The sequence below is a fragment of the Nicotiana attenuata genome, chromosome 12 (genome assembly GCF_001879085.1).
Source record: "Nicotiana attenuata strain UT chromosome 12, NIATTr2, whole genome shotgun sequence".
In the NCBI taxonomy this organism is placed as follows: Eukaryota; Viridiplantae; Streptophyta; class Magnoliopsida; order Solanales; family Solanaceae; genus Nicotiana; species Nicotiana attenuata.
In genome coordinates this window covers 13,489,214-13,631,146 of record NC_032000.1, presented here as the reverse complement: position 1 = coordinate 13,631,146, position 141,933 = coordinate 13,489,214, and the positions used below count along the sequence as shown (strand labels likewise).

Genomic DNA, 141,933 nt, shown 5'->3' with positions numbered 1-141,933 from the left:
TTAAATTGGGATTTGATGGGTCATTTGAGCTCGGATTTGAGAGTTCTTGGTATGTATGGACTCGTGGCGAGATAAGGAACCCGTTGATGTGAAAATTTATGAGTTTCGAGAAGTGGGCTCGGGGCTCGGGTTTTGCTAATTTCGAGATTCTTGATATTTTTCGATTGTTTTCGATTGGGTATTGTTTTCTTAGCATATTGTGACGTATTCGTTGTGGTTTTGATCAGATCCGACGCGCGAGGAGGTCGATTTGAGAGGCAAGGGCATAGCGAAGTAGAGTTTGGCCGGCTTGAGGTGAGTAATGATTATAAATGATGTGCTAAGGTTTTGAAACCCCGGATTTGCACAACGTAGTGCTATGTTGAGGTGAGACACACGCTGTATGATGAGCGTGGGGTCCATTACTACTAGGGACTGTGACTTGGTCCATCCAGATTGGTGATGTTTACCGTATTTTGACTGTGATTTAATTATTATCATTATGATTTGGGCTAGTTGCCATGTTTGGAGCCTTGTGCCGACCTGTAGAACCCTTAGGGGCATTTATTCTGATTATCCTCACTTTACTTATTAAAAATCATACCCTCAGTCATGTTTCTAACTGTTTAACACAATATGAACTGGTTGTTCAAATGCTAATCCTAAAAGGAAGTAATATGTGGGCTGAGATCCCTATCTTATATTAGTATGCCCGAGAGGCTGTGTTTATATTGACTGAGAGGGGTTGAGAACCCAATAGTGAGGATGTTTTATATGTTATGGATCGGGCTGCCCGCCGCAACAATATATTTATATGGATCGGGCTGCACGCCGCAGCAAATGCATATTTATATATATTTGGATCGGGCTGCGCGCCGCAGCAATATAGCGCTTGGGCTGTAGGAGCCCCTCCTGAGTCTGCACACCCCCAGTGAGCGCAGTCGACTATTGTTATGGATTGGGCTGTGCGCCACAGCGATATACGGATCGGGCTGCACGCCGCAGCGATATATTTATGATTTCGTTTACTGTGAAAAGTACATGAGTTGAGTACTGAGGAAAAGTAATAAATAAATGAACAATATGCTCGAGGAGCAGATTTTATACTAAATTAATACTTGTTAAGTTACCTGTTCTACCTGGTTTTAAGGAATTTCACTTGACTTCTTAATTATCTGCTGTTTAAATGGTTCCACTGCTTTGATATAGAACTGCTTAGTGCTTTTACGTGATTTCATACGTTCAGTCATTATTTATTTTTATTACTCACTGGGTCGGAGTACACATATTACTCCCTGCACCGTGTGTGCAGATCCAGGTGTCCCTGAAGTGTAGTACGAGTTTTCCTGTGGTTCAGATTTCACCAGAGTTATGGAGGTAGCTGCATGGCATCCACAGACCCGATTTCTTCCTCTATCTTTCTTTACCTTTCCTCATTTTAGACTGTTCCTGTATTAGACTGTTGAACTCATGTAATAGAGGCTCTTGACTTGTGACACCGGACCGGTGGGCCATTGTAGAGATTATTATTATTACGGTTTCTGCACATTTCATCTTGTATTTCAGACTTCTATTCATATCAGTTGATAATTAAATTCTGTTAATCGGTATTGAATTTTACTAAAAAGGGATTGAGAGTGTTGAATTGGTCGGGCTTGCCTAGCATTGTGTTGGGCGCAATCACGACCGGAGTTTGGGTCGTGACACTTTCTAGGGTTTTAGGGGTATTGGGCTTGAGTTGTTATGGGCTAGATCGGAATCGGGCTGAATTTGGCAAAATATACCTTTAAAAGTGGTCCTTTAACTCTAGTAGACTAAAAATATTATCTCCTAAAATAACAACTACAAAATTATGAAATCGTTTTTAATTAATTAAAGTAAAATTAAAAATTAAAAGTGAAACTGTTTTATATCAATTAGCTAAATAAAAGAGAATATTTTTGTAATATTCATTTTTGTGACAAAATAAAGTAAAAGAGTCAAAACTAATTGAAATAGCGATATTAGGCCTAAACTAAATATTTAACACTAAAAATATGTAAAATCTTGGGGAGGGTCAAAAATTACATGTCTACAGCTGCCCCTCTTTGACTGGAAACACGAAAGTATTTTTAGACAAAGAACAAAAAGACATATTTTTTGGCCCGACCCTTATGTAGAGAGACTCAAAACTAAGAGAAAGGAGAATGTGACCGAGCCCTGGTATCTGAGCTGCCTACATATCCTTGGCTATAAAGGAATCAGACAACACGTAGTTCAGAAGTAGGAACAGTGATGCAATTAAACTCAAAATGAACTACCAAGACTCATCACCGGCTAGCCAAGAATGGAGCGTCTTTCCAATTACCAAGCTCGGCATCTTAGCCACTGAGTTCCACATCAATATTATTAGGACCAGTACCAACTTCAATATCATTAACTTCAGTCAACAAGTTCCCAAGGGGATTCGTATACCCCCGTCACTATCCTTGATCACAATCATCTCTTCTTGAATCATTCTTTCTAATTCCCTTTTCAAAGCACGATAATCTTCGATGCTATGCCCTTGGACATTAGAGTGGTAAATTCATAGTACATTAGGATCAAAACCTTTTGCATATGGGTCTGGAGTATAGCCGAGGAGCGGCTCAATCAGGCGGGAATGTTTTAACTTCTCAAACAGGCTTGTGTAGGATTCTCCAATTGGTATGAAACTATTTCTTTGCCTTTGTTTCCCTCCATGCCTATGTTTTTTAGGGTTATAGGGTTCCTGAAAATGCTGTGAAGGCGCTCGAGAATTTTGGAATGCTGGTGCTCGCCCTAGGGAGTGACCTAATAGTTGGACAGATGGTCGGATGTTGTTTGAAGGATAATACTGGGGTGGATTATGTGGAGATTGGGGATGTTCATGGGGTCGGTATTGAGGCTGAAAGCGTTTAGCAGGAATGCCCACTGGATCCTATCGTTGGCGCGGCTCAGCAGCATCTTTTCTATCAATCGGAGGACAGACTCGAGCAACTTGTTCGTTCTATCTGAACAGAACTCCCTAAAATTTTCTTTGGGTTTCTTTTCCATCTGAGATAGGGAGGAGCGGTCTGAGATAATGTCTATATAATGTACTGATAGTGCCGAACAACATCTTGAGCCATGTCACCCCATGCATGCCATTTACAGACATCTTGACGAGTATACCACTCCAAGGCTTCCCCACTCAAACTCTCACTGAAATATGCCATCAACAATTCACCTTTCCCGCAAACACTTCTCATTTCACTGCAATAACCCCTTAGATGGACTCCTGGATCTCCATGCCCATCATACAAATCAAACTTTTGCATCGTAAACCCAGCAGGCAACTGGACGCCCGGAAGCAAGCACAAGTCTTTGTAAAACACGCTCATCTAGCTCTCTATCCCTTGCATGTTTCTTAAAGACTGCTCTAAGATTTTCACCTTCCTGGATATATCATCTTGCTACACCATCTTAGCAGGCTTTTCAGTTTTACCGGGAGGCTCAAAGTTAGGAGCGTGAGAAGTTGCTTCTGGAGCATTGTGTTGGGCACCGGGGACTTTGAACACAGTCTCGCTAGAGGTTCGAGAAAAGGTAGTTGGTGGATGAGCTACAAAAACATGTGTGGTCAAAGGAGCGGGATATGAGGTGGTTCTGGGGGTGGAGTGTGAAAAGGTTGTGGGGAGATATCCTGGACTTGTGACAGTGGCGGAATGGTGACAAGGCTTTCAGTTTAGTTAGTGGGAACTGATGGTGGAGGACGCCCACTAATCCAGGCTTGGTATATTTCGGCCATCTGTCCTTTCAACCTTAAGACCTCTTCTTTGAACTCAGATTCTGATTCAACAATTCCCTTAAACGGATCAATAACCCATGTGTCCAAGTCTTTGCTAGCCATGGCTACCTTGCTCTTTGACCTTGTGTTGTATGGATGAGTTACTTAAGAACCACAAACCAACCACCCTTCTGCTCGATGAAGATAACAAAACGAACTTAATGGGTCATCCTGTTAGCATTACGACATTTAACAGCTAAAAATATCACATTGCGTGCAATGCACCTAGCAACAATTAACGATTCTAGAATGACTTCGAGGGTCGCAAGGTCACTTGGCATCATCCCAATTTTGTTCATTTCAATCTTCTCTTTTCTTTCTTTTCTAGCACTTCTTGGCTTGCTCATTTTCCTTCCTCTTTTTCCTTCTAATTATCACTCTTTTCTTTCCTCTCATTTCTCACATCCCATAATTTCACCTCTTTTTATTCCTTTTTTTTCTTTTAATAATAAAAAAATGATTCGATCGAACCCTATGTAGGTTGCCTACGTATCATGACGCCGCGTGAATCAAATCTTTGCGTAGTTCGGGAAGATCGGAAATAAAATAAACAAACTAAAGTTCTCTTTTTCTTTTTTTTCTTTTTTTTTCTTTTTTTTTTAATTTTTTACCTTAATGACTACTCTGATGAGAAAAAGAAGAAAATCTCTCTCTTTTTTTAGACTTAATGTTCTATAATCTATTCTAAACTCAATCTTAAATGAGTATATATTTTTCTTTTCCTTTTTTTTTTTTTTTGAAACAGATACTCTATGAGGAATTATTAAGGAAAAACCCTAGAAGAGAAAAATATTTTTGATTCTTTTTTTTAGGAAAGAAATCTAAAGAATGAACCAAACAAAAATATTTTGAATTTTCACTTGATATCCTGAAGAAAGATTTCGAAACAAGAAATGAAAAAGATAAAAAAAATATTTTTGGATTTCAGTTTTTGATTACCTAAGGGAGAACTCTAAAGATAAACAAAAGATAAAGTATATTTTTTTTTCTTCTATGTACAATGTACTAAAGTTCTAGTGAAAATAAAAAGAATATATTTTTTGTTTTTTTATATATTTCCCAAAGAAGAAACTCAAAAGAAAATCTTTTTGGATTTTTGGAATTAATATCTTAAAGAAAACTTCTACAGAGGTATTAAAAGAAAATTCTTTTCTTTTTCTTTTTTTTTTCTTTTTAGTCTTAATATACTAAAGGAAATATAAAAGCAATTTTTATTTTGAGTTCTAGATATTAATTTCCTAAAGAAAACCACCTCAAAAGATTTTTTTTTTAAATTTCTAGAATTAGTATTCTAAAGAAAACTTCTAACTGAGACATAAAAACGCAAAATCTCTTTTTTCGGCCTTTTCATTTATAACATATTTTTTCAAAATACAAAATAGGAAGTACAATAACAAAAGACTCGACAAACATAACTAGACTATGACAGACTCTAACATCACCTAAAAGACTCGACATTACCGTACAAAACTAGAAGGTAAAAGACGACAGAAAAAGAAAAACAAACTCAAAACATAAAAAGAAAAATCTCCTTAAGCAACTCCTGAATGAGCGATCCTGACTGGATGGTCCTAGGGCGTCTGTCATGCTCAAACTCCGGTAAGTAGACCCACACCTGTATGAGAAAATTAAGACCAAATAAAGTTAAAGATTTAGAACACTATCTGAGATAATTACACTCCCTATTGGACGCATGCGAGACATGATTGAGGTTATTTTTGCAAAATGGCTTATGTGGCAAAAAGGTGGCTAGAAGTGCAAAATTTGGCTAAGACTCCGCAAAGCCAAGAACCTAAGATTCACTAGGAAGACCGGACCCTATGAGGGTTGCCTACGTATCACGCCCCGAAAGACGAGAATCAGGTATGCGTAGTTCGGGAAGATTGGCTACGGGTGAGAATTAAAAAAAATAACTAATTTAGAGAAAATATATTTTGTCTTTTTTTAAAAAAAATGATGAAACATGTAAACTCATTTTTAAACTCTTTTTGGATTTTCTTTTTCCTTTTTTTTAATTTTTTTCTGGAAAATGATGGGAAAGTGCAAAATCTTTTTGGATTTTTCATTTTTTATTTGTCTTTTTTTTCTAAAAAAAAAGTGAAAGAAAAACATAACTGGGCCCTACGTGCTTCATTTTTATACTTCAACCTCTTTTCTTTCTCATTTACCCTCAAACCTCATTGGTCCGCCAAATGACCCCTTTTACCCTTGAAGATTGCAACATGTAGCACATTAGGATGCATCAGGATGGTGTTTTATTTTTGGGGGTACACCTGTCCTAGACGGACCCAAGCCCTGTGTTGAGTCCCCTAAGTCAAATGTACGTGATGCAAACAAACGTTCCTACTAGGGATCCGGCATGAGGCTGTGTTATTCTAGCTTTAAAACCTGGGTGTATTGTTCTAGACTTGGTTTACCCGAGCAGACAACTCGAGCCGAGGGGGGGCTACGTACCGGGAACCAAAAGGCCATCCGGCTTTGTAACTTGTCTGAACCTCTTTCTAAGTCAGGGTATGACATTAACAGAAAAGAAGTCACGCCAGCGTGCACTTCCCCGAATATGAGAAGGAAAAGGTTACGTAGCAGTTTATATATACAGTTCAAATAATATCAAAGCGGTAAAAAGCGGCATTTAGCAAATTAGGTCCAAACAAGTAATACAAATCAGATAATAAATAAAAGCCAATTATAAAAGCTATTCTAAGCTCGAATTCTGATCCCTGAACCAGAAGTTCTAGGTTCTTGTCCCTACCAGAGTCGCCAGAGCTGTCACACCTCCTTTTTTTACCCCCGGAAGGGGTATAGGGGAGTTTTTTCAATTTAAGTGACAATCGAAATGGGATTATTTGTTCAAATTGAGAGTTGCCACTTGGGATAATTTATGGTATCCCAAGTCAACGGTTTAAAATCCCGAATCGAAGAAGTTTGACTCTGTTTTAGTCCGCGAAACACACAAATTTGGGTAAGGAATTGTGTTAACCCGGGAGAAGGTGTTAGGCATTCACGAGTTCCATGGTTTTAGCACGGTCGCTCAACTATTATTATTGGCCTAATTATCTGATTAATCACATGTTCAAAACCTATTGTGCATTTTGTTCCTTCTATCGCTTTTAATTATTCAGGAACAAGTTACGATTGTCGTACACTTATTTTTTTTGTACACATTGCAAATTGTGTCACGGGAACCGTACCCACGATCTACAACATATTTAAATTTATTATTATTATTCAAAAATTATGGTAGGGTCACATGAAATGCACATCCGAATTGAGATTTACATATCGTGACCATGCCACGGGAATTGTACCCATACTCACGATGATTCATTTACACGCCTAAAGCAAACTACGATATTGTTAGTGAATACTACAAAATTATTTATAGACTAATAAAAGAGACCAACAAACCAGACAACTAATAAAATGTTAATTAACCCAAACATAGAGTGAGATAGAAGAAAGAATGGACCTCAAAAGCTTTGAATCGCAAAACTCATTAATTGAACGGGACCTTGACCGGAAAACTTCAGCGGCATCGAAAACTCGAACGGAGATTGACAACCAGAAACATCTCGAGTCGAACTCCGAATCTCAATTGATCTCCATTTTCATACTTGAGAACCAAAATTCAAAACCCAAATGAAAAAAAAAACGTCTATGTTGTATATGCACATTTTCTTTGAAGTTTAAACAAACATTGGGTTCCTTAGCTTGGGTTCCGTATATGTATATACACATTTTATCTTTTTCTGAAATTTAAACAAACATAGAAAACCATAAAAATGAGCCGCTGAATCCCTTTCTTTGAAACCCAATTCTCATCCCATGTTTCTGTCCAGAATTTCCCCGACGACTCTGTCCGTTCTCTGCCTATGTTTCGTTCCCCCTCACTTTTTCTGTTGCTGTTCGCTATGTGTGTGTGTGTGTTTCCGACGGATCTGGTGACGGGGTGGTGTTTGCTGTGGTGCTCGTTTTTTTCCGGTGCTCGTGTGCTGATGATGGAGTTTGTTTTTACGGTGTCAAGAAGATGAAGGGTGCTGAAGGGTGTGACCGGCGTTCTCGGCAAGTTTGGGTTGTCGCCGAAGATGAAAAACGGCTAAAGCTCCTAGGTCTCTAGGGTTGCTGTTGTATGCTGAAAGTTGAAGAAGTGAAGAAGGAGGGATCCTTTCATTGGTTTTGTGAGTGTCTCCAGAAGAAGACGTTCAGGGGAGGGAGGTTTTTTTTTGGTATCTACGGCTGAAGCTTAGGTCTTTTTGGTGTTCTTTTTTGTTGAAGAAGATGCTATTCCATGCTTTTTCATGGAAAACGGCTGATGCCCTTTTCTTTTAGGTCTAGGGGTTGTTTTTAAGCTTCTTTCTAGGGTTTTAGGGGTATTGGGCTTGGGTTGTTATGGGCTAGATCCGAATTGGGCCGAATTTGGCCAAATATACCTTTAAAAGTGGCCCTTTAACTCTACTAGACTAAAAATATTTGCTCTTGAAATAACAACTACAAAATTATGAAATCATTTTTAATTAATTAAAGTAAAATTAAAAATTAAAAGTGAAACTGTTTTATATCAATTAGCTAAATAAAAGAGAATATTTTGGTAATTTTTATTTTTGTGACTAAATAAAGTAAAAGAGTCAAAACTAATTGAAATAGCGATACTAGGCCTAAACTAAATATTAATACTAAAAATATGTAAAATCTTGGGGAGGGCCAAAAATTACATGTCTACACAAAGCTAGAACAAGCGAAATAAAGATAGGAAGGAGAAGAACTAGGCTGCGAACGCCGAGCAGCTACCTAGTCAACTCCGTACAGCCTGCTGGAAAGCAATCATCCCTCGCTAGTGTGACCCGAGACTCCTGAATCTGCACACAGGGTGCAGGGAGTAATGTGAGTACGCCAACTCAGTAAGTAATAAAGGTAAAGGCAGCTGAGCGATAAGAAAACACGTAAATACACAACAAAATACTACAACGAGGCAGTGTAAAACCAGAACAATACCATAAAACAGTAAAAGCTCGTAAAAACTTCTTAGTTCAGTAAAACCTCTTTAAAACATCTTTTAGCAGTTCAAATGAATGAATGAAAACAAGGATAAAAGATAGAAAAACAAATCAACCCCTCAGGCAAAATACTAACAGAAACCAGCCCCTCGGGCTATCTCACAATCACTCGTATCAGCCCCTCGGGCAATAACATGGAACAACATCAGCCCCTCGGGCTATATCACATCACAAAACTGGGTACCCGCGCTTACTGGGGGTGCACAAACTTCGGGAGGGGCCCCTTACGGCCCAAGCGCAATAACAAGCCATTTCGTGGAATAATCAAATAGGCTCTCGGCCTGATATCAATCACAAGCCACCTCGTGGCATAATAAATCAGAACCGCGGCCTCTCATATATCACAAAGCAGTACCGCATGTTGCGGCGGCTGCCCGATCCCGTAGTATCCTCACAACACAGGCCCTCGGCCCTACTCAGTCTGAATATCCCAAGCCACATGGGCAACAGTAAAACATGATGCTCAGCCCAAAATATCATTTAAAGTATCAAAAACGAGTAAAAGATGGATGAGCCGTGAAAACAGTAGAATATAGCATGTTTGAGTACCAATACGAAGTCAAAACAGTGAGAAATAGTACTAAAATTCCCTAAGGTTCCAAATAGTTGGCACGAGGCCCAACTATGGCATTTCGCCCAAAACATGATAATAGCAAACAGTTTTCAATCAAATACGCAGTTAAACAGTCATACAGGATGAAATAAGTCACAATCCCCAACGGTGCACGATCCCACGCTCGTCATCTAGCGTGTGCATCACCTCAAAGTAGCACAACGATGTGATATCGAGGGTTTCATACCCTCAGGACAGCATTTACAATCATTACTTACCTCCATCCGGTCCCAACTCTAGCCCGCGATGCCTTTGCCTCTCGAATCGGCCTCAACACGCGTCGAATCTATCCAAAATCAAAATCATGACATCAAAATATGCTAAGGGAACGAAGTCCATGCGAAAATAATCAAATTATAACACAAATCCCGAAATTAACCTAACCCGACCCCCGGACCCACGTCTCGGAATCCGACAAAATTAATATCAATGGAATCCTTATCTTCCCACGAGTTCATGCATATCAATTTTACCAAAATCCAACCACAAATGACCCCTCAAATCCCAAATTCTAGGTCTCCAATTTCAAGCCCTAGTTTCTTCAATATTTACCCACAAATTTTCATAAATTTCAAGCCTAGTCAATAAAATAACACCATAGGAACGAGTTTTATGTTCTAAAATCTTACCTCAATGAAGTTCCCTCTGATTCCCTCTTAAATATTCCCCATTAAGCTCCAAAAATCGATTTAAAATGGTGAAGAAAGGCTGAAAATCGCGAAGGAGGGTATATATACTTTCTGGCTCAGGAATACCGCACCTGCGGCCTCAAAGACGCACCTGCAGTCCACGGGTCGCACCTGCGGAAATCACTTATCCGCCCAAAACTGCATCTCCGCTCAAATACCCGCACCTGCGCCATCGCAGGTGCGCTCCGCTCTCCGCATCTGTGGCTCCTGATCTTCACGCCCTTGGCCGCATCTGCTGTCCTTTTTACGCATCGGCGTCGCACCTGCGGTCCCCAATCCGCAGGTACGGAAACAACAGGAGCAGAAAAATTTTGCAACTTCTCCACAAATCCAAACTCTCCGTCAACCATCCAAATCCATCCCGAGGCCCTCGAGACCTCAACCAAATATGACTACATATCCCATAACCTCATTAGAACTTGTTCTAACCCTCAGAACGCTCAAAACAATATCAAAACACCAAAATTACATCGGATTCAAGCCTTTGAATTCCAAAAACTTCCCAATTCCGCTTTCGATCAAAAAGTCTATCAAACCTCGTCTGAATGTCCTGAGATTTTGTACACACATCCCAAATGACACAACAGACATATTGCAACTTCCGGAACTCCATTCCGACCCCTAGATCAAAATCTCACCTATCAACCAGAAAATGCCAAAAATCCATTTTTTCCAATTCAAGCCTAAAGCTACTTCGGACCTCCAAAACACATTCCGATCACACTCCTAAGTCCAAATCACCTCCCTATGCTATCCAAATCATCAGAATTCACATCCGAGTCCTTTTTCACCTAAGTCAACATCCGGTTGACTTTTCCAACTTAAGCTTACTCAAAAGAGACAAAGTGTCTCAAACATTACCAAAACCTCTCCGAACCTAAGCCAACCAACCCGATAGCACATAATACAGCTAAACAAGACAATAAGAAGCAGGAACGGGAGAAACGGAGCGGTAACACATGAAACGACTGGCGAAGTCGTTACATAAGAAAAGCGATGTAAAGATATTGATGAAGCGTTTAAAAAAGCTCCAAAAAATAATCAATTGACTTCTCCGTATATTCAAAGGATATTATCACTGCATGTAAGATGGAAACAATTAGGAGCATCATTAAGGATATAAATTATGATCACTTTTCAATATTAGTTGATGAATCTCGCGATGTATCAAGTAAGGAGAAAATGGCTATTGTTCTACGTTATGTTGATAGGAGGGGAAATGTGATGGAGCGATTTATGGGTATTGTTCATGTTTGTGATACTACTGCTTTGTCGCTAAGGAATGAAATTGTCAGTTTACTTACTAAATATTCTTTAAGTCCATTTTCTATACATGGACAATGCTATGATGGAGCAAGCAATATTCAAGCTGATGGTCTTAAGATCTTAATGCAAAAAGAAAGTAGAGGTGCTCATTATATTCATTGTTTTGCTCATCAACTTCAATTAAATCTTGTTGCGGTTTCTAAAAGATGTGATGAATTGCAAGAACTCTTATTATTGGTTTCTGATATATTGAATATGGTGGGAGCTTCTTTCAAACGTAGAGATGAACTTCATGAATATCAAGTAGAAGAAATAGAAGAGGTATTACGTAAAGCTGAGCTTAAAACTGGTAAGGGCTTGAATCAAGAATTGGGTCTTGCTAGAGCTGGTGATACACGATGGGGTTCTCATTACAATTCCTTTAATAATTTTATTATTATATTTGGCCTTGTTATTGATGTGCTTGATGTTATTGCTGTTAATGCACGTTTTGAAGAAAAATATAAGGCAAAGGGATATCTTAAAGCATGTTTAACATTGAAAATTGTCTTCATGTTACATTTAATGCATACTATTTTAGCAATCACAAATGAGCTAAGCCTTTCAAAAGAAAGAGCAAGATATTGTAAATGCTATGTTACTTGTTGGAGTGGCAATAGATCAATTGTAAGAAATGCGAAAGAAAGGTTGGGATTCACTTATTAATGAGGTATTTAAATTCTGTAAGAAATACGATATTTCCATACCTGAATTTGATAAGCTCTATGTTATCCTATCACGTCGTACATTTGCTCAGTATTATATTTCACATCACTACCGTGTTGAGGTATTTTATNAGAATTATTGATTGGAAATTTCAATAATTCAATAGCCGCTTTGATGAGGTGACAACCGATTTGCTTCTTGGAGTTGCTTGCTTAAACCCGGCTGACACTTTTTCCAATTTTGACATTGATAAGATATTGAGATTAGTTGAGTTATATCCTGATGATTTTGATAAATATTCTATGGTCGACCTTCTATTCAGCTTCAAAATTACATTGTTTAAGTCCGAGATCATGATAAATGATTTTCATATCTAAGGGGGCTTGGTAATCTTTCCACGAAATTAGTAGAAATAAAGAAGGATTGGATTTATCCTCTTATTTTTCAACTTGTAAAATTTGCTTTACTTTTGCCAGTTGCTACTGCTACAGTTGAGAGAGCTTTTTTGGCAATGAAGTTGATTAAGACCAATTTGCGGAGTCGAATGGATAATGAGTTTTTGAGTAGTTGTTTGGTGCCTTATATAGAAAAGGATGTATTTAGTCGTATTCCTAATGAGGCTATTATGAATACCTTCCAAAATATGAAAACTCGTCGAGGAGAGATGTAGTAAGGTACTTTTTTTAATATGATATTGTTACTATATTTGTTTCTTTATCTATTTCTTTAAATGTCGGCAGCGCTTACGAAAAATTCTGTGTACGCCCCTGGGGGCTATGATACTATGTGAAAGAATTTAAATGAAAATTTTACTTATATGTACTATATTAGAAACTTATTTGGCCTTTGTGAGGGATGTCAGTACAGAGACTCCTATTATTGATTCAGTTCCGGTGGTGAGAGATTTTCCGGATGTATTTCCTGCAGACCTGCCGGCATGCTGTCGGAAAGGGATATTGACTTCGGTATTGATTTGGTGTCGGGCACTCAACCCATTTATATTCCACCGTATCGAATGGCACAGGCAGAGTTAAAGGAATTGAAGGAGCAGCTTCAGGAACTCCTTGATAAGGGGTTTATCCGTACCAGTGTGTCACCTTGGGGTGCGTGTGTTCTATTTGTGAAGAAGAAGGTGGCACCATGAGGATGTGCATTGATTATAGGCAGTTGAACAAAGTCAGAATCATGAACAAGTATCCTTTGCCACGTGTTGATGATTTATTTGACCAGCTTCAGGGAGCGAGGCTGTTCTCCAATATTGATCTCAGGTCAGGGTATCACTAGTTGAAGATTAGGGACTCGGACATTCTTAAGACAGCTTTCAGGACCCGATAAGGTCATTATAATATCCTTGTGATGTCTTTTGGTCTAACCAATGCCCTAGCAGTGTTCATGCATTTGATGAACAGCGTGTTTCGGCCTTATCTTGACTCGTTTGTTATTGTATTCATTGTTGATATCTTGGTATACTCTCGTAACCAGGAGGAGCATGTTGAGCATTTGAGAGTAGTATTGCAGTGATTAAGGGAGGAGAAGTTTTATGCAAAGTTATTCAAGTGTGAGTTTTGGCTTAGTTCAGTGGCATTCTTTGGGCAGGTAGTGTCCAGTGAGGGTGTCCAGGTTGATCCGAAGAAGATAGAGGCAGTTCAGAGTTGGCCCAGATCATCCTCAACCACAAAAATTCATAGCTTTCTTGGTTTGGCGGGTTATTACCCGCGGTTCGTTCAGGTATTTTCATCTATTGCATCACCCTTGACCAAATTGACCCAAAAGGGTGCTCCTTTCAGGTGGTCGGATGAGTGTGAGACGGGCTTTCAGAAGCTTAAGATCGCCTTGACCACATCTCCAGTGTTAGTTCTGCCATCAGCTTCAGGTTCTTATACGATATATTGTGATGCTTCTCGGGTCAGCATTGGGTGTGTGTTGATGCAGGAGGGTAGAGTGATTGCTTTTGCTTCGCGTCACTTGAAGCCCCATGAGAAGAACTACCCCGTTCATGATTTGGAGTTGGCTGCCATTGTTCACGCGTTGAAGATTTGGAGGCATTATCTCTATGGTGTGTCGTGTGAGGTGTTTATTGAACATCGTAGCCTCCATTACTTGTTCAAACAGAAGGATCTCAATTTGAGGCAGCGGAGATGGTTGAAGCTGCTAAAGGACTATGATATTACTATTTTGTATCATCCGGGAAAGGCGTGGTGGCCGATGCCTTGAGTAGAAAGGTAGTGAGTACGGGTAGTCTTGCATTCCTTCCTGTTGGTGAGAGACCCCTTGCAGTTGATGTTCAGGCCATGGCCAATCGGTTTGTGAGGTTGGATATTTTGGAGCCCAGTCGGGTTCTAGCTTGTGTGGTTTCTCGGTCTTCCTTGTTTGATCGTATGAGAGAGTGCCAGTATGATGATCCTCATTTTCTTGTCCTCAAGGACAAGGTGAGGACAAGGTTCTGCATGATAATGCCAGAGATGTGACTATTGGTGATGACGGGGTATTAAGGATGGAGGGCCGGATATGTGTGCCCAATGTAGATGGGCTTCGGGAGTTGATTCTAGATGAGGCCCACAGTTCGTGGTATTTCATCCATTTGGGTGCTGCAAAGATGTATCAGAATTTGAGGAAGCACTATTGGTGGAGGATGATGAAGAAAGATATAGTTGGGTTTGTAGCTCGGTGCCTCAATTGTCAGCAGGTGAAATATAAGCATCAGAGACCGGGTGGCTTACTTCAGCAGATAGAGATTCCAGAGTGGAAGTGGGAGCGGATCACCATGGATTTTGTAGTTGGACTCCCACGGACTTTGAGGAAGTTCGATGCTGTTTTGGTGATTATGGATCGGCTGACCAAGTCTGCGCACTTCATCATATGTGTACTACCTATTCTTCAGAGCGGTTGGCTGAGATTTATATCCGAGAGGATTTTCGCCTGCATGGTATCCCTATTTCTATCATTTCAGATAGAGGTACTCAGTTTACATCGCAGTTTTGGAGGGGCGTGCAGCGAGAGTTGGGTACTCAGGTTGAGTTGAGCATAGCATTTTTACTCTCAGACGGATAGACAGTCCGAGCGCACTATTCAGATATTGGAGGACATGTTGCGCACTTGTGTCATTGATTTCGGGGGTTCATGGGACTAGTTTCTACCGCTCGCGGAGTTTGCTTAGAACAACAGTTATCAGTCGAGTATTCAGATGGCTCCGTATGAGGCTTTATATCGGAGACGGTGTAGATCTCCAGTAGGTTGGTTTGAGCCAGGCGAGGCTACGCTTTTGGGTGTAGACTTAGTACAGGATGCTTTGGACAAGGTGAAAGTGATTCAGGAGCGGCGCCGTGTAGCACAGTCAAGACAAAAGAGCTATGCTGACAGAAAGGTTCGTGATGTATTTTCTATGGTTGGGGAGAAGGTTCTACTGAAGGTTTCACCCATGAAGGATGTTATGAGATTTGGGAAGAAAGGCAGCTGAGCCCTTGGTTCATTGGGCCTTTGGAGGTGCTTCTGAGGTTTGGGGGGGGTGGCTTTTGAGCTTGCTTTGCCACCTAGCTTGTCGGGGGTGCATCCAGTATTTCATGTTTCTATGCTCCGGATGTATATCGGCGATCCGTCTCATGTCTTGGATTTCAGTACAGTTCAGTTAGATGGTGATTTGACTTATGATGTAGAGCCAGTGGCTATTTTGGAGCGGCGGGTCCGAAAATTGAGATCAAAGTATATAGCTTCAGTGAAAGTGCAATGGAGAGGTCAGCCTGTCGAGGAGGCTACTTGGTGGACCGAGCGGGAGATGCGGAGCAGATATCCACACCTATTTGAGGCTTCAGGTATGTTTCTAGACCCCTTCGAGGATGAACGTTTGCTTAAGAGGGGGAGGATGTAACGACCCGGCCGGTCGTTTCGAGAGTTATAACACTGTTTCCCCATGTCTGCTTCCTTTTATGTTCTTTAGCTATATTGTGATATGTTGGGCTAGTTGGTTCGGGTCTGGAGTGGATTCGCAGAGGATTTGAGACACTTAGTCTCTTTTGTGAAGGCTTAAGTTTGGAAAGTTGAACGGATGTTGACTTATGTGTAAACAATCTCGGATGTGAATTCTGATGGTTTCGTTAGCTCCGTTAGGTGATTTTGGACTTATAAGCGCGTCCGAAATGTGATTTGGAGGTTTGTCATAGAATGAGGCTTGAATTGGCGAAAGTTGGAAATTTGGCGATTTTGGTCGGCAGTGGAAAGTTTGATATGGGGGTCGAAATGGAATTTCGGAAGTTGGAGTAGGTTCGTGTCCTTTGTGACGTGTGTGCAAAATTTTAGGTCATTCGGAGGTGATTTGATAGGTTTCGGCGTCGTTTGCGGAAATTGGATTTAGAAGTTCTTAGGCTTGAATCCGAGGGTAATTTGGTGTTTTGATGATGTTTTGAGTGTTCCAAAGGTTCAACTAAGTTCGTATGTTGATATATGACTTGTTGGTATGTTTGGTAGAGGTCCCGAGGGCCTCGTGTTGGTTTCGGGTGATTGATGGAACAAGGATTGAATTTGAGGAATTGTTGAAGTTGAACTCCGCTGTCATAATCGCACCTGCGGAGAGGGCACCGCAGGTGCGAGCCCGCAAAAGCGGAGAAGGGGCCGCAGATGCGTCCAAGGCTGAGGTTGGTTGGAAGCGCAGGTGCAATATTTGGAGCGCACCTGCGAGTCCGCAGGTGCGATAGTTTGACCGTAGAAGCGAATTCTGAGGGCATAAGTGGGAATCGCACCTGCGATGAATTTTCTGCAGGTGCGGCGTCGCAGAAGCGACATTTGGACCAGAGATGCGGTATCACTGGGCAAAATGTATAAATTGTTGACTTCACGAATTTTGGTTCATTTTCCACCATTTTTAGTCGGCTTTGAAGCTTTTGAGAGCGATTTTGAGGAGGAATTCAAGGGATTATCAGTAAGGTAAGTGGTTGAGCCCTAATACTCATATATGTGATGATTTTCCGTTGTTTAATCATGTAATTAGTGAAGATTAAGGGTGAAAATGAGGGGTCAGGGCTTGGGACTTTGGAGAGTTTGATTTGAGGATTTGAGGGACCATTTGATGTCGAATTTTGATGAATTTTGTTTGGGTAGGCTCGTGAGTGAAAGGGCTTTCTAGTTTTGTGATTTTTGTTGGATTCTGAGACGTGGACCGGGGGGGGGGGTTTGGGTGAATTTCGGTATTTGTGTCCAATTAAGTAAATTTTCATGTGGAATTGGTTCCTTGGCCTATATTGATTATATTGTATTGCTTTTGGTTAGATTCGGGGCGTTTGGAGGCCGGTTCGAGAGGCAAGGGCGTCGCGGAGTAGGTTGAGGTAAGTAATTCTTCAAAACTTTGTTTTGAGGGTTCGAAACCCCGCAATATGTGTTATGTGATTAGTATTTCGGCGACGCACATGTCAGGTGACGTGCGTGCGGGCGTGCACCGTGAGAATTGTGGCCTGGTTCATTCCATGGAACTGCTTAGTGTCTCTTTCTTGCTTCTATCATGTGATTAAGTAATGAGCTATAAATCATGCTAGATATCATGTTAGGACTTCACGCCGATATTGTTGAGACCCGAGCGGTCGTTTCTTGCTGTCATCTCGTTAGTTTCATTGATATTCTGTACTCAGTCTTATTCATGCACATCATATCATGTCTCAGTCTCAATTGTTATTATTTGGCACATCATATCATTGTTGCAGGCTAGTTTCATGGCATTGTGAGCCCGTGTGTGAGATTGGAGTGTGATGACTGAGTGAGGCCGAGACAGTTATGGGATCGGGCTGCACGCTGTAGTAGTTATGTTGATGATTATTATAGCGCTTGGGCTGTAGGAGCCCCTCCAGAGTCTGTAACACACCCCCAGTGAGCGCAGATGATATTGTGAAGGATGGATTTCCCTAGACATGGATTTGTCCAAAGTATTGATATCTGGAGATGAATTTCTTCTCAGGGTTGTATTACCCTTCTTCCTCGGTACTGGTTAACTTTCAGTCAGTGTTGTATATGTTTCGAGATGGATTTCCTTGGGCCGGGTGGCCATACGCAGTATCGAGTGGTTACGCACTTGAGAGTGGGAGCACATGATACATTTCATACATTCTGTGCATTGGCATGTGTAGTTAGTTGAGCTTTATATTTCACATTGTTCAGATCTGTATTTAATTTAGTGCTTGAGTTGTATACTTGAACTGATAGCATGCCTACTTTTCCTACACAGTTTATTTCTATTACCTGTTGAGGTTACGTTCGTCACTACCTATTAGTCCATATTTTGGACTTGTTACTTACTGAGTTGGTGTACTTAAGTTACCCCCTGCACCTTGTGTGCAGATCCAGGTATCTCTGGCCACGGTAGCGGCTGTTGACTGTTCCAGTTGCTGACTTTCATCGAAGATAACGAGGTAGCTTCCTGGCGATCGCAGCCCTGCTTTTCTCCTTCTTTTATCTTCCCTTTAGTGTATTTTGGTATTCTCGGACTATGTTAGTCTTGCTATATTTCAGAACTGTTGTAGTAGTTGCTCATGACTTAGTGACACCCTGATGTCGGGCTAGTTATTTCCGTATTTTGTTTTCGAGTTGATCTCTTTTATGAAATTTCAGTATGAAAAAGGCTTTTATCTATCTTTTAATGAAATATCGAATTGTTTGGGAGTGTGTCGGCTTGCCTAGTTCCATTATAGGCGCTATCACGACTGGTTTAGTTTTGGGTCGTGACAACGTTATTGAGGTATTTTATAGAATTATTGATTGGCAATTTCAAGAACTCAAAAGTCGCTTTGATGAGGTGACAACCGATTTGCTTCTTGGAGTTGCTTGCTTGAACCCCGCTGACTCTTTTTCTAGTTTTGACATTGATACGATATTGAGATTAGGTGAGTTATATCCTGATGATTTTGATAAATATTCTATGGTCGACATTCTATTCAACTTCATAATTACATTGTTGATGGGCGAGATCATCATAAAAGATTTTCAGATCTTAGGGGGTTTGGTAATCTTTCCACGAAATTAGTATAAATAAAGAAGGATGGGATTTATCCTCTTATTTTTCAACTTATAAAATTTGCTTTACTTTTGCCAGTTGCTACTGCTACAGTTGAGAGAGCTTTTTCGGCAATGAAGTCGATTAAGACCGATTTGCGGAGTCGAATAGATAATGAGTTTTTGAGTAGTTGTTTGATGCCTTATATAGAAAAGGATATATTTAGTCTTAATCCTAATGAGGCTATTATGAATACCTTCCAAATATGAAAACCCGTCGAGGAGAGCTGTAGTAAGGTACTTTTTTTAATATGATATTGTTAATGTGAGCACGTGATTTTTGCCCTATTCAAAATACTCCTATAAAATTAAAGATATAGATTTTCCCAATTATTTTCCATTTTATAGGATTTTTTGTAGGATTTTATCAATTGTTTGCATTTTTGTGCACGTTTGATTTTTATAAAAAAATCATGAAAATGCACCAAAAATGTCAAAAACATCATGAATTGTATAGTAGACTTTGTGTTCATATTTTAGAATTAATTAGTTAATTAATTGCTTTACCAAAATGAAAAATCACAAAATATTGCTCATTTTTACATTTTAGCTTTTAATTTTAGATTAGTAATTTTCTCATTTTAATTTAGGATCTACTAATTTGTGTAAGTGTTATAATCAGATAATTAGCTTAATTTTTGCAAATTAGATTAATTTAGGATTTAATTTTAGGATTTTAATTAAAGAAAAAAAAAAGAAAACAAAGAAAAAATAAAAAAGAAAAGAAATTTGAAAAGGAAAAGGGTTTAATTTGAAATTGGGCTAATTCTTATGCCCAAATCGGTCCAAACCAAAGCCTAAAACCCTTCCATACCCGGTCCTGTGTCCCAGCCCCAAACGACATCGTTTCTCCCCTTCTTTCAATCCAACGGTTCAGAACTTACGCCTGCTTTTCATATAAATATCCGAAAAACCACAGACCCCCCCCCCCCATACACCCCTTCATTTTCGTCTCCCTCCTCTAAATGAACTAAACCCAAGCCGCCTCGCCCCTTATCCCACGCCAGCTCCGCCCATCTCCGCCGCCCGGAAATCACCTTACGGCGGCGGAGCTTCACCAAATCACCCCAATTCACCTTCTACAATCCTTAGCCTCCCCTCTACACCATCCCACTATCAGCTTTCCCAAAATCCCCACCTAATTCCGTTAAATTCATATATGAGATCCAAACCTAAAAACCCTAAGTCTCCCAAAACCACCCAAATTCACAACCCATAACCTCCACACCCCCTAAACTCAAATCCCTTATTGATTTCCCCAAACAACCCCACAAAATTCCGCAATTCCAAATCTAAGAGGAGCTCAGTTGTTCAAAGAAAAAGCTCTCGAGTTTTCTGTTTCATCAATGTTCAAGTCCAATGTTTGTTCTCTGATGTTTCTTCGCGGGTTAGGCTCTCAAGAGTCTTTTCTTTCAAGGCGATCCGGTCAAAATCCATGTAAGGTCGGATCCCTTGAAGGAAAAGACCTTTGTTGGTCAATCAGCGCGGAGAAGGACATCTCAGGCCGTCTTGGTTCCTTTTACTCCAAAAATGGTAAGGTCTCACCATTTACCTCTCTATTCTCTTCTCTTCAGGTTCGAGCCAGTGATCTCTTTTTTTTTGTTTTTCAATGCGTTAATCTGTTTGTTTCGTTTTAGAGTCGTCCTGCTTCAATCTTTGGTCATGTTCAATTCAGTTTTTTGGGGTTTATTAAATTTTTTTGATTCATGTTCATTAAGTTTAAATCTTAAAATAGTTTAGCTTATTATCACAGTTTTAGTTTTTTTTTTTGCCGTTCTGAGCCATTTGTTAGTATACTTAAATTGCCTAATATTAAATCTTAGGGGCATTCTTGATGCCTATAAATAGTACCTTTTCCTCACACACAGATCAGATTTCAGAACCCTAAAAATACACTCTATAAATCGGCTACTGTTTTTCTTAGGAGTTGATTCCCTTTCATTTTGATTTTAACAAGACACTTAAAGAACCTCCCTGGTATTTCTGGTCCTCATAAGTCGAAAAAAATGGATTGAAAGTGAGGATTTCTGGTTTTCTTTAGGGTTTACTACAGTTAGTTGGTGTAGCCGTTATGAAGTTCTGGTTTAGCTATCATCGATTCAAGGTCTCATTTTTCTATTTCTGGTGTTTTGTTGCTACTCACTGCTTTTAGGTATGTCAAAACACCTCTGTATTTTCTTTTTTGAAGTATGAAAATGAGGTGCTTTAGTTGGTTGATTCCATGACTATGCTTATTGTTTGAGTTCTTTGTATCTGCCTTACTCTGTGTGTTGCTTGTCTCTTTGTTAGCATCAGCTGTTCATATCAGCCCTTTCTCTACTCGACCATCAGTTGAATTTTCTTTTTTTGAAAGTAAGATTATTCCAGCTCAGATGTGTTAATATTTGTACATCCTGTTGGAGCATATTAGTAGCTAACATATAACCTTGTAATGGTCCATTTAGTCATATAACTCTTGGTCTCATGAAAATTTGTATTAATACCATATATAGTGATGTGCTTAACATGAAAAATTGAGGTTTGGGAAGCTTGAGCAACTGCAGGCCAAAGTATGGATCCCATGTGTTGAAATGGAACTTTTAATCTCATGAAGTACAGGTTCAGCATGTAGAATCGAGCATTTGTCATAAGAAAAGGCTACGGGCCCCATTCGTGATGCTACAGAATGCAAAAAATGTCATTTTTTTAGTAACTGTCATTCATATTATATTTTCATTGTAATATAAACTCTTTAGTTATGTATTCCCCGAGATTTGGGTAGAATTATTTAGTCATAGTTAGATTCTAGCAAAACTTGATTATATTTGGCCTGTGGGGTGATTTAATGGCTCAGCATGTTTCCCTAGTATTATTAAACTTTAGTTATATATTTGGCTTGTGGGCTTTGTAAAAAAACTGTTTAATCTCTCATGATTGTTGTCATGTGCGTATTGGGCTTCTGCCGCTGTTCAATCTCTTGTAGTTAATTGTCATATGTGTATTGAGCCTGGACACATTTAGGCCCGCCACTATACAGCCATGTTAACTGGAGTTTTTGAACTTCAATGTTGAGGCAATATTAATCGAACTTGATTCATTCGCTTGAAATTCATGCGGGCTAACTCCATTGGGCCCTCTTGCTCTTATCACTATTATGATCAAGGCCAGTAGCTGTCAACATTAAACGGTAAATAATTATTATTCTCCAAACCTTTTTGATGGAAAGTATTTCCTGTTAATTGATTAAAGTTAAGTGAAAACTAGAATTACATAAGTATCAATCCCTTTAACACCACTCTATCCAACTATATATTTCTGTAATCCTTGGCCTTTTGCATGACCTCGAACAGTTTAGGAAATGATTTGAACACCCGTGGTTTGCTTTAGGCACGTAATTAAATCGTCACAACTACAGGTACGATTCCCATGGCGTAGTTGTGATACCTAAGTTCAAATTAGTTTTAAATATGAATATCCGTAGTTTGCTTTAATTGGGTAAAATATTTTGAAATAAATTATGGTGTGCCATCCACAATTGAACCCCATAATCTACGGCCCTCATATTAATGCAAAAACTAGTATGGAAAAGACTTGAAACATTCATAACTAGTATAGAAAAATACTTTGAACATTCAAAGTTTGCTTTAGGCGCGTTTATAATAAAATCATCATAGCTACGGGTACGATTCCCGTGACGTAGTTGTGATCCCTAATTTCCAAATCCAGGGGTACATTTATGTGACCCGGCCGCAACTTCTAATGACTTTAATAAATTAAACATGTTGTAGATCGTGAGTACGGTTCCCGTGACATGATTCGCAATGCGTATCAAACAAACAAGTGTACGACAATCGTAACTTGTTCCAGAATATTTCCATAAAATAATTAAAAGCGGTTATAAAGTTAAAAATGCACAATAGGTTTAAAACGTGTAGTAAATCAGATAATAGGCCAATTATTGATAGTTTAGGCGATCGTGCTAGAACCACGGAACCCGGGAATGCCTAACACCTTCTCCCGGGTTAACACAATTCCTTATCTAGAATTTCTGGTTCGCAGACTTTTTAAATAGAGTCGAAAATTTCCTCGATTTTGGATTTAAAATAAACCGGTGACTTGGGACACCCAAATAAACAATTCTAAGTGGCGACTCTAAAAAATTTAATTAAACTAATCCCATTTCGATTATTGTCACTTTAATTGGAAAAACTCCCTTATATACCCCTCGGGCGTAAAAAGGAGGTGTGACAGCTCTGGCGACTCTGCTGGGGACATCAAACCCAGAACTTCCGATTCAGGTTCACAAATTCGAGCTTAGAATAACTTTTATAATTGGCTTTTATTTATTATCTGTTTGTTATTACATGTTTGGGCCTAATGTGCTAAATGCCGCTTTTTTCCGCTTTGATATTATTTGAACTGTATATAAACTACTGCGAAACCCCTCTCTTCTAATCTTCTGGGTAGTGCACGCTGGCCTGACTTCTTTTCTATTAGTGTCATACCCTAATTTATAACGAGGTTCGGACAAGTTGCAAAGCCGGATGATCTTTTGGTTATCGGTACGCTGCCCCCCATCGGCTCGAGTCATCCGCTCGGGTAAGCCAAGTCTAGAACAATACACACAGGTTTTAAACCTAGAATAACACAGCCTCATGCCGGATCCCTAGTAGGAACGCTTGTTTGCATCATGTGCATTTGACTTTGGGACTCAACACAGGGGTTGGGTCCGTCTAGGACAGGTGTATCCCAAAAATCAAAAGATCATCCTGATGCATTTTACTTGCTACTTGTACACTTATTTGCTTCGGATTGCATGTTGATCGGCTTCTAGAATAGGCAAAAAGTTGGAAAAATCAAATCGAGGTATGAGAGAGATAATTACCCGCCTTTGAAAATCTGGTGTCCAAAATACACCGAAACTCTGACGAAATTTCTCAACCAAAAAAAAAGAGAAAAGGGAAAAAAGAAAAGAAGGGAAAATTGTTTCAAAATATTTCATGTTTTTCTGTTGTGTCAAAACTGACCGAACTACACGGGTTTGATTCTCACCGGACGTGGGATACGTAGGCAACCCGCATCGGGTCCAGCCCCGCTTTTGCAAAAATAACTCAAAAATTTGAAAAGATGTTCTCTTTGTTGTCATAAATAAAGTGGGTGATGCCGTTTTGGTCTAAATAGCCGAACGTCCCAACGGGCGCCGGAAGGACGTTTTTGCAAGAATAGCAGTTTCTTTGCCAATTTTTTGCCACCTAGCAAGCACAGCCCTAAAATCTTCCCTTTTAAAGTGCTGAAGGGCCGTATTTGCAAAAGTGGCCGTGTTTATTTGACTTTAGAATTTCGTAAAAAATGACCCCTTTTATCAACTTTAATAAATATCACTTTGTTTTAAATTAATCACCTTAATCTAAATGTGCAGAATGAGCACGAGTCAAAATTTACCAATGAAGGTTATGACCAAGATTCTGTTAGAACTACACATGTGGTGGGAAGATCTAGGTAAGCAAGGACGAGACAGGGTCAACCACTACTTGGGGGCGCTCACCGAATTACTAAAGATCAAGCCTAGGGGAGACATAATAAAAGCACTGGTGACATTTTGGGACCCAGCTCACAACGTTCTGCATTTCTCGGACTTCGAACTCACACCTACTTTGGAGGAGATAGCGGGTTATGCTGGGAGTATCGAGGGTCTATGACATAAATACCTGGTCGCTCCAAGGGCCGTCACCCCTCACAAGTTTTTGGATTTGTTAAAAATAAGCAAGCAGGTCCAGTATGCAGACTTGGAAAGTGGGTTTTCTACTATATTCTTCATATACCAGCGGTACGGGCATGTAAGAGGATTTGACAACCCGGAAAGTGGAATCTGTAGCACAGGGAATCAGTCAAAGTGGGAAGAGCATAGATGTTTCGTTTTCATGGTGGCATTCTTAGGTCTTCTAGTGTTTCCCATGAAGGACGGGAATATTGATCTACAGGTAGCTGGAGTCGTCAAAGTCTTGATTACCATTGCCAAGAGCACCCTCGCCCCTATGATAGTATCTGAGATATTCCGAGCTCTCACGGCCTGCAAAGCCGGAGCAGAGTTTTTGGAAGGATGCAACTTGTTAAAAATGTGGATGATTGAGCACCTGTGTCATCGGCCTCAATATATGAATTACGGATCTACAGGGAAAAGCTTCATTGAGGAGTTTGGCACAAGGGTCTCAGGGTTCAAAATGCCAGAAGAGGTTGGAGATTGGATATCTCGCCTTCGTTCCATAACTACAGGGTAGATAGAGTGGACACTGGGTTGGCTTCCTGTTGAAGAAATTGTGTACATGCCAGCCACCGGTCCTTACTTCCTCCTAATGGGCCTTCGAGGCATCCAGCCCAATGCCCCATACCAGGTTTTCAGATAGTTCGGAAGATGCCAGGTAGTTCCCCAAGATGAATATCTTAGTGTTCATGCACTTGAAATCCGCTCTGATGGCCAATTTCATGAAGAAGTGGTTCGTCTTATTTGGAACGAGTGCCAATATTTGACAGCAAACACCCGAGTACGTGACTTGTCTAGAGGCGAGGTCTCGCCTAGTTATCTTGCTTGGTATAGAAAGAAGTTCACTACAAGGTTCGAACCTGAAAGGCCAACCAAAAGGCCTCACGTCCAAGAATTTGTTGAAGCGTCGCAAGAACAATGGGCCTGGTTGACCAAGGAAAATGAATACAGGGCCACCATAAGCAGGTTGGAAAATCAAGTCAGGGATCTTAAATTAGATAGTGGTTTGCAAGCCGCTACAGATGAAGGTGAAAAGAGGAAGTTGGCCAGAGAAAACGAAGCCCTTCTAGCCCAGACTCAAAGAATGAAGATAGCTGGTGAAAACCCAGGAAGGAGCCAAGCAGATGAAAGACTTATAAACGGTCTTAGGCGAAAAGTGTGTGAGTATGGGACTGACTTGGAAAAATCTAAAGGTAGTCTGGCAAGGGCCCGGGCACAGTTGCCGAAGAACGCAGAAGGACAAGCAGAGTTTGTTCAGCAATTAAAAGGAAGATATGATAGAGAAGTCGCAAATCTAAAGAAAAAGCTAGCTACCATCGAGAATGAAATGCCTAAACAGACAAAGAACTTTAAGGCAGAGAGGGAACATTGTTATGCATTGATGTCTCGACTGGAAGAGGACATGCAACAGTTGCAGGAGCAAAGCCATCATGCTCCAAGAGAAAGGCATCATTAGAGAGAGGATTAGAGGAATCGCTGACTACATCGTCATGAAATGCCATGAGTGTGAGGATACGACTGGATCCACTTTCTTCGTCAGATAATGGATGACCTGGATCGTCTCTAAGGAGATATTGCAGGTAGGCCCGCGGCGAGACCGACTGATGTCCCACGGGCCCCTGGAGTAGCTTTGGAAGCACTTATGTATTCCTGATTTTTCTTTTCGAGTCTGTATTTCAGTTTCCTTTTAGAGTCTGTTTTAGTTTTCCAGTTCTTAAGTATGTATGATGGAGTCTTTGTAATAGAGCGAAATTAGAAGTTTTAATTTTAATGAAAATTTGAAAAAACCGAAAATTGTTTATTTCTTTAATTTTATTTTGCATTATCCCTTGTACTACATGATGATCTGATTCACGCGGCGTCGTGATACGTAGGCAATACCCATCGGATCCGGTCATGGTTTTAGATAATTCAAATAAGAGAGAAAATGATGAAAAGAGGACACAAGGAAATGAGAGAAAACAAGAATAAGAGAGAAATCACTGCAAGAGAGAAAGTGCAAAAAAAGAGCAAATAATGAAAAGCGCAAAAAGAAAAGAAAGATGCAAAGATCTGGGAGATAAACAAAAGCCGGGATGAGACACGCAACCGCGGCAAAACATGTAGAAACACATTTAATTGTCTAGGTGCATTGCATTCCCTAATGTGCGATTCCCTATATGTTAATTGTCTCAAACTAACCGGTTTGTTGTGCATGTTGTTGAGACCAGTTTCTGTTTTTAAGGTGGTTGGTTTTGTGGTAACCTGGCTTCGCACCCCTGCTTTACAAGATCCAAAAGAAGTGTCGAAATGACGTCAGAGGGTAATCTACCAACAATTCCTCGCCTAGAGGATAGCCCGATGTCGGTTATCCCAACATCAGAGTCAGTAGCTGCTAAAGAGAATAGGGCACTGCGCCTCCGCATCTTGGAAATGTGGGAAGCTTGGTCTAACAGTAGAGAGCCGCCTAGTGCAATACCTGGTTTTCCCGAGTTGATTACCAGAACAAGTGGAACTTCCAACATCCCTATAAATTACCCGACCACCCCATTTGGATATCCCACCATGTCAGCCCATTTCGCTGGAACACCTTCTGAAGTTCGCCCCCATGCACTAATTTCGGGAGTGGCTTCTATCATATTCACCGCACCACCAACCTCGGCCACGGCACAGGCAACATTGCCCAGGCCAAGTTTTGAGCCGTCATCCTTTACTTTCCAAATACCACCATTCCCATCGGACACGGCTCATGTCACCACAAACTCCTACCCTCAACAACCCCGGTATGAGTTTACCATGGGATAAGAGAGAACTGTACAGAATCCCGAGCTAGAGGAGATCACTCAGAAAATGAAAAGCATGGAACAAAGTCTCAAGAACATACAAGTCCTGAGTGGCCAGAAGAGTGTATCCTGCGCTGATTTGTGCATGTTCCCGCATGTTCATCTGCCCATCGGTTTCAACTCCCAAGTTTGAAAAGTATGACGGACACGGGGATCCCATAGCCCACCTGAAGAGGTATTGCAATCAGTTAAGAGGAGCGGGCGAGAAAGAAGAACTCCTAATGGCTCTTTGGAGATAGTTTAGTCGGAATTGCATCCGAATGGAATATGGATCAAGTCATCTCCCGCTGGCACATATGGGATGACTTGGCCCGAGACTTTGTCAGACAATTCCAGTACAACGTGGACATAGCTCCAGATAGAAATTCTTTGTCCAATTCGGAGAGCTTCCGACAGTATGCTGTCAAGTGGTGTGAACAAGCTGCCAGGGTGAAACCCCCAATAGATGAGACCGAGATGGTCAGTGTCTTCCTGCAAGCCCAAGAGGCTGATTACTTCCAGAATATTATGTCCGCTGGGAAAGTCGTTTGCTGAGGCTATCAAAGTTGGGGAGATGGTCGAAAACGATATGAAAACTGGTCGCATCTTGATCCAGTCGGCTATAAGAGCTACTTCTCAAGCAATCCAGAGCGGATCAGGGGGTGTAGCAAAATGAAAGAAGAAAGAAAAAGTGGCAATGGTGGCCTCAAGTCTGAGAAACCCCCGTTAACCCCGAGGTTACTTCAGTTCCCCTTAAAACACCCCGCAACATTATTACCCTCACCAAGATGCGGCTTATGCCATGACTCCTCAGCCTTATGCGGTGATGAATGCCCAGCCATGCGCTCGGTAACAACAACAGTATAACCAGAACCGAGCTCCACCTCCTAAAAATAACCCCCCTTACCAAGATCCATATTGTCCTCGTCCACTACAGAATAATTTTCCATATAACGCCCGTGCCCGTGAGCCACCCAAAGAAACCAACTTCACGCCCATCGGTGAATCATACTCTAGCCTCTTTCCAAAGCTGGTCCAAATGGGTTTGTTGCAGCCCGTACCTTTGAACAGGCAAAACCTAGAGTCACCCTCCTACCGACCCGGTACCCGATATGCTTATCATTCAGGGGCAGAAGGGCATGACACTGAAGACTGCTGGACCCTTAAAAGGGCAGTTGAAAGTCTAATAGAGCAAAAAAAAAAAGTCTAATAGAGCAAAAGCGAGTAGTGTTGAGAGATGAAGAGATCCCCAATGTGACCAATAAGCCATTGCCAACTCACAACAACGGGCCGGTTATTAGGATGATTTGTGAAGATAGAGAGTTTGACCCAGCTTTGAAAGCTATCATTGCTATCGCCGACGTTGAAAAGTAGCCCTAAGCGTCAGCAAGGCAAGTTAAGGATAAGAAGAAAATCAACTCCACTCCTTGAAGCATAGAAAAGGTTGTGGAAGCCAAGACAGGGACAGTGCCTCCTAAAGATGTCGTTCTTTATCTTCTCAGGGCCCCCAGAAAAGAACAGTACGTGTTGAGTCCCCCCAAAAGGTTCGAGCTAAACAAGGTTACACTGAAGGGACCTAAGATGTACATACCAAAGGGGAATTATGTGGCGCGGGGGCCGGTAATTTTACCCAGGCTGAATGAGTCGTGCACCACAGAAGCCCATGAAGGACCCCACTGCCGTCTCTTTGAACTACAACAAAGCAGTAGTGACGTACAAAGGAAAAGAAATAATGGGGGAAGTGAATGAAACAAAGCCGTCTGGGAAGTACCTCAACTCGGAGGAATAGAACAAAACCAAACAGAAGCGTTTTCCGCTTAAAAAGCCAGTTAGTGCTGAAAAGGCAGAGGAATTCTTCCGAAAGATGAAAACCTCAGACTACGATGTAATTGACAAACTCTGGAAGTCTCCCTCTCAGGTCTCACTCTTGTCTCTACTGATAAGTTCGAATGAGTATCAGAAAGTGTTGATAAAGACCCTTAATGAGGCATATGTTCCTACCGAAACCACTGTTGAGAAGCTGGAAAGAATGGTGTAACGATTTTTTGAAGTCAACCGGATCTCATTCAGCCAAAATGGCTTGCCTCCAAGAGGGGCTACCCACAACAAAGCTCTTCATTTGACCGTTAAGTGTGAAGGATACTACGTGAAAAGATTCATGTTGGATGACGGATCTGGGGTTGACATTTGCCCTCTCTCGACCTTACAGAGAATGGAAATTGGGACTGAAAGAATTTGGTCCAACAATGTTTGCGTATGTGCTTTTGATGGCGTCAAGAGATACAATAGGGGAGATTGATTTGATCCTAACTATCGGTCCTGTGGATTTTGAAGTGACATTTCAGGTTTTGGACATGGACACCTCCAACAATTTTCTCCTAGGAAGGCCTTGGATCCATGCTCCAGGAGTCGTAACTTCTACTCTCCACCAAATGGTTAAGTTTGAACACGAAGACCAGGAAATCGTGGTCCATGGAGAAGACGAGCAATCAATTTACAGGGACCCATCAGTGCCATGTCTGGAGTCTAAGAAAGGTAGCAAGCATATAGTCTATCAAGCTTTTGAGATTGTGGTCGATGATCAGTGTGAGGAAGGAACCCCGTGTCCTCAACCCTTTTTGTCAAACGCATTAATCATGGTCGCCACCGAAATGATCAAGCACGGGTACATGCCCGGGAAAGGGCTTGGGGTATCTTTGCAAGGCATCATGGAGCCTATCGCTCTAACTGCCAGTGAGGAATTCCTCGGTGTGGGTTTCCAAGCCACAGAAACTGATGTGGCATGGGCTAACAAACAAAAGAACAATGGGTGGGTCTTGCCTCAGCCGGTCCCGGATCTCTCCAAAATGTTCGTCAAGCCAAGATACATAGAGGAAGAAGATGAGGCCTTCACGAACAAAGAAATTGAGGACATATGTGGAGAAATGAGGCAGATGTTATATGAGGCTCACATGGTCCATCCAGGTGAAGGCTCGAGCACTACTGAGGTGCAATATATGGGGCCCAATGCCAAGCTTCAAAATTGGAAGGCTACTCCGTTCCCAGTCAGGCGGGAATTCCGGTAGTTCAGTCTTGCCATCTTTTCCGCATTCCAAGTTATTTCAGGGTGTAACTCGAATGTCTTTAGAGTATTGTCTTTAAAATTCCAATGTAAACCCTTCTATCTTCAAATTCAATGAAATGAAATCAATATTTCATCGTCTATGAATCTCTTTTTTTATTCTTTCTGATTTTTGTTAGTTTTCTTATTTCTTCTTTCAGTTCTAATAATGCGGACTTAAAGAACATGACATGCTTGCGGACTTCATGCCCAGATCCTAACACGCTGTCTAACTGTGAATAATAAACCAAGAACCAGAATACGATGAAGATAAGGCTTTTAGGGAAATAAACCGAGAACTGGAACAATTTGAGAATAAGCCTAAGCCAAACTTAAATGAAACTGAGTCAGTTAATTTGGGTAGTTCGGAAGAGGTCCAGGAAACCACGATAAGCATTTACACTGATGAAAGAACTAGGGATGCATTGATCCAACTTTTGTTCGAATTCAAAGACGTGTTTGCCTGGTCCTATGATGATATGCCAGGACTGAGTGTTGATTTAGTGGTGTACAAATTGCCAACTTACCCCGATTATCCCCCTGTCCAACAAAAATAGAGAAAGTTTAAAACCGACATCAGTGACAAGATCAAAGAAGAAGTCACCAAACAGTTAAAAGCGGGTGTGATCCGAGTGGTCCGATACACCACATAGTTGGCTAATATGGTCCCAATGCCAAAGAAAGATGGGAAAACCCGAGTGTGTGTTGACTATCGGGATTCGAATAAAGCAAGCCCCAAGGACAACATCCCATTACCAAACATCCACATCCTTGTTGACAACTGTGCCAATCTTGAGATACAGTCTTTTGTGGATTGTTATGATTGATAGCATCAGGTCTTGATGGATGAAGAAGATGCCGAAAAGACAGCTTTCACCACACCTTGGGGTACTTACTGTTACAGGTTCATGCCTTTTGGTTTGAAGAACGTCGGGGCAACTTACATGAGAGCTATGACTTCCACATTTCACGACATGATGCACTACGAAATTTAGGTGTATGTGGATGATGTGATCATTAAATCAAGAACGCATGACGACCATGTGCGGGATCTAAGAAAGTTCTTTGAGCGCCTGCGTAAGTATGATTTGAAGTTAAATCTAGCTAAATGTGCATTCGGAGTTCCATCTGGGAAACTTTTGGGGTTTATAGTCAGTTGGAGAGGCATCGAGTTAGACCCAACAAAGATAAAGTCTATTCGAGATTTGCCGCCTCCTAGAACCAAGAAAGAGGTTATGAGTCTATTGGGAAGGTTGAATTACATCAGCAGATTCATTGCTCAGTTGACTTCCACATGTGAGCCCATATTTAAGTTGTTGAAAAAAGATGCGGCGATTAGATGGACAGATGAGTGTCAAGAAGCTTTCGACAAAATCAAAGAATATCTGTCAAATCCGTCGGTGTTGGTCCCGCCCGAGCCTGGAAGGCCTTTGTTCTTGTACTTGACATTATTAGAAAACTCTTTTGGATGTGTTCTCGGGCAACATGATGTGACCAGGAAGAAAGAACAAGCCAATATACTATTTGAGCAAGAAGTTCACTAGTTATGAAGCCAAATACACTTTTTTGGAAAGAACTTGTTGCGCCCTAACTAGGTCGCTCAGAAGCTTAGGCATTACTTGTTGGACTACACCACCTATCTCATCACCAGATTGGATCCTTTGAAATACATATTCCAAAAGTCGATGCCTACGGGAAGGTTAGAGAAATGGCAAATCCTACTCACCGAGTTTGACATAGTTTATGTCACCCGCACGGCAATGAAAGCTCAAGCCTTGGTGGATCACCTAGCTGAAAATCCTGTTGATGATGAATATCAGCCTTTGAGTACTTACTTTCCGGACGAGGAAGTAAATTCAGTTGAGGTAATTCCAGAAGACACTAATGCTTGGAAAATGTTCTTCGATGGAGCTGTGAATGCAAAAGGTGTCGGGATTGGGGCAATTCTTATTTCGCCCACTGGTCAACACTATCCGGCCACAGCCCGGCTTCGATTTTTCTGTACGAACAAAACTACTGAGTATGAAGACTGCATTATGGGCATGAACTTGGCAATTGATCAGGATAAGGAAGAGTTGCTAATCATGGGAGATTCCGACTTGATTATTCGACAAGCTCAAGGTGAATGGGAAACTCGGGATGTCAAGATTATTCCATTCAGGCAACATGTCGAAGATCTTAGCAAGCGGTTCAAATTCGTCGAGTTAAGGTACATTCCTCGGTTTCGCAATGAGTTAGCTGATGTACTAGCTACTTTGGCCTCGATGCTGGCATATCTAGGCAATGTCCACATTGACCATTGGAAATCCAAATTCGAGAAAGACATGGTTATTGCAGCGCAGTTGAAATAGAGCCGGATGTTAGCCATGGTATCATGATATCAAAATATTCTTGAAAACAAAGGAATATCCCAAACAAGCCAGTGGAGACCAAAAGAGAACCATTAGAAGGCTCGCTAGTGGTTTCTTTATGAGCGGAGAAGTCTTGTATAAAAGGACTCCAGATCTGAACCTTTTAAGATGTGTGGATGCCCAAGAGGCTGAAAGAATCATGAATGAAGTGCACGCAGGAGTGTGTGGACCTCGTATGAATGGATACGTCCTTGCAAAGAAAATCCTTCGAGCAGGTTATTACTGGATGACCATGGAAAAGGACTGTTTCAGTTTTGTCCGAAAGTGTCATCAGTGTCAGGTACACGGCGACTTGATTCATGCACCGCCTTCAGAACTGCATCCTATGTCAGCACCGTGGCCGTTTGTTGCTTGGGGTATGGATGTCATTGGGCCAATCGAGCCGAAAGCTTCAAATGGGCATAGATTCATCTTAGTTGCCATTGACTATTTCACAAAGTGGGTTGAAGCAGTCACTCTCAAAGCCGTCACCAAGAAAGCAGTGGTGGACTTCGTGCATTCCAACATTATTTGTCGTTTTGGTATTCCCAAAACTATCATTACGGACAATGCCGCAAATTTGAGCAGTCATTTGATGAGGGAAGTATGCGAACAATTTAAGATCACGTATCGGAATTCTACCCCTTATCGGCCCAAAGCTTATGGTGCTGTTGAAGCAGCGAACAAAAACATCAAGAAGATCCTCAGGAAAATGATTCAATGTTCTAGACAATGGAATGAAAAGTTGTCGTTGCATTGTTGGGATATCGCGCAACTGTGCGCACATCAGTTGGAGCAACACCCTATCTATTGGTGTATGGCACTGAAGCTGTAATACCCGCAGAAGTTGAAATTCAATCTCTTTAAATCATCGTTGAAGCTGAGATTGAGGATAATGAGTGGGTCAAAACCCGTTTAGAATAGTTAACCCTGATCGATGAAAAGCGGATGGTCGCAGTTTGCCACGGGCAATTGTATCAGCAAAGAATGGCCCGTGCCTACAACAAGAAAGTGCGGCCTAGGCACTTTAAAGTAGGCAACTCGTTTTGAGACGCATTCTCCCACATCACAAGGAAGCAAAAGGAAAGTTCACTCCAAACTGGAAGGGTCCATACATTATAAGAAAATTGTTACCAAAAGGGGCATTTTTCTTGGGAGACATTGAAGGAAATGACCCTGAAACAGCTGTCAATGCAGACGCGGTCAAAAGGTATTACGTTTAACCCTTCTGCGGTACAAAGATTCTTCGATTGGAATGATGAAGGCTTTTATTCTCGCTACCCAAACACTTTTAACCCTTTGCTAACCCTTTGAGCCGGTTACTTTTCTTTGATTACCCTCTTTGGAACCCGAAAATGTGAAAAAAAAAACAAAGTTTTCCTGAACTACGTTTGACTTGATTCCGAAAGGATACGTAGGCAGCCTCTTTCTGGGGTTCAGTCACACCAAAGCAAGAATCCACATTTCCCCATAAGTTGAAACTGGGGCAAAAGTTATAATGGTCTAGCGATGGTTCGCCTGAAAGGTTCCAATGTTGTAATTAAATCCAAACTCTTTTACCCCAAATCCTGTTCAAGTCCTCCCGATCAATTGTTAAAGATATTCTGAATTGGATGATGTTGGTTACTTGGATCTGATACAATCAAATGAGCAAAATAAAATAAGAGAGTCTTATTGGTGAAACCCACACGGACACCGTAAGGCGATGGTGAGCAGAGAATTTGAAAAGGAGAGATTCTTGTTAGTGAAAACTCATAAAGAGCACCACAAGGCGACGGTGAGAAGAGAAATGAGAGAGGTTGGTTGGTGAAAACCCGCAAAGGGCGCCACTGATCGAAAAAGGAATTCCTTACAACCATCAACACTGATAGAGTCCTGGCAAGGTTTCCCGTTTTTGAGGTATGAGTTATGATGGGTTTACGAGGGTCGGATGGTTTGCACAAGTCGGGTATCCAGTCCAAGAAACATGCCATGCCTATTGAAGTCTGTGTGCACTCCAGATAAGTCCTTCTTTCCTTTCCCCGAAAGGGACACTTCTCGTTTAAAATTCATTATCCTGTCCGTTGTTTACTTTTCTTTGAATCCCTTTCGGTCTAATTCTCCTCTGAAACTAATACAAAGAAAGAAAAGATGGCAAAAATGGTTTTACAGGGTTTTGTTTGACAAAAGCTAAAAATTCAAGAAAAGCACCCAGCCTCAGCAGGTGCATCAAGTCGACCTCGACTGGCCATGATGGCCGATGCTCCAGAGTCAAAACTCTTGAAAATAAAGGAGATCCAAAGTCAAATGCCCGCAAAGGAAAAATAAGATGGAAAAAGGCCAAGCCCCACATGGGTTAATCAGTAGGTAGAATTTGGGAAAGTCAAGTCCCCCGGGGTTTAGAAATGAAACCAATTTCTAGAGAGCCAGCGAACAATAGAGAGTTTACTGAAAGAACTGGGCCAAGATCAAGTGATTGAAACAATCAAGGCCACGAAAGCAACCACCGTTTTAAACTGACAAATTGTTCTTTGATTTCAAAACAGGAAAATAGGTACAATCCAAAAAAACCTCGCAAGAAGCAGGTGCAATAAAAGCAAGGTACGCGGAGACCAAAATGGTCATGCAGCAAAAGTTAACCCAAAAAGGGAAGTCAGCATTCTCCTGAATAAAGTGCTAAAAGTAAAATGAAAAGAAAGAAGAAGAAAAATTCAAAACCGTGGTAGCATAGGGTCTCCAATCTCTTAGCTACGTTTTTCCAACATAGGGTCCCATTCCCTAGTCGATGCCAGCATAACCTGGTAATCTCTCCAATATAGGGCCCCACTCCCTAGTTGATCCCCGACATAACTCGAGGACCTTTCCGGCATAACCCGATGACCTTCTCTGGCATAACCTGAGGACTTTCCGGCATAACCCGATGACCTTTCCCAGCACAACCCGAGGACCCTTTCTGGCATAACCCGATGACCTTTCTCGACATAACCCGAGGACCCTTTCCGGCATAACCCGATGACTTTCCCGGCATAACCCGTGGACCTTTCCCGGCATAACCCATGGACCTTTCCGGCATAATCCGATGACATTCCCAGCATAACCCGTGGACCTTTTCCGGCATAACCCGATGACCTACCCGACATAACCCGAGGACATTTTCGGCATAACCCGATGACCTTTCCGAGCATAACCTGAGGACCCTTTCCCGTATAACTCGATGACATTTCCCAGCATAACCCGAGGACCCTTTCCGACAAAACCCGATAACTTTCCCGGCATAACCCGAGGACCCTTTCCGGAATAACCCGATGAATTTTCCAGCATAACCCGTGGACCTTTTCTGGCATAACCTGATGACCTCCCCGGCATAACCCGAGGACCCTTTCCGGCATAACCCGATGACCTCCCTCGGCATAACCGGAGGACCTTTCCGGCATAACCAGATGACTTTCTCGGCATAACCCGTGGACCTTCCCGACATAACTCGATGACCTGCCCGGCATAACCAGAAGACATTTCCGGCATAACCCGATGACTTCACCAGCATAACCCGTGGACCTTTCCCGGCATAACCCATGGACCTTTCCGGCATAATCCGATGACATTCCCAGCATAACCCGTGGACCTTTTCCGGCACAACCCGATGACCTACCCGGCATAACCCGAGGACATTTTCAGCATAACCCGATGACCTTTCCCAGCATAAACTGAGGACCCATTCCCGCATAACCCGATGACATTTCCCGGCATAACTCGAGGACCCTTTCCGGCAAAACCCGATAACTTTCCCGGCATAACCCGAGGACCCTTTCCGGCATAACCCGATGACTTTCCCGGCATAACCCGTGGACCTTTTCCGGCATAACCTGATGACCTCCCCGGCATAACCCGAGGACCCTTTCCGGCATAACCCGATGACCTCCCTCGGCATAACCCGAGGACCTTTCCGGAATAACCAAATGACTTTCTCAGCATAACCCGTGGACCTTCCCGACATAACTCGATGACCTCCCCGGCATAACCAGAGGACGTTTCCGGCATAACCCGATGAATTCACCAGCATAACCCGAGGACATTTCCGGCATAACCCGATGACTTCCCCGGCATAGCCCGAGGCCCTTTTCGGTATAACCCGATGACCTTCCCCGACATAACCCGAGGATCTTTCCGGCATAACCCGGTGATTTTTCTAGCATAACCTGTTAATCTCCCAGCTTAGGGCCTCTGATACCCATTTGATTTCATTTTAGATATAGGGTCTCCACTCCCTAATCTCTTTTTCGCAAGGATACACAATCCTGATTTTATTGCTTTCAATAAAGAAATAGTTCAGATTTTGTTGCAATAACTCACGAAATTTTCCTAGTGAAAACTGGGGCAAAAAAATTTTATTTGTTTGTTTGTTTTGGTGCCTGAGCGGGTTTTTACCATAAGGCACGAGGTTTGAGAGGACCATAAGAAGAAATCTCAATCCAAACAAAAGAAAGAAGAACAAGAAAAGAAGTGAACTCTAAGTGCAGAAGCGGAGAAAAGATGCGGACTGCTCAAGATATGATTAAAGTCACATGCCTTGCATGTCCCGCCTTGATCTGAAAAGCTGAAAAAGAATGAACCAGTGGTTGCAGCTAACGAGCATCAAGATTCAGATTAGAGTCTGCATGAAGAACCAGCCAAGACTCAAGATCATGCTTTAGAAGGTTTATGGATAAGAATCTTGTAACTCATAGTTGATAGGTTTAGCTAGTTTAGCATTTCATCTTTTATTTCGGTGTAATAAGGAGCTCAGCAAGCAGAAACAGCAGCAACAGTAGTGAAATCACAGTTTCTCGGTAGTCCCGGCTACCAAAACTTCCAGAACTACACTGACCTGATTCCTTTATAGCCGAGGATATGTAGGCAACCTCCGAAGAAAGGTTCGGTCAGACTTTTTCCCAAAAATGCTTCCCATGGAGTTTCAGACGGGCAAAAATCGCTCGTAGTTGCTCATTCTATCTTTGCCCGAAAACTCTTCGTGTTTCCAAGCAAAAAGAGGCAGCTGTGAGCACGTGATTTTTGCCCTATTCAAAATACTCCTATAAAATTAAAGAAATATATTTTTCCCAATTATTTGCCATTTTATAGGATTTTTTGTAGGATTTTATTAATTGTTTGTATATGCACGATTAATTTTATAAAAAATTTATGAAAATACCCCAAAAATGTCAAAAACATCATGCATTGCATAGTAGACTTTGTTTTCATATTTTAGAATTAATTAGTTAATTAATTGCTTTACCAAAATTAAAAATCACAAAATATTGCTCATTTTTATATTTTAGCCTTTAATTTTAGATTAGTAATTTCCTCGTTTTTAATTTAGGATCAACTAATTTTTGTAAGTGTTATGATTAGATAATTAGCTTAATTTTTGCAAATTGAATTAATTTAGGATTTAATATTAGGATTTTAATTAAAGAAAAGAAAAAGAAAACAAAGAAAAAGGAAATAAGAAAAGAAATTGGAAAAGGAAAAGGGTTTAATTTGAAATTGGGCAAATTCTTATGCCCAAATCGGTCCAAACCCAAGCCCAAAACCCTTCCATACTCGGTCCAGTGTCCCAGCCCCAAACGACACCGTTTCCCTCCTTCTTTCATCACAGCCGTTGGATTCTTTCAATCCAACGGTTCAGAACTTACGCCTGCTTTTCATATAAATATCCGAAAAACCACAGACCCCCCCCCCATACACCCGTTCATTTCCGTCTCCCTTCTCTAAATGAACTAAACCCTAGCCGCCCCGCCCCCTTATCCCACGCCGGCTCCGCCCGTCTCCGCCGCCTGAAAATCGCCTTACGGCGGCGGAGCTTCACCAAATCACCCCATATTCACCCTCTACAATCCTTAGCCTCCCTTCTACACCATCCCACTATCAGCTTCCCCAAAATCCCCACCCAATTCTATTAAACTCAAATCTGAGATCCAAACCTAAAAATCCTAAGTCTCCCAAAACCACCCAAATTCACACCCCATAACTTCCAAAGCCCCCTAAACTCAAATCCCTTATTGATTTCCCCAAACAACCCCACAAAATCCCGCAATTCCAAATCTAAGAGGAGCTCAGTTGTTCAAAGAAAAAGCTCTCGAGTTTTCTATTTCATCAGTGTTTGAGTCCAATGTCTGTTCTCTGATGTTTCATCGCAGATTAGGCTCTTAGGAGTCTTTTCTTTCAAGGCGATCCGGTCAAAATCCATGCAAGGCCGGATCCCTTGAAGGAAAAGACCTCTGTTGGTCAATCAGCATGGAGAAGGACATCTCAGGACGTCTTGGTTTCCTTTTACTCCACAAATGGTAAAGTCTCACCATTTACCTCTCTATTCTCTTCTCTTCAGGTTCAGGTCAGTGATCTCTTTTTTTTTGTTTTTCAGTGCGTTAATCTGTTTGTTTCATTTTTGAGTCGTCCCTGCTTCAATCTTTGGTCGTGTTCAAATTAGTTTTTTAGGGGTTTATTAACTTGGTTTGATTCATGTTCATTTAGTTTAAATCTTAAAATAGTTTAGTTTATTATCATAGTTTCACTTTTTTTTTTTTGGTTGTTCTGAACCATTTGTTAGTATACTTAAATTGCCTGAATAGTCTAAACTCTTAAATAGTTGGTTTAATTAATGCCTAATTAGCTTAGGGTTAGTTTTATTCAAATTATTTTGTGTTGTTATCATTTGCTTAACTCGTTTGCCTAGGCTAGTCATCAAACCTGTTAATTTGAAGAGCCTTGTAGAGTTCATCATGAACTGGGTTCACCTTCGGGTTTAGGTTTATTTCTTTTTTTTCATATTCAATCACTGTCTAGTTTTGTTTGTTTTATTTGTCCATTGACATTGGCCTGCTTGTTTATGTTTGCCCTAGTTTGTAAATCAGTAGACACTTATAGGGGTCAAATTAACAAAAGAACAACTTAAGGGGTCTCGAGAGGGGTGGACAAATATGAAATAGGTGAAGACCATGATCAGAAGGTTCTAGGATATGGGCAGTCGGCCCTATTTGGCCAGTACAAAGTACTGAAACCAATTAGGGACAGCCAGCTATCCAATTCTGTTAAACTATGCCTTTTGTGGCTGAAAGGAATATTTCCTTTATTCTTTCAGCACATGGCATTCTTGATGCCTATAAATAGTACCTTTTCCTCACACACAGATCAGATTTTAGAACCCTAAAAATACACTCTAGAAATCTACTACTATTTTCCTTAGGAGCTGATTCCCTTTCCTTTTGATTTTAACAAGGCACTTAAAGAACCTCCCTGATATTTCTGGTCCTCATAAGTCGAAAAAAATGAATTGAAAGTGAGGATTTCTGATTTTCTTTGGGGTTTACTGTTGTTAGTTGTTGTAGCTGTTGTGAAGTTCTGGTTTAGCTATCATCGATTCAAGGTCTCATTTTTCTGTTTCTGGTGTTTTGTTGCTACTCACTGCTTTTAGGTATGTCAAAACACCTCTGTATTTTCTTTTTTGAAGTATGTAAATGAGGTGCTTTAGTTGGTTGATTCCATGACTATGCTTATTGTTTGAGTTCTTTGTATCTGCCTTACTCCATGTGTTGCTTGTCTCTTTGTTAGCATCAGATGTTCATATCAGCCCTTTTTCTACTCGACCATCAGTTGAATTTTCTTTTTTTGAAAGTAAGATTATTCCAGCTCAGATGTGTTAATATTTGTTCATCCTGTTGGAACATATTAGTAGCTAACATGTAACCTAGTTATGGTCCATTTAGCCATATAACTCTTGGTCTCATGAAAATTTTTATTAAAACCATATCTAGTGATGTGCTTAACATGAAAAATTGAGGTTTGGGAAGCTTGAGCAACTGTAGGCCAAAGTCTGGATCCTATGTGTTGAAATGGAACTTTTAATCTCATGAAGTAAAGGTTCAGTATGTAGAATCGAGCATTTGTCATAACAAAAGGCTACGGGCCCCATTCGTGATGCTACAGAATGCAAAAAATGTCATTTTTTTAGTAACAGTCATTCATATTAGATTTTCATTGTAATATAAACTCTTTAGTTATGTATTCCCCGAGATTTGGGTAGAATTATTTAGTCATAATTAGATTCTAGCAAAACTTGATTATATTTGGCTTGTGGGGTAATCTAATGACTTGGCATGTTTCCCTAGTATTATTAAACTTTAGTTATATATTTGGCTTGTGGGCTTTGTAAAAAAAAATTGTTTAATGTTTCATGATTGTTGTCATGTGCGTATTGGGTTTCAACCACTGTTCAATCTCTTGTAGTTAATTGTCATACGTGTATTGAGCCTGGACACATTTAGGTCTGCCACTATACAGCCATGTTAACAGGAGTTTCTAAACTCCAATGCTGAGGCAATGTTAATCGAACTTGATTTATTCGCTTGAAATTCATGCGGGCTAAATCCATTGGGCCCACTTGCTCTTATCACTATTGTGATCAAGGCCAGTAGCTGTCGATATGAAATGGCAAATAATTATAAATCTCCAAACCTTTTTGATGGACAGTTTTTCCTGTTAATTGATTAAAGTTAAGTGAAAACTAGAATTACATAAGTATCAATCCCTTTAACACCACTCTATCAACTATTTATTTCTGTAATCCTTGGCCTTTTGCATGACCCAGAACAATTTAGGAAATTATTTGAACACCCGAAGTTTGCTTTAGGCACGTAATTAAATCGTCACAACTATGGGTACGGTTCCCGTGGCATAGTTGTAATACCTAAGTTCAAATTAGTTTTAAATATGAACATCCGTAGTTTGCTTTAATTGGGTAAAATCTTTTAAAATAAATTGAGGTGTGCCATCCACAATTGAACCCCATAATCTATGGCCCTCATATGAATGCAAAAACTAGTATGGAAAAGACTTGGAACATTCATAACTAGTATAGAAAAACACTTTGAACATTCGTAGTTTGCTTTAGGCGCGTTTATAATAAAATCATCATAGCTACGGGTACGGTTCCTGTGACGTAGTTGTGATCCCTAATTTCTAAATCCGGGGATACATTTATGTGACCCGGCCGCAACTTCTAACAACTTTAATAAATTAAACATGTTGTAGATCGTGGGTACGGCCCCCGTGACATGACTCGCAATGTGTATCAAACAAACAAGTGTACGACAATCGTAACTTGTTCCAGAATATTTCCATAAAATAATTAAAAGCAGTTATAAAGTTAAAAATGCACAATAGGTTTAAAACGTAGTAAATCAGATAATAGGCCAATTATTAATAGTTTAAGGGACCGTGCTAGAACCACAGAACCGGGGAAAGCCTAACACCTTCTCCCGAGTTTAGCAGAATTCCTTATCTAGAATTTCTGGTTCACAGATTTTTTATATAAAGTCGAAAATTTCCTCGATTTGAAATTTAAAATAAACCGGTGACTTGGGACACCCAAATAAACTATTCCAAGTGGCGACTCTAAAAAAAGTTAAATAAAATAATCTCATTTCGATTATTGTCACTTTAATTGAAAAAACTCCCTTATATACCCCTCGGGCGTAAAAATGAGGTGTGACAGTTACTATATTTGTTTCTTTATCTATTTCTTTAAATGTCGAGACCGCTTACGAAAAATCCTGCGTACGCCCCTAAGGGCTATGATACTATGTGAAAAAATTTAAATGAAAATTTTACTTATATGTACTATATTAGAAACTTATTTACTATTAATGAAGAATAAGTGTAGCATTCTCTAACAAATTGTACTTATAGTAAAAGAAATGCCAATGGAGTATTTAAGTAATTGCTTTCTACTAATTAACGAACAAACTAGGACATTATTTTAGTTCTGTAATTATAAGAACTATATTTGATATAACAGAAGATAGCAATTCCTCTTACAAAGAAAATTATACTACTTCTATTTTCTTCCTCGCTTTTCGTGCATTATTAATGATTTAAAAGTTAATGTTCAACTACCAACTTGTTAACAAAATGTTAAGCAAAAAAGCACTAATTTCCAGAATTACCTACTCCCTCTAGTCCATAATAAGTGATCAATTTGCTTTGAGCACATCCATTAAGGAAATACAAAATTCTAAACAAAAATAGTTAGTGTGACTAAACTACCCTTAATTAAATATTGCAGCATAGTTAATGTGAGGAGTAAAAGACTTTTTAGGGATACGTACATGAGGGTAATTTTGGGAAGAAAATTGAAGTTTTTCTTGATTATATAAATGGACACTTATTTTGGACCAAAATAAAAAAGCAAATTGTTCACTTATTATGGACCGGAGGGAGTAATATATACTCACTCAGATCCACAATAAGTGAGCAATTTGCTTTTGGCACGCCCATTAAGAAAATACTAATTCTATACAAAAATACCTAGTATGACTAAACTACCCCTAATTAAATATTTAATGTGAGGATAAGAAAACCATTTAGGGATATGTACATAAGGGTAATCTTGTAAAAACGAATTGAATTCTTTCTTGATTAAATGAACACCTATTTTGGATCAAAATAAAAAGATAAATTAGTCACTTATTGTAGACTGGAGGGAGTACTTGATAATTTTTGTACAAGGTTATTACATTATTTACACATTTTTTGTTGTCATGTAGAAAAGAAAATGAAACTAAGCGTTTAAAATATTATTCTTGAGTATATTGGTTGTTGAAATAGGAGGATAATCTAAATGCTTGCATCATTCGACATGCTGATGTCGCAGAACATGCAAACCTGAAAATAAAGAAGATAAAGAACATCAAATTTTAACGTGGAAAACCATTCAAATCGAAGGTAAAAACCACGGGATCATAAAGATCCAAAAAGCTCCACTATAACAATAAGAGTGTTACAAAAGTTCTCCAAATTGGCTACACAACAAGTGTCAAACACGGTGCAACAATAGCAACAAGAGCAACAACTAATCAATTGAAGAAAGAGAAAAATCCACAAAAACAAAGTTGTTGTTCGAGGCCCGAAATCAGATGTTAACTGCCTTCAAATCCGATCTCCACCATTAAAATCAAAGAGCAAGACGTTACGAACACTCATTCAAAATCTTAGCCCGATCCAACGGTTAACGAATCGGAAAACGTGATTTGAAGTTTGCTGATCGGAATAAAAATCTGCAGCAAAAACAAATACTTTTCTTCTCTCCTCTCTCTTGATGAAAGCTCTCTAAAAAATCACTCTTATGTGCTTAAGTCTTTCAAAGACTTGTATCAATGAGCATAGAACAATTCTCCAAGGTTGTATAAATCATGAGTGGTGCTTTCTCTTAAAGCCAAAACCCACTCAAAATAGGAATAAACACCGAATCCAATTCCGAATAGGAATGGAAACCAAAAGAGAATAGGATTAGGCCATTGAGCCTTTGGCTGGACAACATGGGCATGTCCCAACAAACTCCCCCTCCAGCCATGGAGCCAAATGTGTCTTCAAGTAGAGGAACTATTGGCAGGCTTCATGCTTGCCAATTTTCTGCAAAATGCATGCTTATCTGCAAGCTTAACTACGAAATCCTCAGGCTGCTCCATATAAATCTCCTCATTTAAATCACCATGAAGAAAAGCAGTCTTGGCATCCACCTGCTCAACCTCTAAATCTAGACTTGCGGCTAAGCCTAGAACCACAGGAATAGAAGATAACATCGCAACAGGGGAGAAAATTTCATCAAAGTTAACTCTCTTTTTCTGGCCAAAACCTTTAACAACTAACCTCGCTTTGTATCTAGGAACAGAGGTATGGTTATCTTGCTTTACTTTGAATATCCATTCGTTAGATAAAGCTCTCTTATCTTTTGGCAATTTCACTAACTCATATGTGCCATTCTCATGGAGTGACTTCATTTCATCTTCCATGGCTTCGATCCACTGATCTTTATGAGTATCTTGCATGGCTTCATCATAATTCTTAGGTTCTCCCGTGTCAGTCAAAAGTACATACTCATCAGGAGGATAGCGCATGGATTTTTGCTTCTCTCTTGTAGATCTTCTAAGAGAGGTTTCAGGAGCATTCGAAGTAGTTACCTGAGCAGGAATTGATTGCTGATCAACCACAACTTCATCAACTGGAGCATCCATAACTTCTATACCATGATGATCATTTTGATCTTGATCACTATCTTCATTATTGTCTTAGGTTCCTTCATGTGCAATAGGTGCCTTAGCAATAGAAACTGGATCAATATCAACTAAGCTCTCATTACTCTGAGAATATGTCTTCTCAGCTTTGCCAATATCTTCAACAGTCTGGTCTTCAAAGAATATTGCATCACGACTTCTAATAAATTTATTGTCAACTGAATCGTAAAAATGATACCCAAACTCATCTTGACCATAACCGATAAATATGCACTGCTTAGTTTTGACATCCAGTTTCAATCTCTCATCTTTAGGAACATGCACACAAGCTTTACACCCAAAAACTCTCAGGTGATCATAAGAAACATCTTTGGCAAACCAAACTCTGTCGGGACATCACCATCCAAAGCAACAACAGGAGACAAATTGATAGCATAGGAAACAGTGTTAAGTGCTTCCGCGCAAAATGTATTTGAAAGTTTAGCCTCTGAAAGCAAGCATCTAACTCTCTCAACTAGAGTTCTATTCGTCCTCTCCACCAAACCATTCAACTGAGGCATCTTGGGCGAAGTTTTCTGATGACGAATTCCTTGTTCCTTGCAATAGTTATCACAGGGACCACAATATTCACCACCATTGTCAGTGCGAATACATTTTAATTTCTTCCCCGTCTGTCTCTCAACTAAGGCCTGAAATTCCTTAAACACGCTAAGTGCTTGATCTTTAGATTTCAGAGGATACACCCAGAGGTTACGAGAATGATCATCAATGATGGTCACAAAGTAAAGTGCACCACCTTTTGACTTTACTTTAAATGGACCACACAAATCAGAATGTACTAGCTCCAATAAATCGAGCTTTCTTGAGGGAGGATGGCTATGAAAGAAAACCCTTTTCTGTTTGCCAGCTAAACAATGGATACACCTTTTCAGCTTTGCTTATTTCACTCCAGAAAGCAAACTTTTCTTAGCCAAACACGTAGTCCCCCTCTCGCTCATATGACTCAATCTTCTATGCCACAATTCTGATAAAGTGTAACTTTCCACCAGATTTTGGAGTCAACCTCGCTCTGATACCACTTGTTAGGATCGAAAAAAGCAGGTGTCATGCGGAAGCTAGTAAAGCAAATCTTGAACGACGATAAGTCCGACAATAAAAGAGAAATCTACCAAAACAGACACAAACATATAACGTGGTACGATCAACTGACCTACATCCACGGCGGAGATGAGCAATCCACTATAATAAAAGAGAGTACAAAATATCGAGAGAACAACCTCACGAATAGGCAAACACAAGTGACACACTAACACTTGTCCCGTAAAGTTTTCTCCCTAAACACGACTCTAAACCCCATATGGCTACATTGTGGATGCTACTGAATGAGAAGGACGAATCATCAATTTATAGAACTCCAAACATTTTCTTACAAGAAAAAAGGACTAGCCAAATATGGAAGAATTATATTTTACTTCTAGGAAAACAAAAACTCGATTATGGTAAATATGTTGTCCTTTCCTTCATGAAATAGGAAAACCAATTGTGATAAGAAAATCTGAACAAACACATAACACATGCATGGTTTTAGCAAATCAATGTGAGGATTTGATCGTGTATTAGAAAAAGATGGAGTTGCATTATTAAGGATTTAATTCCTAGAAGAGACCATAAGCATAATTAATATCTAAAATAATGTATTTACATCTCCTTCATTCTTATTTTTAATTCATACTTCTTCTTTTTCAAATGATTAGGGCAAAAGGCATATCTTGAAGGATTGTGGTAACAAAAATATGTTTTTGAGAGACAAATAATTTCCGTATTGCGTATGAATGTGGCCCCATAAGTTTAAGGTTATGACTAGGAGGCTTAATTTTTTGTTATAACTTATATCGACTAATATTGTAACGACCCGACCGGTCGTTTTGAGCTTTTGCTCTTTGATCGCTAGTTCTCGGGCATGACTTGCCCCGTGTAATGTATTATGACTGATGTAGACCGTTGGTTTTGGTTTTCAGGAAAATCGGAATGAATTTGAAAGAACAGTCTCAGTTGAAAGCTTTGAATTTGAAAGGTTTGACCAAGGGTTGACTTATTTGTATATGAGCTCGGATCGGAGTTTTTATGATTTCGTTAGCTTCGTTTGGGTGATTTATGACTTAGGAGCGTGATCGGAATTGGTTTTGGAGGTCCGGTGTAGAATTAGGCTTGAATTGGCAAAGTTGGTATGTTGGCAAATTCCGGTTGATAGGTGAGATTTTGATCCCTGGTCGGAACGGGATTCTGAGAGTTTCTGTAGCTTTGTTATGTCATTTGTGATGTGTGTGCAAAATTTCAGGTCATTTGGACATCGTTTAGTCGGGTTTTTGATCGAAAGCGAGTTTCGGAAGTTCTTGGCAAACTTAGGCTTGAATTCGATGAGAATAGATGGTTTTAGGGTTGTTTGAAGTGTTTTAATGATTGGAATAAGTTTGAATGATATTATAGGATGTGTTGGTGCTGTTGGTTGAGTTCCCGAGGGCCTCATGTGAGCTTCGGATGGTCTAACGGGCTAGTTTTGATGTTGGAAGTTGCAGATTTTTCATTCCAGGTGTTGCAGGTTTTAAGTCTTCGCGATCGCGTGGGTTGAGCCGCGATCGCATAGAAGGAAATCTGGGGGCAGGCGATTTGCTCTTCGTGTTCGCATCTGAGGATCCGCGTTCGCAAAGGTTGGTTAATGATGCTTCGCGATCGCATGGTATGGATCGCGTTCGCGTAGATGGAGTTGGAGTCCAGTGATTTTAGTCATCGTGTTCGCATCAGTTGAGCCGCGTTCGCGTAATAGGGGAAGCTGAAGCTTCACGTTCGCATCCATTTTGTCGCGTTCGCATAGACCATTTTGAGGCATGGAAGATTTGCTCATCGCGATCGCGAGCCGGGGGCCGCGATCGCATAGAAGGAATCGCCAGCTGGGCAGAAGGGTTTTTAAACATATTTCATCCGCGAGCCTAAGTCATTTTTCCTCCATTATTGAGTATTTTTAGAGCTTCTTGGGAGAAATTGAAGAGGGATTCGAAGAGGATTGATTGGAGGTAAGTTCTATGAACTAAAAACGTGATTATTATGTGAAATTAATCTAGAAATTCATGGAAATTTAGCTAAAATTGGAAGAACTAGGGCTTGGGATTTTGAGATTTTAATTTGGGATTTGAAGGGTCATTTGAGCTCGGATTTGAGAGTTCTTGATATGCATAGACTCGTGGCGAGATAAGGAACCCGTGATGTAAAAATTTCTGAGTTTCGAGAAGTGGGCCCGAGGCTCGGGTTTTGCTAATTTCGAGATTTGGATATATTTTTTGATTGTTTTCGCTTGGGCTTCGTTCCCTTGGCATAATGTGACGTATTCGCTCTGGTTTTGAATAGATTCGACGCGCGTGGAGGCTGATTTGAGGGGCAAAGGCGTCGCGAGCTAGAAATTTTGCCGGTTCGAGGTGAGTAATGATTGTAAATGATATTCTGAGGGTTCGAAAGCCCGGATTGCACATCGTAGTGATACATTGCAGTGACTTGAACACCGGATAGCGAGCGTGGGGTAGAGCACCTTTGGGGATTGTGACTTGGTCCGTCCCGATTGATGATTTTACTGTGTAATTGACTGAAACTTATTTGTTATCATCATGACTTGGGCTGATTGCCATATTTGGGCTTCGTGCCAGCTATTTGAACCCCTTCGGGGATGGTCGTTGATATTTCCTCACTGTTTTGATTTTATACTTGAACTCAGTCATGTATTTTTTTCACTGTTTTCAAAACTCAGCCAAGTTTACTTGCTTTAACACTTGAAATGATATTTCCAATAATATTTTGGGCTGAGCATCATGTTTATTGTTGCCCGAGTGGCTTATGTGATTTTGTTGACTGAGTTAGGCCGAGGGCCTATATTATGAGGATACTTTTGGATCGGGCTGCACGCCGCAGCAATATATATATATATATATATATATATATGCACGCCGCAGCAGTGTTATGCTGATACTGGTATGAGGCCAAGGGCCTAGATTTGATGCCACGAGATGGCTTGATGTTGCGCTTGGGCTGTAAGGGGCCCCTCCCAGAGTCTGCACACCCCCAGTGAGAGCCGTCGACGATAAATGGATCGGGCTGCACGCCGCAGCGATATGTGGATCGGGCTGCACGCCGCAGCGGTACTAGTACTGTTCTATGTGTTTACTTTATTTCATTTGTCTGCCATTATCTGTTGTCTGTGTTACTTCACGGGGTATCTACCTGATTGCCTGGCATTATCTGCTGAGTGAGTGTTGTGCCCGAGGGGCGGATTTCTGTGCTTATCTGCACTAATTGTTTTGCATTTATTCGCATAACCGTTGAAAAAGTCATTTTCAAAAGAGTTTTGAACTGAGCTAAGATGTTTTCTAAAGATTTCACAGTTTCACTAATTTTCTCAAAAGGGTTTATATTGCTTCTATACAGCATGATGATTTGCCTTACGTGATTTCTCACTGCTCAGTAATTATTTACCTTTATTACTCACTGAGTTGGAGTACTCACTTTACTCCCTGCACCTCGTGTGCAGATGCAGGTATTTATCCACCCGTCAGCGGGTTTTGGCTGATCAGAGGCAGAGTTATAGGAGTTAGCGAGGTGACTGCCAGCGTCCACAGCACCGTTTTCCTCTCTTTTGTTCATTATTCCGATTTTGTATATTTTGACCTTGTAGTTGGATTTACACTCTAATAGATGCTCGTGACTTGTGACACCATGATTAGGGTTGTGTTGGGTTGTACTTCCGCTAATTATTATCATTAAATCATATTTAAACTTTTTATGAACTGTTTAACTACAAAAAAGAGGTGTTCAGGAATGGTCTGGCTGGCCTTGTCTTCACGAGAGGCGCCATCACGACCGTGGCGGAGTTTGGGTCGTGACAAGTTGGTATCAGAGCCTAGGTTACATAGGTCTCACGAGTCATGAGCAGGTTTAGTGGAGTCTCGCGGATCGGTACGGAGACGTCTGTATTTATCCTCGAGAGGCTGCAGAACCTTTAGGAAAAACTTCACATTCTTGGAATTCTTTTCGTGCGTCCTTGATTCAGCTTGAAAAGTAACTCTTGAAATTCCTTCCACGTGTTCACATGCGCGCATGAGCGCTCAGCATCAGATGTGCCCTGATGGCTTGTGATTCCCTGATCGAGGGGCGAGATGTGATCTCGGTGAGTTGATGCTGGGACAGTCTGGAGGACTTGAGGCCGGATCTTTGCCTATGGCTTGAGCACCAAGGTGCTGATCGTGTGAGCAAGTGTTTTGAACTTATACGTTCGGTAGTGCCCTATTGGTAGAAGTAATGACTGAATAGCTACGTGATGAGTATGTTATGACTGCGAGGTGTATTCATATGATTTGGAAACGACGAGAAGGGTCTGTTGGAAGATAGGAGAACTATTAGGTACTTGATTTTCAGTTCGATTGAAGGGATAGCTCCGAGTTATGGGTGTGAAGAATCTTTTCATGTCTCCAAGATTGGGAACGAAGTAAATTTCATGTTGCAGTATGAGTTCAGACTCAGGAAGATTAAGTGACTGCGTAATGTTTATAACGGTGGAAGGTATACCGAAATGCTAGTTTGAGGCGAAGCAGGTGGGCTATCTCCTGCGGAGTGTTCTAAAGTTGTGTGATCCTTACGTTATCTGTTGGAAGATCTTACTTGCAAGTGTAATATATGTGTTGCAATTTAAACTTGGGTCGCTTAAGAGAGTGGGGTTCAACTGTTGTGAGAGTGAATGCAAGGTTTGTAGAAGATTTAAAGTACCAGATGGTTTGTGTTTTACAAGCTTACCAAGGATTTGAGTTTAATATCACTATGGTATTATGGCATCAATAGAGTATAAGCGTTACGAGTTATTGAGTGTGTTTTGATCTATGGCTTTAAACCAAGTGGGGGAGTCTGCTATTGCTTAGTTGATTGCACGGTTATGTGCTATATTGGTTTCAGTTTGAGGCGTACTGGTGAATCAGTTATGGCTTACGGAGATTGAGACCGAGGATGTCTCGAGTAAAGGAAAATTTTGACAAAGGTTATGTCATGCTTCATAGGTGTATGCGAATCACGGAATCTTGAGTTGTTGTTGGTAATGGATGCTCGGTGCATAGAGCAGGAAGTGGCTTGGTTGTTCTAGGATGAGGTTACATTTTGCAGTGTCAGAGTGCCAATGAGGCACGGGTTGTTCTGTTTGTTTGATCAGGCTAATTGCAGTTTGAATAGAGTGAATGACTCTCGAAAATGGTTCTAATGTGATCAAGATTCTACATATAACAATTGGGTATTTTAAGGTTGTATATGTGATTAGAAACTGAGTTTTCATTGGAAGATGTCAAGACTTGTGGCATTTTCTATATAAATTATGGGATTCTATGTAACAGTATCAAGAAGGCAAAGGTAACAGACTTATATTCGCAGGGAGTCTCTTCAGAGTAAAGTATTTTGATCGTGGTGCTCTTGAGAATATCTGAGAAGGTATTCAGCGGCTTATGAGCCTTAGATCGGTATGGTAAGGATGTGATTAGTTCCTTGGGTGTTTTCGAGGTAATGAGTTTCTACAGGTATTTTGCGGCAGTGCTCTTGGATATTAGTGGCCTGCATAGGTTGATTGAGTTAGGAAGATTCAGTCCTGACGGACTTGTTTGTGCAAAGGGGAGTCGGAGAGTTCTTGTTGATTGTTACCGTGGCTAGAGATGTATATTTTCTGCTGGCGTGAGGAGCATGGGATGTATAGTGATTTTCTTCCGGATTGGGCTCAATGGAAAGTTCTTGGTTGGTTGAGTACACAGTGGCTTGTGGATCGGTAGGGATATGAAGTTCTCACGTTGTCCTAGGATGGTATGGCATATGTGGTATATTATGGAGGATTGAGATTGCGTGTGTAAGGTTACGGTTCAGTTCTGAATGGAAAGTCATAAAATTCTTAGGCAGCACGGGCAGTTTAGGTGATTAGAGAAAGGAGCTTCAGATGATTAGGGTGAATGATCTTCAGATGATTAAGGAAATTGTATTGCTAATCATAGTGATTTAACGAGGGTATATGTTTCAGAAAAGGCAATGTGATTAAGTTGATAGTACTTCGGTAGTGTTGTGGCGCTTTCTTGTTAGATCGACTACTGATATTCGAGTTTGCTTGATGGCACAGGGGAATTATAGGATATTTTTCATGGAATGATTGGGTACTTGAGGTGTGATATATGCTCGGACTACGGAATTTGGGGATCAGGTATGGTGATTTGTGTGCTACATGGGGTTGGAGACCGAAAGTTCTCACGTTCAGGCTATATTGTTGTTGTGAGTCGCGTGTATCGGCTGTTTAGTGACTATCGGGGTCTGGAGACCCGAGCGGACCTTTTATGCTTGGTTTGTTGGATTTGGAAGTGATATTGGGTTCAGACTGGTTGTCTTCGTGTTGTGTTATTCTAGGCTATTGCGATAAGACGGCGCTGTTCGACGGATTATGTCCTATTGGGGATTTTTATATTTCGAAGACCCAGCGGACGGCTGGGAAAGATTTGTCTTTCTTATTTGGGGCCTTCGTGATGGGTGTCAGTGTAGAGGCTTCTACCATTGATTCAGTTTCGGTGGTGAAAGATTTATCGGATGTGTTTCTTGTGGCCGGGCATGTCGCCGGGAAAGGTTGTTGATTTCGGTATTGATATGGTGCCGGGCACCATATCGTATGGCACCGGCAGAGTTAAGGACTTGATGCAACAGCTTCGGGATTTCCTTAATAAAGAGTTCATTGGTAGGCTAATGTAGATGGTGTTCTAGCTCGAGTCGGCTCAGTTGGCTCCGAATTGCATTGTTGAGGGATGTGTTGATTCGACTATTATTGAGCTTATTAGTGACCTGGAGAGATCTATGAGTTGCCTTTCTGTGTTGCGAGACGTTATGATTCGTTGGTTATGGGCACATATGGTGCGGTTCTATTGGGGTTCATAGTGGAAGTCGAGCGGGAAGAGTAACTGGGCGCTGCTCGGTGAATGGCCTATCGGTTATGTCCTATCGGGTTTGCGTGGTATATGTTACTTGTTTCACCGAGGGTGTAATGATTTGCTTTGGTTCCAGACATCACGTGCGTGGTTGTCAAATTTTGAGCATGTGTGACTTGAGGTGTTTCATGTGGAACAGTGTTTGGATAGGATCGCGCATTTGCAGCGAAGCTATGTGGAGATATAACCTTGCGGGTTAGATTCGGTGTTCTATTTCTATGATGTGAGACGGGTTCTCATCCTTGTGTTGTGGCGGTACGGGTGAGCTTGAGGTACATCTCTTTCATTTGAGTCATTTTCATGATTTGAGTATGTTCAGACTGTTGCTTATTGGTGCGCATATTATGCAAGTTGTGGCTTAGACCTATGTTGATGTGTCATGTCACCAGAGTGGTGTGTTGATTAGAGGAGATCGTTGGGATCATTAATGAATACGAACGGATTCAATTTCAGCGTATTGGAAGGATAAGATCTAGGTTCGGCTTCGAAATTTGCTGTGGTATTTTTCAGGGGAGAAGTAGCTTCGTGAATGGTTGACATGAGGAATGGTTATGGCTTACTGTGTGTTTTATTTATATCTGGAAATATAGGAAAGTGTTAGGATGAGACTTTGGTGATAAGAGGTTTTCTACCGGTATTCGGTTGTTGTGCACAGCTGCTGTGAATGGAAGTTATCGCTACAGGTGTTTGAGTTATGTGGTATATCAGATAATTGCACCTGAGGTTGCAGGCATGGGTTATTACAGCTGGTTCGGGTCTATTCAGAGGATAGGTGTGAGGTTTTGATCGTATTGTTGGCTTCAGAAGTGAAGAATGTGATTCCATGGCTTATGGGCCAGACTGGGTTGTGTAATTTCAGTTTCTATGTGTTATCGGACCTATATGAGATAGGGTGACGTGGGATCACCCCCAGGTATATGTATGGCAAGGTTATTCAGCGATTGGTTGGCTTTTGAAACAACTCTGAGTACGTTCGAGGACGAACGTGTGTTTAAGTGGGGGAGGATGTAACGACCCGACCGGTCGTTTTGAGCTTTTGCACTTTGACCGCCAGTTCTCGGGCATGACTTGCCCCGTGTAATGTATTATGACTGATGTAGACCGTTTGTTTTGGTTTTTCAGGAAAATCAGAATGAATTTGAAAGAACAGTCTCAGTTGAAAGCTTCGAATTTGAAAGGTTTGACCAAGGTTTGACTTATTTGTATATGAGCTCGGATCAGAATTTTTATGATTTGTTTAGCTTCGTTGGGTGATTTATGACTTAGGAGCGTGATCGGAATTGGTTTTGGAGGTCCGGTGTAGAATTGGGCTTGAATTGGCAAAGTTGGTATTTTGGCGAATTCCGGTTGATAGGTGATATTTTGATCTGAGGGTCAGAATGGAATTTCGAGAGTTTCTGTAGCTTCGTTATGTCATTTGTGATGTGTGTGCAAAATTTCAGGTCATTCGGACGTCGTTTGGTCGGGTGTTTGATCGAAAGCGAGTTTCGGAAGATCTTGGCAAACTTACGCTTGAATTCGATGAGAATGGATGGTTTTAGTGTTGTTTGAGGTGTTTTAATGATTAGAACAAGTTTGAATGATATTTTCGGATGTGTTGGTGCTGTTGGTTGAGGTCCCGGGGGCCTCGGGTGAGCTTCGGATGGTCTAACGGGCTAGTTTTGATGTTGGAAGTTGCCGATTTTTCATTCCAGGTGTTGCGGGTTTTAAGTCTTCGCAATCGCGTGGGTTGAGCCGCGATCGCGTAGAAGGAAATTTGGGGGCAGGCGAATTGCTCTTCGTGTTCGCGTCTGAGGATCCGCGATCGCGGAAAGTTGGTTAATGATGCTTCGCGATCGCATGGTATGGATCGCGTTCACGTAGAAGGAGTTGTAGTCCAGTGATTTTAGTCATCGCGTTCGCATCAGCTGAGCCGCGTTCGCGTGATAGGGGAAGCTGAAGCTTCGCATTCGCATCCGTTTTGTCGCGTTCGCATAGACCATTTTGAGGCTTGGAAGATTTGCTCATCGCGATCGCGAGCCTGGGGCTGCGATCGCATAGAAGGAATCGTCAGCTGGGCAGAAGGGTTTTTAAACATATTTCATCCGCGAGCCTAAGTCACTTTTTCCTCCATTGTTGAGTATTTTTAGAGCTTCTTTGGAGCAATTAAAGAGGGATTCGAAGAGGATTGATTGGTGGTAAGTTCTATGAACTAAAAACGCGATTATTATGTGAAATTAACCTAGAAATTCATGGAAATTTAGCTAAAATTGGAAGAACTAGGGCTTGGGATTTTGTGATTTAAATTGGGATTTGAAGGGTCATTTGAGCTCGGATTTGAGAGTTCTTGATATGCATAGACTCGTGGCGAGATAAGGAACCCATTGATATAAAAACTTTTGAGTTTCGAGAAGTGGGCCCGGGGCTCGGGTTTTGCTAATTTCGAGATTTGGATATATTTTTGATTGTTTTCGCTTGGGCTTTGTTCCCTTAGCATAATGTGACGTATTCGCTCTGGTTTTGGATATATTCGACGCGCGTGGAGGCCGATTTGAGGGGCAAAGGCGTTGCGAGCTCGAAATTTTGCCGGTTCGAGGTGAGTAATGATTGTAAATGATATCATGAGGGTTTGAAACCACGGATTGCACATCGTAGTGCTATATTGAGGTGACTTGCACGCCGGATAGCGAGCGTGGGGTAGAGCACCTTTGGGGATTGTGACTTGGTCCGTCCTGATTGATGATTTTACTGTGTAATTGACTGAAACTTATTTGTTATCATCATGACTTGGGCTTATTGCCATATTTGGGCTTCGTGCCAGCTATTTGAACCCCTTGGGGATGGTCGTTGATATTTCCTCACTGTTTTGATTTTATACTTGAACTCAGTCATGCATTTTTTTCACTGTTTTCAAAACTCAGCCAAGTTTACTTGCTTTAACACTTGAAATGATATTTCCAATAATATTTTGGGCTGAGCATCATGTTTATTGTTGCCCGAGTGGCTTATGTGATTTTGTTGACTAAGTTAGGCCGAGGGCCTGTATTATGAGGATACTTTTGGATCGGGCTGCACATATATATATATATATAAATATAATATATATATATATATATATATATATATATATATACGGATCGGGCTACATGCCGCAGCAGTGTTATACTGATACTGGTATGAGGACAAGGGCCTAGATTTGATGCCACGAGATGGCTTGATATTGCGCTTGGGCCGTATGGGTCCCCTCCCGGAGTCTGCACACCCCCAGNTACTGTGTAACTGACTAAAACTTATTTGTTATCATCATGACTTGGGCTGATTGCCATATTTGGGCTTCGTGCCAGCTATTTGAACCCCTTCGTGGATGGTCGTTGATATTTCCAATAATATTTTGGGTTGAGCATCATGTTTATTGTTGCCCGAGTGGCTTATGTGATTTTTTTGACTGAGTTAGGCCGAGGGCCTATATTGTGAGGATACTTTTGGATCGGGCTGCACGCCGCAAAATATATATATATATATNCGCAGCGGTACTAGTACTGTTCTATGTGTTTAATTTATTTCATTTGTCTACCATTATCTGTTGTCTGTGTTACTTCACGGGGTATCTACCTGATTTCCTGGCATTATCTTTTGAGTGAGTATTGCGCCCGAGGGGCGGATTTCTGTGCTTATCTGCACTAATTGTTTCCATTTATTCGCATAACCGTTGAAAAAGTCATTTTCAAAAGAGTTTTGAACTGAGCTAAGATGTTTTCTAAAGATTTCACAGTTTCACTAATTTTCTCAAAAGGGTTTATATTGCTTCTATACAGCATGATGATTTGCCTTACGTGATTTCTCACTGCTCAGTAATTATTTACCTTTATTACTCACTGAGTTGGAGTACTCACTTTACTCCCTGCACCTCGTGTGCAGATGCAGGTATTTATCCACCCGTCAGCGGGTTTTGGCTGATCAGAGGCAGAGTTATAGGAGTTAGCGAGGTGACTGCCAGCGTCCGCAGCACCGTTTTCCTTTCTTTTGTTCATTATTCCGATTTTGTATATTTTGACCTTGTAGTTGGATTTACACTCTAATAGATGCTCGTGACTTGTGACATCCCGATTAGGGCTGTGTTGGGTTGTACTTCCGCTAATTAATATCATTAAATCATATTTAAACTGTTTATGAACTGTTTAACTGCAAAAAAAGAGGTGTTCAGGAATGGTCTGGCTGGCCTTGTCTTCACGAGAGGCGCCATCACGACCGGGGCGGAGTTTGGGTCGTGACAAATTTTAATTAATATAAATCAATCAATTAATATCATCTAATAAGAGAGGTTAATATCACCATTACCAAATGCTTTAAGTGTTACATTGTTTACATCATATATGGAATTGCTATTTACATATTAGCTAACAGAGATAGTATTTCATGCGGTGTTTAGTCTTCTTTTTAGCCTTCTTCTTAGCATTTCCTAACAAAAAATACCTGTAAAAAAAAGAAGCAAGACAATAACATTCGCCTTAGTGAAGTTGTCAAGTAGAAGAAAAAAGAAGACATTCAAATGCAAAAAGAGCTCGTAATTAACAGAAATGTGCTATCATAACAGGTGTTTTAGACAATAAGTATAGGTGCAAAATGAAAATACAACCTTAATCTGCTTAATTTTCTTATGTAGACCTCCATATGCATAGAAAATGGTTCAACAACGTCCCACTCCATGATAGGTGATTAAAATAAAGTGACTATAATAACTGACAACACCAAGATTTGAAGGAGAAATTGTAGGAGATGGTGTAAATATAGGACTCTCTGGCTCTATACAGCTATTATACTTTTTCTTCTCAAATTCAATAAGCAAATTAAAAGTATCACTATAGAATTGATTCGCACCAATGCACATCATCAGTGGTAAATAATAAAAATAAGTTCAATACTGAAATATAGAATAACCGGTCTTACCGGAAAAATGACCACGAAACTCTACGTTGGAGCGTCTCAACTACAAAATGGCTTAGTAATTTGAGAGATTAATGCACAGCAGAGCATGCCAAATATTGCTACGTGAACCTTTGTGCAATTTTTAACAGTCTAAATTAGCCCTTTTAGTAATTCGTATTGTCAAATCTTGAATGAAGTTAGTTGTTTGTCTTAACTTAAGGTTTTGCATTTAGTTGTGACGACCCAAAGGGTCATCACCTGTTTTCTCTTTCATTCTGTGCTTTCGAGGCTTTGAAAACCTCACTTTTACTTGCCTCGATTTGCGTGCGCAGTCCGGGCACGTAGCGGGAAAGCTGAAATATGAATTCTGTGTAAAAAATTGATAAATGTTGATATTAATATGATTAAAGTTGACTTTGGTCAACATTTTGAGTAAACGGACTCGGACCCGTGATTTGACGGTCCCGGAGGGTCCGTAGAAAAATATGAGACTCGGGCATATGCCCGAAGTCGAATTCCGAGGTCGAGAGCCCGAGAAATGAATTTTTCTGTGAAATTGTTTTTCTGAAATTAATATGGAAATTTGAAAAGGAAATTGATTAGAACGTGTTGGTATCGGGCCTGTATTTTGGTTCCGGCGCCTGGTACAGGTCTTATATGTGGTTTAAGCGCTTTCTGTGAAATTTGGTTGAAATCGGACGTCATTTGACGTGTTTCGGACCTAAATATCTAAAAATGAAAGTTTATGAAGTTTGAAGGAAAAGTGATGATTTTGAGGTTTGATTCCTCGTTTATGATGTTATTTTGGCGATTTGATCGCACGGTAAAGTTTATAGGATGTCGTCGAGTTAGGTGTGTGATTGGTTAGGAGCCTCGAGGGCTCGGGAGTGTTTTCGGAGGTGTTCGGGATGGTTTTGAACTTAGGAAGGCATCAAATTTTCTATAATTTTTACACAGAAGAATCCTTCTTCGCGTTCGCATAGCTTTGAGGCCACCCTTCTTCGCGTTCGCGTTCAAGCCATCGCGATCGCGATGCTTTGCTTTTTCCTTCTCCGTGTTCGCGTGATGGTCGACACATTCGTGTAGGCCAATTCTTTGGACCCCCAGTGCTTCCTCTTCGCGTTCGCAGTCCTTCCCTCGCGAACGCGTAGCTTGCCAGCTCCCCCCTATTCGCGAACGCGACACTCCTATCGCGAACGCATAGAACAAAAACGCCCAGTGATTTTTTTAAAAAGTTTAAGAACAGTAGCTCGGGTTTTATTCCAAATTTCTCACGAACTCTCTTCTCCCCTAAGCTCTAGGAATCCATTGAAGCTTCCTTTCACCAAGACCTCTTGGGTAAGTAAATTCCCACTCATTTCCATCATTTTCCTTCATTAATTAGTAAGTTTCTTAGCCTAAATCATGTAATCTAGGGTTGAAATTGGGGAAATGGGTAGAGTTAGGGGTTTTCAATTTTTCTTCGATTTAGACCTCGTTTTGGGGTCGAATTTGAAAACAAATTGCATATTCGGGCTCGTGGGGGAATGAGTGATATGAAATTGGTTCGAACCTCGGGTTTTGACCAAGCGGGCCCGGGGTCGATTTTTGGAATTTTGGGAAGAAAGCTTAGAAAACTATATTTAGGCATTGGGATTTGTTTAGTTTATATTAATGTTGGAAAGTCGTTATTTCATAGATTTGATTGAGTTGGAGCCGCATTCGAGAGGGAAGGCAGTCGTTGTGGATTGATTTAGCTGTGGAAGTTGAGGTAAGTGTTTGGTCTAACTTTGGCTTGAGGGAATAGGAGTAGAGTCTTATTTGTTAATTGCTATTTGTCGAGTACGGTGTATAGTCATGGTGACGAGTATCTTACACTGGTGTCGAGCATGACCGTGAGTCCTAATTTGCTAAATTATCGAATTTGTAATTGTTATTTATGAGGAATTGGTTCGAAATCTTTAACACTGAGCCAGTAATTGTTGAGACTTAGTGTGGATTTAATTGTGTTAAGTAGAGATTGAATGAGTTTGGTTATAGCTGGAGCTCCCTTGCCGGGATAGTTTATTATATTACATTGCTCCCTTGTCGGGATAGTTTATTATATTACATCTTTCTCCCTTGTCGGGATTATGTTATGTATAGTGTTGAAAGAAATGGGATCGTGTGGCACGCCGACCACGAGATATTATGAAATGGGATCGTGTGGCACGCCGACCACGAGATATTATGAAATGGGATCGTGTGGCACGCCGACCACGAGTTATTATGAAATGGGAACGTGTGGCACGCCGACCAAGTGATATTATTGTAATGGGAACGTGTGGTATGCCTACCACGTGTTGTAAGGAAATGGGATCGTGTTGCACGCCTGCAATGAGAGGAAATTGAAATAAGTGAAAGTGGTTTGTTTTCCTTTATTCTGTGTTAGAAGAAATCAGATGTAGTTTCTCTTGATATTCCTGATATTCCGTTTATCTGCTTCCCCATAAGCATGTTTTCCCCCTCCCAGCTTTAATTGCTTACTTTCCGCTATTATTTTGTTGTACTTGTATATATATATATCTGCACAGGTTTATCTGGTAGTCTGGTCTAGCCTCGTCACTACTTCGCCGGGGTTAGGCTAGGCACTTACCAGCACATGGGGTCGGTTGTGCTGATGCTACACTCTGTGCATCTTTTTGCACAGATCACAGTACCAGAGCAGCAGCTTTTGGACAGCAGTAGGAGCATTTGGGAGCTGACTTCAGTCCAGAGATCCCGAGGTAGCTTTGCTGACGTCCGCATGGCCCGGAGTCTCTTCTATACTTTAGTTTGTTATCCTTTGTACCGAAACAAACAGAACTATGTTTTTATTCAGACTTTGTATTTAGCATTCTCTAGACATTCGTGAGTCTGTGACTCCAGTTCTTGGGTAGAGTTGTATTGAACTCCCGCATTGTTTCTCCGTTTATTTATGTTTAAGACTTCCGCTTTTATGTTAAATGCTTCGTTATTTTTATTAATGTCGAGGTTTTGCTAAAAGAGATAATAAATAGTTGGCTTGCCTAGATCCTAATAGTAGGCGCCATCACGACTCCCGAGAGTGGAAAATCCGGGTCGTGACATTAGTGTCCTATTCAACTTAGCATGTGATTTTAGAGTTGTTTCTTGTGTATTCTTGTCAAGAAAGCTGTAGCTTTTGTTCATTGTTTCAAACGATAGATACTGAACAGAGCTAGTTTCAGAACTAAACATCCTCACATATAAGAAGGCATCTCACTGTTTCCTAAAACTTTATTTTGTAATTGTCATACTTGAATAAAAATTGTCACGAGAGTTTAAGATGTTGTGTCTTCCTTGTTCTCTTTCCTGGTAGTTTTTGTGTACTTTAGCACAAAAATTAAGTAGCCATATCTGCTTTTAAAAATCATTAGGCAAAAACAAATCGGGGGAAAAAGTATTACCCCAAAAAACCAAACACTAAGACAACAATCCTACAGGTGGAGCTTAGAAGTTAAAAGTATTTGTAACCAGTTGAACTAACTTTACATCACATTAGTGAAATTGGTTGTAGCAACATCCAGAAAGCAGCAACAGAAATGGATTCAACCACATTCAGAAAACAGCAGCAAGAAGTGGCCTAACTGCATACTTTTTACCTTAAGGTGTCTTCGAGGTTCAAAGTGAATGTGCAAGCTATTAAGAATGCATATGCAACATCTTATCTGAGAGAAAATTAATACTAAAGTAAAACTTAATTTTAGCGGAGAAACTTTCAAGGCTCAAACCGGTCTCTTCAGCTGCCAAATAGGTTGGTAATCACAGGGGAAGGCATCGATAAGCAATAAGACCAATACTTTGGACCCTACTTGGGAAAATCTCAAGAAAATGTTGGAGATTTTACTTGCAACTCGCATACCTCTTTAAAAAGCTATTTGTGCTCTCGCCAGATAAAGAAACACGCCCACGTGTGTTGGGCTGACCAACCAAATAAGTAATACTGTCTTCCTCAATAATTATAATCATAACCAAATTAAATATTTGGAATAATTGTGAGGAACCCAAATTGGTAAGTTCTCAGCAAGCATTGTTCCAAGCTTTGAGGCACAAGTTCGGATATTCAAACTAAATGTTCAGGTGACGTTAAATCTATTTGATAATAACTAATTCCTTCTATTCTCATTATTCTCTCACACGGTCAGGCAAATAAAGTAATGGTTGTCGTAGAATACTTATACTGCATATATTTCTCAAACAACTTAGTGCAGAGCAAATTCTACAAGCTTTTAATCAAGTATCAATTTGCTCATCGAAGCCTAAATCAACTTTGGAGATACAGTTAGTTTGATAACACAAATCTACCTAAGTTGCTCAGAATGAGAATAATATTATAACTTTGAAGATGCATTGGCTGATTTAGTAAATAATTTGTGCTGACAGAAAGATGTCGTATGCTTGATTCAACTTTGATTTTTCATACTTCCGCTAAGAGAGCCTCTTTTTAATCAGCTTGAATCAATTTATATAATTTGTAGTCGCCGAGCCTTTTTGTCAGCATGTATTTTTTCCATAGATTGGTCATTTTTATTCATTGTTTCATTAGCCCTTTTTCTATTCCCTGAACTTGAAGTTTGAGTTACATGTTTAACATTACTAAGCATATTTAAAGAGTAATGTGCATACATGTTAATAAATTTAAGATTCAGAAATAAATAAAATGGACCGATAAGTTGAGGATCGTCTTCGAGATCTCGAATCGTCCTGGAGAAGGAAAAGTTAAGGAGTAGAAGAGGCTAAGAGGAGTACTTACTACACTATGAAATACTATACAAATACACGGATCGACAACTATCACAATCGAATGAAGAAACTGCAATAATAATGAAGATAAAACATAATAAAACGACAACCTATTAGACAACTCCAACCAAAAAAGGGGAGAAAGATGAAAAATTATACCATTTTAGCGCTCGTGGAAGTCATGCACGGCTAAATAGCTACCGACTTGCTCATGGTTATCTCTAACATGCTGGGAAAGATCAAGCATTTGGAAGACAGCCCTTATTTTTTCGAAATTTCAATCTTCAGCAAGAAGCCTAAAACAAATAAAATTAATGTCATGATATGTTTCTTTACAGTTATTTACTCATATCACACCTTTCAATTTAGCACACAACACTCATAAAATTGTAAAATTAAAAAGTATGGAAACATCGAAAAGGCACCAAAATAGTAGGAAAGGAACCCAAAAGAATCGAAAAAGATTAAAAAGCATTAGGAGAAAAAGAGAACAAAATCTTTGTAGGGGCGGGGGGGGGGGGGGGGGAGGGGGAGGAACAGTGGAAGAAAATTAATGAAGATGAAGCGACCAACTCCAAACTTTATTAAGTACTTTGAGGAAAAAAGGAGAGACAAAGTAAGAGAAAGATACAATATAGAAAATTTGAGGTTGAAGATGAAGGGATTCCACAGCCATTGAATAGCTAAATTAAGAAGGATGGAGAAACTCAAAAGAAGTCCAAAAAAGATCAAGAAACAGAGAAGAAGATATGTGTAAAATTAATTGAAAGAGAAATATCTGAAGCTTGTGTAGAAAACACCTTGAGAGCAAGAACGGGAGAAAGCTGAAAAGGGGAAAAGCTAACACCTCATCTCTTAGAAGACCAGTAAAGATACACAATTTACACGTAGGGGTTGTGTAAACAATCCACATATCTGAAATGGTATTTAAAGTGATGCCTAAAAATTTAAACTACCCTCAACCTTCTCATAAAAGACATGAGGCAGTCAGGTCGAAACCCTGGCTCTTCTAATATATACTAGGTGGTGATGGCCTGTGCCAGCATAAGCCCAACATGAATTTAGTTTTATTTTTCACTTGCGATGATGATAGTAGACACAGTAGTTCCTATTGAAATAAAAATAAATGACCATAATCCAAAAGAGTTTTTATACAACATGAGCATGATTTGGTTCTTCCAACTCTACTTGTGCTCTTTTTCAACTTGCTACTTGATGCAAGGCTATCTTGTTAGCTGCCTTCCGCTGAACTCTATTATTTCTCAATACTGTTTATTATTAGGTTGTGTTATCTTGTAGGTTGGAATTGCATATACTGCTCAATTCAGGACCACCTTCTTTCCTTGACAGAAGAATTGATAGTGATGCAACACAGAAAATGAACTATACCAAATGGATAATGCGTGACGGTGCATCCCATGAGCAGCTGCAGAGGAAAATTGGAAGCAGCAGAGCAAAATGATAAAGTCTCTATAGTAGAGATTGCCAAGTACAAATGACCAATGAAATGTTTTTCTGGGCAGCATAAGTTAATAGTCAAATGGGTAATATATTTGAAAACACAACAACATATATATCCTTTGCCAGCAAGGAGAGATGTCGAGAAGAGTTGCCAGCTTCTTTCCTTGTACATTATAGAAATGCAGATTGTCATACTAACTACGCATCTTAACAAAATAAAACTTATCAAGTTAAAATTAGCCAAAGACCCATGGTCCTCACAAGTTTCAATGTCTCAATTAGACAAAGCAACAACTACTGCAAAGAATAAGAAGCTATAGAAATTTTGAATTGTTTTGAAATTCCTTTCCATGAATAACAAAAAGGTAATCTTCCCCTTCCAAGACTTTTAGAGACCTCTTGCTGGACTAAGCAATTTTAGTATACTTTTCGATCAGGTGATAAGCGATTTTAAATACATTTCCTCAGATCCTTCAAAAAAGTAAGCTCTAAACATGCTCTTCTAATCTTTCAATGTATTACCGAGTCCAATGGAGAGCAATGGCAAAAATTAAAGATAAACCAAGTGTATTAGAATATAATCATTGAAAAAATTACGCCCACTTCATATAATTTCTCTGCAAGTATTTTTCCTTCATTTGGCATAATGGCTCTTAAGCATTATAGTGTCCTTCCAGTACCCATGTTGACTTGAATATTATTCAGATTTATGCTAAGGTCAGAAAACTTGACTCAGAATAGTTGGATAACAAGATGTGTAAAAATGCTTCATTTTTATTTATTGTGGAAATACCTTGATACACAAGGCTCTATGAGGCACTACATCATCTTTGATTTTGTCGGGTCCATAGATTTGATTTACATTGTGCTGGAACTCTTTTAACTGCAAAAAGAAGAAACTTTTAGTTAATTCATCTGCAAATAAGAAGTTAAAGGTGGCGTTAAACAATAGCATTACAGCTATAACTACTACAAATTGCATAGAATTCTTTGCTTTTGCATTGATATACTTTTATTCTTTCTGTTCAATGATATCATTATTAAGAAAACAATCATTTTTTTAATGTCGAAAAGAAGGCTTTGGGCCTATCTTGTTTTAATTCCATACTTCCTACAATGCAATAAGAAATTTAAGATGCAATGCTTTAACATTCATGATATCTTATTAATTTGACGAATTCTTTTTTTTCCTCGTCATGGCTACTGCGATATTAATTTGCAAAATTTTTTGTCACGACCCTATTCCCCGAACCCGGTCGTGATGGCGTCTCTCGTGAAGACAAGGCCAGCCAACTAAACCCAATTTAGCTTTTTAAACAGTTAAACAACATAAGCAGTCTAAAACGTGATTTAATAATATTAAGTAACGGATAATATCAATTAAATGCGGAAGTACAACCCAAACACAGCCCAAACCGGAGTGTCACTAGTCATGAGCATCTACTAAGGTCTAAATACAACTGACAAGGTCTGAAATATACTAAGTACAGACTAGTAGAAGAAAGAGGGAGAAAAGCAGTGTTGCGAACGCCGGCAGCTACCTTGCTAAACTCCGATGACTCTGCCTCCGATCAACCAATACCCGCTACCATGTTCAGGAATACCTGAATCTGCACACAAGGTGCAGGGAGTAAAGTGAGTACTTCAAACTCAGTGAGTAATAATCATAAATAAAGACTGAGTGATAAGAAATCACGAAAAGTGCATCAACATGCTGTATAGAAGTAGTACAAAACCAGTAAGAAAGCAGTGAAGCTGTAAAATCTCTTAAAACATCTTAGCTCAGTTTGAACTTCTTTGAAAATGACTTTTTCAACAGCTACGCAAATGAATGCAGAACAACTAGTACCGATAAGCACAGAAATCCGCCCCTCGGGCAAAAATATACAATTAAACAGGTAAATGACAGGCAAATAAGAAAGATAAGCATATAAGGTTCGCCCCTCGGGCACAATGTCAACAGATCCGCCCCTCGGGAAATATCTCCGAACAGTACCAGCCCCTCGGGCAATCGCATGGAACAATATCAGCCCCTCGGGCAATCACATAGAACAATACCAGCCCCTGGGGGTGTGTAGACTCCTGGAGGGGCCCCTTACGGCCCAAGCACAATAACAAGCCATCTCGTGGCATCAAATCTAGGCCCTCGGCCTCATATCAATCAAGCCGCCTCGTGGCGTACATATCTCAGGCCCTCGGCCTCAAATCAGTATCAGTGTCTCCTCACAACATAGGCCCTCGGCCTTACTCAGTCAAAAATCCTCACAAGCCCCTCGGGCAATAGTAAAACAGGGTTTCTCAGCCCAAACATCATTTAAAATATCATTTAAGTCTCAAAACTGAGTAAAAATGGCTGAGTAGTAAAATAGTGGAAATTAATATGACTGAGTTCAAGTAGTAAGTCAAAACAGTGAGGAAATATCAATAAAAAGCCCTGAGGGGTTCAAATAGTTGGCACGAAGCCCAAATATGGCATTCAGCCCAAATCATAATGATAGCAAATAAGTTTCAGTCAAATACGCAGTAAAATCATCAACCGGGACGGACCAAGTCACAATCCCCAATAGTGTACAACCCCATGCTCGTTAACAAGCGTGTGCCTCACCTCAATATAGCACTACGATGTGCAATCTGGGGTTTCAAACCCTCAGAACATCATTTACAATCATTACTCACCTCGAACCAGCTAATTCTCTAGCTCGCGACACCTTTGCCCCTCGAATCGGCCTCCACGCGCGTCGAATCTATCCAAAATCAGAACGAGGACGTCAAAATATGCTAAGGGAACGAAGCCCAAGCAAAATTAATCGACAATTAGCACAAATCCCGAAATTACCAACACCCGACCCCTGGGCCCACGCCTCGAAATTCAAAAATTCTTACACCAATCCTAAACCCTAGCTTTCCCCAAATTTCACCCTTAATTTCCATAAATTCTAGCTCTAATCCATGAAATAATAGCATAGGAATGAGTTTTAGGTCCAAAATCTGTACCTCAATGAAGTTCCCTTGAAATCCCTCTTTCAAATCGTCCAAAAAAGTTCCAAAGCCGAGATAAAAATTGTGAAATAGCTCAAAATTCGCGAAGGACACAATTTATATTTTCTGCCCAGGCTTTTCCGCATCTGCGGCCCCTCAACCGCATCAGCGGTACCGCATTTGCGGTTCAACGTCCACTTCTGCGGAATCACTTAAGTTCCCAAAAAACGCATTTGCGATAAGCCATCCGCACCTGCGACTCCGCAGGTGCGGTCCCACACCGCATCTGCGGTTCCTGGCAAATTCTCAACAATCAGCTTCTGCGGCTCCTCTTCTGCACGTGCGGCGCCGCACCTGCGGTCCCCAATCCGCAGGTGCGAAAATACCAGAAGCAGCAAATTTTAGCTGCTGCAACAAAATTCCAACTTCTCCGTTAACCACTCGAAATCACCTCGAGGCCCCCGGGACCTCAACCAAAAGCACAAACGTATTCTAATACCTTATTCAAACTTGTTATAATCATCATAACACCTCAAACAACGTCAAATCATCCAAAACACATCGGATTCAAGCCAAACTTTCTAAAATCTTCCGAATAACGCTTTTGATCAAAAACCCAACCAAACCACGTCCGAATCATCTGAAATTTTGCACACACATCCCAAATGATACAACGAAGCTACTGCCACTCTCGGAATTCCATTCCGACCCTTATATCAAAATCTCGCCTACCAACCGGAAATCGCCGAATTCTCAATTTCGCCAATTCAAGCCTAAACCTTCCACGGACTCCCAAAAATGCATTCCGATCACGCTCCTAAGTCCCAAATCACCTAACGGAGCTAACCTAATCATAAAAATTCCGATCCGAGATCATATTCAAACTAGTCAAATCTTGGTCAAACCTTTCAAATTTTAAGCTTTAAACTGAGAACTGTTGTTCCAAATTCATTTTGATTGACCTGAAACCAAAAGCAACAATTACATAAGTCACAATACACTACATGGGGCAAGTCATGCCCGAGAACCGGCAAGCAAAGTGAAAAAGCTCAAAACGACCGGTCGGATCGTTACATTTTTGTTCTTTGATTTTTTTGTGCTGTTATTTTTCCACTATAAATAGCATCACATATGCACAATATTTCTTCAAATCCCTTTAGTATATCCTCCACCTAAGTATAATTCACCTTAAGAGCTTCACAAAATAATAGTATCACTGTTAAGTGTTCAAAAAATAGCTTTTATTTTTTGCCTCTTTGGTACGTAAATGCACCTTAATTAACTTAGTCACTACGATTTTGAACTTATTAATCTCTAGCTAACCTTTACTTCTTATTGTTTCTTTTATTTTACAGGTAATATTGAGTCATTTATGGTGTTCTTAGCCCCAATGTAAGTCAACTCTTCCTTTTTCTTTTAAAAAATTTTCTGGATAAAAACATCATTAAAAAGAAATTAAATTGCTCCCTTATTTTTCTCTCTTTTTCCAATCCAACTTTTTACAAAATATACAGAAGGTTTCAAGCATACCTTGTGCTTAAAGGAGCAGCAAAGACAACAATGCTGACGGTATCACAAATCCATCCAACTAATTCTACTCTTTTGGAGCCTTGTGCAAATAGATACGAAAATAACATCACCATTCTTAGGGCTTCCACAAAAATTAATCAAAATCTTAATAATATACCAAGGATTTTTAGCAACAAAATCCTGTGCTGAGCAAAGATCAGAAATGAGAAATTGATAATAAGAGAAAAATAACTGGGAATCAAACTGAAGAAGATAACCTGAGCTAATTCCCAATAATTGAAACTTTTCTGAAGATGGATAGAAGATTCGAATCTCGTTGCTACTATTATTGAGGCAAAGACGAAGGAAATCAGCAATGATTTACGGCGAGAGTTTCTTCTTCTTAATTAGGCTTATCAACCAGTTCAGCGCGAGTTACGGACTGAGATAGAGAAGCATTTAGGCTCTAGAAAGAGAAGATCAGCAATGGGAATGGCGGAAATTACTAATTGATGCAGAATTACTAATATACCCTCGAGCTTTTCCAAAATGACATGAAACACACATGTCCATACTCTTTCTCTTCTATAGGAGTGCCTCACACAACTGATATTAGTTGTGTGAGGCCTCTTTTTATCTCACAGATTTTTGGACCCATTTCTTACACATTTGGGTCTACAAATTTTTGGGACCACAAGGTTGTGAGACAAAAAAGAGGTCTCACACAACTAGGTCAGTTGCGTTAGGACAAAATAAAAATTTTCCTTCTATAGTATAGAAAAAGTAAGGTCTCACAAAAGTGCTCTACGATGTAAAAGCCCATCTTATAGTCCATATAAGTATGGAAATTTTACACCCTATAGAAAAGCTTAGTACCCTATTTATTTTAAATAAATACCATTTTAAAATATTACATCTCATAGATACCCTTTATCCTTTATAGCAAAATATCTAATTATAGTTACATCCTACATTTAAGGCACCATATATGCTAAATAATATTTTTCTCTCTCCTTTTTAGTCTTTTCTCTCACATAATCACCGTAAATCTTACTAACCACGTTCTCTCTCTCTTTTTGCATACACTTTACTCTCTTCTCCCACAAACCCACGATTCATACCTCTTCTACCACCCAAATTCGCTAGGTCTCCGCCATTATCACTCCTGCACGAAGCTCGCCGACCGTCGCCGATCGAAGAGCGTCACCGGCGACGACCTAGAACAGCTTCGTGCTTGCTTTGACTTACCGAAACTCACCGAAACTTGTTATGTTTCGGTGGTAATTGGAGTCGAACTTACACTTGTTGTGCAGAAAATTTCTGCTAATACCATTGGACTATGGTGGTCTCAATTGATATAGATTTCGAGAGATAATTGTCAATATGGTGGTAATGTGCTTGCTTTGGATCCGAAACTCCTCCTGCTTTGGAGCTATATCAAGCTGTGAACAAGCAGTACAATAATACATTATCTAGAACAAAGACGTCGGAGTTTGGGGCCGAGCAACTTATTTTCTGTTAATATATTACAATGTATTTTCATGTATTTCATTGTATTCATTGTCTTTTTTTTCATTGAATTGAATGTATCTCGTTGTATTCCATGTATTTCACTGTATTCACTGGTTTTTTTCATTGTATTTTAATGTATCCCGCTGTATTCTATGTATTTCATTGTATTCACTGTCTCGCTATATGCCATGAATGTATTCATATGTTTTTTTTAATTAATATAATTTATGTATTAAGATGTATTATATAATTTCTCTGAAGATTGCTATGTTTTTGGTTATTTTTTCGGTTGAGAATCTTTTTTATAACTGAAAATACAAAATTTGTGTGCTATAATTGAGTTTGTTGAGTTATATTAGGAGTCTATTGTGTTAATTGATTCACTTTCCGTTTTAAAAATAGTGTAATCCCATGTTTCACGCCGTGAATACAGTCGAATACAATAATCTGTCCAGCTGTAATCCCATGTTTCACTCCATGAATACAGTCGAATACAACAACTGATTAGCTAGACTTCCCTGATTCACACCTATTTTTGCTACTGTATTCATGAATACAATAGCTTAAATCAATCAAATACATCTTATAACCACATAAAAGGTATCTATAATCCGTAATATAGTAAATGGTATCTATAAATGGCTAATTACTACTAAAAGATAGTACTTTATGAAAATCTCTATAAGTATTTGTTTGGGTTCTGGCCCATATAGGCGTTAAGTTGAGCCCAATCCAAAACTAAATCAAAATTAATCTAACAAAACAATGCAATTGGATAACTGCTCCTTTCCTTGATCCTCCTTCCCTATATGACTCATTCCATTCTTTTACCTCACTCATTATAGAAATTTGAAAACTTTTCTTTAGTGACAATGAAAATGAATAATTACTGAGCTATAATTATTATACCTTAAAAGGACAAAAGAAATATTTGGAATACTAGTAATATATTTTATGCTCTGAAGATCTTACATATACAAAACTCGAAAAAGCGAACCAAACAAAAGTAAACCGAAAAACCAAGACAAAAAAAAACTGATTTTTGCTGGTTTGATTTGGTTTATAGATTTAAAAATACAATATAGTTAGTTCGATTTAGTAAATAAAAATCGAACCAATCCGACAATGTGTATTCCTAATTGCGATTAACCTTTTTTTACATGTCAAAGTGGATTCTAATTTATTTACAAAGTGTTATTGAGACTAAGGATGTCAAATGGGAGGGTTGAGATGATTTTGGACCGGTCATAATGGACTGAATTAATAAATAGGTATGTCAATGATGGACTAAAATTTGGTCATAGCCCAACTCGTCCAATTCTTATCAAGCTATAAATGATGTGTGTTGTTTTTTATGAATTGTTTAATTATCAGATTAACCCGCCCAAAAGTTACTTGAGATGAGCTAGAACAAGATGGGGTTAAATTTGGGTCATAGCCCGACCTGCCAACTCTTATTAAGCTATAATTAATGTATGCTGTTTTCTTATGATTGTTTAGTTATCAAATAAGACTTTTTTTTTTATGATCATATATATATATATATATATATATATATATATATATATATATACAAAAATAATAATTTTAAAAATACTTTAGCAAAGTTATTCATGGATCAATTTTAGTTAAAAATTAGCCTGACTTTACATGGGTTGAGATGAACTTGGTCAAGATGGATTAAATTTGATTAATAAATGGGCAGGTCAATAACCGGCCCGACCGTGAGTGGGTTAAATGGGTCAAATTAACGCCCCTAATTGAGACTAAAAGTTTTCCATAGTGCTCAAATTGAATCTAGTGCAAGAATTTTAAAGCATGCTGACAGAGTGTATCACGGACTGTTCCTATATTAAATGGATTATATATAATTAGGAATTTCACCACCATTGCATCTGATCATTGCTGGAGAAGAAGAAATAGATGTTTTACCTAAGGTTTTTTTTTTTTTTTTTTTTTTTTTTTTTTTTGCCTTTTCCCTTAATCTAAGCTTTTCTTCAGAGAGCTAGGATTCATAAATGGTAATTGAGGAATTGGAAATCGGTTTAGCTTTATATTGCTGGGTTTTGATTTTTTTAAGAGTGACATGCGTGTGAGGGGCATGTGGTAGTCATCCTTAGTTATTAATTAGATTCTATTAGTTGGACCAAAGGTGCTCCACTGTGTAAACTTACAGAATTAAAAATGTTCAAGAGTATATTCAAAGGACAAAAATAGATATATCCTATAGATAAGGGGCTATTTTGAGTAAAAACTCAAAAAACTACATTTTAAAATCAACAAAAGGCAGACCTGTTATGATAGGTGAGTTTAAATACCATTTTAAAAAAGAGAAAAAAACTATCTTTTAAAACTCAAATGTTAGGTGCGTTTAACAGTTTCAACACCTATTTCCTAGTGCATATTGCATTTGCATGCTTGTGTTTAGTGCCTTTATATATGACCATTCAGAACACTGTAATGATATATCAGAATCTTACGGACATTTTCTGATTTGTATTATTGTCTCAAGTTCAAGAAACGTTGCTTTATTTTGACAGATTTTAGTCTTTGAAATGGTCAAAGTTGGTTCATGAAATCTTTTCCAAAATTCTTCTAATGAAAAGTTTCAATTAATTGTATCATACTCTGGGTCGGATGTAGCAGTTTTAATTGAACCCCTAACTAATTTTGATACAGAGTATGGATTTAGTGAAAATAGCATGGGCTAGAGAGTTTTCGGACTAGTAATTGAAAAATAGTTAGTGTTTGCAAAGTCATTGATAAATAGCCACTATTTTGCTGCAACACGAAAAGTTCCAGCATAATATACTGGAGAATGATGCACTTGTGTATGAACTTCTAGCATATTATGCTGGAACTCCAACACACGAAAAGTTCCAACATAATATATTGGAGATTGGAGCACCTGTGTATGAACTTCCAGCATATTATGCTGAACCATTATATTATACTGGAACTCTAGTATATTATGCTGGAATATATTTCGGATTTTGAACAGTGTTTTTGTTCAGATTTATCTTTACATGTAAAGTGGCTAAATTTCGATTACTTTTAAAACTGTGGCTATTTTTCAATTACCACTTGTAAATCTGGCTATTTTTGAAAACCTACTAAAATCTCTATAATTAATAGATTTGAATCCATAATTTTGACAGTACATACTAAAAACTAAACCCTTTAAATTTAAATCTTGAATCCGCCTCTGATCAAACTCATTTATCGAGAAAATATCTTTTATGAACATACTGTAGTGTAGTTCTATAAACAACTGCCCCATATATATAAATAAAATAATATAATAATGCAGAGATAATTTTATCCATGGTCATTGAACTTTTGTGTTTGTTACCCAAAAGTCACTTTTTTTTTTGTTACGTAAAAATCATTCAACTTTGTGTTCATTACACAAAAGTCACTTTTCTTTCTTTTGTTACACAAAAATCATTTTACTTTGCTCTAGTTATCACAAAAGTCACATTTTTACTTGAAAAGTTTATTGTGCCCTTGATATTATATTAACTTTCATATTTATGTAATACCTTCTATATTATATAATATATAATATATTTTACCTATGTATTTTATTTATAAATAAAATAACTTAATATTATTTTATTTATTATTTTTATAATATATTTGTAGACTTAATTTCTTCTAACTTTAATTTTCACGATATATTAGTAGCGTAATAAAATAACTTTTTTTCAGCAATTCTTTTTTTTTTAAATTTAGTTGACCGACCAAAGTTGGTCGGTAATTTCCAACCAACTTTCGTCGGTGCCCTTTCAACCTTCAAAATACCAACCACACGTTAATGGTCGCGTTTTGGACGGTTATTGGCCATTACCGACCAACTTTGGTCGATTTTTTTGGACGATTTTTCCCGAATTTCTAGTAGTATAAGTTCCCAATAACCAATTGCCCAGGTAAATCCCCAAGAAAATATCCCCAGCTAAATTCGCATGTAGAGTTACCTAGGGATTTTCCTTCAGATTAACATATGATTTTTTCCTCTTTTTCTTTGTTTGCTTACCTGCGAATTTTCTCATGGAAATGTACTTGCCGATTTATTTCTCTACTAATATATATTAAATTTACGGACAAATTTAATAACGCTATTGATATATTTTGAAAATTAACGTTAAGAAAAAATTAAATATATGAATATATTATAAATATAATAAATAAAATAATATTAAGTTATTTTATTTATAAATAAAATACATAGGTAAAAATATATTATATAGTATATAATATAGAAGGTATTACATAAATATGAAGGTTTATATAATATCAAGGGCATAATAGTCTTTTCAAGTAAAAATGTAACTTTTGTGATAACTTGAGCAAAGTAAAATGATTTTTGTGTAACAAAAGAAAGAAAAGTGTGACGACCCAAAGGGTCATCACCTGTTTTCTCACTCATTCTGTGTCTCCGAGGCCTTGAAAACCTCATTTACGCTTGCCTCGATTTGCGTGCGCAGTCCGGGTGCGTAGCCGGAAAGCTTAAATATAAATTATGTGTAAAACTTGATGAATTTTGATATTAATATGAATAAAGTTGACTTTGGTCAACATTTTGGGTAAACGGACCCGGACCCGTGATTGGACGGTCCCGGAGGGTCCGTAGAAAAATATGAGACTCGGGCATATGCCCGGAGTCGAATTCCGAGGTCGAGAGCCCGAGAAATGAATTTTTCTGTGAAATTGTTTTTCAGAAATTAATATGGAAATTTGAAAAGGAAATTGATTAGAACGTGTTGGTATCGGGCCCGTATTTTGGTTCCGGCGCCCGGTACAGGTCTTATATGTGGTTTAAGCGCTTTCTGTGAAATTTGGTTGAAATCGGACGTCATTTGACGTGTTTCGGACCTAAATATCTAAAAATGAAAGTTTATGAAGTTTGATGAAAAAGTGATGATTTTGAGGTTTGATTCCTCGTTTTTGATGTTATTTTGGCGATTTGATCGCACGCTGAAGTTCGTAGGATGTTGTCGAGTTAGTGTGTGTGTTTGGTTAGGAGCCCCGAGGGCTCGGGAGTGTTTCGGAGGTGTTTCGGGAAGTTTTAGAACTTAGAAAAAGTTGCAGAAATTCTGCAATAAGTGCCCAGGCATTTCCTTCTTCGCGTTCGCGCCCTCTCTCTCGCGTTCGCGATGCCTTAGATTCTCCTCCTTCGCGTTTGCGTAATTGTACTCGCATTCGCGTAAGTCTACGGTCCCCCTTCAGCGCGTTCGCGTAGGCCAAACTTTGGACCCCAGAATTTTTCCTCTTCGCGTTCGCACTTCTCCACTCGCGAACGCGATGGTTGTCAATTTCTGTCCTTCGCGAACGCGACCCTACTGTCGCGAACGCGTAGGGTAATTTCACCCAGCGTTTTTAAGTCATAAAAACATAACAGTGTCGGGTTTTATTCAAAAAATACACGAACCCTTTCTTCTCCAAAGCTTCTAGGCGATTGTTAGGGCATTTCTTCATCAAAGCTTCTTGGGTAAGTATTGTTTAACTTGTCTCCTTCATTTTCCATCATCATTTATCAAATTCCTAAGCTCAAATCATGTAATCTAGGGTTGAAATTGGGGAAAATGGGTAGAGTTAGGGCTTTTCAATTTCCTTTGATTTAGACCTCGTTTTGGGGTCGAATTTGAAAATAAATTGTATATCCGGGCTCGTGGGGGAATGGGTGATATGAATTTGGTTCGAACCTCAAGTTTTGACCGAGTGGGCCCGGGGTCGATTTTTGGAATTTTGGGAAGAAGGCTTAGAAAACTATATTTAGGTATTGGGTCTTTATTTGTGCTTAATTGGGATTCTGTAGTGACTCTTCCTTGTTAATTGATGGTTTCTATATGATATGAAGAGAATGAGAAGGAAATATGATGTGTAAACTCTTTGGAGCGTTGTCTCGATTTTTGACTTGATTAAAAAGTAAGAAATGAACGTAAGAGAAAGAAATGTGATTATTCCCTTGCCGGGACGTGTAAGTTATTGTTGTTGCTCCCTTGCCGGGTCAACTGCTTAGTCGTATTCTCCCTTGCCGGGAAACCACTTATATATTATGAAATGGGATCGTGTGGCACGCCGACCACTTATATATATATTATGAAATGGGATCGTGTGGCAATGTGACGACCCAAAGGGTCATCACCTGTTTTCTCACTCATTCTGTGTCCTCCGAGGCCCTTTCAGTCAGCCCTACAGGTCTCACATGGTACTTCAGGTGGTCGTGGCTCTCAGCCGCAGTCTTCTGATCAGCAGCTTTTCAGTTCGCCATCAGCACCCATCAGCGCACCACCACTCCGCTACTCTCAGCAGCCGAGGGCTTGTTACACGTGTGGCGACACGAGGCACATTGCTAGGTTTAGCCCTCGAGCTTCGGAAAGCTCTCAGCAGCAGGGTCCTCGCCTTATGATTCAGGCATCAGGTGATCCGCAGGCCGCCCAGCCAGCTAGAGGCGGGGGTAGAGGCCATAGAGGTGGAGGTAGGGACCATAGAGGTGGAGCTCGGACCGCCAGAGATAGAGGCCAGCCAGCATCCGATCGTCCTAGAGATATGGTTCAGGTAGGTGGGGCCCAGCCCCGGTGTTATGCTCTTCCAGCCAGGCCAGAGGCTGAGTCTTCAGATGCAGTCATTACAGGTACTATTCTGGTCTGTGATAGGGATGTTTCAGTGCTATTTGACCGTGGGTCTACGTATTCATATGTGTCGTCCTATTTTGCACCCTACCTGGTTATGCCTAGTGATGCTTTGGGTATTCCTGTTTATGTATCTACACCGGTGGGGGACTCTATAGTGGTCGACCGAGTTCATCATTCCTGTGTGGTAGTATTTGAGGGTCTTGAGACCCGTGTTGATTTATTGCTCTTAGACATGGTGGATTTCGATGTTATATTGGGGATGGATTGGTTGTCCCCGTATCATGCTATCTTGGATTGTCACGCCAAGACCGTGACCTTGGCTTTACCAGATTTGCCCCGTTTGGAGTGGCGAAGGACCCCAGGTCATGCCACCCGCAGTGTTATTTCATATGTGAAAGCTCGACGTATGGTCGAGAAGGGGTGTCTAGCTTATCTGGCATATGTTTGCGATTCCAGCGCAGAGGTCCCTTCTATTGATTCTGTTCCTATTGTTCGGGAGTTCCCCGAGGTTTTCCCTTCAGACCTGCCGGGTATGCCGCCCGACAGGGATGTTGATTTTTGTATTGATCTGGCTCCGGGCACTCAGCCCATTTCCATTCCGCCATATCGCATGGCCCCGCCAGAGTTGAAAGAGCTAAAGGATCAGTTGCAGGATTTGCTTGAGAAGGGTTTCATTAGACCCAGCGTTTCGCCTCGGGGCGCGCCAGTGTTATTTGTCAAAGAGAAGGACGGATCGATGAAGACGTGCATAGATTACCGGCAGTTGAACAAGGTAACGATTAAGAACAAGTATCCATTGCCGAGGATTGACGATTTGTTCGACCAGTTTCAGGGTGCAAGGGTATTTTCAAAGATAGACTTGAGATCTGGCTACCACTAGCTAAGGATTAGGGCATCCGATGTCCCTAAGACAGCATTCCGCACTCGTTATGGGCATTATGAGTTTTTGGTCATGTCATTTGGGTTGACCAATGCCCCAGCAGCATTTATGGAGTTAATGAACCGAGTGTTCAGGCCATATTTGGACTTGTTCGTGATAGTCTTTATTGATGATATTCTGGTGTACTCCCGCAGCCAGGAGGAGCACGAGCAGCACCTTAGGGTGGTTCTTCAGACTCTAAGGGATAGTCAGTTATATGCCAAGTTCTCCAAGTGTGAGTTCTGGTTGAGTTCGGTTGCATTTTTGGGTCACGTTGTATCAGCAGAGGGTATTCAGGTGGACCCGAAGAAGATAGAAGCGGTCAAGAACTGGCCTCGACCAGCATCGGCTACAGAGATTCGGAGTTTCTTGGGGTTAGCAGGCTACTATCGTCGGTTCGTGGAGGGGTTTTCATCTATCGCAGCCCCGATGACCAGATTGACCCAGAAGGGTGCCCAGTTTAGATGGTCAGATGAGTGTGAGGCGAGCTTTCAGAAGCTCAAGGCAGATCTGACTACGGCACCGGTATTGGTTTTGCCCATAGGTTCAGGGCTTTATACAGTATATTGTGATGCTTTCCGTATTGGGCTTGGTGCAGTATTGATGCAGGATGGGAGAGTCATAGCCTATGCTTCGAGGCAGTTGAAGATCCACGAGAAGAATTATCCGGTTCATGATCTAGTGTTGGCAGCCATCGTTCATGCTTTGAAGATTTGGAGGCATTATCTATATGGTGTGACGTGTGAGGTGTACACTGATCACAAGAGTCTTCAATACTTGTTCAAGCAAAAGGAGTTGAATTTGAGGCAGAGGAGGTGGTTGGAGTTATTGAAAGATTATGATGTTACTATCTTGTACCACCCGGGGAGAGCCAATGTGGTGGCCGATGCATTGAGTAGGAAGTCCGCCAGCATGGGTAGTCTTGCTTATATTCCGGTCAGCCAGAGACCACTTGCTTTGGATATTCAGGCCTTGGCCAATCGATTTTTGAGGTTGGATATTTCTGAGCCCAGCAGAGTGTTAGCTTGCATGGTTGCTCGTTCTTCATTATTGGAGCGTATCCGTGATCGGCAGTTTGATGATCCCCATTTGTGTGTCCTGAGAGACACGGTGCAGCGTGGAGGTGCCACGAAGGTGACCTTAGATGATGATGGTGTTTTGAGATTGCAGGGGCGAGTTTTTGTGCCCAATGTCTATGGGATTCGAGAGTTGATCTTAGCGGAGGCCCATAGTTCTCGGTATTCTATTCACCCGGGCGCCGCGAAGATGTATCAGGATCTGAGGCAGCATTATTGGTGGCGTAGGATGAAGAGGGATATTGTTCCATATGTAGCTCGATGTTTGAACTGTCAGCAGGTTAAGTATGAGCATCAGAGGCCTGGTGGTTTGTTTCAGAGGATTGAGCTTCCCGAGTGGAAGTGGGAGAGGATTACCATGGATTTCGTTGCCGGACTTCCGTTGACTCGGAAGAAGTTCGATGCGATATGGGTTATTGTTGATAGGCTGACCAAGTCAGCACATTTCATTCTTGTGGCAGTCTCCTATTCATACGAGAGGTTAGCTGAGATTTATATCTGGGAGATTGTTCTCCTTCATAGTGTGCCGGTATCTATCATTTCGGACCGGGGTACACAGTTTACCTCGCGTTTCTGGGGTGCAGTTCCGTGAGAGTTGGGCACACGGGGTGAGTTGAGCATAGCGTTTCATCCTCAGACGGACGGTCAGTCCGAGCGGACTATTCAGATTTTGGAGGATATGCTCCGAGCTTGTGTTATCGACTTTGGAGGTTCGTGGGATCAGTTTTTGCCTTTAGCAGAGTTCGCCTACAACAACAGCTACCAGTCCAGCATTCAGATGGCTCCGTATGAGGCGTTGTATGGTAGGCGATGTCGGTCTACAGTTGGATGGTTCGAGCCGGGAGAGGCTCGGTTATTGGGTATAGATTTAGTTCAGGAGGCCTTGGACAAGGTCAAGACCATTCAGGGCAGGCTTCGTTCGGCTTAGTCGCGGCAAAAGAGTTATGCGGATCGTAAGGTTCGGGATGTAGCTTTCATGGTTGGTGAGCGGGTATTGCTCCGAGTGTCGCCTATGAAGGGCGTGATGAGATTTGGGAAGAAGGGCAAGCTAAGCCCTAGGTTTATTGGTCCATTTGAGATTCTCGACCGTGTGGGAGAGGTGGCTTATAGGCTTGCCTTGCCTCCTAGCTTGTCAGCCGTGCATCCAGTTTTTCACATGTCCATGCTTCGGAGGTATCATGGCGATCCAGCCCACGTGTTAGATTTCAGCACTGTCCAGTTAGACAATGATCTGTCTTATGAGGAGGAGCCGGTGGCTATTCTAGACCGGCAGGTTCGATAGTTAAGATCGAAGAGTTTTCCTTCAGTATGAGTTCAGTGGAGAGGTCAGCCTCCTGAGGCATCAACCTGGGAGTCCGAGTCTAATATGCGGAGCCGTTATCCTCCTCTATTTCCCGACTCAGGTACTTCTTTCTTTCGTTCGTTTGAGGAAGAACTGTTGTTTTAGAGGTGGAGAATGTGACGAACCAAAGGGTTATCACCTGTTTTCTCACTCATTCTGTGTCTCCAAGGCCTTGAAAACCTCATTTAGGCTTGCCTCGATTTGCGTGCGCAGTCCGGGTGCATAGCCGGAAAGCTTAAATATAAATTCTGTGTAAAACTTGATGAATTTTGATATTAATATGAATAAAGTTGACTTTGGTCAACATTTTGGGTAAACGGACCCGNNNCTTCCGATCTTGGATGGTCCCGGAGGATCCGTAGAAAAATATGAGACTCGGGCATATGTCCGGAGTCGAATTCCAAGGTCGAGAGCCCGAGAAAAGAATTTTTGCTGTGAAATTGTTTTTCAGAAATTAATATGGAAATTTGAAAAGGAAATTGATTAGAACGTGTTGGTATCGGGCCGTATTTTGGTTCCGGCGCCCGGTACAGGTCTTATATGTGGTTTAAGCGCTTTATGTGAAATTTGGTTGAAATCGGACGTCATTTGACGTGTTTCGGACCTAAATATCTAAAAATGAAAGTTTATGAAGTTTGATGAAAAAGTGATGATTTTGAGGTTTGATTCCTCGTTTTTGATGTTATTTTGGCGATTTGATCGCACGCTGAAGTTCGTAGGATGTTGTCGAGTTAGTGTGTGTGTTTGGTTAGGAGCCCCGAGGGCTCGGGAGTGTTTCGGAGGTGTTTCGGGAAGTTTTAGAACTTAGAAAAAGTTGCAGAAATTCTGCAATAGGTGCCCAGGCATTTCCTTCTTCGCGTTTGCGCCCTCTCTCCCGCGTTCGCGATGCCTTAGATTCTCCTCCTTCGCGTTCGCGTAACTGTACTCGCGTTCGAGTAAGTCTACGGTCCCCCTTCAGCGCGTTCGCGTAGGCCAAACTTTGGACCCCAGAATTTTTCCTCTTCGCGTTCGCACTTCTCCACTCGCGAACGCGAAGGGTAATTTCACCCAGCAATTTTTAAGTGATAAAAGCAGAACAGTGTCGGGTTTTATTCAAAAAATACACGAACCCTTTCTTCTCATAAGCTTCTAGGAGATTGTTAGGGCATTTCTTCATCAAAGCTTCTTGGGTAAGTATTGTTTAACTTGTCTCCTTCATTTTCCATCATCATTTATCAAATTCCTAAGCTCAAATCATGTAATCTAGGGTTGAAATTGGGGAAAATGGGTAGAGTTAGGGCTTTTCAATTTTCTTTGATTTAGACCTCGTTTTGGGGTCGAATTTGAAAACAAATTGTATATCCGAGCTCGTGGGGGAATGGGTGATATGAATTTGGTCCGAACCTCGTGTTTTGACCGTGCGGGCCCGGGGTCGATTTTTGGAAATTTGGGAAGAAGGCTTAGAAAACTATAAATTGGGATTGATTTGTTTAGCTTATATTAATGTTGTAAAGTCGTTATTTCATAGATTTGATTGAGTTGGAGCCGAATTCGAGAAGGAAAGCGGTCGTTGTGGATTGATTTAGCCGTGGAGTTGAGGTAAGTGTTTGGTCTAACTTTGGCTTGAGGGAATAAGAGTAGAGTCTTATTTGTTAATTGCTATTTGTCGAGTACGGTGTATAGGCATGGTGACGAGTATCTATACACTGGTGTCGAGCATGACCGTGAGTCCTGAATTGCTATATTATTGAATTCTTAATTGTTGTTTATGAGGACTTGGTTCGAAATCTTTAACACTGAGCCAGTAATTGATGAGACTGAGTATTGATTTAATTGTGTTAAGTAGAAGTTGAGTAAGTTTGGTTATAGCTGGATTCTCCCTTGCCGGTATAGTTTATTATATTATCTTGTTCCCTTGCCGGAATAGTTTATTATATTATCTTGTTCCCTTGCCTGGATTGTTTATTATTTATCTTGTTCCCTTGCCGGGATAGTTTATTATAACATCTTTCTCCCTTGCTGGGATTATTTTGTGTATTGTGTTGAAAGAAATGGGATCGTGTGGCACGCCGACCACGAGATATTATGAAATGGGATCGTGTGGCACGCCGACCACGAGATACTATGAAATGGGAGCGAGTGGTACGCCTACCACGCGATACTATGAAATGGGAGCGAGTGGTACGCCTACCACGTGATACTATAAAATGGGAGCGAGTGGTACGCCTACCACGTGATACTATGAAATGGGAGCGAGTGGTACGCCTACCACGTGATACTATGAAATGGGAGCGAGTGGTACGCCTACCACGTGATATTATTAAATGGGAGCGAGTGGTACGCCTACCACGTGATATTGTGAAATGGGATCGAGTGGTACGCCTACCACGTGATATTATGAGAAATGGGATCGAGTTGCACGCCTGCAACGAGAGGAAATTGAAACAAGTGAAAGTGGTTTGTTTTCCCTTATTCCGTGTTAGAAGAAATCAGATGTAGTTTCTTTTGTTATTCCTGATATTCCGTTTTATCTGCTACCCCATAAGCATGTTCCCCTCCCAGTTTTAATTGTTTACTTTCCGCTATTATTTTGTTGTACTTGTATATATATCTGCACAGGTTTATCTGGTAGTCTGGTCTAGCCTCGTCACTACTACGCCGGGGTAAGGCCAGGCACTTACCAGCACATGGGGTCGGTTGTGCTGATGCTACACTCTGTGCATCTTTTTGCACAGATCCAGGTGTTGGAGTAGCATTTGAGTAGCAGTAGCATTCTGGGAGCGAGCTTTCAGTCCAGGGACCCGGAGTCCCTTTCTATTTTATTCAGTTTGTTATCATTCGTACCGAAACAGACAGTTCTATGTTTCATTCAAACCTTGTATTTAGTATTCTCTAGTCGTTCGTGAGTATTGTGACACCAGTCTTGGGTAGAGGATTTTGTTAAACTTCCGCATTTCTTTCGGTTAATTATATTTGAGACTTCCGCTTTATCATATTATGTTTTGTTTTCATTAAATGGACGATAATTGCTAAAAGAACTAAATTGAGTTGGCTTGCCTAGCTCCTATTAGTAGGCGCCATCACGACTCCCGAGGGTGAGAAATCCGGGTCGTGACAAAAAGTGACTTTTGTGTAATGAACACAAAGTTGAATGATTTCTACGTAACAAAAAAAAAGGAAAAGTGACTTTTGTGTAACAAACACAAAAGTTCAATGACCATGGATAAAATTAACTCTAATAATGCACTGGTACATAAACACCAAAGTAATAGTACAACACTTGCATTCTTTTCTTTTCTCAAACAACTAACACACTGTTACAGTAATGTAACAAACTTCTGACCTTCAACCGTAAAGCGACTAGAAGTTATTATTATTGGCAAAACATAACGCTAAATTAAATGTAGCGAAACCTTAATCCAGATCCTTGGAACTTTTGTTCAATAATATGACCTAGTTTCTCTGTCATCTCAGTCGTGAAATAATTCTTCCAGTCTCCAACTTCCCCTCGACAAAAAAATACTTTATTTTCCTCTCCAGTTGAAAATTTCTCATTCTTGTTCACCTCCAAATTGCTCAAATTCTCAAAGGTACACAATTTTAAGATTTCATCCACAACTCCACATTTTTCTTCCTCTATAGGGAACAGACATTCCAAGAATTCAGCTAATCGTTTCAGCTGAATCTCGGGTTTCTCTTTAATTTCTTCATACATCAAGAAAAGTACTCTTTTAGGATTTTCTAAACTTTTTTATTCCAGTAATCTAACCCGTGATCCCAGAACAGACCAAAAAGGCTCACTCCTTTACAGAAAAGATCAAACATTTCTTCAATCGAACTAGTATCGATGTAATGAAGTCTTAAAGTGTTTGTGAAATGCCAAAAAGAAATAAAAGTATCCCTTGGATTCCTACACAAGTAAATAAGCTTGCTTTCTGAATCTTGACGCATACGACAAATGAGTCGATAACAACCTAGGTGAGGTGAAGGATGAGAAATCAGGGACTTTTCCATCAACATAGAGTTTAAGTTCCCAGAATGGAACAAGATCATAAGGGTTCTTGACAAGTAAAGGATGATCTTGTCCTGAAAAAGGATAGTCCATTCGGCTCACTAGAGCAAACACGAGTGCTTTTAACTAGGTGGTTCCTGATTTAGGAGTGGTAGCAAGGATGATATCACTATCTTGAGCTTGAAAATGTTGGTGAAATGCAAGCACACCTTGGAGTGTCGTTGCTCGTCCTATCCAAAAACCTTGGTAGTTATAGATATCCAAAAAGCTTTACTCATCAGGATATATATATATATATATATATATATATATATATAGATATATATATATATATATATATATATGGGAAGTCTTGGCGTAACTTGGTAAAGCTGCTGTCATGTGACCAGGAGGTCACGGGTTCGAGCCATGGCAACAACCTCTCACAGAAATGCAAGGTAAGAAATCCACTAAAGCTGCTAAACTTTTGCAGGTACAGTGTGAAAGTACGGGGTGGGGGGAGGGAGAGGGGTGAATTGCTTATTTTAAGAACTTTTGTAAGTAGTTGACTAGTTTACCAATTAGTCGACTAGAAATAAGAACGGGATAATAGTAAATGTAGAAATAAAATGCAGGAAATAAGGACAACAAAATTTTTATACTAGTTCCGATTCAATGTGAATCCTAGTCCAGTCCCCTTGGGTTGCAAGGGTGTTCTCTTTCAGTGATCGATATTTCTTGAGTACAGAATGAATGGTATAGCTTTACACCAACATCTTAGTCTCTATGTCTCTTTTGTTTTCTTGATACAATGCCTTACCAGTGTTTATCTCTTTTCCTTCTCTCACTAATTACACAACATATCTGAAGGAACTACAATGCTTGTTTGGAGTAGAATAAAAAGAGGAAAGATGGTTCGTTCAAAGTACATCCTTTTCACGTCCAGAACATCTGTATATATACTTTCCATGAGAACTTCAAGCATTTTGAGAAATTGCACACCCAAGGGAGTTAATTGTTGAAAAGAATCATAAATTGATTCTTTCCAAGAATAAAGTAAAGTTCCCGTTGATCTTCCTTGATTTATAGTCTTGATGAGCTTTCCATCGACCGGGCATCTCTGTGTTACTTGAGTCATTTTCGGTGGATCCCTTGATTTTTGGGCTTCAGTGATCGCGTTTCCCTTTGATTTTGGGGCCTTCTAGTAATTGCTTCAGTCAATCTCTGATAGATTATTCTTGCTGGATCTCTGCTATTTCTTCCTCTTTCATCGCTGATTCTTTTCCTTGTTAGCTTCCGTGAATCTCCGATTGACTATTCTTGCCGGATCTCCGCTTCTTCTTCCTTTTGTGTTGCTGATCATTGATTCTTTTCCTTGATCTATTCCTGACTGATATTTCTTCTTGAGTTCCTTTAATATATTCCTTGAGACCCTACATCAAATGTAATATATTATTTTTCATCATTGAATCTTATAATTAACAATCTTCCCCTTTTTGATGATGACAAAAATAATATATAAACAACAGTTGACTTCCCTGTAGTTCTTGTAGTCGACTCCCCCTCAATGAATGCGGCATTATTCAGTCGACTTCCCCTCAATGAGTGCGGCATTATTCAGTCGATTCCCCCTAAACAAGTGATGCATACTTTAGTTGATTATGCGAACTGTTAGGTTCTTTCTTTCTTCAGTCGACTCCTGCAATGTACTACCTGCAATGTAAAATTCTTTCTCCTCCTTTTTGACATTAGCAAAGAGGGGATTAACGGATACTAAAACAAGCAGTGTAAAGATAACTACATGCTAGGCAAGTATTATGGATGCTAAAGCAGGCACTATAGGCATGCAGATTATAGCAAAAAAGAAAAAGTATTCAATGACTGGTTATCTAGTCCAAAACAGCAAAACACAAAAAAAAAGTGTTTGAACTTTTCACAGCTAGCGACACAAGAAATAAGTAAGAGTGTCGCAAGTCGCCTCCTTCAGTCGTTCAGAGCTAGCATTGGCTGAAACGGTGACCCCATCAATCCTGTCATGTACTTCCTTGAATGCTTTGACTGTGTTTTGTCCAAGTTTGAGAATTTTAACCCTCATCTTTGAAACATCATACCCTGTGTCCTTGGGATTGTAAGGATGTCTCCAACAGTGGACTGAGTGGCAGCAAGAAGATCCTTGATGATGGTCAGCTTGTTGTCAAAGGCAGTCAGTTTCTCAGCAAGATCAGGATCACTTACACTGTGATGGGAAACAGAGGCTATAGTCTTGGGATCAGGTTGAACATTCTTGACTTCACCATCCTATTTCTTTACCTAGGAGCCCTTTACACATATATAACCTATACTAGCAAATGCTCTGGAATTGTAGGATTTTGAAACAGAGACAAAAGGGTATTCCAAGATAGAGATGTTGTGGGCTTCCAAGATGTGAGTGATAGCCATACCATAGGGCAAACTGGTGGGATCATCAGCAATTTCTATCATGAAATTTATGACCCAAGGGGATAATTTAATCTTGATTTTGGTCACAAGACAGTAAATAAGGAAAGTATCTCGTTGAAAGAAGGTGGAGAATGATCCAGTACGAGGAAGAAGCGTGGTTGCAACAATGTGTGCTAGAACTCGGGTTTCAAAGCTAACATCACTGGGACCTAACTGGTTAGGGAGGAAATCAGATGGTCACTCAGCAATACAACCTTTTGCTTGATCAAAAGAAATTTCAAAGTCATCAGGCGAAGTATTTTTGAAAAGCAAGGGAAAACCAGAGCACTTACACTAAAAAATTGAGTCGAACATGGCACAATCAAGAACAATGCGTTTACCTAAAACTAGGGATTCCAACTTATCAGACTTGCTAGAGCGAAGATTTTCATAAAACTCTCACTAAGGGTTCATAGACTTTAGGTGGGGGGACAGAGAGGAATTTTGACCAACCTTGAAAGACAAAAGATCCTTTACCTTACAATTGAGGGCTTCTATATTGTCAAAGTCGACTACTCTCCCATGAGCAATGGGCTTGTCTTTCAGAGCAACGAAGAAATCCCTGTTCGGGGTATCTCAGATATTGAGGTCTGACTCTAGAGAACTTGAAATGTGTATTTTGGATTTCTTGGGGGCAAGAGATTCATGGGGGTCTTCCATGGGCCTTTTTCCTAGGGCTTTTTCTCCTAAGTGATGAGAGTGATCTGAAAGTTCTGCCTGGGAAGAGGCGAACCCTTCTGAGTGGTCGGACCCTAGGTCTACTGGTGCTGAGAAGAGGGTTTTTCTATGGAACGAGTACTTTTTCTAGTGGAGGCAGAAGGATTTTTGGAGTGTTTAGCCATGGAAGAAACTACTGGGAAAGAGGTTGAAGGATTTCTGAAGAGGGTTTCTGAGCGATAAAGATGATGGAGACGGAAAGAAGTGGTTTAGAGATTAAAAAGGCGGAACTCTTACGGTTGAGTACAAGAAAGGAAAGGGTGTCAGTGAAAGGTCATGATGATTGGTTTTCCTTTCTTGAAAGCTGCAACTGATGGGAAAAGAGAGGGAAATCGGAGGCGCTGCATTAATGAGTATAAACAGACAAAATTAAAACATTAGGCATGCAAGAATTTAAAAATATCACATAGTTCCTAATTTTTATGATCAAGAGAAATAATGCCAAGTAGTTCTCTTAGAGAACAAAATCTATCTGCAAGTAAGGGCTTAGTGAAAATATCTGCTAATTGATCAGTAGTGCCAATAAATAATAATTGTATATCTCCCTGAGGATATGATCTCTAATGAAATAATTTTTGATGTCTATATGCTTAGCCCTAGAGTGATGCACATGATTCTTTAAAAGAAATATAGCACTAGAGTTATCACACAATATTTGAATAGCTTTAAAAAATAGTTCATAGTCACCAAGTTGATGAGACATCCATAATAATTGTGCACAATATTGTCCAATGGTAATATATTCAGCCTCCCTTATAGATAGTGCAACTGATCCTTGTTTCTTACTGTTCCAAGATATCAATGCTTTTCCAAGTAATTGACATGTCCCGCTGGTGCTTTTTGTCTTCCTTATCACCTGCAAGATCAGCATCTGAAAAACCTTCTAGTTTAAAATTGTTAGAGCGTGGATACCATAGTCCGTAAGAAATATTTCCAATGAGATAACGAATTATTCTCTTTACGGCAGTCAGATGTGACTTCTTAGGAGCTGACTGAAACCTGGAAAATTTACATACACTAAACATAATATCTGGTCGATTGGCAGCTAGGTAAAGTAAAGAGCCAATCATTCCACGATATTTGGTTTCATCAACAGGATTTCCCTTTTCATCTTTGTCAAGATTTGTTGACGGACTCATTGGTGTGCCAATAGCTTTAGCATTGCTCATACCGAACTTCTGAATTAGCTCCTTTGTATATTTTATCTGGCATATAAAAGTTCCTTCTTCAGATTATTGGATTTGAGGTCCAAGGAAAAATGTGAGCTCCCTATCATACTTATTTCAAACTCACTTTGCATAAGATTGGCAAATTTCTTGCACAAAAGAGGGTTTGCACTACCAAAGATAATGTCATCAACGTAAACTTGAATAATAAGATTACATTCCGACGATCTTTTGATGAATAGTGTAGTATCTACTTTTCCTCTTATAAACCCGTGATCAAGAAGAAATGAGCTAAGTCTTTCGTACCATGCTCGTGGAGCTTGTTTAAGTCCATACAATGCTTTGGTCAACCTATATACATGGTAGGGGAACTTTGAGTCTTCAAATCCAGGAGGTTGTTTTACATATACCTCCTCCTCAATGAAGCCATTTAAGAAAGCACTTTTGACATTCATTTGGAAAAGTCTAAATCTTTTGAAAGATGCGTATGCAAGAAGAATTCGTATTGACTCCAGTCGAGCTACTGGAGCAAAGGTTTCATCGTAGTCAACTCCTTCCCGCTGTGAGTACCCTTGAGCTACTAATCTGGCTTTGTTTCTCACAACCTTTCCATCCTCATTGAGCTTATTTCTGAAAACCCATTTTGTTCCAATTACAGTAGCGTCTGCAGGCTTAAGCAGTAGTTCCCACATTTGGTTTTTGTCAAATTTATCCAGTTCTTCCTGCATTGCTTGTACCCAGCTTGAGTTTTTTTAGAGCTTCCTCTATTTTCTTTGGTTCAATCTGAGAAATCAGTGCTATATTTGCATTCTTCTTGGGAGCTCTCCTGCTTTTCATTCCTTCACTTGGGTCTCCTATGATAAACTTTTGAGGATATTCTGGTTCACTTCTCCATTCATTTGGACGTGTTACGCTCGTATGCGTAGTTGACTCCTTCTGTGATTCTGGTTGACTGTTGCTAATCTCATTAGTTGACTCCGTGACACCGTCTAGCCTGTTAGTCGACTCTTGAGATTTTCTTGACTTAGGTATTTCTTGATTTTGATCTTCATCGCCTGCAATAATTCCTTTCTCAGTTGTTGTGTTATTTTCATCAAATATAACATATACTGATTCTTTTATAGATAGAGTGCGTTTGTTATAAACTCTAAAAGATATACTGTTTATGGAATAACCTAGAGAAATACCTTCATCACTTCTTGGATCAAAATTTTCAAGATTGTCTTTACCATTGTTGTGGATGAAACAATTTCTCCTAAACGGATGGAAATAACTTATGTTGGGTCGTTACCTTTCCATAGTTCATATGGAGTTTTCTTCAAGATAGGTCTTATGAGACATCTGTTGAGAATGTGGCAAGTAGTGCTTACTCCTTCCGCTCAAAAGTGATTTGGCAAGGGATATTCTAGTATCATAGTTCTCGCCATATCTTGCAGAGTTCTATTTTTCCGCTCAACTACTCCATTCTGTTGAGGTGATCTTAGAGCTGAGAAATTGTGTGTATATCCTTGATCATTGCAGAAGTCTTCGAATGCTCTACTTCTAAATTCTCCTCCGTGATCACTTTGAATGGCTGTAATAAGATACCCCTTTTGTCTTTCAACTCTTTTACAGAAGATCTCAAAGTTTTTCAAGGCTTCATCTTTGTGCGATAGAAAAATCACCCAAGTAAAATGTGAGTAGTCATCAACAATAACAAAAGCATATCGTTTTCCTCCTATGCTAGTAGTTCTGGTGGGTCCAAACAAATCCATATGAAGCAATTGTAAAGGCTTTGATGTAGACAAAATGTCTTTGTTTTTGGAAGAGTTTCTGGTTTGTTTACCAATCTGACATACATCACATACATGATTTCTAGGAAAAATTGACTTTAGGGAGACCAATAACTAAATCATGCTTGGAGAGTTTCTCTATAAGATGCATGCTTGCATGGCCAAGTTTCTTATGCCATAACCATGGATCATCTCATATGGATGTTAAGCAAATGTGACCATCTAGATTTTCAAAACCATCAAGAATATAAACATTTCCTGTCACGACCCGAATTTTCCACCCTCGGGGGTCGTGATGGCGCCTACTCATAGAAGCTAGGCAAGCCACGAAATGTAGAAATCTCAATTCATTCATTTTAATCCCTTTTAACAACTTAAAATAAACAGGCGATTAACATTAACTAATTGCGGAAGATGAAATCAAGCAGAAGACTTAGACTAATATAATACCAAAGTAAATATGAGAATGCCGACATGTGCCTCTACCCAGAAACCGGTGCCACAACATTCACGGACTATCTATGAATACTACATACAGATGTCGGAAGAAAAGAGATACAGTCTGCGTCGGATACAAATGAAAACAGAACATATAAGTAGATAGAAGAGACGCCGGGCCTGCGGACGCCTACAGGACTACCTCGGGATCTCTGGACTGAAGGCTGGCTCCCCAAGTACTATTGCCCAAATGCTGCTCTGGTATCTGCACATAGTGCAGAGTGTAGTATTGGCACAACTAACCCCATGTGCTGATAAGTGTTTGGCCTAACCCCGGCGAGGTAGTGACGAGGCTAGGACCAGACTCCAGATAAACCCGTGCAGTTATATAATATACAGCGGAAAATAGCAGAAATAATAGTTTAAATGGGAGGGGGTACATGCTACGGGGAACATGTCAATTCAGCAGGAACTAAAGAGAGATATGGAAGAACAGCTCAGGATCTACAACCAAACAATAATAAAAATATTGCGGAGCGCAACCCGATCCAACATAACATTTATAGTATAGATGCGGCGTGCAACCCGATCCAGTATATAGTATAGATGCGGCGTGCAACCCGGTCCAATGTACATAGTATTGTTGCGGCGTGCAACCCGATCCAATATCTATATTATTGTTGCGGCGTGCAACCCGATCCAATATATATTATTGTTGCGGCGTGCAACTCGATCCAATATACATAGTATTGTTGCGGCGTGCAACCCGATCCATATATATATATATCAACAACAACCATACCAAGTATCCCGGCAAGGGGTCATCAATAACTACTCTGTCCCGGCAAGGGATTCAACAGTAAAAAAGAATAAATACGTACCGGCAAGGGAGAATCAGCTATATCCAATCTCAACTCAATTTTTACTCATCTCAAATAACACCAATACCCAATCATAAGTACTTTCCACGAAAAACAAACTCAATCCTTTCTCAATATCGAGGACCATCAATTAAAGCATTCGTAGTATCATTTATGAACATAACAATTCGCAATTTAAGACTCACGGTCATGCTCGACACCAACGTATAGATACTCATCACCATGCCTATACGTCGTACTCAACAAGAAGCAAATAGCAAATAGGACACAACTCCTAATCCCTCAAGCTAAGGTTAGACCAAACACTTACCTCAAACTTCCACGGCCAACTCAATCCTCAAATACCGCCTTTCCTTTCGAATTTGGCTCCAATACAATCGTATCTATACATAGTCGACTTAATAACATCAATAAATGCTACACAATCCAATTCCAATGCTCAATTATAGCTTTTTAATCATTCTTTCCAAAAACCCAAAAATTTACCCTGGGCCTGCTTGGTCAAAACACGAGGTTCGGACCAAAACCAGATCACCCATTCACCCACGAGCCCGAATATATCATTTGTTTTGAAATCCGACCCTAAAACGAGGTCGAATTCTCAAATAATCAAAAAGCCCTAACTCTACCCAATTCCCCAATTTTCTACCACTAAAACCCTAAGATTATTGATAATAGTTGATGAAAAACATAATATAATTGACAGAAATCAGTTAGTGATTGCTTACTTGTGATTTGGGAAGAAAATCTCTTGAGAAAATCTCCCTAGTTCTTCTATTTTTTGTGAAAGTTTGAAAGAAAATCGCTGAAGATATGTTTTTAAAAAGACTCACTGCCTGACTTCCGCATCTGCGGCTCAAGGGTCGCATCTGCGCAACCGCATGTGCGGAAAAATTGTCGCATTTGCAGAAATGGCTAGGCCCCGCTGGGGCCGCACCTGCGAGAAAGGACCCGCTCCTGCGGAACCGCATCTGAGGAAATCTGCCCGCATCTGCGAAGAATTCCGCACCTGCGATGTACTTCCCGCACCTGCGAGTCCGCATCTGCGGCCCAAGAACCGCAGGTGCGGTTACACCAGAACAGCTGTTTGCTGCAACTTTCTTTAAGTCCAAAACTTCTCGAAACACATCCGAAACACACCCGAGCCCTCGGGGCTCCTAACCAAACACACGTACTAACTCAACAACATCATACAAACTTATCCGTGCGATCAAATCGCCAAAATAACCCCTCAAACAACGAATTAAACCTCAAAATGAAAGAATTTTTCTCAAACTTCATAAAACATCAATTTTAGAAATTTAGGTCCGAATCACGTCAAATGACATCTGTTTCTCCAAATTTCACAGAATCATCTTAAATCATATATAAGACCTGTACCGGGCGCCGGTACCAAAATACGGGCCCGATACCATCATGTTCTAATCAAGTTTCATTTCAAAATCTTTTAAACAACTTCCAGAAAACAATTTTCTTTAAAAATTCATTTCTCGAGCTTGGGACCTCGGAATTTAATTCCGGGCATACGCCCAAGTCCCATATTTTCCTACGGACCCTCCGGGACCGTCAATTCATGGGTCCGGGTCCATTTACCAAAAATGCTGACCGAAGTCAACTTAAATGCATTTTTAAGTCAAAATTTCAGTATTTCACAGATTTTTCACATAACAGCTTTCCGGCTACACGCTCGGACTGCGCACACAAATTGAGGTGAAGATAAAAGAGGTTTTTAAGGCCTCGGAAACACAAAATTAAATTTAAAAGCAAGTGATGACCTTTTGGGTCATCATATTTCCATACCTTTTTTCTTGGAGGATTATTTTACTTGTCTTATCTTCAATAGTACAGCCTGTTTTCTTGAACTTTACTTCATACCCTAAATCACATAGCTGACTTATACTCAGAAGATTATAGTTGAGTCCATCTACAAGATAAACTTCAGTAATATCATAGTTGTTATTGAATGGAACTGTGCTAGTGCCGAATATCTTCCCTTTTGAGTCATCACCAAATTTAACACTTCCTCCATTTATCTTCGTAACTTCTTTGAACAGGTTTTTGTCACCCGTCATATGACTGGAACACGCACTATCTAAGTACCATTTCCTTTGCGGCTCTTTCTGTGGTGTTCCTGCAAAACATAATTATCACTTTCTTTTAGGTACCCAAGCTTTCTTGGGTCCTTGTTGGTTAGTATTAATAAGCTCAGGGTTGTTTTTGGGTTTTCAAATCCACCCTGAAATATTAGATTTACGAAATCGACAAAAGAAATATTTATGTCCACTTTTATTATAGTAGTGACACATAGGGGCTGATCCATTCTTGGATCTTCCATTTGTGTTAGTACTAGTGGACTCTGTTCTAGCTGGTCCTTTTCCAGTTGACTTGTAAGTCGCCTTGTTCGACTTGACAAAACTATGACTGGTGGGTTTGCGCATGCCATTGAGTTGTATTTGCAATTCCTGAAATTCATCTTGAAGTACCTCCTTTTCAATTTCACATACTTCAAGCTTGAGTTCCCAGTCTTTTTTTCTCTGTTGAGTCTCTTTAGTTCATTCATCATTTTTTGAGACTCTTTTAGAGTAAGGTCAATAATGTCCTGTAATTCATTACATCTTTCACAATTGTAAGATCTTATCTCACTTGTTTCACCTCGTGCCATGAAAAAATTCTCATTATCATCTTTGCATTGGTCGTCTGATGCATCCTCATCTGTCCAGCAACCTGAGAGTTTGTTCAATGTCGTTTTCCATGATTGTCATGAAGCATAGATTTGCTATCTCTTCGTGTTCTGAACCGTCTTCATCACTCCAGCTTCCAAATGATTTGTTCTTGTTGAATCCCCTGGAAATATTTCTTTTAAGATTTGGTCATCCAGCTTGAACATGCCCATATCTTCCACACTCATAGCATTTTCCATCATTCTTGTCTTGTTCATTATATTGCCTAGTTCGCCTGGGTAGTATCCTACCTCTTCTTGTGTTTCTGTATCTCCTCATTAGACCATCCATGTTCCTTGATACCATGGTAATCTCTCCTTCAAGAGCTTCAGGGTCGTCATCAATATCATTATCTGTCCTTTCAGTTGTAGCTTTGAAGGCGACTGTTTTCTTCTTTTCCTCTTGGCTTGTTTTCTTGAGGTGAGTTTTCTCGAATGCTATAAGATCTCCTCGAAGCTCATCATAAGAAAGTTTATTTAGATCTTATGATTCAAGTGCAACTACTTTTGTCTATCAAGTGGTAGGTAGACTCCTCAGAATTTTTCGAACTTGATCACCACTTGAGTATGGTTTACCAAAAGCTTCTAGATCGCAAATGATTTTGCTGAACCTCGCAAACATTTCTTCAATGAATTCTCCTTCTTTCATATGGAAAAGTTCATCATCATGAACCAACATGTTGATGTGGGTCTCTTTCACTTTACTGGTTCCTTCATAAGTAACTTCCAGTTTATCCCACATTTCTTTGGCTGTAATCACAACTAGAGATTTTCTCATATTCCTCTCCACTTATAGCATTATAGAGTAAGTTTCTTGCTTTAGCAATGACTTGAACAACTACCAATTGCTCGTCTGTGTATTCATCTATATCTTGTGGATCAGTAGGTGGTTGAGCAGTTGTTGGTAGTGGATAGTTCCCTTTTTGATAACTCGGCAAACTTTGATGTCATAGGACTTCGCATATATTTCCATACGCACTTTCCAGTAAGAAAAATATTATCCATTGAAATACGGTGGCCTAACTTGCGATGTTCCTTCTTGAAAGAGTGCACCAACAATAACTTGATTTGCCATGATCTTTCCTCACAAGCTGTTAAGCAAAAAGTGTGAGACTAGCTCTGATACCAATTGAAAGTACAAGAGGAGGGGGCGAAATGCTTATTTTAAAAAATCTTATAAGTAGTTGACTAGTTTACCAATTAGTCGACTAGAAATAAGAATAGGATATAGTAAATGCAGAAATAAAGTGCAGGAAAGAAAGACACCAGAATTTTTATACTGGTTCGGATTCAATGTGAATCCTAGTCTAGTCCCCTTGGGTTGCAAGGGTGTTCTCTTTCAGTGATCGATATTTCTTGAGTACAGAATGAATGGTGTAGCTTTACACCAACAGCTTAGTCTCTATGTCTCTTTTATTTTCTTGATACAATGCCTCACCAGTGTTTATCTCTTTTTCTTCTCTCACTAATTACACAGCAGATCTAAAGGAACTACAATGCTTGTTTGGAGTAGAACCAAAAGAGGGAAGATGTTCCGTTCAAAGTATATCCTTTGCACGTCCAGAACATCTGTATATATACTTTCCATGAGGCCTTTAAGAATCTTGAGAGATTGCAAACCCAAGGGAGTTGATCCTTCAAAGGAATCATAAATTGGTTCTTTCCAAGAATAAAGTCAAGTTCCCGTTGATCTTCCTTGATTTATTATCTTGACGAGCTTTCCATCGGCTGGGCATCTCTGTGTTACTTGAGTCATATCCGCTGGATCCCTTGATTTTTCGGCTGCAGTGCGCGTTTCCCTTTGATTTTGGGGCCTTCCAGTAATAGCTTCAGTCAATCTATGATTGATTATTCTTGCTGGATCTCCGCTATATCTTCCTCTTTCATCGCTGATTCTTTTCCTTGTTAGCTTCCGTCAATCACTGATTGACTATTCTTGCCCGATCTCCGTTGCTTCTTCCTTTTGTGTTGCTGATCATTGATTCTTTTCCTTGATCTATTCCAGACTGATATTGCTTCTTGAGTTCCTTTAATATATTCCTTGAGACCCTATACCAAATGTAATATATTATTTTTCATCATTAAAACTTATAATTAGCACACTTACCCCTTTAAAAATAAACATTATTAATCATAATACAAGATTCTTGCTTGATTTTCCGGTTTTTTTTATAAAGAAGTCCCATTGACAACCTTTAGCTGTCTTCCAATTAAATTAACAAGGAATAATACAGAGCAGTCCCATTGACATCCTATATAGCTGTCTTGGCTTATATGGAGTTTATTTAAGAAACAAATGAAAACAAAAATTCGTAAGTTGGATGATTATTTGAAAAATTCGAAAGTTTAGTAGGTGAAGTGGCATATCACATCATCTTTCCGGAACCAGAAAGTTTATTCTCTGACTGAAATGACTTTCTTGGATAATTAGATTAAGTTGAATGATTTTATTGTTACCAAAAATTCAAAAGTTACTTTACTCAGTAGTTTCTATAACTTAAATTACCATTTGAATAATTAACTCGTATTTGTATTCAACAAAAATCTTCTTGCATGACAAAAAGCAATAAACCAACAGCCACTTCATTACTTTAATATCTTACAGTAATAAAATATGTGTAGTATTGGTTTCTTGGCCTTTTGGTTAAAATCAAGTGTAGTATCTGTTCTTTCACAATTATAATTATTAAGTACTAATATAAAGAGAAAAATTCTCATAAAATTATAATTTGCATGTTTGGTAAACGAAAACAATCATCAATACACTCATGAATTGATTAACCTCATCATGAAGCATACTGTTAGAATAAATTGCGGGGTGGGAACAGTAAGTGTATACCTATTAACGCAACGGAAGAATTATTGAATATACCATCGAAAAAAATGGCCCAACGTTAAACTTCGATTCACTAGGAAACGGAGTAACTAACTATTAACAACAAATTATGCATAATTTTTTTTAAAAAAAATTCAAATTTTAAAAAATAATAATTATTACCTTATCTTTTATCTCTTTTCATCAGGTCTGGTCAGCTTGGGTCAGCCCACTTAGAGTGACCCACGACCCAATTCCAACACATACACTCCATGTGAGCTCCCTACTTCACGTTTTATTTTCATGTCTTTCTGTTACTATTAATTCACTAATTATTGATTTTTTCCAAGAGTGCTATTAACTTAGATTATCTAATTTTTTATGGCTGTAGTTACTGCTTCTCTTTTCAAATCTGCTATATATGATTATGTTTATCTTGAGCCGAGGGTCTATCAGAAATAACCTATTTATTTTGACAAGGTAGGGGTAAGATCTACGTACACACTACCTTCCCAAGACCGCACTTTATGAGATTGAACTGGGTATGTTATTGTTGGTCTAAGTTGGCATCTTAATGGTTATGTCGATGCTTTTGAGCTTTTGTTAACGTCTTGCATATATGGCTTTTATAACGTTTTTGGGATTGAGGCGTAGTTTATATCGTTATTATTGTTGTGATAAAGGTGTAGGATTTATGCATTTTGCAAATGTCGATATTTGTTTTGTTTCTGGAATAAATTAAGTTAAGCTAAAGTTCCATTTTAGAAGCAAAAACAGCACTAAATCTGTTACACAGTTAGGAAAGGATCTGCATTCTTTTATTTTGCCAAACAAGTAGTAACACATATTTACAGTAGACTGTGACAAACTTCTCATTTTCAAACATAAATTGACTAAAGGTTATTATTATTGGCAAAAAATCAAATGTAGCGAAACCTTAATCCAGATCCTTGGAACTTTTGTTCAATGATGTGATCTAGTTTCTCAATCATCTTAGTTGTGAAGTAATTCTTCCAATCTCCAACTTCCCCTCGTCGAAAGAACACTTTATTTTCCACTCCAGTCGACAATTTCTCATTCTTGTTCACCTCCAAGTTGCTCAAATTCTCAAAGCTACACATTTTTAAGATTTCATCCACCACTCCACATTTTTCTTCATCTATAGAGAATGGACATTCCAAGAATTTAGCTAATCGTTTCAGCTGAATCTCGGGGTTCTCTTTAATTTCTTCATACATCAAGAAAAGTACTCTTTTAGGATTTTCTAAACTTTTTTTCCAGTAATCTAACACGTGATCCCAAAACGGACCAAAAAGGCTCACTCCCTTACAAAAAAGATCAAACACTTCTTCAATCGAACTAGTATCTATGTAATGAAGTCTTAAAGTGTTTGTGAAATGCCAAAAAGAAATAAAAGTGTCCCTTGGATTCCTACACAAGTAAATAAGCTTGCTTTCTGAATCTTGGACAGAATTTGGCAATGAAGCATACACCAGATGACTCGATAACAACCTAGGTGAGGTGAAGGATGAGAAATCAGGGACTTTTCCATCAAGATAGAGTTTAAGTTCCAAGAATGGAACAAGATCGTGAGGGTTCTTGACAAGTAAAGGATGATCTTGTCCTGAAAAAGGATATTCCTTTCGGTTTACTAGAGCAAACACGAGCGCTTTTAACCAGGTAGTTCCTGATTTAGGAGTAGTAACAAGAATGATATCACTATCTTGAGCTTGAAAATGTTGCTGAAATGCAAGCACACCTTGGAGTGTCGTTGCTCGGCCTATCCAGAAACCTTGGTAGTTATAGATATGCGATGAAATCCATCCTCTTTCTTTGGGTAGGGTTAAGAGCAATTTCTTGCACTCTTCACTTAGTTCATCCTCCTGTAAATATTTGGGAGGAATTGGTTGAGAGGTTTGAGATTCTGACATTGTTATGTATTGTGTTTCTTTTAATTGTAGGATGAAGATTTACTCATCAGGATATATATATATAAGGGAAGCCTTGGCGTAACTGATAAAGTGGTTGTCATGTGATCAGGAGGTCACGGGTTCGAGCCGTAGCAACAGCCTCTCGCAAAAATGTAGGATAAGGCTACGTACATTGACCCCTGTGGTCGGACCCTTCTCCGAACCCTGCACATAGCGAGAGCTTATGTAAGAAGATCGTGACTCCATCAAGAAATCCACTAAAATTGTTAAACTTTTGTAGGTACACTGACCCCTTTAAAAATAAACATTAATCATAATACAAGATTCTTGCTTGATTTTCCGGTTTTTATAAAAAAGTCCCTTTGACAAAAATCAATAAACCAACAGCCACTTCATTAGTTTAATATCTTACAGTAATAAAACATATGTAGTTGGACAGATGCATGCTTTACATGAGTATCATAATTCAGAGCGTCTATATTATTGTTTTCTCGACCTTTTGGTTAAGATCAAGTATAGTATCTGTTCTTTCACAACTGTAATTATTAAGTACTAATATAAAAGAGGAGAAAATTCTCGTAAATTATATAATTTGCAAGTTTGGTAAACGAAAACGATCATCAATATACACGTGAATTGATTCAACTCATCATGAGGCATACTGCTAGAACAAATTACTGGGGCGACAACAACAATTGTGTACCTATTAACGCAACAAAAGAAATGTTGAACTCACCATCGGAAAAAACGGCCCCACGTCAAACTTCGATTCACTAGAAAACGGAGTTTGATCCACGAACTAAATGTCTCTCTTTATGTGCTTATTGAGATGCATCAATTAGAAGAAGAGATGGTACTAGTTTTTTCTTTGTGAAAGAATGAAAGTGGAGTTATATGTGAAAAACGGATTGCAGCCTCTATTTACAGTTCTATGTAGAGAGGTAGTTTTCCTTTTTGTATCTAATAACTTCTCTACATTAGCCTAAGTACGGCTATTCGACACGAGTGCAGATATACTTTTTATTTTTAAATTTCTATTGCTACTTGTTGTTTCATTGGCTTCGATTATTTAATTTTTGGTTGTGGTTACTACTTCTCTTTTCAAATCTGCTATGATAACGTACATCACAATAATTTTATAAAAACATCTGCATTCTTTTATTTTGCCAAACAAGTAATACACTTTTACAGTATAACGTGACAAACTTATCACTTTCAAACATAAATTGACTAGAGGTTATTATTATTGGCAAAAACATAATGCCTAATTAAATGTAGCGGAACTTTAATCCAGATCCTTGAATTTTTTGTTCAATGATATGATCTAGTTTCTCAACCATCTCAGTCGTGAAGTAATTCTTCCAATCTCCAACTTCCCCTCGTCGAAAGAACACTTTATTTTCCACTCCAGTTGACAATTTCTCATTCTTGTTCACCTCCAAGTTGCTCAAATTCTCAAAGCTACACAATTTTACGATTTCATCCACCACTCCTGATGTTTCTTCCTCTGTAGAGAATGGACATTCCAAGAATTCAGCTAAGCGTTTCAGCTGAATCTCGGGTTTCTCTTTAATTTGTTCATACATCAAGAAAAGTACTCTTGTATGATTTTTTAAACTTTCTTTCCAGTAATCTAACACGTGATCCCAAAACGGACCCATATGGCTCACCCCTTTACAGAAAAGATCAAATATTTCTTCAACAGAATTGGTTTCTATATAACTAAGTCCTAACCTGTTTGGGAAATGATACATAGAAACAAAAGTGTCCCTAGGATTCCTACACAGGTAAATTAGCTTGCTTTTCGAATCTTGGATAGATTTTGGTAATGATGCATATGGCATATGAGTTGACAACAACCTAGGTGAGGTAAAGGATGATAAATCAGGGACTTTTCCATCAAAATAAAGCCTAAGTTCCAAGAATGGAACAAGATCATGAGGGTTCTTGAAAAGTAAAGGATGATGTTGTCCTGAAACAGGATAGTTCATTCGGTTCACTAGAGCGAACACGAGCGCTTTTAACCAGGTAGTTCCTGATTTAGGAGTGGTAACAAGAATGATATCACTATCTTGAGCTTGAAAATGTTGCTGAAATGCAAGCACACCTTGGAGTGTCTTCGCGTGCCCTATCCAGAGACCTTTGTAGTTGTAGAGATGCGACGAAATCCATCCTTTTTCTTTGGGTAGGGTTGCGAGCAAATTTTTACACTCCTCACTCGGTTCATCCTCTCGTAAACATTTGGGACGAATTGGTGGAGAATTTTGAGATTCCGACATTGTTTGAAGAGGATGAATGTATACAGAGAAGTCCCTATGATAACATCAAGCTAATTACCAGCTTGTTTAAAGAAAAAAGAAACTACCAGAAATGAATAAACTAGGAGAGATATATGTCCCATTGACAACCTATGGATGTCTTCCAATTAATTTAATAAGGAATCATATCTTTCATTAAGATATTGTTGGTTGTTGAATTGATCATTTGTAATTAAAAAAGTTCTACTCGCAGATATTGTAAGCTGCAATCAGTTATTTTTATTGAAAAACAAGTCTCTTGGATGACAAAAGGCAATAAACTAACAACTCTATTAGTTTAATTACTCCCTCCGTTCACCTTTTAGTTGTTTACTTTTTGTCTTTGCACTCCGTTTAAGAAAAAAAGTGTTACGTATTTTACAGTTTTACCCATAATAATGATAACATTTCAAAAAGTTGAGAAATGATTGAGGAATGAATAGTTAATGAAAAAGATAAAACAGAAAAAAAAACAAAATTGTCTGATTTGTTAAAATGAACAAATAAAAGTAAAATATATTTTTAATATAGTGAAAAAAAATGAAAGAAAGGAGTATTACAATAAAACATGAGTAGTTGGACACATGCATGCTTTACAATATCATAATTATGAGTGTCTATATTGTCTTTCTCATACTTTTGGCTAAGATCAAGCGTAGTATTTATTAATTGATAGTTATAATTATATAAAGAGGAAAATTCCTGTAAAAGTTAAAAATTTGCATTAAGATTCCGTCCAAAGCCATGCAAATTACTTGTTACAACAGTCAAAATATAATCATGATTGAATCGTAGTGTTATAATTCCTCACAAACTTTTTTTTCTTTTTGTTACGTTGTTATTGCTAAACATGGGAAATGGAAGTTTAAATTCATCAAAAAATGGAAATGGAAGATTAAAACTTCAGAGGCCTCGTAAACGGACCCCTAATTAGGCTAGATATATTGGGGAGCATTTACATTTATATCCGTTTTTTGGGTCACTCTTGAACTTATACCCGCTTTGCAAAAAAAAATTGCAAGCGTACCCACTTTTCGCATAACTTCAGACATAATGCCTCAAGTAGCAAAAATTTATGTCTGAAGTTTGAACTTCACAATGTTTTGCCTGAAGTGTTGCAAAACTTCAGATATTTTTGCATGAAGTTTGGCCTGACTTGCAAAGGCAATCACGCAAACTTCAGTTCATAGTGCAAATGCCAAACTCCAGTTCAATAAAACTATAGCATGTTTTGGCTGAAGTTTTTGTTTATAATTGCTGAACTACAACATTCTAGTAGCTGAAGCTTTATTCTGTATTTGCTAAACTTCAGCATGTTTTAGCTGAGTATTTGCTGAACTTCAACATGTTTTGGCTTAAGCTTTATTCTGTTTGTGATGAACTTCAGCATTCTAGGGCTGAATTTTGTTTTGTATTTGCTGAACTTCAGCATTCTTAGAGCTGAAGTTTTAAACAACAATGAATTTAATAAATCATGATTAGCAGCGATTGATGCTGTTCATTTCAAAGATTAAGGAATGAAAATATTTTCGACATGAAAACAAGTTACTACAGATAAATTAGAACCAAAAATCAATGTGCCTGTAAAGCTAAAATATCTAAGATGTTAAATTATTTGTGAATAAGACCAAACTGAACATAATGGGACAAGGAGATATATATGAATCATCAGGCTAGAATGCATAACAATATCTCAAGCTTCAGCATTCAGAAAACGAAGGAGGAGAAGGAGTACAAGTTAAAATTTTTTTAAAAAGTGGGTATAGGTTAAATGGAGGCGACCAAATAGAGCGCCCCGTGCAATTTTTACATATATTGGAGTGAATAAATTGGGCTGCAACTTATGAACCCGTTTATACTGGGCCGTCCTAATACATAACTATAAACCCACATTTGTATATGGGTCGTTTTACCACACTTTAGGCCTTTGAGAAATGTATATTTTTAGCGGTTCCAAAAAATAATATGCGATATATATATATATATATATATATATATATATATATATATATATATATATATATATATATATATATATATTTTAGAGAAAGTTACACGGCTAAGCATCTTTAAAAAAATATTTAAGCAATAATATCATTTATTGTTTATTCCAAAAATGATAGATTTTTTTACAATATTAGCATATCGCATAGATTATGCATATAATTAATGAGGCACAAATCATGGAATCTATTACACTCTCTCATCTTATGTTCTATCCTAAATATATTTCATCGTCTCTCTCCTCTTGTTCTCTTCATTGAACTCAAAATATATTCTGATCATATATATATTAAACAAATTCCATTCTAAAATGTATTCTAATCATATTTTATAGATGATTTAATGCATATGTAAAAGTTGATACTATATATTAAGAGGTAAATTCATTCATTTTTTGATATTTTCATTTTTTTGTATTAATATTTACAATAGCAACTGAAATGAACAAACGTAAGCCACAAGTATAAGAAGATACTTTGTATATTCAGTTTACCTTTTTTGATTTTTTGGGGTGGATGATATATGATATAGATATATTATTTATATACGATGTACTACAATAGTAATATACAAGTAAATGAGAAGTAAAAGGTCTGTTTTTGATGAATCCGATTCTCTCTAGGTGCACATTAGCATAAATTGCGCAGCCCATCATGGGCAAGAGAGCTCGCATACCCACTGCGAATGCTTTAATGGCGACAGAAGCTCATGCCTCACATGCAGCTACTACGCGAGGTAAAAAAAAAACAAAGGCGAACCAGCAATTGAAGTGCAATCTAAACAAATTAGGTCTCAATTACTCAAACCTAGTTTGAGCAGCAGTAAGATGGGAACAAACGTGGCAAGTAAACCTAATCAAATTGGCACACAATCAGCATGGAAATCATCTTCTCTTAACTAATTGGATGTAGAACCAGTCTGTCACGACCCAAAATCTCACCACATGCATCGTGATGGCACTTAGTCACTAAGACTAGGTAAGCCGATTACTATAATAATTTAAGCCATTTTTTAAACAATGATAATTTGCAATAGTGTTTAATACAAGTACCGAAACAAAAACAGAAATAAGCCTACACGAAAATAATCATAACAAACTCCGAAGACTGGTAATACAGCGTCACGAACTCTAGCTGTATACATGGTATGATCTCAAGGATCGAAATACAATACTGTTCAAATGATAACTCACAGTACAATACAAGGAAAAGGACTTCAAGAGATTGCGAGGACCAAACAGCTCTACCATGAATTCTCACGATCAACAAGCTAACTCTGACCGAGTCTGATATCTTCAATACCTGGCTTTGCACAAAAATACGCAGAAGTGTAGTATGAGTACACCACAGTCGGTACCCAGTAAGTATCAAGAGTAACATGTGTGGAGTAGTAACGATGTACAGTCAAGACACTCATTGGACAAAGTAACTTGTGCAGTATAGCAGTATACAACTAATAATAAAAGGCAGGAATCAGTAAATAGCAACAAAATCAACATGCACATATAAGCAGTAAAGCAATAAGAATACTAGGAGAATATCATTAAAACCAAATAAGGAACACAAAGGACAACCAATTAATTAAGTTGTCTAACACCAGTTTCATAACAAAATCACTCTGTGACAGCTCATATTATAGTCACAAGTCCCGGGTCTCAACCCACCATCATATACTCACGGCACCTCGTGCCCACATCTCAAAATCACAACTGCACGAACAACGCACGTGCCTAAATCACAATCTGCCCGGCAATAGTCACAGGCTCACAGTCACAATCCGCCCGGCATAATCACAAGTTAACAAATCATAATCCGCCCGACATGATCACACGCTCACAAATTACAATTCGCCTGGTATGGTAACAGACTCACAAATCACAATCCGCCCGGCATGATCATAGACTCACAATTATAATCCGCCCGGCATATTCACAGGCTCAATAGCAACATAAAACGGGTAATACCAGAATACATGGACATGATCAATAAATGTCAAGTTTCGTACTCATGAGCTAGTATTAGTAGTATGCTATAGTGTATGCTTGTGCAAGTGTACTACTGCAGCCCAAATCAACAAGAAATATCAAGGATATCGAATAGCTCATCGAAACAACAAGACAAGTACACAAAGTGTATAACAAACACAATGGACATCACACCATCACACGAAATTCATCAACACAATGGCTCCAAACCATCACACATCATCCCTGACATTTGCCACTCTTATCTCTCCTATAGCAATCCGTATCACTCCGCCCTGACAATATCATTAGCTATCCTTATCTCTCCTATAGCCACCCGTATCACTCCGTATAATAGCCACCTTCATTACTCCACCCTAAAAATATCATTAGCCACCCTTATCTCTCTTATGGCCACCTGTATTACTCCGTATAATAGCCACCCTTATCACTCCGCTTGGACAATAGCAGAATAGCCACCCATATCACTTCGTACATTGAACAACTGTGAGATGCCACCCTTATGCTCCGTATAACAACAACGGTTTCCACCCTTAAACTCCCCATACAGCAGCCCAATCACACAACAATTCACATGTACTATCATTACAACAACACAACATAATCGAATCGTATCACAAGTTGCCCGTAAGCCACAACATTTCCAACAATTTCCACAATATCAATAATTTTACAACAATAGCCCACGGCTCAACACAACGTGTATGAAATCTCAATAACAACAACATGAACGAAAAAGTAACTCAGCAAGGAATAACACCTCCTTTAAACACAGCTTCAATTCCAATTAATTATTTAAATGATAAACTCGATAATGAAAGTGTCTCCATGACATGGCAACTCAACAATAAAAGATTCCACGTAAAGGTTAAAGTCGTAACAACTCCAAATAGGCATATAAAATAAACTCGACAAATAAAGAATGTGACATGTAACGACAACTTCCAATAAAGCATGTAATAGTGGACATGGCAAATAAGTATATAACATGTGCCAACAATTTCTAATGGCGAAATACATAAATGGCCCCTCCAAGTTGTCCACAACGGTCATTTGAACATCTCAACTGAGACCATTTCCAGCTAGACACTTCAAGTGACTGTTAAGTAAATCAAATAGACACCCCGGTACAACATACCAGATGCGTGAGTTACACTTGCCAAATGAGCCAATCAATGAACGACACGTGTAATTTGTAATTAAAACTTAACACAAATTAACCAAAAAAAAAAATTGAAGAAGAAAAAACCCTTCTCCACCGCCCTTTCTCTTCGTCTTCCCCCCACTCCCCCCCACCTCCAACTTCATCTTCCAATGTCAAAGAAGACCCCTTCCGACGAATCCCCTTCTGTCTCGTTGCCTCTCACGAGAAAGGCTGATGACCATGAGTGCATGACAGAAACTTGGAGACCACCGTAAAAGAAAGAGATGATTGGAGTCGACGGTGGTTGGAACATATTCTGGTGATCTTTTTCTTATTTATTTTCTCCTCCATAGCCCCCCCTCCCCCACAAAACACTCTGTTAGAACTTATCAGACCCAATAATGGTGAAAAATCTCATTGGAGTTCCATCGGAAAATATCCAACCGGTAATCGCCCGATCTTCTATCTCATGTTCCTCTCTTAAAATCAACTTTAGAATTATTCAAATGATATTGATAATTATTGCTGCCAGTAGGAATTACTGAAAGTGCTCGGTCCATGCTACAATTTTAATTTTTTCTATGTTAGATGGGTTGGAGCTGGAGTTGTATGGAGAAATTATAAAGACATTAGGGCTTTTTTAAGTTTGTGAGCAGTACACATAGAAGAGGGTCAATTTTAGGAAATAAGTAATTCACCTTCTTGTTTCAGGCGATTTCTGTTTTGCACATTCACTATGTGAATAGGGAAGAAAATTTTGGAGAAGAAAGAGTGAGGAAAAGTGGGCTCCACCAGTTAAATTAAAAAAGAAAAAGAAATAAACATAATTTTGAAAGGCTTCACTTGCTACCAGGCGAGTGTAGCACACACATTTTTCCATGTCACTTTGAAGGGTTTAAGAGATACACTGAAAAATAACTTGAGGTGTCTACTTGATAAATAAGTCTGTTGAGGTGTTCAAATGATCGTTGTGGACAACTTGGAGGAGCCATTTATGTATTTCGCCATTTCTAATTAAATACATTAAAGATGCCTAAGAGCTTAAACTGATAGAATTTCCACATATAAGCCTGAGTACGTACTCGTCACCTCGCGTACACGGCTTTCACATTTCACAAATAGCACAAACAACTCAAATCCTAAGGGGTATTTCTCCCACCCAAAGTTAGGCAAGATACTTACCTCGACGAAGCTAAACCGATATTCTAAAATGACCTTGTCACGACCCAAAACCACAAGTCGTGATGGCACCTAACTCAACCCACTAGGTAAGCCAACTAACAGAAAATACAACTCAACTGATATTATAAGAAAATAGAGAATAGATAACTAAAAATTTACAAATTTACCCAAGATCTGGTAGTACGACTCATGAGCTTCTAAGACTTGGAATTTACAAAGCTGGTACGAATAAATACACGTTCGGTTTGAAAGATACATAAACAGAATAGTAAAACCTACCAAGGATAAGAGGCAACTATATCCGGAAGGCGCGAACATCTTCAGAATAAGCACTTGATATCATCAACAACTCTGCTCTAGAAATCTGTACACATCGTACAGAAGTATAGTATCAGTACAACCGACCCCATATACTGGTAAGTATTTTGTCTAACCTCGTCGAAGTAGTGACGAGGCTTTAGTTAAAAGATACTTATTGTTATTACCTGTACATTAGATTAACAGTAAAAGCAATTCAAAGCATAACAAATAAAGTACCGTATACAATTCGGCGAGACAGTCAACAATTACTAAAAGGAATCACAGTAGAAGATTTACAATCTTTCCTGATATGAGAAGTATATCCAAGGTATCAAGTCAAATGGCACGGCAACACCCTTCGTGCGTTCAACTTATCCTCCCCAAATATACGAGTAACAGAACTAATCAGGTGACAGAAATATCGATAACAGGTATTACAAAGTAGGAAATACGCAAGTAACAACAATGGACAAAGGTACACATGTGGGCAACAGTAAAAGACTAAACGGAAAGCACGTGAGTAACAATAACAATTGGAAAACAAGGAATATCAACTTCAATTAACTAGAATATTGGAGGCCTACGTACAACTATAACAAATGAGGCGGAAATACATGATCTTTACAAGTTGACAAGTAAGCGCATTAATGGCTAACATGGTGGAAGGCTTATACTAAATGCTACAGAATAGATACAACATGAGTATAATTATAAAGGCAGGAAATAGGCATGGTATTTGCAATTTAAGCAAGTAGAAGGTATGAGCAACACAAGAACAATTGAAATAGAGATCAATGACAGAACAATAGCAACAAGTCACATCAAGTCTGTAATTATGACAATAACCGTTCAAGGTAGAGACATGAACGTATACACGGAAAACTGATATAAAACATAATGTATGTCTCTCATCCTTGCCTGCACGGAAACACCCATCGTGCAATGACCTCACGATAACACACAATCATAACAATACAAAAGAAATGGCATGGCATCACCCTTCGTGCTTTTACTCTCAAATGATATGGAACGACATCACCCTTCGTGCTTTACACTCTTCCTCACATGATAATGAATATAAAATTGCACGGCATCACCCTTCGTTCCTTACACTCTTCCTCACATGATAATGAATATAAAATGGCACGGCATCGCCCTTCGTGCTTTACACGCTTCCTTACCGAGCATATGAATGTCAATAAAATGGCAAGGCCGGAAGTATAAATAACATCGAGGAGAGTGTTCAAACGAATATTCCAAACAAATTCAAAATCACAACTTTCCAAGTCAACAATGGTTCAACAACCCTCAAGAACTGTATTATTTAAATACTTCCACGTATCTCATAAATGACACACAACACAAGTATATAGTCTAGCATCTCAAGAATATCGGTTGTAGTAATGTAGTAATGATTTCGCATAGAGATGATCGAATTAGACACATCAATATATTCTCACAATTTCCATCGAGTTTGATCAAGTTATAACAAACTAAGTCTTGATTTCTATCATTTAATATTATGTCCTTAGTATCTAAGAGTCAATTAAGGCATTAAGCAGAATGTCACGGAATTCTACAAACACAAATATTACATAATCCACCCCCGAGCATGATTAACCTTGGCACATACATATACGCTCGTCACCTCATATATGTATCACCCCCGCATGTAGCAAACAATGACAAATAGGAGAAAAAATTCCCTCAACAAAGCTAGGCAAAACACTTACCTCGATTCGGCTAACTCAAGACTCAATCTAATCTTTTTCCTTTACAAATTCGCCTCCGCCCGGCTCAATCTAGCCAACAACGACTTGAATACATCACACAATGCAAGAGAAAACAATTTAAATTAATAAACTATGATTTCTATTAGATTTCCCAAAAGTCAACAAAAGGCAAACCCCGGGCCCGCTCGATCAAAACCCGGGTCCAAGGGTAGGTCTCGACTACCCATAGCCGCACGAGTCCAAATATGTGTTTTGTTTTCAAATCCGAGCCATATTCGACTCCCAAATCCCAAATTTTCATTTTTCAAAACTTTGACAAAATCCCCAAATTTTTCCATAGATTGCTCATGAATTTGATGTTATATCTTATATAAAATCATGAAATATAGTTGGAAATTGATTAAAGATACTTACCCAATGATTTGGTATGAAAATACCTTCACAAATTGTCCCACGAAGCAAGGGTTCAAAATAAATGAAAATGAAGCTAAAACTCAAAATTCTCAGCACTTAATAGGTTGCAGATGTCGCATTTGCGATAGGGGGTTCGCAAATGCGAAAAACTTATTGCAATTGCGAGCTTGGAAGATTTCTGTTAAGGTCGAATTTGGGACAAAAATTCGCAAATGCGAAGACCAACTTTCGCAAATGCGGCAGGCTCATCGCAAATGCGAAAAACTACCTAGTCGCCCCGCAAATGCGAAGAAACAAGAACCAACACTCAAATTTCATGAAAATCATTCGAAACTCACCCGAGCCCTCGGGGCTCCAAACCAAATATGCACACAAGTCTGAAAACACAACACGAACTTGCTCGCGTGTTCAAATCATCAAAATAACTTCTAAAACCACGAATCGGATGCCAAAATGCATGAAAATAACATTTAACTTCAAGAACTTCTAGAATCGAAACCGAGCATGCGAACCATATCAAATCAACTCCGAATGGTGCCAAATTTTACAGACAAGTTATATACGACAAAACAAACCTACTGAAAGCTTCAAATCACACATCACAACTTCGTAACGACGAATCACACCTTAAGTCAAAATCAATAAACTTTGAAACTTCAATTTCTACAACCGATGCCAAAACCTATCAAATCACCACCTTTGGTTGAAAAGATAGAAATTTTGAACTATCTTGAAAATTTCATGAGTTTTGGTGTTGAATTCCTAGTTCTAGATGTTATTTTGGTAATTTAATCGCGCGAGCAAGTTCATATGATATTTTAAGACTTATGTGCATGTTTGGTTTAGAGCCCCGAGGGCTCGGGTGAATTTGGGATAGGCTACGAAGTGTTTTGGACTTGGAAAAAAATTGCAAGTGCTACAGTTCTGGTGTTGGCCTCTGATCTCGCAATTGCGAGACCAGAGTTCGCAATTGCGAGGCCTGATAGTGTTGCAATTGCGAGTCACTCATCGCAAATGCGAAGAGTAGCTGAATTGAGAAGACCCTTCCCATTTGCGAAGTAAAGCTGGGAGGGGATTGGTCGCAAATGCGAAGGCAACAGAAATTGCTAAGTTTCACATTTGCGATGTCCTTCTCGCAATTGCGAGCTTCGCAAATGCGAAGCTCCAGTCGCAATTGCGACATTTGCAGCTGTTAAGTTGGGACTTAGACGGGATTTTCACCCATTTATCACATCTCTCAAGTCCTAAAACCCTAGAGGCGATTCTCCCAAACCAAATCTTCCCCAAAACTTTGGTAAGTGATCCTAACCCACTTTCTTTCACTTGTCATGAATTTCTAACCAAAAATCTAAGATTTCTATGGTATAAATTGGGGGATTAGGTAGAAATTGGTTATTGTCGATTCCCTTGCAGGGATGTATTATTTCTACTTTTTGGGTGAGGATGAGAGTAAAACACGAAGGGTCATGCCGTGCACGATATTGTGAGTGAGTGCTAATGCACGAAGGGTGATACTATGCCGATATTGTGAGTGTTTAAGCACGAAGGGTGATGCTGTGCCATGATTTGAGAGTAATGCATGAAGGGTGATGTCGTGCCATGATTATGAGAGTTAATGCGCGAAGGGTGATGCCGTGCCATTTCTGTTATTTCTTATTATGAGGACGAGAGTAAAAGAACGAAGGGTGATGCCATGCACGTGTTACTATTTGATTACTCATGTTGATACAGATATAGTGTTTATTATGCTTCTCTATTGAATTATTGTCCGAACATGATATTCCCCGCAATATGTTCCCTTTCCTATCTTTATCGGTTACTTTTCTGTTATTCTTGTTCTTCTTCTATATGATTTAACTGCACAGGTTTATATGGTTGTCGTGTCCTAGCATCGTCACTAATTCGCCGAGGTTAGGATCGATACTTACCGGTACATGGGGTCGGTTGTACTGATACTACACTCTGCATTTTTTGTGCAGATTTCGGTGCCGGACCTTGTGAGTAGCTTTCTGGTTGCTACCTGTTTACCTTGAAAATGGTAATAACAATTAGATTTGATTTTTGTGGTTCTAAAAATATGTGATCTATTTTATATTAGTTTTTAGGCAATGGATGCTAAGTGAAAGACTGGAAATTAAGACGATGGCTTGTAGATAGCAATAAACGAACCGAGATGGCTAGGTATCGAGGCCTCGAGCTTGCATATACGGGGCCTCGAGGTCGAATTTGATACTCGGTTAAGCGTAGTCGATGAAGGGCTAATAGTTATGAGAGCTGCGATGGCGGATCTCTATGATCAATAATGAGCAATAAATGATGAACAATTAATGAGATACAATAAATGTAAATAAAGCAATAAATGTAAGCAGTAGAGCCAAACAGAGAGTATATTTAATTTAGAGAGCAGAAGGAATGTTCTTGTCTTGGATGAATATGTTGTGTTAGAGATGTCCTACAAAATGACAAGGACCCCCTTTATATAAGGAGGGAAATCCCATCCTAGTACATGAGTAATTATTACAAAGAAACATAGCTGGAGCAGCTACTCACTAGTCTAGTGCAGACTAGTGTTTCCCTTGCAGGCTTTGTCAGCTTTGATCATATGCCTTCAGAACTTCCCACTTTTTTACCATGACCATCGGTCGGCACTTCCCCGGGGTTGGACGTCGATAACTCCTCAGATGCAAATATTGAACATAGCCTCGAACCTTCGAAAACGTGCTTATGAGGCGTCGTAATGACCGAAAATTGGAACCTCTGATTTTATCGTATACAAATAGTCCCCACGTTTCTTAGATAAAAATGATAAGAAACAGGATATTCGACTAAGTTCTGCTTTAGTTGTTTCGAAGATATCGAGCTTCGCTCGTTCAAACCTTGAGTGAAGGCGTGCACTGCCCAGTCGTCGGAGACTGGCGGCAGTTCCATTTGTTCCATTTGAAAGCGGGATACGAAATCTCGCAGCATCTCGTTCTCCCTTTGCTTGATTATGAAAACATCGTATTTTCTTGTAGCTACCTTTATGGCACCAGCATGTGCCTTTCTCAAGGAATCTGCCAGCATGGCAAACAAATCTATCGAGTGTGGGGCTAAGTTGTGATACCAAATCCTTGCCCCTTTTGAAATTGTCTCTCCAGACTTCTTTAGTAGGACATACTCCATCTCGTCGTCTCATAGGTCGTTGCCTTTCGCTGCATATTTGTAAGCAGTGACGTGCTCGTTTGGGTCTGAGGTTCTATTGTACTTCTGAAGGTCAGGAATTCTAAACTTCTTTGGGATAGGTTTTGGAGCCACTTCCTGCGGGAACGGCTCTTGCACGAACATCTTGGAATCGACACCTTTCAGGATAGGGGGTGCCCCCGGAATTTGATCGACCCTAGAGTTGTAGGTCTCTACCTTCTTGTCGTTGGCTTCTATCTTCTTCTCGCCTAACTCGGTCCTCTTTGTGAGGTCCTCGAGCATCTTTATGATGGCGGGGTCGGTTGCCGACCCGTTGTTTCTTGATCTTTCTGGTACCTGTTCGGCTTGAGGAGCCGTTTCCGGTGCTACCGTGCTGTGAGTTTTCTGGTGACTTTGCAGCTGAGCAATTGCCAACTGTTGTGCCTGTAACATTTCAAAAATAACGTGAAGGATAACTTCCTGTTCTTCCCTAGTTGGGGTTTTCTAAGCTTCTCGTTGATCTCCTTGGTGTATGCTCTTGTTGGTGTGGGAGCTTATTTCGACGTGTTGAGCGTCTCGCGAGATCGCCTCCACGGTAATTGGTTCTTGCGCATCCCCAGGGTTTCGTGTTGGTACACCAACACCTGGAACAGCTACACAGTTTTCTCCATGGTCCTCGAGATTGTTGTTTTCACCTGTGTTTACTGAGTTGGACATTTTGACCTGAAATCAAAGATCATGGACAAGAAAAGTGTGAAAGATAACTTGCGTTATGTAGTAAACCAGCAAGAAAACAATCACTATTATTTTTAGCCCCACGGTGGGCGCCAAACTGTTAACTTGAAAATGGTAAACAATTAGATTTGGTTTTGTGGTTCTAAATATATGTGATCTATTTTATGCTAGTTGTTAGGCAATGGATGTTAAGTGAAGGACTAGAAATTAAGACGATGGCTTGTAGATAGCTTAATAAACGAACCAAAATGGCCAGGTATCGAGGCCTCGAGCTTGCATATACAGGGCCTCGAGGTCGAATTTGATACCCGGTAAAGGGTAGTCGATGAAGGACTAACAGTTATGAGAGCTGCGATGGAGGCTCTCTATGATCAATAATGAGCAATAAATGTTGAAAAATTAATGGGATACAATAAATGTAAATAAAGCAATAAATGTAAGTAGTAGAGCCAAACAGAGAGTATATTTAAGTTAGAGAGCAGAAGGAATATTTTTATCTTGAATTAATATGTTGTGTTAGAGATGTCCTACAAAATGACAAGGACCCCCTTTATATAAGGAGGGAAATCCCATCCTAGTACATGAGTAATTATTACAAAGAAACATAGCTGGAGCAGCTACTCATTAGTCTGGTACAGACTAGTGCTTCCCTTGCAGGCTTTGTCAACTTTGATCATATGCCTTGGGAACTTCCCACTTTTTTACCATGACCATCGGTCGACACTGCCCTGAGGTTGGATGTCGATAACTCCTCGGATGCAAAACTCGAACGTAGCCTCGAACCTTCGGAAACGTGCTTATGAGGCGTCGTAATGACCAAAAATTGGACCCTCCGGTTTTACCGTATACACTTCCTTCAGTCCAGGGAGACCAAGGTAGATCTACTGGTGTTCGCAAAGCATGAAGTCCCCTTTCCCCGTTTTAGTTTCTCCTGTCTCTTCTATTTCGAGCACATACGTACTTCTTTCAGACTAATATTTGTAGTAAATCTTAGTCGTTCGTGAATTGTTACACCAGATCATTGGGGTAGTTATGTATTAGAATTGTTGGATTGCTATATCACTTCCGCATTTATAATTATTTCATTTTAGCCATTATCTGTTTTCTGTTGATTAATAATAATTGTGATAAAACCGTAACTATCGGCTTGCCTAGCTTTCACGAGTAGGCACCATCACAATTTTCGAGGGTGAAAAATCCGGGTCGTGACAAAATGTATCCTATTTCCCATAATTCACTGGCATGAATGGGCATTTTTCGCTTTATTTTTATGAGTGGATGTAAAAAACGTGAGCCCTTGTATGGATGGTGAGGTGTTAGCATGTGTTTTATGTGTAATTAGTTAGGGAAAGGATAAGGACGAACATTGCCAAATGACAACATTTGGTATGTGTCTATATTTTTCAATTCTTTTGTTCTTTTCCAAAGATAAATGTCAAAAAAAAAAAAGAATCATTAACTAACTAAATAAAAATATAAGAGAATCTGATTACACCATTTGTCATTAAGAAGAGCTGGTGAGTAATCTCCTTATATATACTATTCATGACTAAATCTTCATCATACAAGCTATTAAAAGAAAACACACAATTCTCAAAATCAATGACAACATCCCATTCTCAACCACTTCCTCCCAAATATTTACAAGATGATGGCTTAAGTGAAGAGTGTAAGAAATTGCTCTCAATCCTACCCAAAGAAAAAGGATTGGTTGGATCACATAGTTACAACTACCAAGGTTTTTGGGTATCACCAAGAATAATACAAGGTGTGATTGCATGCCAAAAACAATTTCAAGCTCAAGATAGTGATATCATCCTTGTTACCACTCCTAAATCAGGTACTACCTGGTTAAAAGCACTCGTGTTCGCTCTAGTGAACCGAATTCGCTTTCCTCTTTCAGGACAAAATCATCCTTTGCTAGTCAAGAACCCTCATGCTCTTGTTCCTTTCTTGGAACTTAAGCTTTATGTTGATGGCCAAGTTCCTGATTTCTTGTCCTTCACCACTCCTAGGTTGTTGGCAACACATTTGCCATATGCTTCATTGCCAAAATCTGTCCAAAATTCGGAAAGCAAGCTCATTTACCTGTGTAGGAATCCGAGGGACACTTTTATTTCAATGTGGCATTTCACAAACAATTTAAGATCTCATTACAAAGATACCAATTCAATTGAAGAAATGTTTGATCTTTTCTGTAAGGGGGTGAGCCTTTTTGGTCCTTTTTGGGATCACGTGTTAGATTACTGGAAAAAAAGTTTAGAAAAACCTACTAGAGTACTTTTCTTGATGTATGAAGAAATTAAAGAGAAACCCGAGATTCAACTGAAATGCTTAGCTGAATTCTTGGAATATCCATTTTCTGAAGAGGAAGAAACATCAGGAGTGGTGAATGAAATCTTGAAATTGTGTAGCTTTGAAAATTTGAGCAACTTGGAGGTGAACAAGAATGAGAAATGGCCAACTGGAGAGGATCATAAATTGTTCTTTCGTCGAGGCGAAGTTGGAGATTGGAAGAATTACTTTACAACTGAGATGATGGAGAAACTGGATAACATCATTGAACAAAAGTTCCTAGGATCTGGATTAAGTTTTTATTACAGTTAATATAGCATTAATGTACAATGCTATTGCATGCACTTATTTCTTTTGAAAATCAATGTTGGAAGGTTAATGTTTGAGATTATTACAGGAATAGACTATTGGAACATTAATGTTTGAGAATATAATTGTTGTTCTATTGTCATACAACTGTCTTGGTGCTTCTACACGTGATAAATATAACGATGACCAGATGCTGACGACGACAACGATAAAGATGATGACGATAATATAGAATGACAATCATCATTATCATCGCTCATGTTTTCTAATTTCATTTTCACACTGTAGAAACACCCATTAATATTATCACTGCTATTTATTACTCTATGTATACTTATATTAAATTTTCATGGTTATGGTGCTAGAATGAACACCAAATAAATAATTGTTCGAAATTGAGTTTTGATGATTAACAAATATGTAACTTGATTGAGAAAGTGTCGTGAGTCTGAGAGTCTGAGACCCAAGCCGCAAATAGCCCGACGGTTCATCTGGATATACTCTCATGAGTAAATCTTCATCGTACAACTATGAAAAAAAAGTTAAATGATAACAAAATTGGGATTCAATTTCTCTGTATCTTACTTCTTACTACTATTAATTATATTAATTAATCATGATATGCACAAATCAGCTGAGTCTATACTTTCTAATTAGATCAATCACATAATGACACCACACAATACTTATAACGTTTCACCGTCTTACATTTATAATATTTTCCTAATTATGTATATTTTTGTTATGCTCAAAAATTGCGTTAGATATAATAACTAGAGACCAGAAAATAAAATTGTAAAATAGAAAAAGTAAGTCAATGCCAATTATTTAACTCTTAATAATCACAAAACATAACAACCAACTAGTGATTTGGCAAATGATCATACAATCCTTTAACGTAACATACATTTAGACAAATTAATCAAGTAAGCACTTTTGTTTGCTCTGGTAAACTGATATCGCTATCCTTTTTCAAAACAAAATCGCCCTTTACTTGTCAAGAACCCTCATGATCTTGTTCCGTTCTTGGAACGTAGGCTTTAACGTTAAGGATATTTTATTCTCCAGAAATATATAATATTTTAACTTAACTGTCTTCATAAAAATATTTTATTCTCCAGAAATGAAACAGTAACTCATTAGAGAACTAAACATGTGAACTACAAATATTGCAGTGTCACGTAATACCAAACATGGCTAGCATTTGCAAGCAGAAAAGATATGTACTCCGTGGAGTACGATGAAGAAACCAACATAGGAACACTTGTTTAAGTTTCGAACTTCAGGAAATTGTCTTGGAATTTCACTTGCAGCAGTTTATCTTGTATATGTTTCAAACTTTTAGGACAGTGTCTTGGAATTTCACTTGCAGCAATTTATCTTGTATATGTTTCGAACTTCAGGATAATGTCGTTGGGTTTCACTTGTAATGTTTTGAACTCAATGACATTGTTTTGGAGTTTCACTTGCCATATTTTTAAGTTGTAACTATCGTTCATATACTGTACAAATGTTGGCAATTCCAATTAGTTAGCAGCCCTATAAGTGGCTACCTGGTATCATATTAACACATAAAGGCCTAGGGAAAAATATAAATTGGTCAGTCAGCCGAAAATAGTTGTATTCAATAACCAAAAAGTCTATAAAATATGTTATAAATATATCGACTGTGATTTTTTGGAATGGCTAAAAATATAAATTTGTCAATGGCTTAAAGTGTGGCAAAATGACCCATACACATATTGCACCAAAGTAGTTGCTCTTGTGCACCCATTTATTTTTTGGGCAATTTACATGAAAATACAGTTAGAGGAAGTACTTTTCACCCGCCTAACCTACATATACAGTTTTCATCCAATAGACAACAAAAATTAATCAATTTTCTGAAAACAAGTCAAACTCGCAAATTTCGCCGGACTTCATCAATCGTTTAGCCATTAATCTCAATGGACTTCATCAAGCGTTTACTCATTTTGATTACATTTTCCTTTTACCAGTCTTTTCATGCCTAAATCAGATTCCACTTTTTCTTTCTTTTTTATCCATTCAATTTTTTCCATTTTCATTCTTCTTTTACTCTTCCCTCTTTATATATTCGCTAAAGTTCATAATATCAGGAAGTTGAAGTAAAAAATATATTCATCCTTAAAGTCTATAATTTTAATAATTTTCTTTTGCAAAATTCAATGTTTTGTAATGGAAATTCTTATTTCACCAGAGGAAAAAAATTACATTATTTGTGACGACCCGACAGGTCATTTTGGAGCCTTTGCTCTTCGCTTGGTAGTTTGAAGGCATGAGTAGCTCCGTATGGTGTGTTATGACTTGTGTGAATCGTCGACTTTGGTTTTCAGGTTATTCACAATCGATTTGGAAGAATAAATTCCATGATTTAAGCTTTAAGTTGGAAGAGTTGACCAAGTTTGACTTTTTAGTATTTGCCTTGATTTGCATTTGGTTGTTTCTAGAAGGTTTCCACACAAATTGGGAAAACTGAAATTTGAAGGGCTGGAAAAGTTCGTAAGTTTGACAGAGAGTTGACTTTGAGGATATCGGATTCAGATTGTGGTTTTAGGAATTGGAAAAGCATCGTTATGTCATTTGGACTTGTGTGCAAAATTTGGGATCATTCCGGTTTGATTTATATGTTTCGGCACGAGTTTTGGAAATTGAAAGTTCAAAGCTCGTTTAAGTTTGAATTGAGGTGATATTCGATGTTTCGATGTTGTTATGTGTGATTTCAGTCCTCGAGTTGGTACGTATTATGTTTTGGGACTTGTTGGCATATTCAAATGGGGTCCCGGGTGGCACAGGTGAGTTTTGGACGTAGTTCGGATCATTTCAAATGGTTTTTGCATTGCTGGTTTTCTGATGTTACCTGTTACTTCTGGCATTCTTCGCGATCGCAAAGGTTTGGCCGGGATCGCGAAAGGTTTTTCGGTCTGCTGTGAAATTTGCTCTCCGAATTTGCGCAAGTATGAATGTGTTCGCATAGGGAGGGGGCTGGTCTTCATCGTGTTCGCAACTAATTCTACACGTTTGCATAGTGTTATGGGCTGAGCTGGTCATATGGTAAGTTTCCTCTTCGCGTTCGCGATGTTGTTCCCACGATCGCGTAGTTTTGTGAGCTTTGTGTATCGCGTTCGCGAGGCTATTGGTGCGATCGCATAGAGTAATTCAAGGGCAGTGCATTTTCTTCTTCGCGATTGCGAGGGTATATCTGCGATCACGATTCATTTATTAGCCTAGTAATTATAAAATACTCTATTTCGGGGGTTTCGGCCATTTTTACGAATTCGGAGATATGGAGCTGGGATTGAGACGATTCGCAAAGCTATTTTCAGCATGTGGATTGGGGTAAGTTTTCTCTACTCATTTTTTATTTTATATCATGAATCTATCATCATTTTTGGCATTTGATCGATGGTTTGAAGAGAGAAACTGGGAGCTTTTGTCTAAAGTTTAATAGAGTGAATTTTCGAGTTATGAACGTTGATTCGGAGTCAAATTTGAATGAAACTAGTATGGTTAGAGTCGTAATTGAATGGGTTGTCGTGATTTTATATGTTTCGTCGGGTTCCGAGACATGGGCCCGTGTTTGACTTTTTGATTGATTTTGGGCATTGCATTGAACATTCGACCTTTATCATTTGCTATTGATTTCTTAGGCCTTATTTGATGTTCTTCAGTTGATTTTGCCTAGTTTTGAACTGTTCGGAGGTCGGTACGCGCAAGATGGCATTTTTAGAGCATCGTTTGGCTTGCTCGGTATTGGATTTACCTTGTTCGAGATAAATAACACTTCTAAACTTTGTTTTGAGGGTATGGAACCACGAAATATGTGCTATGTGATTGATGTTGAGGTGACGTGCATGCTAGGTGACGGACGTTTGGGCATGCACCGTAGTAATTATGATTTAGTCGATTCCATGGAACTGTGTAGCCATCTTTTGTGAACATTTTTACTGTACTCTATGTGTTAGAGCACTTGAGTAGTGATTTATGCTAGAAATCATGTTTAGGCTATATGCTTCTACTACTGGTACCCATAGTGGTCATTCTTTATTGTTGAGTTATTTACTTAATTGCAGTTATGTACTCAGTCACATTCATCTTTACGTATCATATCTCACTCTCTGCTTTCGTGTATTGTCACATCTTGTATCACTCATCAGGCTGCTTGTCATGAGTGTTGTGAGCTTGAAAGACTAGAGAGATTGATGACCGAGTGAGGCCGAGGGCCTGTTGTGAGAGATATTGATGGGATCGGGATGCACGCCGCAGCAAGCTTTATTGATTCATGCCAGGATTTGGCTTATTATAGCGCTTGGGTTGGATCGGCCCCTCCGGAGTCTGCACAACCATTATGGGCACAGTTGCAATGGAATTTTGGGCTGATCTGCCCTGGATTCATTTGCATTGGGCCTGATTTTCCCTGGATTCATTTATGATTTGGCTGCATATGTCCTGGATTTATTTATATTTCCGCTGGATCGGGCCTGTACAATATTGAGTGACTAAGTGTGCTAAGTATTGAGCATGGTGAGTAAAAATACGAGACAGTGAGATGAGTACTCTAAGGGTGTGAGTACATGAGTTCATCACTGAGATGCATTGCGTTTGTCATGCGTACTTGAGATATAGGCATCAAGACGCATTTTCTCACGCTACCCAGTTTTGGTGTTATTCATGATTTCACCTGAATATCGACATGTAGGCATAGAGATGCACTTTCCTCATGCTATCTGAAAATAAAATATCTTATTTATTGTTGAAAAGTTTTTGGGAAAAACATAATTTTCAAACTTACTCATATGTTTTTGGTGTTTTCGGTGAAAGATTTGGGAATTACTGTTATACTTGAAAGCATGCCTATCTACCGTAACTATGAACGAGATGAGCATCGTACCTCTCAGTTATCTTCTTCTACTAATTTTATTATATTGTTATGAACCGTGACTGGTTAATGGAGTTGGATTCTGACCCTTGTCCCAGCTCGTCACTACATTCAACCTAAGGTTAGGTTTGTTTTATTGAGTACATCAGGTCGGTTGTACTCATACTACACTTCTGCACGTTGCGTCCAGATGTTGCTACATACGGCAGGATCTGGATCTGAAGATGTACCTAAGTTCTAGTTATGGCTATCACTTGTTCTTGGTAGCATTAGATTCGAGTTATGTTCATTTACATTTCAACCAGATATTGTAATTTTTTCAATTCAGTCTTGTAAAAATCTAAATCTTAGAAGCTCGTGATTTGTACTACCAGTCCTTGGGAATGCTTTGTCTAATGGTTGAGTTGTATTATTATTTCTTCTCTTAATAAATATCATTTGAACTAGTTCACTGTTAACTGGCTTACATACAGGAATATGCTAGATGTCATCACGGCTAGTTGGATTTTGGGTCGTAACAAGTTGCTATCAGAGTTCTAGGCTCATAGGTTCTACGAGTCATGAGCAAGTGTCTAGTAGAGTATGATGACGTCCATACCTATCTTCGAGAGGCTGCAGGGCATTTAGGATAAACTTCCCATCTTTCTTTACTTATCGTGCGGTATTGATTCAACTTGAAGCATAACTCTTTGAATTCCTTCCACGCACTCGTATGTGCATATGAGCGCTCGGTATCAGATGTGCATCGACGACTTGTGATTCCATGGATGAGGTGCGAGATGTGATTTCGGTGTACTGATGATGGACTAGTGTGTAGGACTTGAGGCCGGGTTTTGTCTGTAGTTTGAGCATGGGGATTTCGGTTGTGTGAGCGTGTGCTTTTAGACTTATAAGTTCGGTAGTGTCCCTGCTAGTGGAATTTGTGGCTCGATGAGTAGTTGGACGGCTATATGATGAGTAGGATATGACTGCGGGATGTGTTCAGATTATTTGAATCTGATAGGAAGAATTTGCTTGAGATGTGAAAAGGACTATTGGATGCTCTATTTCTAGGGGTGTGTCATACCGTCTTGAGTTATGAAGATTTTCGAGAGATTCTTTCTTGTTATTTCATTATGGAACGAAGTAGATTTTCATGTCTTGTTGATGAGTTTAGACTCAGAAAGATTAAGTGATTGGCAGTAGTTATGGTTGTGAAAGGGTATAGAGAGATGTCAGTTTGAGGCTAAGCAGGTGGTTTATCACTTGTGCGGTAATGTACGAGTTTGTGATCCTTATTATTTTGTGTGGAGGATTTCATTTCTACCAGTAGGTATGGGAGTTGCAATTTGAGTTTGAATTGGTTGAGAAAGTTCATCTGACCGTCATGAGGAAGAATTCGAGATTTGCAGATGAATTGAGATATTAGATGGTTTGTGTTACACGAGGTTATAAAGGATTTAGTTGAATCTCATTGCGGTATTGTGGTAGTAATGGGGTATGGTTATTGTAAGTTATCAAATGTCTTATTCCATGGCTTTAAGCCAAGTGGGGGAGTCTGCTATCGACGATTTGATTGCATGGTTGCGTGTTGTATTGGTTTCGATCTGAGGCCTACTTGTGGATCGGTTATGACTTGCGAAAGCTGGTTTGGAGGACGACTTAAGCAAGGAAATTTCTGGATACGGGTAATATTACACTTTATCGGTATATGGAAATCATGGAATAATTTGAATGGTTATTCGCGAGGGATGTAGTACGCATGGAGTAGGAATTAACTCGGTTGCTTAGAGGTGTGGATTGCTTCTTTGGATGTTATGGTGCTAAAGGGGCACAACTCGTTCGGCCTGTTTGGGTGGTGCAATTGAGATTTGTGAGGAGTAGATGACTCTTGAGAAGGTTTTAATGTATTTAAGATTTTTATGAGGCAATTGAGAATTTTTCATATTTATATATGGCTAGAATCTAAGATTTACATTGGATGGTGTCGAGACTCGCAGTATTTCTATATCATTATGGATTTTACATTTCAGTGTCAAGAAGGTCCAGGAAACGACCTTAAATTCACGGAAGGTATCTTTTGAGTGAGTGTCTCGATTGTGGTACGTTTGGGGTGCATAAGAGGGAATACAACGGCTTATGGGCCTTAGGGTGGTGTGGTTTTATGCTAGGATCTCTTGTGGTGAGCTTTGCGTAAGGATCGTGGTGTCCTGGCAAGGAGAAGTGTCAACTTGAGGGTAATTCGGAAGGAACTCAAAAAACTAGGACAGCTTGGTAGTAGGTTGGATCAGCATAGTATGGGATATAATCAGTTATTTGGGTACTTATGATGTGGTGAGTCTCAACAGGTGTTTTGTGGCAATACTCTTGTGTTCTATGGATTTGGAGACCAAGAGTTCTCAAGAGTAGATTGTTTATTGGCTATGGGCTGTGAAAACGTGGCCAAAGCTAGCTAGAGGATGGTATGAGTTATGGTTAGGTCGTTGTGGACTTTCTAAGGGTTTTTTATCTATTTGGGGATGAACAGAGTTGATTTGGGGCCGATTGGAAGGCCCAATGAGGATGTGTCTTCTGCACCAACTCGGATTGGTTGACTCCGTACTGCTGTTGTTGAGGATGTGCCATTCGGCTAGAGTTGAGCTTATTCGTTTTCTGATATTTTCTGTGAGTTACCTTTCTATGCTACGAGGGATTGTGATCCGTTAGCTATATGCACACATGGTGCGGTTCTATTTGGGCCATATAGCGAAACTAGGGCGAGATGGGTATTAGGGTGTTGAATGATTGATTGCACATTTGGTTATGTTCTTTCCCGACTATGGTATTGTGTTATTGGTTCCTCCGTGGTTATGGTCATGCACCTTGGGCACTTGATGTCGAGTTGCGCGTGGTTGTTGATTGTGGCCATTGTGGCTTGATGTATTTTATATGGACCAGTGTTTGGGTAGGGTCACGCATTGCTGCGGAGTTATGTTGAGATATGACCCTTTGTGATAGATTGTGTGTCTTGGTTCAACTATGTATGATGGACTCATTGAATTGCGGTTATGGCGGTACTTGTTGAACTTGAGAGATAGTTCCCTTATTTAAGTCATTTTCTATGATAGAGCACATTTGAATTGATGCGTATTGGTGCACGAATTGCACGGTTTGTGGCTCTAGGTAGTATTGGTGTGGCATGTGAGTAGAGTAGCTTGTATTTAATAAGATGAGGTCGTCGGATCTAGAATGGGTGCTATCGGATTTAATTGCCGTATATTTTAAAGGATAATGTCACTGATCGACTTAGTGATTTGCTATAGTTCTTGTCGAAGGAGAAGGGGCTCCACGAATTTTTGATCTGATGAATAGTTATAAGTTCTTGCATGTTTCTTTCATCATCTGTTGTGTACAATGGCTTTAGAACGAGGTTTTGTTTGATATGAGGGTTATTACTAGGTTATTTTGAGCAACTACTGTATTCGGAAATTTTGCTACGAGCATACGAGTTGTGTGGTAGAAAATTCTGGATGTTGGAAATTAAATTCTGTGGTATACGGGCTAAGTTAGAAGTAATGATCTTAAGTTATGTTGTGTTGTTGGTCCTATATATAATAGGGTAACGTGGTATCACCCCTAGGTATGTGCATGGTAAGGTTAGACGGCGGTTTGATGGCTTTGGAACAACTCTTGGCACGTTCGAGGACGAACATATGTTTAAGTGGGGGAGAATGTAACCAACCAACCAGTTATTTTGGAGCCTTTGCACTTCGCTCGGTAGTTTAAAGGCATGAGTAGCTGCGTATGATGTATTATGACTTGTATGAATCGTCGGTTTTGGTTTCCATGTTAGTTGGAATCGATTTGAAAGAATGAATTTCATGAATTAAGCTTTAAGTTAGAAGAGTTTACCATGTTTGACTTTTTAATATTTGACCTCAGATTGGAGTTTTGATGGTTACGTTAGGTCCAGATGGTAATTTTGGACTCGGGCGTATGTATGGATTTGGATTTGGATGTTAGGTTTCAGCGCAAATTGGCAAAAACTAGAATTTGAAGGTTTTAAAAAGTTTATAAGTTTGACTGAGAGTTGACTTTGAGGATATCAGATTCGGATGGTGGTTTTGGGAATTGGAATATCTTCATTATGTCATTTGGGACTTGTGTGCAAAATTTGAGTTCATTCCGGGTTGATTTGATATATTTTGGCGCAAGTTTGAGAAGGTGAAGTTCAAACTTCGTTTACGTTTGAATTGAGGTGTGATTCGTCATATCAATGTTGTTATGTGTGATTTGCGGCCTCGAGTAGGTCCGTATTATGTTATGGGACCTGTTTGTATACTCGGACGGGGTCTAGGGTGGCTCGGGTGAGCTTCAGACGTAATTCAGATCATTTCAAATGGGTTTTGCACTGCTGGTTTTCTGCTGTTACATGGTGCTTCTGGCATTCTTTGCGATTGCAAAGGTTTGTCGCGATCACGAAGGGTCGGGGCTCGGAGCTTTTCAGGAACAGGAGTTGCCCCTTCGGGACATCGGTGACATAGATTATTTCATTTCAGGCTTTCAGGTCTCGTTAGGGGAACTGAGGGATGCTCAAGATGCGAACGCCGCCAAGATGGGGATTCCTCTTAAAGGGGGAGTCTCACTTGGCAATATCTTTGATGATCTTAGTGATCGCGTCGGTCTCGACGCTCCTGGCGCCGTCAAGGCGGCGGAGAGATTCCTACAGTAGGTGGTAGCTATCTTTCGTATATTTCTTTTAATCTTGGGCATCACTTCTTCGTTTCTCTAATTCTCCCGCTATGCCGCAGTGTAATGGTATGTATGATCATGCCCTCGCCCGGCTTTGAGAGGATCTGTCGTATCATAAAAAGGAGTGTAAGAGGTTTACCTCGATGCTGCGGGAGTCTGAGGCTCATTCTGCCTGAGAGGAGAAAGAACTAGGCGAGCTCCAGGCTGCTTTGGGGAGAGTGCTCCGGGAAAAGGCTGATCTTGCTGAGCAGGTATTTCGTCTTGCACGGACCTGTGACCTTCGCTTCCAAGTTTCGACACATATTGGCTTACCTTTCTTTTTGCAGGTCGAGCAAAATGACGCGCAGATTGGTCGACTCAATGTGGAGGTCCTCGAGCTGAGGAGACAAAGCGAGGTAGTGACCTCGGAGTTGGTGTCATCCCGTGATCTTCTCAAGGACGCTTGCAAGGAGATTGCTACACTGGTTGCGGCCAAGTCCGAGATTGAAAGAAATATTGCTACTTATCTGAAGGACGCATCCACGACGCATCGAATAGCCCGTGACATTTCGGTAGCAGTTGAGCAGAAACTAGCTCGGGCTATTAAACATGCTAGGGCAGAGGCGAGGAGAGAAACTTGGAGGAGATCGAGGCCAGAGATGTCGATCTGTTAGTTGATCTTGAGGAGGCCCATGAGGGAGAGAAGGTTGGCACTCTTGATTGCCCCAAATAAGGGCGAAGACAGTGGTGATGAAGAGTAGGCCTCAGGTCGCTTTGCTTTCTCCCTTTTTTCTTTTGTACGCAATCCCGGGGGAATAAATATTGTAAAGATGTCTCTTGTAGATATATTTTTGGCAATACAAAAAAAGGGTTTTTCTTCTTTCACTATTTTCGTTCTTTTTACCTCGCCGCTCTCGTGGAACCAACCTTCGACTTTTGATGTTAACTCTTCGGAAATCGTACTCGGAGCGACTGGGACCCCTAAATCGGATCCTGTCCCGAAGTTAGACCGACAACTTCTTTAGGGCCGGTACTAGTGATATCGAGGAGCCATCGAGGCCTCGCTGCTTCTCGAATTTCGTAGGGTAGCAGCATTCGTGCAATCTGGTAAAGGGATCCCGAGGAGATCCTGCCAGTACATTTCCCTAGGAGAGGGTGACGTTAACGCGGCCAGAATTAAATGGCCTTCTGGGTAGGCGAGTAGTTGCTGCTTTTCCCCTATATGTTCATTCACTTGCCTCTCAAGTTGTGATTCTACCACTTTGAGGGACTATTTCTCCCACAGAACCTGATGCTTTGTGCTAGTTCTCCCATTGTTTCAACTCAAAGCCTTTGCCCAAATCTATAACTTTCCCTTCATATTTTATTGTAGCCATGACTGCTACATCGACGTCCGACCACCAAGGATAGGGGAGTTCTGCCTACGCTCCGCGTTCGGTCGGTGGTACACCGCCGGTGCTCGGTGAGTGGGCCTCGAGGTGCCTTGCCTCAAGGAGAGACATCATGCTGGGGAGGCCTCCCAATGTTCCAGGTCACCGGTAGCATGTGTCGAGGTTTATCTCATCAGTGGGAGAGAAAAACCTCGAAATGATCAGAAAAGATTGCGGATGGGGAGAAGGTGTGGTACTGCAAGTACCTTCCTCCGATGAGAGCATCATGACCTTTGTCGAGGAGTTTTTGAGCGTGTACGCGCATACTTTTCCATCGGGTCCCCTCTATCGGGTCGTGCTTTATTAGTGTCGGGGATATCGGGTTACCTTGGCACAGGCCCACCCCTTACTTTGGAAAATAGTGTAGATGATAAGATATTTTGCCGACAAGGCCGGGATTGAATTTACCCTCAGCCATCTCGTGAGGTTATATCGGCCACTGCGTTCTCGGGGTTTGATCTCTTTGCAGCATCGATCCACCCGGGCTCCTGCCGTTAACAGCAAAGAGGACGAGGATCGTGGATGGATGAATCGGTTCGTTCGAGTTCGAACGACCGATATCATTCCTGGAGAGTTTCTGCCTTTCCCTGAGAATTGGAACTTTACACGTAAGTGTCGCACCTGTATATTTGTCATTTTGACTGGAGGCGAGCTCCTAATGATATCTTTCTATTCCATTTTTGTAGCAACTCCTTAGTTACCGAACTAGGTCCCCGATTTGGCTGAGTGGTCTCATAAGCTGGCAGCTTGCTCGATTTATGATAATTGCAGGTGGCGAGATCTGTCCAAAGGGAGGTGGGAGGTGAAGCATCATGGTAGGCGTCTGGTGGCATGTTTTTCCGAAAATGATGTTTTTCCCTTCAGCGTACTAACTTAGCCGCCGCAGGTATCGGAGATTTTTGCGAAGTGAGGCCGTGCCCTCTGGGAGAGGAGAAGAGATTGCCGACCTCAGGGTCGTGGATTGATGCTAAACGGAAAGGGCCCCCGGGGTGTGAAGGGGCTTACAGTGGGGTGAATCCTTCTCAGCGGTTTAAAAGAAGCGATTTGACCGATCGCCCAGCTTCGGAGGCCTCCGTTTTTGAAAGAACATTTCCCGTTTCCGCTGAGGGTATTTTGAAGGCTGAGGAGCACGTGGTGCCCCCTTCTCTTCCTGCCAAAGGCAATTTGGGGGATAATAAGCCATCTGATATTGGCTCGGCCTTTGGCGAGGTTCAGCGGCTCGGCTTTATGGTAAGCTTTGATAACCGTTGTAAGATTATTCTGGTCCCACTCACTTCCTTTTTCCTTGAATTTTCAATCGCAGGCCATTGACAGGCTCAAGTCCGAGCTGCTCTGCTATGAGGCCAAGCTGAGGGAAGCTTCGGATAGGGAGAAATCCCTTAAGCTTCTTCGTGCTAAAAAGGAAAGCGAGCTGGTTTCCCTGCGGTGTGAAGCGGATCGGAGCCGGAGCCGCGAGAGCTGCCTCGAACAGGTATCCCGCATTTCATGCTGGCTTGCACTCCCCTTTTCATCTTTGTACATTAATGATTCGATATTTCAGTTGGAGAGCAAGGCGGAGGAGCTGGAACAACTTTGTGGCAAAGTTGGCTGGGCCAAACGTGAGTTTAACGAGCTGCAGGCGCAAGTAGATACCCAAGTTGTGGCCAAGGAGAGTGCTCTAGCCATGGTTTTCGCTCTTGGGGTACAAATCCGGACCGTTTGTGCGAATGAGTTTGCACGAGCGAACATGATCGCGAGGCTCTCGTCCGAGCTCTTGAAGGCGATGGCCGAAGTGGTAAATGTCCGGCCGAGGTTGTGATGAGTTGCACCAGGGCAGATCAGAAAGCCGCCCTATTTGAAGAGCACTCCTGTTGCTAAAGCTGAACTGAGGAGAGCCCTCGATTGTGTGAGCAGTAGCAAGGAGTATGCGAAATGCAAATCTCGGAGGGAAACTCTCGAGGAAATTCATGCCAGGGGCTTTGATCTCTCAGAAGAGATCGGGCGAGCCAAGCGGGAGGAGTATGATACCAAGTTCCTTCTGTCCGATGCTGGAGATGGCGAGGAAGGGGCCGCTGGGCCATAGTCCCCGAGGGGGGACATTTATTTCCTTCTTTGTTCTTGTGTATATAGCTTTCACAGTATGTTGTAAACGGAGCTTGTATTTTATCACTTGTATGTATAAGGGGGAACCCCGCAATTTATATCTTCTGTGTTTCTGTTTGTCAAGATTTTAACCATGTCAATTCGAATTTTGAGTTAGTAGGAATCTTTAGATTCGTGATACAGCCTCGAGGCTCGTTAGGCTGGTGACAACGGCTCTTATGCTTTCCCCTTGGGCATATGCTTTTTAACTATTTTGGGTTCAGTCTCCGAGTCGGGTTTTGACTCGAGCTTAATCGACCCTCCAGTTTTGTATTTGTGTGGGCTGGAGACAATGGCTCTTACGCCTTGGGTGGAAGCAACCTTTTATGTGTGTGGCCCTGAGGCTTGTTTGGCTGGCAACAATGGCTCTTACGCTTTGCCCTTAGGCATGTGTAGTTAACTGTTTTGGGTTCTGTCTTCGTGTCGGGTTACGACTCGAGCTCAATTGACCCTCAAGTTTTTAGATGAGCTGGCGACAATGGCTCTTACGCTTTGGGCCGATGCGGCCTTTTATGTAAGCTGGCGATAATGGCTCTTACGCTTTGGGTCGAAGCGACCTTTTATTGGCTTCATTTTCCCCTTGTCAAGGACTTTTTGAAGTAATTTTCGTCTGACCCGTTGTCGGTTCGGGAAGAACCTTGATTTCAAGTTATTTCATGGAGATGGTCGAGTTCCTCGTATGGTTTGGCTCGGAGGCTGAGTATCTCGAAGGCAGTGATGTGGAGCTGACGTGGTCGAAGCTCTTTTGCCTATGTCGAGGGTAGCCTGTTTAACCAGTTCTTTTTGAAGTAGATTCGAAGTAATGGACTATGATTTTGTAGCGACGGTCGGGCGTCCCCAAGTCGCGTCATTTGGCTGGTACAACCTTATGACCGTAGTCATTTGCGCTTGGCCGGAGCCATTTTTGGTCCCGACTGTAGTAGCTTAGGTGTCTATATCGAGGGTATGCCTTTTCAGGAATCTTACAAATTCGATATATAGCCTAAACTTCGGTATTGATTTTATGCCTGTAGTAAGGTCTTACAAAATTTTCATGCCTTTGAGGTCTTACGGTTTTTGTCGATAGTTGGTACAAGTATGATTCATGCCTTGCTTGTGGTCTTACAGTTTTTTTCGATACTTGGTACAAGTATGATTCATGTCTTTCTTGAGGTCTTACGAGACCGAGTCTACCCGCTCAGGGTCTTATGGCCTCGGGTTTTTTGATGAATGACGATTGGCGACAGTCTCCGAATCATCGAGTTTGTTTTTGCTCGGGAGCCGTTACTATTGAGCTCAGTATTGCCTCATCGAGGGCTTACGATTTCGGAGATTACGACCCTGAGGTCATGCATTTTTTGAGTTTTTGACGCCAGTCTCCGAGTGTTCGGGACGTTTTTCTTTTTTGGAGGTGTTTCGTGATTTCCGTGTTGCCTCGTTGAGGGCATATAAGTTTGGAGTTCCGACCTTGAGGTCATGCGGGTGCCGAATTATTGACGCCAGTCTCTGAGTATCCAGGGCGTTCTCGATGGAGGATTCTTTATTGCGAAAATGCTATGTTTCCTTTGGAGTATGAGATGCTTTTGAAAAAGATATTCTTTGATTACTTGGTGCAAGTACATGTAGTTTTGTTGTCATGGAACCGACTATATAGGCACGGTTCGTTTGACCGTTTGGCCCAATACATCATTTTACTATTGGGACCCTGGGGGGATGCCCTCCAGCATTCGGGGTTGATTGCAAAGGAAGCGTCGAATACTTGTTAAGTCTTCCTTAGGTAGCGCGTGGATGTTGCCTCCTTAAAAACCTTGCCGGAAAACCCTCTTCGGGATAAAAACTCGGTCGAAGGATTGGCATCTCGACTGCTTTGGTCGGGGGCCCATATAAAAGCTACCGTGAAATAAAAAAAAGGGGGAGATGATTATACCTCAGTGGCGATGACGCTTTTAGATTTTGGCGTTCGTTTGGTGGACGCGATACGAGGTTGCGATCCTTTATTTGAATACAGCCGAGGACGTGTCTTAAAAGATCGTTTGGATGGCACGTTGCGGTTCGTCCGTTTTGTTCTTTTTGGTTGTTTCTCTTTCTCGGGACTGATTTTTAGCTCGGTCGCTGAGGAATTCCCGAAGGTGACCGTTGTCGAGCAGCCGGGCCACTTCCTCTCGGAGTTGCCGGCAATCCTTGGTCCTGTGCCTGTGCGTGTTGTGAAACTCGCACACGAAGTTATAGTTCCTTTGCGAAGGATCCGACTGTACATGCCTGGGCCATTTGGCATCCCCGATTTTGCTGATGGCGAACACGATGTCCGATACGTCAACGCTGAAGTTGTATTATGAAAAGCGAGGTGCCTCAGTTGGCCTTGCATTTCTATCGAACCCGGCTCTGCTGATGAGTCCCCGAGGATTCTATCCTCGGTTCATCGATCGATCGTTTCGAGGCGGGTTGCGTCTCGGGGCGTTCCTCCTATCTTCTATGTATGGCTGATATCTTTCGTTGTTTGGTTTTGGCTCCTTTACTAAGAGCCTGCTTGGATATACTGAGCCCGAGGGGGCTCCCAGCTGGTCATCCTCGACCCTGATCTTTGACTGGTATTGGTTGTGGACGTCCGACTAGGTCAAAGCGGGATATTCGACCAGATTCTCTTTCAGCTGCCTTGAAGCCGCTGAGCTCCGCTCATTCAGGCCTTAAGTGAAGGCCTGCACTGCCCAGTCGTCAGAGACCGGCGGTAGTTCCATCCGTTCCATTTGGAAGCGAGACACGAACTCTCGCAACATTTCGTTCTCCCTCTGCTTCATTTTGAAGACGTCGGATTTCCTGGCGGCTACCTTGATGGCCCCGACGTGCGCCTTTATGAAGGAATCTCCCAACATGGCAAATGAGTCTATAGAGTTTGGGGCCAAGTTATGAAACCACATCATTGCCCCTTTAGAAAGTGTTTCTCAGAATTTTTTCAGTAGAACCGACTCGATATCAACGTCTTTTATGTCGTTGCCCTTCACTGCGCAAGTGTAAGCAGTATCGTGCTCATTGGGGTCTGAGGTCCCGTTGTACTTTGGGAGTTCAGGCATTTGTAACTTCTTTGGAATGGGTTTCGGAGCCGCTTCTTCAGGGAATGGCCTTTGCACGAACTTCTTCGAATCCACACCTTTCAGGACCGGGGGTGCGCTCGGGATTTGGTCGACCCTGGAATTGAAGGTCTCGACCTTCTTGTTGTTGGCTGTTATCATTTTCTCGCCCGATTCGATCTTTTTGGTGAGGTCTTCGAGCATTTTTATGATGGTGGGATCGGCTATCGACCCATTATTGCTTGACCTCTCCGGTACCCGTTCGGTCGGGGGAGCTGTATCTGGTGCTACCGTGCTAGGAGTCTTCTGGTGACTTTGCAGCTGAGTAATAGCCAGTTGTTTTGCCTGCAGCATTTCAAAAATAACATGAAGGCTAACTTCCCGTTCCTCTCGAGCTTGGTCTTTTTGGGCTTCCTGTTGGTTGCCTTAGTGTATGCTCTGTTAGTGTGGGAGCTTATTTTGACGTGCCGAGCGTCGCATGAGATTTCGTCCGTCGGGATCGGTCCTGGCGCGTTCTCAAGATTTTGTGGCAGCTCACCAACACCTGGAACATCCACACTATTTTCTCCGTGGTTCCCGATATTGTTGTTTACTGAATCACGCATTTTAACCTGAAACCGAAGATCTTGGACAAGAAAAAGTGTGAAAGATAACTTGCGTTATGTGATGAAACCAACAAGAAAATAATCACTATTATTTTTAGCCCCACGGTGGGCGCCAAACTGTTTACCGTAAAAATGGTAATAACAATTAAATTTGTTGATGGGACTCTAAAAATATGTAATTTATTTTTATGCTAGTTGTTAAGCAGTTGGTGCTAGATATGCGAGACTTAGTGACAAAATAGTGTTAAGGAGAAAGCTATAATCAAACCGTTAGGCTAGTTATTCGGGGCCTCGAGGTCGTACCCGGGCTCGAGCTCGGGCTATCGTGGGCAATCGGGGTAGGGCTAACAATTACAAGATAATTAAAGGAGGCTCTTTATGGCCAATGATAAGCAATAAAATGAAGAACAAGTATGAAGATAATAAATAAAAGCAACAATATCGAGAGAGTATGTTAGAGAAAGAGGGAGAGAGAGAGTTCTTATATATTTCGTGTAGAACAATTGGAGCAACAGACCTTACAAAGTGTCAAAGACCCCCTTTATATAGGAGGAGAATCCCAACATAGCATTAATTACAAAGATAGGGGGGTGGGACAACTAGATGACACTAGACCCTGTCAACACTAGCTGAATACCTAAGGAACTCCCCATTCCCACCATGACCGGGGCCAACATTATCATTAGGCCGAGCGTCAACGAACCTTTATGGAGGGAACTCGACCATGGCCTCGCAGCCTCGATGCCTCGAGGTGATCTCCAGAGATGCTTTAATAACGAGAAATTGGACTCTCCGATTTCGTCGTATACAAGTGCCGAGCCTAACCTCGACGAAGTAGTGACGAGGCTAAGGCAGGTCACCTACACTGCAACCTGTACGCAGTATATAATTATGGCAGAAAAAGGAAATACGGAACAGAATAAGACAGTCAACTGAAAATAATAACTAATGCCTCAAGATATAAGCCAATGTCGTCCAAAATTACCAATCCTTAGCATTTCAAATGATAATACAAAAAACTATCATAGCTCAAGGAAATAGAAACACATAGGTTGTTGCGGCGTGCAACCCGATCCTACTGTACAACACTGAATCCTCCCTTATTTCACCGTAACAACATCAACAACAACAATAATATATATATATATATATATATATATATATATATGTTGTGGTGCGCAACCCCATCCCACCATATATCAATATTAGTATCATAATTTACCCTTATTTCACCTTATAAATCTACCCTTAGTCCACCTGTTGCGGCGTGCAACCCGGTCCCACCATACAGTATAAGTTCACCCTTATTCCACCATATCAATCCACCCTAATCTCACCTGTTGCGGCGTGCAACCCGATCCCACCATATCAGTACAAGATACTCAATGTGCAGAGTGAAATTAACAATTCAAATCACGAAACCCTTTTGTGATCAGTGAATACCAAGCTGAACCAAAAAGGAAACCTTGTACAACATAGGAATCTACATAAGTAATACTTCACAGTGAGACCAGTCCAGTAATTGACAATTAGAAGATGCAAGTAAGTCAATTTATGCAAATAGCAGGGAATCATAAAACTATGAAAAGCCCTAAACATCATTAATAGGAGAAGACATTGATTAACAGGTAGCACATAAGCATGAAAAGCATTTATGGCATATAACACTTAAGAGCGGGAAGGACATAATTAAAGAACATTGGAAAATCAGGGAAAACAAGTAATTCGGCGGCATATAAGCACTCGTCAACTCGCATATACGCCGCTCACATGAAATTCACATAGCACATAATCCGAGGGTTCCTAATTCCCTCAAGTCAAGGTTAAACTCAACACTTACCCCGCTCCAAAGAGTACTCAAAGCCCAACCACAACTTTGCCTTTCAAACAAGCCTCCGAACAAACAATATCTAGCAAATTACCCACGATTGAAAAAGATTCAATTTAGGTTATTATTGACAAGTCATAAACACAGTAATGGACCTATACCCGTGCTTCGAAACCAAAACACGGACCCGATATCAATAAAGTCAAACATTGGTCAAACATTTTGATTCATCAAGTTTTTAAACTTTCAAATTTTAACAAAAAGCAATAACTCGAGCCAGGGACCTCCGAATTCGATTCCCGGCATACATCCAAGTCCCAAATCATGATACGGATCCTCCAGGACCGTCGAGACACGGATCCGGGTCTGTTTGCTCAAAACATTGATCAAAGTCAACTCAAATAAATTTTCGAAGTAAAATTTTATATTTTATCAGTTTTAACATAAAAGCTATCTATAAAACACCCGTATTGTGTGCGCAAATCGAGGAAGGATAAAATGAGGTATTTGAGGCTTCAAAACACAGAATTAGGTTGTAGAACATAAGATGACCTATCAGTTCATCACAGGTACATGCATAGAGATGCATTTCCTCGTGCTACCCCGTTTTGGTGGCATTCATGATTTCACCTGCATATTGACATGTAGGCATAGAGATGCACTTTCCTCATGTTATCTGAAAATTAAACATCTTATTTATTGTTGAAAGGTTTTTAGGAAAATCACGATTTTCAAACTTACTAATAAATTTTGGTATTTTTGGTGAAAGATTTGGGATATACTGTTATACTTGAAAAGCATGCCTATTTTCCGTAACTGTGAATGAGTTGAGCATCTTATCTCTGAGTTATGTTCTTGTACAATTTTTATTATATTGTTATGAAACGTGGCTGGTTATTAGAGTTGGATTCTGACCCTTGTCTGAGCTCGTCACTACATTCAACCTAAGGCTAAGTTTGTTACTTATTTAGTACATCATGTCGGTTGTACTCGTGCTACACCTGTGCACCTTGCGTTCAGATGTGGGATGTTGATGTTGCTGCGTACGGTGGGAGCTAGATCAGAAGATGTACCTGCGTTCCAGCTATGGCTATCACTTGTCCTTGGTAGCAATAGATTTGAGTTATGTTCATTTACATTTCAAACATATATTGTAATTAATTCAGTTCAGTCTTGTAAAAATTTAAATCTTAGAAACTCATGATTTGTACTACAAGTCCTTGGGAATTCTTTGTATAATAGTTCGGTTGCATTATCATTCTTCTCTTAATAAATATCATTTGAACTTGTTAATTGTTAACTGGTTTACCTAGCGGGTTGGGTTAGGTGCCATCACGGCTAGTTGGATTTTGGGTCGTAACAATTAAACACATTATATACATTGTTATACATAGTCATACGTTAATTATTCACAATTATATAATAATACACATTATCTGAAGGCAAGAAAATCCAAACACTTTTCTACAATTATCTATGTTGTATAATTATGTATACCTATGTATAATCTTGTATAAGTGTGTATAATCATGTATAATTCTGTATAACTATGAGAATACATACAAATATACATGGTTATACATGATTATACAAAGTATATATACAACATATACATCATTCTTCCTCCCTTCAGAAGTCATTAAAATTTGAGAGGAGGAGGAGGAGGAGGAGGAAAAATTATCAAAAAGAGGAGATTTCATAACTTAGAATAAGAGACAAGAATTAAAAGAAATAACCCCTCAATATTTTCTTTTTCTTCGAACGAGATGTAAAATAGCTTTTCTTCATAAAGCAAAGCAGCACAACTAACAATTACCATCAGGTAAAACATGAACCACGAGTTTAATTCGAGTAGTACAACTTTATGTAACAAAATTCTCCAAAATGCCAAAAGCAATGGAAACTTTAACAACTACCAAACTCAAGTAAGACACTAAACTCAAATACCAGGAATGAATCAAATATATGTAAATTCACCAACGGCCAAAAAATAAAAAGATCCTCTAACGTCAAAGTCGGAATCGACTTCGACGAGCACTAAATCAAAAAGAAAAAGACTACAAAAGATAGTTCCGGTTGTGGATTGTTTGATAGTGTTATTTTGTGGAAGAGGAAGATACTGATGAAACAGAGCAAGGAAATCTGATGAAGAACTCGACTATTATGCCAAAGAGAGAGAGAGAGAGAGAGAGAGAGAGAGAGAGAGAGAGAGAGAGAGAGAGAGAGAGAGAGAGAGAGAGAGAAAGAGAGAGAAAGAGCAACAACGAATTGAAAATGAAAGAGAAAGAGGGGTGGGGACAAAATCTGAAAGAGAAAACTGATTAGAATTATGAATTGGGAATGGAAAAAATTCCTCCGCATAAAGAGAAGGAGAGTGGGGACAATATGTGGCTAACCAATGAAAATAATTTTTCGACTTATGTACAAACTGGGTCATACCAAGTAAGAAGGTAAGATATAGGCCTAATTTTGTTAGGAAAGTCAAAATATTTTTCTCCCTAAAGAAAAGAGAAGAAGGTCTTACTCATGGACACAACCATTATCACAACATGCATACCTCCGGACAAGAACAATCAGATGGTCATCGAAGGAACAACAACAACACACTCCTACAAAGAAATGCTCCTAGATAAACTGGTAAGCCAGCAAAATGAATACTATGAGGAAGATGCCTCCACAGTCATTAAAGATGATAAAGGAAAATACACTGAAGGATCAATCTCACTATCCCAAGACAATAAGAAATACCTTTACCTCCCATGGTGTTACTCTGTAATCATAAAGGTCTTTGGACGTAGAATGCCACACCAATATCTTCGCTCTAAGCTAATTGACCTATGGAAACTATCCGAACAGTTAATCTTGATTGACAGGATGGGACTTCTTCATTGTCAAATTTAGTCTAGAGGAAAATATGGCTAAAGCACTACATCTAGGAGCATGCTTTGTCTCTGGGAATTTCATTTCAATACTGAAATGGGAACCAAATTTTGTACCACAAGAAGCCACCTCTCTACAACAGCTATCTAGATTCATCTACCACAACTCCCAGTAGAGTTCTACGATACAGATATACTGGAAATGGTTGGAAGGAAACTGGGCAAACTGCTAAAAATAGACTTATGTACCTCCTCCACCCTAAGAGGACGGTATGCATGCATATAAATTCAAGTACCCTTAAAAACACCAGTGGAAACATCTGTGATAATCAGAGACAACAAACAAGTAGTGATCTATGAAGGAGAAGGCACATTATGTATAACCTGCGGAAGTATTAGGCACATATAAAGGAATTGCAATTACAGGAAAACACAATCACCCACACCACAAGAAGCACCAAAGACTTCAGAAAAAATTATGAAACAAGGGGAAGAGAATGAATGGAAAACAGTTACCTTCCCAAAAAAGAAAAAAAATACCAGCAAAGGATGAATGAAAGGAACAGTGGAGCGTCAAACATCCAACACCATGCACCACAAGCTCAACGGATTCAGGTAAACATGTTCGACGCAAACTCAAGTAAGTTTCTAGAAACAAAAACTGTTCAGTAGAATACCAGGGCAAGCAAACCTAGTCCAAAATCATACACTATGCCCAACAGCCCAATCAACAAACAAAATCCTTCCCCCTTTTCCTGTGCAACTACTCCCACGCGGCCCCAGCCCAAAACTAATACAAAACGTAAGGAAAGAATGGGGCTCGAGGAAGCTGACATACCCCCAACCCTTGATCCCGACTTAATCTCCCAAGATGAGGCCCCTGGTTTAGGCTCATTCCACGATGCAAAAGACCCCAATTTTGGGGTTTTGGATTGCATTGTCAGTCATGCTCAATCAAGTGGGGACCTCACCCAATTGGAGACTACCAGCCCAAAAAATCAACCCTACACCATCGCCTACGCGTCCCCTACCTCTATCTCAGTAAAAACCTCTAATAGGGAAAACTCAACATATACCATGAATACTCAAGTGCCTCACCTGAAATCACACTAAAATTCAGGTGAAAAGACACTTGCCGTCCATTCTGCAAGATCTCTAATTAATTCAGAATCCCTCTCCCCAGGCACAATAACTCTGCCTCTTCCACTAACCAAGATTTGACATCAAAGGTCAAAATAATGACTCAGCCCCTTAACTTAATTCCCCCCATAACCCAAAGTAGTAAATAAAAAAAACACAAAAATGGAAAAGCCAAGTGCCGCCCTCTTTTGTGACATCACTACCGCTACCACCGGACCACCGACCAGCATTTTGGCTGGAGGCAGCGCTACAGGGGCAGGGGTTAACCTATAAATTCACCCTGTGAAGCCAACCGGTGACATTGATTGTCCATAACCCGGCACACTTGGCGAGGGTAACGGTGGAAGCACTGAACAAGGCCATGGCTGCCTTTTGATCATGCCTACGGCAGACGATGGTGAACAAAGAGAACATGCAACCGAACATCGACCCAATGATGCTCAGCAGTCAAATATCCCATGTCTTTCGGTCAATATCGTTCTTCCCAAATTTGGGAATAGAGGACCCAGTAGTGGAACTAATCTTTGCGTTAGCATGGACGAGGTGGCCACCACCCCTCAGGGCATCCACGCCATGGTGAATGTACTTCCTAACCATACCCCTTGGTTATTCTCGGCCATCTATGCTAGTAATAATTTAGCCGATAGGAAATTCCACTGGGAGAACTTAGTTACCATCTCCAAAACATCCACAAACAACTGGTTTGCAGGAAGAGACTTCAATGAAGTCTTGAAAGCTAGGGATAAATTTGGGGGCAACCCGATAAACCCTAGTCAGAGCAATTTGTTCTGGAGCTATCTTAATGAATGAAAATTAGACTTAGGTTACAAAGGTAGTATATTTACTTGGTCTAATAAGAGATACAACAATAGGACCTCTCTGATTCTTGAAAGAATAGATAGGCGTTTTGCCAACGAGAGTTGGATCTCACAGTACCCAGAGGCTACTGTGCTGCACCTACCTAGGACTTACTCTTATCATTGCCCCATCCAAGTTACCCTAATATGGGAATCCTTCAACAATACAACTAGACGTTTTAGGTTTGAATCGATTGTGGGCTAGCCACCCAACCTTCCCCAGCATCATCGATGAGGCTTTCCCCCTAAATTCCACTCTTATCCCATCTACTGAGACTTACAAGGAAATTGTGACTCAGTGGAAAAGAAATACCTTTGGCAACATTTTCCAGAAGAAAACAAGAATCTTAGCTAGAATTGCAGGAATCCAAACATCCCCTAACTATCAATTCAGCAATTACTTGTTAAACATAGAAAACAATCTGACTACTGAGCTAGATTCAATCCTTAAAAATGAGAAAGACTTCTGGAAGCCCAAATCTAGGATTAACTGGCTTCATGATGGGGATGCCAATACAAAATTCTTCCACACTTCCACTCTCAATAGAAGAAGATGAAACAGAATACTCTCTCTCAAAGATGAGAGTGGAAACTTGCTCTATGACCAAAAAGACATCCAAACAGCCATAATGTGCTTCTTCACAAACCTCTATACCTCCACTCACTCACAAGTTCCCATTTCCACCACCAGTCACCAAACAATGTCTCATACCCTATCTGACTCCCAAATGGACAGACTGGATAGGCCCCTTGAGATGAGAGAAATCAAAATGGATATCTTCTCCCTCGAGCCTTTTAAGGCTCCTAGCCCTGATGGCCTCCACCCCTTCTTCTACCAAAAATACTGGAGCATTGTGGGCAACTCAGTCTTTGACTTCTGCATGAAATGCTTCAGCACTAATTCCATGGATGAGACCATGAACAAAACTCTGCTCTGTCTCATGCCAAAATGCCCCCAAGCTTCCATGCTTAAAAACTTCAGACCAATTGGACTTTGCAACACAATCTACAAGTACATCACCAAGATAATTGTCAACAGAATTAAGCCAATGCCGCCTAATATAATAGGGCCTAGCCAGGCCACTTTCCTTTCAAATAGGTGAGCCTCTGATAATGCTATCGTTGTGCAAGTGTACATCACTCACCTTAGGAAAATGAAAGGGAAACATGGCAACATAATCCTCAAAATTGACCTGGAGAAAGCTTTTGACAGTTTCGAATGGTCCTTCATCAGAGACAAACTCCATGCCTTCAACTTTCCAACTTGGTTGACCAAGCTATTTATGTCTGAGCATGTAATTTTTGCCCTATATGAATTACTCCTACAGAATCCAAAAAAATAGATTTTTTCTTAATTATTTGTCATTTTTAGGTTTTTGTAAATTTTATTAATTGTTTGCATTTCTGTGCATGTTTAATTTTTATTTTAAATCATGAAAAATACCAAAAATATCATGCATCGCATTTAGGCTTTATTGTTACATTTTAGGATTAATCAGTAATTACTTGTTTTATAGAAATCGAAAATCACAAAAAAAGCTTCATTTTTACGTTTTTTCCTTTTCTTTTTAAGTTATTGATTTTTTTCTTTTAATTTAGAATTAAGTAGCATTTATAATTATTGTGATTAGGTAATTGTTTCAATTTAGCCCA

The 141,933-nt window shown here is 39.9% G+C and overlaps 3 protein-coding genes and 2 long non-coding RNA genes across 6 annotated transcripts; 1 reads left to right on the top strand and 4 right to left on the bottom strand.

The window, feature by feature from the left end:
• On the bottom strand, positions 62,735-65,959 carry LOC109235320. Its single transcript, XR_002069366.1, has 3 exons — positions 65,914-65,959; positions 65,166-65,255; positions 62,735-63,207 (listed from the first exon to the last, which is right to left on the bottom strand). It is a non-coding gene; the product is annotated as an uncharacterized LOC109235320 (long non-coding RNA).
• Positions 67,075-69,338, bottom strand: LOC109236166. Of its 2 annotated transcripts, XR_002069461.1 has the most exons (4): positions 69,139-69,338; positions 68,882-69,061; positions 68,257-68,313; positions 67,075-67,116 (listed from the first exon to the last, which is right to left on the bottom strand). It is a non-coding gene; the product is annotated as an uncharacterized LOC109236166 (long non-coding RNA). The 2 variants fall into 2 exon arrangements; XR_002069460.1 differs by lacking the exon at positions 67,075-67,116 and having other exon boundaries at positions 68,220-68,313.
• LOC109236165 (cytosolic sulfotransferase 12-like) lies at positions 98,100-99,271 on the bottom strand. Its single transcript, XM_019402376.1, has one exon. It carries the CDS (start codon positions 99,232-99,234, stop codon positions 98,224-98,226), a length of 1,011 nt encoding a protein of 336 aa, XP_019257921.1. The 5' UTR covers positions 99,235-99,271; the 3' UTR covers positions 98,100-98,223.
• On the bottom strand, positions 100,369-101,613 carry LOC109236164 (cytosolic sulfotransferase 12-like). The gene has a single exon (XM_019402375.1). It carries the CDS (start codon positions 101,511-101,513, stop codon positions 100,503-100,505), a length of 1,011 nt encoding a protein of 336 aa, XP_019257920.1. The 5' UTR covers positions 101,514-101,613; the 3' UTR covers positions 100,369-100,502.
• On the top strand, positions 115,789-116,881 carry LOC109235904 (cytosolic sulfotransferase 12-like). The gene has a single exon (XM_019402150.1). It carries the CDS (start codon positions 115,789-115,791, stop codon positions 116,791-116,793), a length of 1,005 nt encoding a protein of 334 aa, XP_019257695.1. The 3' UTR covers positions 116,794-116,881.

Excerpts from the sequence above, each read along its gene's own strand:
- LOC109236164 (XM_019402375.1), bottom strand. The coding sequence starts at position 101,513 with ATGTCGGAATCTCAAAATTCTCCACCAATTCGTCCCAAATGTTTACGA.
- LOC109236165 (XM_019402376.1), bottom strand. The coding sequence starts at position 99,234 with ATGTCAGAATCTCAAACCTCTCAACCAATTCCTCCCAAATATTTACAG.
- LOC109235904 (XM_019402150.1), top strand. The coding sequence starts at position 115,789 with ATGACAACATCCCATTCTCAACCACTTCCTCCCAAATATTTACAAGAT.